Source organism: Corvus kubaryi, unplaced genomic scaffold (genome assembly GCF_017639235.1).
Source record: "Corvus kubaryi isolate FWS band 111438036 unplaced genomic scaffold, C.kubaryi_AGA036_p1.0 37397, whole genome shotgun sequence".
Classification (NCBI taxonomy): domain Eukaryota; kingdom Metazoa; phylum Chordata; class Aves; order Passeriformes; family Corvidae; genus Corvus; species Corvus kubaryi.
In genome coordinates this window covers 8664018-8808196 of record NW_024581136.1, presented here as the reverse complement: position 1 = coordinate 8808196, position 144179 = coordinate 8664018, and the positions used below count along the sequence as shown (strand labels likewise).

At 39.3% G+C, this 144179-nt stretch overlaps 6 protein-coding genes across 9 annotated transcripts in view; 3 read left to right on the top strand and 3 right to left on the bottom strand.

Annotated features, from left to right (window-relative positions):
* Positions 1-12220, top strand: part of MELTF (melanotransferrin) — a 21679-nt gene extending 9459 nt beyond the window's left edge. The window contains exons 4-17 of one of the 2 annotated variants that reach the window (XM_042042554.1): positions 1064-1246; positions 1569-1725; positions 2584-2651; positions 3322-3509; positions 3692-3872; positions 4817-4968; positions 5383-5479; positions 6299-6493; positions 7448-7604; positions 9706-9773; positions 9869-10056; positions 10861-11059; positions 11996-12010; positions 12057-12220. In XM_042042554.1, coding sequence (XP_041898488.1) covers positions 1064-1246; positions 1569-1725; positions 2584-2651; positions 3322-3509; positions 3692-3872; positions 4817-4968; positions 5383-5479; positions 6299-6493; positions 7448-7604; positions 9706-9773; positions 9869-10056; positions 10861-11059; positions 11996-12010; positions 12057-12112 — 1904 coding nt within the window. In that variant the 3' untranslated portion in view covers positions 12113-12220. Of the gene's footprint in view, positions 1-1063; positions 1247-1568; positions 1726-2583; positions 2652-3321; positions 3510-3691; positions 3873-4816; positions 4969-5382; positions 5480-6298; positions 6494-7447; positions 7605-9705; positions 9774-9868; positions 10057-10860 lie in introns of both variants that reach the window. The other variant, XM_042042553.1, reaches the window with a different exon arrangement.
* Positions 12221-13210: 990 nt separating this feature from the next.
* On the top strand, positions 13211-17834 carry PIGZ (phosphatidylinositol glycan anchor biosynthesis class Z). Its single transcript, XM_042042367.1, has 2 exons — positions 13211-13346; positions 13772-17834. Exons 1-2 carry the CDS (start codon positions 13229-13231, stop codon positions 15331-15333), a joined length of 1680 nt encoding a protein of 559 aa, XP_041898301.1. The 5' UTR covers positions 13211-13228; the 3' UTR covers positions 15334-17834.
* Position 17835: 1 nt separating this feature from the next.
* Positions 17836-18570, bottom strand: NCBP2AS2 (NCBP2 antisense 2 (head to head)). The gene has a single exon (XM_042042368.1). It carries the CDS (start codon positions 18519-18521, stop codon positions 18267-18269), a length of 255 nt encoding a protein of 84 aa, XP_041898302.1. The 5' UTR covers positions 18522-18570; the 3' UTR covers positions 17836-18266.
* An 89-nt stretch (positions 18571-18659) lies between these two features.
* Positions 18660-22296, top strand: NCBP2 (nuclear cap binding protein subunit 2). Of its 2 annotated transcripts, XM_042041837.1 has the most exons (4): positions 18662-18874; positions 18954-19135; positions 19909-20047; positions 20610-22296. In XM_042041837.1, the coding sequence occupies exons 1-4, from the start codon at positions 18794-18796 to the stop codon at positions 20679-20681; spliced, it is 474 nt and encodes a 157-aa protein (XP_041897771.1). In that variant the 5' UTR covers positions 18662-18793; the 3' UTR covers positions 20682-22296. The 2 variants fall into 2 exon arrangements, with proteins under 2 accessions (XP_041897770.1, XP_041897771.1); XM_042041836.1 differs by having other exon boundaries at positions 18660-18874; positions 19909-22296.
* An 11468-nt stretch (positions 22297-33764) lies between these two features.
* CPB1 (carboxypeptidase B1) lies at positions 33765-72253 on the bottom strand. The gene is given in 12 exon segments (XM_042041833.1): positions 33765-33992; positions 35226-35310; positions 43437-43639; positions 44345-44435; positions 44514-44624; positions 47004-47105; positions 48370-48471; positions 49047-49146; positions 51506-51630; positions 53226-53301; positions 53406-53451; positions 72170-72253. Coding segments are annotated over 12 exon segments (1260 nt in total). The 5' UTR covers positions 72201-72253; the 3' UTR covers positions 33765-33804.
* On the bottom strand, positions 69986-96444 carry AGTR1 (angiotensin II receptor type 1). 2 transcript variants are annotated; one of them, XM_042041834.1, is made up of 3 exons: positions 96316-96444; positions 91629-91746; positions 69986-77997 (listed from the first exon to the last, which is right to left on the bottom strand). In XM_042041834.1, the coding sequence occupies exon 3, from the start codon at positions 77942-77944 to the stop codon at positions 76865-76867; it is 1080 nt and encodes a 359-aa protein (XP_041897768.1). In that variant the 5' UTR covers positions 77945-77997; positions 91629-91746; positions 96316-96444; the 3' UTR covers positions 69986-76864. The 2 variants fall into 2 exon arrangements, with proteins under 2 accessions (XP_041897768.1, XP_041897769.1); XM_042041835.1 differs by lacking the exon at positions 91629-91746.
* Positions 96445-144179: the final 47735 nt, after the last annotated feature.

Sequence of the window (144179 nt, the reverse complement as noted above, 5' to 3'; positions counted from 1 at the left end):
GTGTTCTCTGTTCCATATACTTCCAATACTTTTCAGATTAATGAATTGCAAAGCATGAATTATTAGGTTTATCTGTCAGTCCCATGCATTAGAATAATTAGATTTTGTTTTTACTAGTGTATACGATTACCTGCTGGAAGAAAGGAAGTACTAGATTATGCTTTTTGTCTGGGTGATCTTAAGCTTTGAGTTCCTTTCAAGGCAGAGACAATAATTCAGTGCTTGTGTAGTTCAGAGCTGGAGGATGCCCCCCATAACTTTAAGACACAAGGGAAGGGAGAGCTCTGGAAGCAGTTTGCTGGCAATGCTGTCCCATCACTCTGTTGTGAGATGGAGCAGGATTTGTTTTGTAGCTGGGTCTCAGTGTCACCTGGCCAAAGGCATCCTCAGAAGTGGCTGTTGGGCTCAGTCCATAGGATCTTGGGTCATCTGCAGCAGCCCCCCCACCCTGTTAAACACATCATGACTCTGGTGAGGGACCTGTGCTTTGGCTTCTTAAAACCAAATGGGCCTCAGGACCCAGAGGCTGGCTATCTCCATTAGTCAGGCTACGAGCTGAAATAAGAGAAAAGGGAAAGAAATTTAGTGATTTCTGATCTAAATAAAGTCAGATTAAATGACCTTATGATCACTTCAAACCCTCAACTCTTGACTCTGAGTTATATTAAACTGTAAAACAAAGAGAGTGAAATCAGCAGTGATGCTCCAGAGACAACAGTTCACTCTGCTGTAACAAAATTAAGACCAACTGGGGAATAAATTATATCGGTTTCAATTCAATCCAAATATATCTAAAGTCATAGAAAACTTCCTCCAGCAAGGAACCTCCCTTTCAAAGCAGAGTGACCTCCAAAGTTAGAGCAGATTGTCTGTGGACTAAGACAATTCACACTGAAAAAATAACAGGGTACATTGATACACGGGCAGCAGGTTCTCACCAAGGATGTGAACAGAGTGACTTGCTTGTGGGTAGGGAAGTCACAAGAGGCCAAAGATCAGTGTATGTCACTGTAATGCTGCTGTGAGGCTACTTAGGTTGCTTCTCTTTCTTCCTATGCTGCAGAGGTTGGAACTTCCTATTATGCTGTGGCTGTGGTGAAGAAGAGCTCCAACATCACCATCAACAGTCTGAAGGGTGTGCGCTCCTGTCACACCGGCATCAACAGGACTGCAGGCTGGGATGTGCCCGTGGGTTACCTCACTCACACCGGGCACCTGGCAGCAATGGGATGTGACCTTCCAAAAGGCAAGAGTTAGAGGACAAAGATCTCTTCAGCAATGCTCTCCCAATGGTCTTGGGACCCTGTGTGTGTGTCCAGAGATGTGATTCAGCTGCTGTTTTGTTCTTTGACTTTGGTGCTCCTTGTACGATGGAATAGACCTAATGTAGGTCTGATGAAGACTGCAGGGTTTTGGTTTTTTTTAAACTTGGAAATTATCTTTTAAGAAGAAAATAACTTGTGCCTTCTATGTCTTTGTAGAGATGTACTGTGTGGATGTGTTAAAATGAAATTGTAGGATCTTGTTTATTCATTGCTAAAAATGTCTCATTCTAATTTTGCATTTAGCTGTAAGTGACTATTTCAATGCAAGCTGTGTTCCTGGAGCAAATGGTGTGAACTATCCTAAATCCCTCTGTCAGCTCTGCAGAGGGGACTCAGAAGGACAGAACAAATGTCAACTAAATTCCCAGGAGCAATACTATGACTACAGTGGGGCTTTCAGGTAAAAATCGTGTCTTTGTCAATTTTTTTTATCGCTGTACCCTTTCCATAGTCATGTTCAGGCCTCACTGACAGGAAACTGAAGCTACAGAGCTTCCAGTTGATCTTGTTAGAAAATCTGTAGTTTTGTTAGGATAGCCATGCTTTTAATTTGACTGAATAAAAGTAATTATTAACCCATTATTTAAGGTATTAATACCTGAATATTAAAACCAAATGGATATTTAGCACATATACTGGGCAGGGAAAGCCCCCTGCTGTTTGCTGTCTCCAGCTGTTGACACAATCTGAGTGTTTCAGCAGGCTTTACTGACTTATCTTTCCCAGTAAAACCTGATGATCCTCGGAGTCTGAGAGCTGAACTGCTGCCCTACTTGGCTATTTCAGTCATCCCACCTCAGCTGCACTGAATTATCGAGCTGCTCTGCCCTCCATTTTTGCACACCAATCTTTATTTTCCTCTTTCCCATCTGTGTGCTGTGTTGCAGGTCCCAGTCCCCGAGTCATAGCATTAATGAGGGCAGAATTTGCTTATGAGAAACACTTGCTCTTCCCTGTGAATTCCCCAAAAGATTATGTGCCTGCCTTAGACACAGAACTGTATTGGACAAAGAAGGTCATGGTGTTTGTCCCAGGCAGCACTGAACATGTTGTTCATGTTCACCAAATGACAATGATAGTTTACTTCATGCTCTAACAGCCACTAGTCTCTGCCTTGAGCAAAACTCTCAGCACAAGGAAGTAGGTCAGTGTCTGTGGCTGATGGAACGGAGCACAGAGCCCTCAGGCTGTCAGCCGGCAGTGGCCAGAGCACGGGGGTTTTATAATGCATTTTTGTGGTTGGATTTGTATTTATTAGGTGTTTGGCTGAAAATGCTGGAGAGGTTGCTTTTGTGAAGCACAGCACAGTGCCTGGATATACAGATGGTGAGTAATCCTGAAGCTTGTTGAAAAATGGCTGCAAGGTCTGAAGTACGGTATCTGTAATGACAGTGTAATATCAAATATTTGATGTATTTGGAATTGAGGAATCAGCAAAAATATGCTGTAATAGTGAAAACAGATGTACCCTCTGAGGTGTGCACCAGGAGATAGAGAATTTTTAAAATGTTTGATAGTGTCGGTAAAGGTGAAAGGTGGAATCCTAAGCTGCTTCTGGAAAGAGGCCTTCAACAGCAGAAAACTCTTTTTTATACAGTCCTGGGCTGTCACATTGCTCCAGCCTGCCAAGGGATTCAGTGGAGACTAGGAGAGTTAACATGCCCTATCTGGCACTGTGTAAAAACTTCCTTGAATCTAACATTGCTTTAATATCTTGTACCTGTCTGACCCAGGGGAAAAAAAAACCAGAAAATGCTGTACATGATTCTAAACTAGGGATGCTCTTGATATGCTGCAGACACCAGTACAGCTCAGTGCAGTCTCACAAGTGTTACAGGACTGAAGGACGACAGAGATGCACAGGATATCCTGTGCAGGCAGGAACAGTTCAGAGATGCTCAGGAGATGTGTGTTCTGCTCCACATGTGAAGCTTGGAGCCAGAAGCATCAGCCCCACCTGATGTCTGTTCCTTAAGCACATCCTGTCTGATTTCAGGGAGAAGCCTTTCTTCCTGGGCTCAGGGGCTCCGCTCCCGGGACTTCCAGCTGCTGTGTCGCGATGGCAGAAGAGCTGATGTGACAGAGTGGAGAAGCTGCCACCTGGCCCGAGTCCCTGCTCGGGCTGTGGTTGTGCGGCCTGACACAGACGGGACAGTTCTCTTCCAGCTCCTAAACCAGGGACAAGTAGGAGACTGTTTTTTCATTGCTACTTTGCATTTTAGAAGGGTTCTCCCACCAGTCTAACCAAACCGAAAACAGGATATCTGAGCACTTTTGGCTCTGTGGGGTTTGAAGTGGTATGGGGTGTCACACATTCCAGGTAGAGAGATATGTGACAGGTGCTTCTTTCTTCTTTAATATTACAGCAAAGATTTAATGGGGTGGGTGCCAAGTTTCAGATGTTTGACTCTGCAGCCTACGGTGCCCAAAATCTTCTGTTCCGAGATGCCACCACGGAGCTTGTTGAAATCACAGCTCAGAATTACCAGGCATGGCTGGGTGATGAGTATCTTCATGCCATGCAAGCTCTGAGCTGCAACCCCAACAGTAAGTTGTCTGTAGATTCCTATTTATAACCAAGAAAAAAGATAGCTGATAACACAGATCATCTTGATTCTGCTTTATTTTATTCCCACTCTTGGAGGGTTCTGGCAAGATGCGAATCTGATTTTTGAGCATGGGCAAAGGTCACTTTTTGACCTAGAAACAATAGTGCATTGCAGAACATTTTCCTGTGCAAATTGGCCCACTTTTTTATAAGATGCAGGCATTTTTCACCTTTGCTAGTATATGAGAGACATTAATCTGGTAAGATGCTACTGCTACCTGGTACTTAATTTCTTACCTGCTGACAAGGAGAAGTAATGTGCTGCTATGCAAATCCTCAGGTAGTCTATAAAATACGGTGAATGGGCTCCTAGCAGAGGGTTTCCTCCACAAGCTGAAGGAAACCTTCAGCTGCTCTTTATTGAAGCATTATGGTCCTTCTTGCTATCAGAAGAAAGTAGAAATTACTTGATACACGTTCTGGGAAAGTCAGAAACACAAATTACAATAATCTTTGCCTTAAGAAGCTTAAAAATCCTGGCAACTGAGGCTCCCAGATGTGATCTGTGCTGTGGCAAAGCCTCTCACCTTCCTGACTTGTCTCTTCTGGGCATTGCTCCGTGACTGTCAGTGTGAAGAAGCATGTGTTCAGGGTGGCTTTTTGCTGCACTCAACCAACACATTGTGGCTGGGCTTAATGGTCAGTAATTGTAGAAATTGTTGTTCCTTTGCTATGGAGAGGTTTGCAGTGTGGACATAACTGCTCGTCAGGGAGTGCCCTGGTTCCTGGTCTGGTGTAACTCTGAGCTGGAGGGATGGGGAGCAACACAGAAGCAAATATTTTCAATAATATATATGGGACACATGTGACAGTGGGCAGTGTGATGGCTCCTTGTCTAGTGCAAAGAAAGTGAATGTAGTATTTGATTTTCAATTTTGTGCAGCAGTGCCAGAAAGCCTGAACTGGTGTGTTGTATCCACTGAGGAGATTTGGAAATGTGGTGAAATGGCCGTTGCCTTTAGGAAAGAGAATCTGAAGCCAGCAATTCAGTGTGTTTCAGCCAAGACAAAGGAAGAGTGCATGGAGCTGATCCAGGTAGGCTGCTGCAGTCATTGTGCCATAAACCAAATGAACAGAAGCTGCTCTCTGCTGGGTAGGTGGGGTTAGAGAGATGTGCGCTCACTTTGGTGACCAGTAGGAACACTGGATTTCAAGATGATCTGTAGCTCAGATGGTCTGGATGAACCTGGACCCTGATCATCTTTGGCTGTGAGGAGAACACTGTTTCCCATCTAACTCAAGCCTCTGTATGTGAAATCTCCTGCCCCTGTTTCAGTGATGATGCTTTATGCACATTTGGGAGATTTTCTTTAGCAGTGTGATGCTCTTTTGCTGGCAGCCTTGCCCTTCAGGGTGCCACAGGTGTGACCATAAAGGTGTCGTCATTGTAGCAAGGAAAGTATCTGCTGGGTTTTTTTCAGAAATCCTATATTTTCTTTTATTTTTCAGAAAAAGGAAAGTGATGTTGTAGTTCTGGGTGGAGCTGATATTTACACAGCTGGGAAGACATATGGCCTTGTACCAGCTGCTGGAGAAAGTTATTCTGGTAAGAAGGTCCAGAAACATAAATATTGGCCTTATTTTTCCAGGTTGTTTGAAAACAGCACTAAAAGCACAGTCCTTTGTTCCCAGCCCTACTAGGAAAGCTGTTTTCAAAGGAAATAAAAATCATGACCCTCTCATCATGGATAGAGGAGGATATGAGATGAGCTTCTACAGTGAGGCAACTTCTGTCTGTCCTGCTGCAGGACCAGGTTGAGTCTTTGGCAATTTTTAGTCTCGTACCTCTTCATTTGTTTTTTGAATTCTGAAAAAAAAATATTTTCAGTGGAAAAAACTAGTATTCACAAAGTCAAAATATTTTTAAGAGAAGCAAAAATACAGAAATTGCACAGTAGATTCTAGTTGGAAGCAAATTCTTCCTGTCGATGTGGCTGCTTCAGAGTCACGGATTAAAAGAGGGCTTGTGTCTACAGTGTCACTAAGGCAGAGTTGAAATTTGCTGCCAAACTCATTGAAGTTTTAATACAGGTTTGAAGTTTTCACATAAAAACAACTTCTTGAAGCAGATTTTCTAAGTTACTTATGCCCCAAACATTGTTTTTCAGAGGGATGTATTTATAAGAGCTGATGGTAACAAGAACACTTTCATCATCTTGTCTGTAGATTATTCAGCTCAGGTGTGTAGCAGTACCAGCTTACAGACCATAGGTGAATGCAGCAGCCTGTACATCCTTACTCCCTGACTAGCAGATTGTTGGTGCAGTTGAGGTTGCCACCAGACAAGTGTAATGGATCCGCAGATGATCACTAAGGTGTGGGAATGCTTAAGGAAAGCTGTAATGTGTTGTTTTTTTTCTACAAGCTGATGACAGCAGCAATGCATACTATGCAGTGGTGGTAGTGAAACGAAATCTGTCCAATGCATTCACCATCAGTGACCTGAGAGGGAAGAAGTCCTGCCACACAGGGCTGGGGAGAAATGCTGGATGGAATATTCCCATTGGCATACTAATTAAGAGGGGGATTATTAAGAACAGAGACTGTAATATTCCTCAAGGTAAGACAACATTATTATATATCAAAAAGATAGTAATAGTCTAATGATAAACTTTAATTAGGGAATTAATTTTGATATTTCATAGCTCTATATTAATAATATCTGTTTGTGAAGGGGTGTTGTGTTTTTAATACAATGATTTGAAATTTTAAGTTTGCCACCAGTGTGGACTAGTGGAGATCTCTAACAGAAAATGTTACATCTAACACAAAAGTATCCTTTCCTTTATCACAAAATCATTGGCTAATTTAGGTTGGAAGGGACAGTTTGAGGTCATCTAGTCCAAACAGCTACTTAAAGGTCTGGTAGCTCATAGTGCTCAGGGCTATGTCCAGGCAGGTTCTGAGTAACTCCTAGGACACAGATTACATACAATCTCTCTGAGCCCTGTCCCACTATTTGACCATCCTTGGTACAAAGGATTTCTTTTCTTGTATCTAATCAGAATTTTCCTTCTCATAACTTTGGTCTGTTGTTTCTCATCCTTTTGCTCTGCATCCCTGAGAAGGACCTGGCTCTGTCTTCCTGAAAACCCCACTATGTAAATTAAGATAGCAATACACTGTTAGTTGTCTTCTCTCCAGGCTGACCAAGCCCAGTTCTCAGCCTGGAAAGTGCAAGCTGTGCTTCAGCCAACTCTGAGCATCCTACTGTCCTTCCACTGTATTTGCTCTAGAATGTCCATGTCCTTTTAACACTGGGAGCTCAGAGCTTGCCACAGATGTCAGAGGAGAACCTTCCCTGACTGCTCCCCCAGCACACCCCCACTATTTTATTGACTTTACATAGTCAACTAAAGAGTGCTCTGAAAATATTTGAGAAGTTCTGGTTTGTGAATTCCAGTAAGGCAGCTGTAACTTGTATTTCTAGTGTTCTACTGAAACCTGCATCATGATCTTTTTTTGTGAAGAGCCCACACTTTTCACTCCTTATGTTGGTTTTGTCTTTCCCCAGCTGTGAGTGAGTTTTTCTCTGCCAGCTGTGTGCCCTCAGCTGAGCAGGACAATTACCCAGCAAAGCTCTGTCAACTGTGTATTGGAGATGACAGTGGAAAAAACAAATGCAGTGCAAGTAGCCAAGAACGTTATTACAGCTACAGTGGAGCCTTCAGGTAACTGATACCTACGGTTGTGATTTTGTGTGTCAGCCTGCCAAAATGCAATGAGCACCTGGTTTCCATCCCAGTCAGCAAGCAGAGGTTGTTGTTGCTGCAGCAGGTGCTGTAAATTAGGTGGGATGTGTGTCCTTGCAGACAGCCAGGTGATCATACAGCCCAACCCACATGTCTGTGCACAGAGCACCCACCTCATGAGGATCAAGTAGATTGTTGTTGGTGTGCAGTCTTGCTTTAATCTAGTGGGACAGGGAGTCTGCCACTCTGGATGGGCAGCTCATCCATAGGGAGCTCTAGCAGGGAAGCAGGCGCACAGTAGCCACGATCTGGCTTCTCTAAGTCCCTGCAGAGTGACAGGCTTGTGATGAGGAGCCTGGAATGTGTCTTCACTACTCTGATTCATTGGTGGCTGTATCTGAAGGTAGATTTCTGAACAGCACAAACAGCTATGGCTAATGTTCAATCACCAAAACCTATTCCAAACAGAGTATGTTAAAAATACAGGGGGGAAAATAGTATAGAATGGAATGAATATTTAGTGTAACAGTGTACATGTACACATGGGGCCATACCCAAAGACTCTGAAACTCTCAGATATGGAATGAGCACTTCCTTTTCCTGACTATCACCTCAGAAGGTAATGGTGCATGTAACAGCTGGCAGAAAGCCACCTTTTTCCTTCAGGGGGGGAGAGTTCCACAGCAGCTGCCTAGTAAATACTGAAGCGTTAGATAGATTTGGGTAACTACTTTTTGCAAATCTATTTAGTTGAGTCCAGCTGCTCTGCTGGGTTTGCCTTGCAGGCAAACTTCAGATCCTCTGCTGTACTTCATGAGTACAGAACATAGACTTCATGAGAACAGAGCCAGCTCCCAGTCACCAGACGAATGAGCAACAAATGCTGTTACAGGCTGCATGAGCCTTGCTCATAATTCTAAGATTCTGCATTTGATAATAGTGCCCATACAGTCAAACTTTATATGGAGATCACTTTTGTTTTAATAGAGAAGGTGCTTAATTCATTGAGTGATGTGGGGTATTTTAAGTATTTAAATGTGTAGAATGTGAAAAAATGGAGGATCACAGTCTTCCTCAAGGTAAGGGTAGGTCTATCCGTGACACTCAGGTGATCCTGTCTGAAAGAAGAATGGGTTGTGGAAGGTGATTGAGATGGACTTAAAATTCAGATTTCCAGATTCCTTCAACTCTGTCTTCAGACTAACTTTACTAGAGGTGTGATGTGAGAGGCCATTCAGTTTGTGTATATTCCAACTGCCTGGGGCAAATTAAACTGCCCAGAGTAGTAAAAAATCTGTTAGGAAAGCTTTTTCTGGTTGGGAAATGCACTGAACAGCCACACTAGTCCTCGTTGTCTGCGTGACAGCATCAACCACATCGTGGTAAGACCTTTGATTAGAACTACTGATGTTAAACCAGGTGCAATTGAAACATATGCATTTTTGGTAACTGTTACCAGTAATAACTTTCCCTTGCATTTTGTATTGCATAAGCCGTGCACAGTTACAGCTTTACATCTATTTCATTGGTGTGTTTAATTATTTTGTTTTAGGAAATGCTTCTTGAAAACACTTACAGAATAAGCTACATAGGAGAGGAGGTGGTTTTAGGGTCCCTTGTCATGTTGGGCTGCTTCTGCATCAGAAAATTAGAGGAAACTGAACTTAGTTCTGGAACACTACCCTTAGAAATTGCAGTTAGATTAACTAGAGGGCTTCAATATACAGGGCTGCAAATGCTGCATTGAGTATCACATAATAGATCTTCTGTTTCTTTACTCATCTAATACTGGTCTTTCCTGTTGTTTTTCACACTGCTTTTAATAATTTTTTTCTACTCTATTCCACTCTTGAAATTTGTAATTCAGAATATTTTTTTTTTTTATATTTTGCAAAGATGTTGCCTTTCTCTACATCCAAGATGCTTAATTTCTCTGGTTTTTCTTACTAACTTTGGACCCAGTACATTTGTTTAAGGAATGCCTGTAAAAAAAATTGCATTCTAAACCTATGAGTTACTGAAAAAATGTGGTTCACATAGAGATGCTTCGAATTGAATTCATATCTTTGACTTTCTTTAGGTGCCTGGCAGAAGATTCTGGGGATGTAGCCTTTGTGAAGCACTCAACGGTGTTTGAAAACACAGATGGTACTTAGTTTTACATGTCTCTTTATTATAATCCAATTATTTTTTCTTGCTCTAAAGCATTCATTGCTTGAAAATGACCAGTTTCTTTTTTTCAGGTAAAAACACTGCTAGTTGGGCCCAAAAGTTGAAGTCCACTGATTTCCAGTTACTATGTCCAAATGGTGCCCGTGCTGAAGTCAGCCAGTTTGCCAGTTGTCACCTGGCTCAGGTGCCAGCTCAGGCTGTTATGGTTCACCCAGATGTCAACGTTTTTGCTCTATATGGACTACTGGACAGAGCCCAGGTACTAATAATCCATTTATTTTTGGGGGGAGTTCCATATGGTCTAACACACTCCGAGGATAAGGACTGCATCATGGCATTGGCAGCATGTGCACAGTGCACAGCCCTGGGAGTGTGACAGAGAAGGTAAAATACAACCCATATAACTCACCCAGTAAAACCACCCTGGTGCGCAAGGGATTTCAACTTTTTGCCCAGCCACTGGTTGCAGTAGTAATTTCCCATGGCTTTCCTCTGTTTCTGCATTACTTTGAGGTCTACAAGAAACAGAGTACATGCTAACGCTTTCCCATTCTGGAATTTTCCTTGGAATGCAATAGAATGTTTGTTTATGGGTTTGTTTATGCTGGGTTTGTTTATGCTACAGCCATGTACATGGTAAACCATGCAGGCAGAGTGTGCCTGGCTGCCACAGCAAGGTTCCTTCTTCTCCATCCTGAAGTTAATTAGTTCAAAATCACGACTGAGCAATATCCCCATGGTAGGCTTCAGTCGTGTCTGTAACTTCTGGGCAGCCAAACCCTATATTGCATAACAATATTTAGGCAGGAGAATTTTTAAAAAACTACAGCTCTTTTTCCAGATAGTAACTGAGAAAAACAAAATCACAAATGCTGTTCTTGTAATTGCCAGTGGCAGAATTCTGTATCTGATCTACTGGAGCGTCTAAAAGGAATGCATAAGAGATTCTGCAATTGTGTATGAATTTTTCATCTACAAAACAGTTCCTGTCATATTTCATGTTGTATGACAGGAACATGGCACTTCATCTTGCAAAATACTAAGAATTTTTTATTATTTTCAGGTCTACTTTGGAAATAGCAGCAACGGAAATGGATTCAAAATATTTGATTCTTCAACTTTTCAGGGAAAAGACTTGATTTTTAAGGATTCCACTGTTGAGATTGTGCCAGTAGAAGAGAGGAGAACATACACAGAATGGCTGGGGAGTGAATATATTGAGTCCCTTGAAGGGATGCAAACGCCCCAGTGCTCTGGGGCAGGTAATAAGATAACACAATACTCACTCATGGCTACTGTCATTCCCCTGCTTGTTTTATGGCAGATACAAGGCTTGGACTAGCACAGTCCAAATGGCAACTTCCAGGCCACCTCTGCCCTGCCACCTTCTCTTCAGAAAAGCTGCTGTTTGGATAACGTGCTGTGCTACCATATGAATGCCTCTTCCTGCCTCTCTGCAGGGCAAGTGCCAACAGCATCTGCTCATCAGGGAGTGGGATGGGGCTGGAAGCTGCCCCTGTCTGTGTGGATGGGGTGGAATTTGGGGCAGAAACCAGCAATACAGTATCAACATGGTTTACAAGATTAGTCTAAAACTGGAGTATTTCTGCTATCATTGCTGATAGTGAACCACCCAGGATTCCCAAGAACTGTTAGATGGATACTGGGTTTCAATTCTAGAAGAATTTCTTGGAAGGAAATATCAAAACTCTTGCCTAGTGAATCTTCTCTCTAGCAGCCTCCTGGTGGGTTATATTCAGACTCCATATCCCTGCTTTACCCATCCCACCCAGTTTCCCCTGAGCTCTGCTGCCACAGAGGTAAGCGCGCAGAGAATGGACAGGCTGTGAACAGAGACCAGTCCAGCTTCTACCATGGACAAAGTCTTGTACCTTCCAGCAGAAGAAAGTAGGGGAAATTTCCAAAGTCACTGGATGAAGAGGAAGCCCTGAGAGACTGGGAGGGGGACTACCCTTTGACAGAGAAAAGAACAAAGCCAAATGTGAGCATCCACTGAGCTTATTGACTTTCTACACCCAGTGCTCTCATGGCTGGACAGAGATGTCCTGTGATCTTTAATTTGATGCAGCCTTCATCAAGAGCCTCATGGCTGTCCTCCTTCCACATGGGGCTATCCTGAGTGTCTGTGCATGAAACTCATATTTGCTATAGGTGAAACAAAGTACTTCACTTCTGAGTAGCCATTTCTACTGGCTGTAGCATTCAGGTTTTATTTTTATCCATAGCTGCACTAACCAGATGTTGCTGTGCTGCTGGCAAGCACTGTCCTCTTGACTGTAGACACCACCTCATGATCCTGGGATGAACAGACATTTGGTGTAATAAAAACCTTGTAAAGCCAGATAGTAATCATGTAAATAAGTGAAAATAGCAAATAAACATCAGAAGTAATCACACTTTAACGAGACTCCAGCCTGGTAGCTAAACTACGGCTTTTCTGGGACATGAATATTTGCCTTTCCCTTTCACTGCCCACTGTTCCATTGCTCCCAGTTACTGGGGCTGGACTGGGACAGACTGATCCCAGCCCCGAGCTGTGCCCGATGGGGTGAGTGTGTCTGTGCGAGGAGCAGTGACGCCGTGCCCAGCACTCAAACCCATGACCACTGGCAAGCTGTGCCCAGCTGCGTCCCTGCTGTGTTTCTTCTCCTTGTGCTTTTGGTTAATTATGAAACAGTGCCTGAACATGAGCCGGTGTGTGCCCAGGTGGCCAGGAAGGCCCATGGCATCCTGTCTGGCCTGTATCAGGAATAGTGTGGCCAACAGGACCAGGGCAGTGACTGTCCCCTGCACTTGGCACTGGTGAGGCCACACTTTCAGTGCTGCTTCCAGTTCTGGGCTCCTCAATCCAGGAAGGACACTGAAGTGCTGGGATGTACCCAGAGAAGGGTTTGGAGCACAAGTCCCATGAGAAAGCGGCTGAGGGGGCTGGAGGTGTTCAGCCTGGAGGAGGCTCCAGGGTGACCTTATTCCGCTCTACAACTCCGTGACAGGAGGGTGTAACCTGGTGGGGGTCGGGCTCTTCTCCCAGGCAGTGACAGAATGAGAGAACACACTCCTAGAACTCTCTAACTGTGCCACGGGAGCTCAGGTTGGACATCAGGAGGATTTCACAGAAAGGGTGATTAGACACTGGAACGGATTGCCCGGGAGGTGGTGGAGTCACTGTCCCTGGGGGTGTTTAAAGAAAGGCTGGACGTGGCGCTGCGTGCCATGGTGTGGTTGACACGGTGGCGTTGGGTCAGGGGTGGCACTCGATGATCCCCGACTCGTTTCCAGCCCATTGATCCCGGATTCCCTGAGTGTCAGCCGGCGGGGGGCCGTGCGCATGCGCGCCGGGCTCCCGCTGCGGAGCCTCGTCCGTGGGCCGCGCGCCCCCTGGCGGTGCGATGTGAGGGGCCGGGTCCGCCATGGTGGCGCGGGCGGTGTGGGCGCTGCTGGCGGCGCTGCGAGCGGGCTGGTGCCTCCTGCCGCAGAGCGGGTACCTGCACCCCGACGAGTTCTTCCAGGCACCCGAGGTCATGGCAGGTAAGGCGTGCGCCCGGGACGGGGTGGTCCCGCGCTGGCTCGAGGGGACGCGAAGCCGCACAGCCACGGGCACCGTGTCCCGCATCGCCGGGCGGATGGGTGTTCCCGAGGGATCCCGCTCCGTGACACAGCGCGTCCCGCAAGCCGGGCAGGAGAGGATCTGCAGGGCTGGCCGGGTGGGTGGGTTCCTGCTCTGTGCTGTCCACAGCGAGTGACGCCTCGAACTACATTACCGTGACAGGCTTCTCGATGCTTTGTGGAAATGAATGGTACACTCCTAGACATGTCAAGATTGACGCCGGTCTTAAAAGTTTAGGAGTTGCTCTGTATTGTGATGCCTGTTATACCAAGTAGGATCCCTAATGCTGAATTACTGAATAAAATGTTATTTATGTATGTATTTTTCTTTTTCTCTCCCTTTGTAGGAGATATTTTAAACCTACAGGTCTATTATCCATGGGAGTTCCTTTCCAGCTCTCCTTGCAGAACAGTTGTTTTCCCTTTAATGACATCAGGAGTTACATACTGGATGATCAAGTCTTTGCAGCAGTTGGACATATGTTCAAGTTGCATCAACAGCTACACTCTTCTTGTATCTCCTCGCCTGCTCTTTACAATCTTTTCTTTCATACTCGACTACAGTGTTTATCGATTAGCTCCTTTCTGGGGAGCAGATCCATGGAAAGCGCTGGTACTTCTTGCTGGATCATATGTCACACTGGTGTTTTATACAAGAACGTTTACCAACACACTTGAAGGACTCCTCTTTGCTCTTCTCATGGTACTGGTTTCTTCAAAAAAGTCCAGTGGCAGCTCAGCAGAGCCTACAAGCAGCTCTCTCATAGGTGTCATAACAACTGCTGGGTTTTTCAACAGGCCAACCTTTCTGGCATTTGCTTTAATGCCCCTGCTTTACTGGGCCAGTTTAATTGTTGACTCTCAAAAGAGCATTAAAACTCTCATAAACCACTTTTTGAAGCTTATCCTATGTGCATGTTTTACTGCTATTGTTTTCATAACTGCTGACACCTTCTATTTTACCTCCGTGAGCTTAGACAACTTCTACAGCACTAACAAGAGCAGCCTAATTGATGTAATAGCTCAGTTACATGAGAAAATGGTAGTAACCCCCTTCAATTTTCTCAGCTATAATCTTAATCCTCATAATCTTGCACTGCATGGAAGTCACCCACGAGTTACACATTTTACAGTCAATGGAGTAATGCTGTTTGGGATCTTACATATTCTGGCCATTGGTGCTGGCTTTAAAATGCTAAAGAAATACGTCCATCAATTAATGCCGGTCAGATGGTGTTACCGTGGGCCACCTGGGCTGTTGATGCATTCCGAGGGCAGTCCAACATTGCTGCTGTTTTATTTTGTTCCTTTGGCATTTCTCTCCCTGTTCAGTCACCAGGAGCCTCGGTTTCTCATCCCTCTTATCCTGCCGTTGGTCCTGTTCAGCTCATCACCGAACAGAGCTGTGAAATGGAAACTCCTCCTTGTTCTGTTCAATCTTCTGGGGGCCCTTCTGTTCGGATGCTTACACCAGGGAGGGCTGATTCCCTGTTTGTTTCACTTGGAGCAACTCATCCATTCTCCAGCGTCCTCAAGCTATCCACGGCACTACACTCTGCTCTTTGCGCACACCTACATGCCTCCAAGGTCTCTGCTCAATATCAAGAAGACAGACATGCATGTGGAAGTCATTGACATGGCTGGGTCTGGAGAAGAAACCCTCTGCCAGACAGTAGAGGAGCAAGCAAGCAATTTTACCTGCAGCGACTGTCACATCTTTATTATAATCCCTGGTACGGTCAGAGCCACAATTACAAAGTGTGGTGTCTCATTCAGGAATGAGACTTTGATATTTCCTCACTTATCAATGGAAGACCCACCACGAATACCTGTCCTATCCAGTGGAAATTGGAGGAGTCAGTTAGGACTTTACATCCTTGAGCTAAACAGAGATCATCAGAGCCTTTAGATTTTAGGAGAACAAAGTTTTAGGTTTTTACTTTATTTGGGTGCTGTGAGACCTTCCTCCTTCACACATCCCCCTTTCAGCACCAGCAGTGGCACTGGGAGCTCTCCCACATCTCTTTATTCCCATTCCTCATGCTCTTAGGGTAGCCAGTTCTGGATAGAACCTGCTTTAAATTTGACTTATTCAGCCCTGTGGTGTTTCATATGAACTTTTGTAATTCTCCTGATGAGAGGGGATGAAATCAGAGTCCCCCAAAACTGTGATTGAAGTGTAGCTGTTTCCATGTGAGATTTATTTTTGAAAGCTCTTATAATCTCTGACAGGGTTTGGGGACTGCGGGGTGTTTACTGATAATAGGTATTAATTCAGCTGCTGGAGAGAGGTTACAGGGCTAGAAAAAAACTGGTCTGACTCAGTAATCTTTTATTTTATGCTCTTTAATTTTCATTAGACCAGACTGCAGTCACAGTACTGTACCACTGCCTTGGGTGGGTCCGTCTTGAAAAATCCCCAGCACTGATCTGGCAGAATCTGATTTAGAACATGGAAGATGCTTCAGCCTAAGTACTTGTGCTAAATCCTAAAATCCAAGCTTTGCCTGTTTAGCCTTCCTTGCCACAGTTCGATCCTCGTGAACGTGCTACCCACGTACCGCCCCGGGCAGCTCGGGAGGACAGCGCTGTGATGGCATCAAGCGTGTCCGAGGTTCCGCGGCTGCAGATCGGGCGCTCCCTCCTGCTGCTCTGTCACGACTGTCACTCCGGCAGAGGTCCTGCGGGAGCTGGATTGAGGAGCTGCGCAGGCAGAAAGCGGGTAACTGGGAGGGATTTAATCCTTCATGCCATTGGACCAGAAGAATCTCTGAACGGGCTCACCACAGAGCAGAATCCCTCGATTCCGGTGCCGTGGAGGGAAGGCAGCCCCGAGGGAGGAGCCGCATCCCCTGCGCCCCCTCCCCTTGCAGTAACTGCTCTCCATTAAATCAGCTCAGTGGGAATGACGGCTCATATCCTGGCTTTCCACTGGAGAGCAGTCTCCTTTTAGACTGGACACCAAGAACTGGGCTTCAGCTGACCATGGTGTATATGCTCAATAGCACAGAATGACCTACAATCTTTGGTTTTGCCTGGGTGAACTTCTGGATCCAAAACATCCTGACTTGGCACATGCATTGTAGGTCAAGCCTCTCTCTCTGAAACAAATCTGACATCTGAATTATTTCTGCTCACAAAGGTGGTAATGCTTTTGGCAGTTCTTCACCCACTCAACCTTACATAAGGTCTTAAGAGACAGGTTTTCAACAGAGACAAGAATAATACAGGTTGATGCCAGGCTCTAAAGAGAAGCTAGGAAAAATCAATGTGCAAGGGATTTGCCTGTATTTTCCAACCTATAGGTATGACCTAGATGTTTAGGGAACATAGCTCTTGTTCTCTTGTAAAGCATTTTGTGTTGCATTCCCTGTATGTTCACCCACGTCCTTCATTCCTCATTGCTGACCTGCCTGTAAATGAAGGGGGTGTGTTTGGGGGAAGGCAGGGGGAGAGGAGGTGCCTGTCTGTTTGTACTGGTGACTCACAAAGTAGTGTAAGTAGTTGTGAAAGCATTGTGACAGCTAATGTATTTTCAAAGTTAATTTTCTTTTTGCTCTCTTACACTGGGATGACACAACTGTGTGCCACAGCTGGTACTCCATGTCCAGCTTCCCATTTTCAGCTTTCTTGAACAACCTTAGTCTTGATAATTATTTTCATAAAACTTAAGAATTCTGGCAGTCTGAGTGGGGAACATCTTGAAACTCTTGGGGGATGTAATGGAGCACCATTCCCATAGGATGATGACTGCTCTACCACTGCACAGGTAAACCTGCATAGAGCCAGCAAGGGAACCTGGACTAAAAGTACCAGCTCAGATTGACAATATACTGCTTTTGTCTCACCACCCAGACCGTTACAATTTACACTGTAGATGGAGTTTCTCTATCCATGCACACCTACCTGTCTTTGTTGGTGAGGGTTTAATTTTACCAGCAGTGCAGGAAACTGTATCTCAGACAATGTACAAGGTTGTTCTCACCTGGAATGATACAAGTAACAGAAGTGACCCTCCCCAGTTAATTGAGCCTCTACTCAGCTGGATCAAACCGTGAAACATGCTCTGAAGGGAGGTTAACTGCTGTAGTGTCATAGATGTCATCAGATCCAGCATCTTAAGCAAACCTCCCCAATGCATTACACATGATGAATGCATCCTTTTCCATTACATATCTGTATTTCCCTTTATATGTAGGGTGGCTCTATTGGTCATTTATTTTCCCTGTAAACCCTTCTTGCTACAATAGACTTGAGGTGTGCTTTTAGGATAGCTACTGAATTTCTTTTACCCCCCTGTAAGATGTCCATTATCCTGTCCATCATCATCAACACTTAAAACCCTTTTGGGAACAAAATTGTATCAAATATAGAGTATTACTGCTGTATACACAGACATTGTTACAGGTACTCCCGTGAGAATTGTGGTTTTATTTCAAGTTTCTTATCAAGCACCTAAAAGTGACAATCTTCACAGCATTGTGGATGATTATTACGTGAGTCTGCTTGTTCCTGAGAACCGTGGAACGTGTATACTGTCTTTGAAATGGAAATCCATCACACCGATGGAGGAGCAGCTTCCCGTGTTCATGCTTTCCGGAGGAGTCGTTTCAGGCCATGCGATGTGGAACGCACCGTCCAGTCCGCAGCTCGCCATCCACAGCCCGGGCACCGCCGGGGTCCGGAGCGGCTGCCGGGGCCCCGCTGTTACCAGCGCCCGGGGCCCTTCACCCGCCGGCTCCAACACACTCCGTGTGCTCGAGCGCTCGGCGCAGGAGAGCGGCGGCGGTTCCCGTCTCCTCCCCAGCGCTGTCCGCAGCTGCCTCCCGCTCGAAGCGGCGATCACGGCGCTGAGCCGGGGCGGCCACCGCGGCCCGGCCCGCGCGGCCACGGCCACCCCCGCGCACGGGCGCCGTCCTTGAGCTCGGCGAGAAAGGCGTCGCGCAGGCGAAGCAAGCGTGGGGCCAGGTCGCGCTGGCCGCGGGTGAGGGCGGCGGCGGTGACCCGGGCGGCGGCGCGGATGGGCCGCGACTCCGAGAGCCGCTCCACGAGCCGCGGGCTGGACAGCAGCAGCAACAGCGCCCGCAGCAGCGCCATGACCACCACTCTCGCGAGACCCGGCGCCCGAGCGTCCCCACGCACAGGGCTCCCCGCGCCTCTCGCGAGAGGTGCCGCGCACCCCGCCCGCCGCACTCGCGAGAGCCGCGCACCGCCTCGCCATTGGCTGCGCGGCCGGCGGCGCGTGCGCGGGGCGCGGGAGGGCGGCAAGGGGCGGCCGGGCTGCGTGGTGTCGGTCGGTCCTGGGCTGGGTAGGACCCGGCCGGGCCTGCTGGGTTGGGCTGGCCTCGGCCGGATCGGGCGGCGCCGCCATGAGCTCCGGCGGAACGCTGAGCATCCTGCGCAGCGACTCCTACGCCGAGCTCAGCCAGTACCGAGACCAGCACTTCCGGGTGAGCAGTGGCCGGGGGCGGGCGCCGCGCGGTCCGGCCGGGCCGGGCCGTGAAGTAACGCTGTGTCCTTGCGGCCCAGGGGACGCGGTACGACCAGGAGCGCCTCCTGAGGAAGAGCTGCACGCTTTACGTGGGGAACCTGTCCTTCTACACCACCGAGGAGCAGATCCACGAGCTTTTCGGGAAAAGCGGCGACATCAAGAAGGTCATCATGGGGCTGGACAAAGTGAAGAAAACCGCCTGCGGCTTCTGCTTCGTGGAGTATCCTTGTGCGGGGCGGCAGGAGCGGTCAGGGTGTGGGTGAACTGCTCTGCACTGCGGGCCCTGCGTCGCGGGAGAGCTCTCCGAGGATAAAATTAATCGTTTGCTAAAGGGTCTGTGGGAGACCCTGGTGAAAGAGGGCAATGCTGGGCTCACGGTTGGACTTGATGATCTTACAGGTCTTTTCCAACCATGATTCTGCGATTCGAACATGCACTGCATGTCGAGCGGGGTTAACAGATTGCTTTCGCTTTGATACTTCAACACAGACATGCCTTAGGTAGTTGACCTCTGCAGTAAATTCATATTCTCCGTGCCGAGGTAAAAAGGTCTTTCTTTTTATACACACATACTTGTGAAGTTTCTGTTGGCATCTTTCATGCTTGTCACGTGACTTCATTATGTGCACGTTTCTGAGGATCATTCTGTTACTGGTTCTAGTGAATTCACCAGAATGGTGGAACTTTGCAGCATGAATGGAGCATACCTGGGGCTTCCCACTCATTAGCAGTAGAGCTTTGTGTTGTTAAATGTCAGCGTAATTGACAAACTTAATCCAATACATGCGTTTTTGATGCTTGAATTCCTGCATGTTCCTGCCTTTCACTAGCAGTTTTCTCAGCTGGTGTAGCTTCATAAAAGCGATTGCTTTTTGAAGTAACTGAGCAGGAACCTGGTTAAAGCAAAGACTTGGTTTTGTAGCTCATTTCATATTGTTCTTTTTTCCATGTGTTGAAAGTAGAAGTCCATTTTTTTCATTAACCTATTCTAAGGTATTATGCTAGAGGAGATGCTGAAAATGCAATGAGATACATAAACGGGACCAGACTTGACGACAGGATCATAAGGACAGACTGGGATGCAGGATTTAAGGAGGGTAGGCAGTATGGCCGTGGAAGATCAGGGGGACAGGTAGGTTGTTGTACTGCCTGGGGTTTTAAGGGAATGATTACTTTGCCAAACTTCTTGGTTTTGAATGAGCACAGAACAATTTCAGAAATAGCAACTTAGGGGTCATTGTTTAAGATAACACTGGAACACATCTGATCAATGGCAGTGTAATCCAATGAGAATAAATAACTCTTTCATATATTTCACTAAAAGTACTTGCAGAAACATCTCTTAGCTTCCTGGGGAGATAATATTTACAAGTAAGCCCAGAAAATGTAAGGGGCTGTCAGGAACACACAGGACAGCAGCTGGCTTACCCCAAGTGGAGCAGGTGGCAGTGTTGTACTGCCGAAGCCCAAGGCTGGCTATCCTCTCTTGGACTGTGTCCCCAGACACAATTAAAGAGGAAGTTGGGATATGCTGTTCTGGGCTTCTGCGTGATGCGCTTCTGTTTTGTCAATCAGCTCTGTGTAGCCACTTACATGTTGTGATGTCAGTATAACTGTATTCTAATGGTGTAACAATTTTGAGAAATTGTTTTTCCTTGTCTTTACTGGACTTCCCTTTCTCCCTCCTTCGTAAGGTCCGAGATGAGTATCGGCAAGACTATGATGCTGGAAGAGGTGGCTATGGCAAAACTGTTCAGTGCCAGTGACTCCTCAGCCTCACAAGAGAACCAAATCTGCATTGTGAATGTCCCCAGGCACAAAGTAGGTCTGTGGCACATGTATTCACAGAAACTCCTATTCATGTTTCTGTGAGTACATCCTATGTTCAATACCTCTTCTGTTTTAATACCAGGGTCCAAAGCGTTGCAGAGGACCTGGGAGCAAGGCTTTAAGCATTAGAATGCCTGGGGCTTTGGTCTCGACATGCTGCTGTAACTTACTGAAAGGAACAAAGATGTAACGTTATGGTGCTTTTTTCTTCTCTGGCAAAACTTGATTATTCTGCCACTGGGTTTTGTTTACATTGGTATCACAGGGTGGAGAGCAATGATAAAGGATGATTGGTGGATGTTTCACAGATGAAAGAAAAGGCAAAGAGCCTGAAAAGGAAGTGGAATTTCTAAGGAAATTTTTCAATTTCTAGGGAAGACTTTAGTTGCAGATTTTCTGGGGCTACTGGTTTAGCATCCTTTTTCACTGGTGCTGTTCCTAGAACATTAAATGAACAGACATAATAAAACAAATCAGATTGAGTTCAGGACTCACAAAGTAAGAAGAGAGCAGGAAACACACCTCTGCAGTCTTCTCCAAAGTATAATTGTGATTGCATGACAGAAAACAGCAAATATAAGAATTACAGTAGCTGTTATTTCACAGTTTGAGTATTAGTATTTTGCCCTGTCTGGTAGCTCTCTACAGCCTTAATGTTTGAGGGTAATATCTTCCCTGTGCCTGTAAGGGGTGCATGAAGCCAAATCACCCCCAAAATGGGGTGTTTGAGGACCTGGTGTTATAATGAGAAAGTTTCTTCCCAAAATAGGTTTTCTATTTGAGAAACTTGATTTCAGACAAATTAAAAATAGTAACAAAAGAGTTTTGGGAGGAGCCCAAAACTTTCTACTGAGCATGTGATAAGAATGGCAAAAAAAAAATTTCAGGATTGTGTAGCTTGTTGGGTTTTGGTTTATTTCCCCACTGGATCCTGTTCATAGTGCTTATTGATATGTTGGAATTTTGGTGTACTGCAGACATAAGTTTGAAAAATGTGATCCCAAGATCAATGAAATTGACCTGCTGAAATGAAATCATTTAAAAGGAACTGTTACAGGGCTTTGGAATTTCTTCATGGACTTCTGAGTTCCATGTGAATGGCCATTCATAAAGGTTTGTCCAAATACCTTGTTGTCCATGACTCCTTAGAAACTTTTAAGGGTATGTGGAAGTTGACTTTTACTCACTGAAGGTATTTAGGAAATCTTGATGTGTTTCTTGTGTACAGTTAGTCACAACTGTTACTTTAGGTTGCAAAACCAGATTGAACAACTGCTTACTTAGGAAATGTGGTTTTGGGTGGGCTTTGAGGTTTTTTGGCATGTACAGTAAAGCTAGATTTTTGGGATCACTTAGCACTGGTCTGCAAACAAGACTTGGAACAAAGTTATCTTTTCCAATACAATACATTTTATTCTGAGTTTACAGCCTGTAATCTGCTCTAGAACATTGCTGAAGTTTATTTTTCATTGTATCAACTTTGTATAAAAAATGTGTTGCCAAAAACTCTAAAGTCACTTTCTTTTAAATAAAGCTGCAACATTAAAATGGTTTGTTACTCTTTTTTTTTTTTTTTTTTACAGAATCAGTTGTATTCAGAAAGGAGCTGTATTCAGACTCTTGGCCACATCCTTTGTTTTAGTCTCTTTTAAGATGGAGAGAATGAATATTCTTTCCCTTTGACTGGATTTTCAGCCTTATTCATTTCTTACTGGAATTCTGAAAGGTGTTTGGTTAATGCTCTTCATTCTGGTTTGGATTTCTTTGGGTTACAGGACAGAAATTGTGTACTGATAGTGAAGTAAATGTGAAAGTCTTTGGTGTGTAACAAGTAGTTTTCTAGGTGATCTTCCTTACAAAAATGAGGTTTAAAATTGTTTTTTATTGTAAGTACTGCCAGACAGTAGTTCTCAAATGAAATGGAGGTGGTAATAAGATTGTCACAACAATTACTGTTCTTTGCTGCTTATGTGCAACGGGTCTGGAAAGAGTCTATTTTAAAGTGAGATTTTCTGTTTTGAGAGAGATACCAATCAAAATGGGAGTTAAAAGCACATGATGTGTCATGTGAACTCTTAGAATCTCAAAAGCTCATATAGAGGAAATTGAACATGGTTTGATTGTTGCCTTCCCTAATTGAAATGAGATCTGGGTCTGCTGAACCTAGTGTTTAAAGAAAGGAATTGAATCAAGTTTTTGAAACTTCCTCTGGAAGCTTTCTGACATGCTGGTGCAGTGTGATTAGATTGTCTCAGAAGGACAGAATCTCCCATGCTTCTTGGACATGCTACTTCATTACAATTAAGAGCGCTTTCATGGAAGTTCAAGCTCTGTGTTAGTGTTTCTAGGTACTTTTTCATCTTAATTAGCTACTTTTATGGAATTGTATCCATAAAGAAAAACAGCAGCTAAGAATATGAGTGTAAACTTAGATATGCCTTGATGGAAGGGAGGCTGTTAGAAATTAAAGCAGTGACAGCTTCAGTCTCTCCCTCAGACTGGTGCAGGCTCATAGGGTGATTTACATGCCTTTCTTAGGCAGCAATGGCTGCAAGTAAGATTTGTATTCACAGCATTTGAATCTTGGTATTACAGGGTAAAATGAGTGGAGTGTAAAAGCATTAGAGGCATTTGTTTCCAATGACTGACAAAATAATCCCATTAGCAGTGTCTCACTGCAGGCTCATTCCAAGGTGGTCTGTGTGTTAGGTTACTTCACTGCCTGGTGCAGCAGACATGTTCCTGCTCAGGTTGGTACACGCACAACAGCTGTTGGTGTTAATAGTCCTTTCTACACAGACAGTTCTGAAAAAAATACTGAAACAATTTCAGCTAGTATCCAGCACTTCATCTTCCACATCCTGTCGGATTAGGCTTCTTGTGAAGGTAAAAATTTATGAAAACTACTAAAATTGACATGGTTTGTACATGGTTTCATCTCTAGATGAAAGACAATTCTAGTCAAAGGAATGCAATCCACAGGGACTGACCTGCTCATAAACTGTTGTTTATTTGCATTTCTAAAGCACAAATTGTACCTTATGCCAGAGCATATAAATGAAGACAAATTAAGGTGTACGTTTTTCTTTGCAGTTTCAGGTTTCTGCTCCTAGCTGAGTGTATTTGGTACTTTCAGGTGAATATGGGGCCGTACTCACTGCAGGTAGTGTACTGAAAAATGAGAGATGGTGGAGAGAGTGTCCTGGGCTTCCAAACATTGTGGTTTTGAATCCATAAAATGATAGTATTTGTACATTAAGACCGTGTAACTGCACAAAGGTAGGAAGTATTTTGCACCCGTGCCAGTAGAGGACAAAGTTGCACGAGAAGAATGTTTGCTGACCTTGAGAAACTCCTTTCTGAAAGCAGGAGAGATCAGTTCTTGTGTCAGGCTTCCATAATTTTTGAGGATCACCTTCCTGCCATTCTGCTTCCCAACCTGCTTTCTGAGACAAAGATGTGCTTTACTTCACTGAAGTAATATTCACCAAGATTATTTTAGCTTCTACCTGAAGGCCATTTGAGTGTCTATTTGGGTTCTTTCCAGAAAAAAAAAAAAAAAGATAAATAGGAAGCCGGAATCGTCTTTGCAGCTCGGAGTAGCTGGTGAGTTCAGATGTGACGTGAGTGTTTCCTTCAGCGGGAAGATGAAGTTTGAGCGTGGAGCACCCGAGGGGCAGCTCCGGTGAGGTGTTGGTGGCCCCCTCTGGTGACGAGGGGGGCAGCTGCTGGGAGCGGCGCGGGGCAGGGGCTGCAGTTGTGCCGTCGAGATTTTACTTTGATTTGGTTGTAGAAATGACTAAAAACGTGATTTTCATCAAGGAGATAATTTTAATCTGTAGACCATTTCTCAGAGTGGAGGCAAACGGAGGTCAGGATTTGCAGGTTTGTAGCCCATTGCTGTTATCTCTGTTTAGCAACAGCTTAATTACCTTTTCCACTGGATTGTGATATGCAATGGTGTGTGGTGACTTCTCTCCCTGCTCCCAGCAACCTCTTTGGATCTTGCCAAAGCACACCCATGATATTGGAGGAGGGCTTGACTCTAAGATACCCAATCCGTGTTTCACAATCTCACATTAATTGTAGTTTGTGTTACTGTGCCAGCAGATCTTGTGCCAACAGTCTGTTTTTCGGTCTCTAGCAGGTTATAAATTGAAGTTCTCTATTGCACACAAAGTAAATGTCTGCAGCTTGACAAGAAGTTAGGCAGGGTTTTAAATGTCTGGTTTGTTTCTGTAGAGTCACAGTAGTCCTTCAGGGACTTTGCAGGCTTAAATGTCTGTTGCTTCTGAGTATCCCTCTGGGAAAGTGCCCTTTTATTTAATCTTAAAAATTTTTTGTCTGATTCATAGGAGGCTGATGCTGTGTATGACAAGCCTGTGGTGGATGAGGTGCTTGGTCTCCTCAGTCCTCGTGCTGGCAGGGCTGTCTTTGCTAACTAATATGTTTCACAGCACAGTAACAGGTGAGAGTAAAGTAGACACACAAGTAGGTGCAGTAATCCCAGTGTGCATGACCTGAGTGAAATGTAGATTATTATTTTTTTTCACATTTGGACAAATACGAGTTATTCCTGGTGTAGGATTTTATTGCTTTGAAGGTGCTCCAGCAAATGCTTTTGAAAACCCTTTCACACCTGTTCAGTAAGAGTTGCAGTCCTGCTTGAATATTCCTCCCAGAATCTTTCTCTTTGTCCTCCAGTGCTCATCTCTGACTACATAAAACCTGCTTGTATTTTGTTCTGTTATCCTCCTACCAAGTCTAGACAAAGCCAGTTGTTTCTGCCCTGACCGGAAAAACTGCCACAGTTCCAGAGGCTGTATGAAGGGCTGAGTCAGGATTTCTGACACCAAGTTGCATAGAGAAAAAGTGAAATACCTTCCGTCAAAAAACAATGTGAATTAAGGTTTACTCAGTTAATGACTGGGAAGACATCTTTCTTGTGTGCCTTGATGAGTATGTTTGTGAAAAGAAGACTGTGATTTAAAGTAATTTTGTTGGGTTTAATTTATTTAATTGGAGCTGTTTCTGATTTCCTTTTCAAGGTGGGCCATCTCATAATTTTTCTGGGACCGATATGTTCCAAGTAGAATAGTATTGAACCACAGTTTCTGTTTTTTCAGGTAAAATTAAAAGACATCTTTTCTCATAACATAATTTGAAAACAAATGAGAAATAAGATTTGCTATTTTGCTGTTTATCCAGTTACATGCAACATAAATATCAGAATAAATTAGTCTAATTGAGTCACCTTGTCATTACATTTCTGAACAGTGAAGCTTTTCCCTTCTGTACCAATCTCTCCCTGGAAGCAACAAGGTGCAAAGAAAATTCTGGTTTTCTAGTTAGAATAGGTAAGAATATGTTAAGTACCAATAATACATACTTGTATTATAGTTGTACATCTGTACCTCACATGCACTTTGAATTGCATTAGAGTGTTTTTGTTTCAGTTTTCTGACTTTATTACTTTAAAATAATGCTCCTATTTTTTATGCTTTGTGTCTTCATTTTATGGAGAATCTTCCTGTTATGAGAAAGTGCTGCTAGTCTGTTCAAATTAATTGATTATGAGTTGGTCCTTTTTGTTGTGTGTTTGATTTTCTGTAATATCATTGTTTCATATCTTAAATTACTTTTTTGAAAATAAAAGCCCTGTCAGCTGCTCCTGCTGCCACAAGATGTCGTGAGAAGCCATGTCTGGCTCCAGGATGAGTCAGGGCTGCCAGGATTCTCAGTCAGCTGAGGAGCTGTTGTGGAAGGAACGATGTGTTCTGAAAGCATCTCATCTCACTGGTCTGCTAAAGCAGCATCTGCATTTCTTGAAGAAACTCTTGCATATTAGAATTCTGCTTGAAACAAAAGTGACTGGTGACTGATTAAACTGTCTTCTACATGTCCTGAAGCAGTAGAGTTAGGAGTGCCTTAAGGTTGCTGATGTGTGGGATGCCTCACAACAGCATGCACCATAGAACTGAAAGGTTGTGCAGGCTGGCAAAGGAGTGGCGTGTGATTTGGGTTTTGTAGGGGTTTTTCCCCCTTTGAATTTACTCCAGTAAGAGGAAGAAAATATTTCCACAAACTGGAAAGAACTTCTTCCCATTAAATCTGCACTTTTGCTTGTGCTTTAAATTCCCAGCTGAATTTGCTCTTTGGAATCTTTATATTAATGTGAAAAAGCCTTCAAGCAGCAATCTTAAAAAGTTCCATCCTGCACAGATGCCAGGAGCAGGTGTGTGCTGGTATCTGAGCTTGCCAGGGGGACATTCAGGAGAGATTTTAAAGTTCCTCAGATCTCTCACACCCACTCCCTGAGTCATGGTGGATGTTTTGATGAATTGTTTTATAGGGTACAGTCCTGTCAGGAACTTCTATCTCCCATGGAGTTCAGTGAGATCTGTGTGCATAGTGCTAAATTACTGGATGTGTTTTAATGAATTTTGTCTACTTAATTCTCCATAAACTAAGCATGTAACATGCTGAGACACCAGGCAAATTCTTGAAAGGCCTTTGGGAACAGCATTGACTCCTGAGTTGTATCTCGAAGTGAGTTAGGGAAGCTGAGCAAAACAGTGTCACAAAAAGTAATGAGAGCATTTTGAAAGGGATTCTAAAAATTCCTCAGGATAATTGTCCAAAATCACGTGCAGGACAGAATTTTTCTCAGAATCCAAGGCCACGATGGCCAGCAATATTACTTGGTTTACAGAGTTTGACAGGAAAGGCATTGCTTCAGAAGAGCGCACAAACCTGGAAGGATGTGAAAGGTGAGGGAAGATTCCAGCTGATTTGTCAGTAATTCAGATTCTAGACACAAAATGGTTATCAAGGCAAAATCAATTAAACATTAAAAGAGGCTCGGAAGCCTGAATAAATATGTGGTGTCCATCTACAGTCCCTGGACACTGTGTTGATTCTGTGTTTAATCATAAATTTTCCCCTAAAGATGTTTAATTGAACTAAAACAGGTGTTAGAATGGCTCATTCCCTGTTAGAAATCAAAATCACTTGGATGTCCATGAAGGAGTGGTGCTGTTCCTCGTGCTCTGTGAACTGTCCTCCTGGCTGGGCCAGGTGCTGGGCAGGCTGGAGCTCTCCCTAAGCAGTGCACACCTGGGCAGGCACAACACCCTCCTTGGTGACAATATGGAACTGAGAATTGAAGAATGAGGCAGGGCTCCAACTTCTGAGAAATTTGAAGGTAATTAACTGTTCCCAGACACAGAGTTGTTCCGAGAGAGGAGCAAACATACCATGCAAAGCTGAATGCTGCAAGTACCAAAGCTTTCAAGGTCTCAGGGTTGTGGTGGGCTCTGGCAGTGGAGCTGGATGGGTAGCACTGCAGAGAGCCTGTTTGCACTGGAGGTTTGCGGCAGAGTGGGTCTGACTGACTCATATGAAGGATGGTCAGTGTTCAGCTGGTGAAGGCTGCAGAGCCTGTACTGTGGCTGCCTTCTGTGGAGAACGTCTGGGTGCTTTTCCCTGCACGCATGGCGCTGCTGCAAAGCTGATTTCCCTTTTTTAATGGTTGTGGCAGGTGCCTGCTCTGTTCAGGAAGGGGGCTGCAATGCAACTATTAAGTCTAGGAGAATTTTATTATTTTGTGGATATATGGATACGTCCACATGAAGTTTAGTCTGGATTGAACTTCATGTGAGAGTACTGGAATCTATATTTCAGGTTTTTAATGTTTTACATTTTAATAGATTTTAAGTGAATATGTTAGGGCACATAAAATGCAGAATTGCCTCTCAAGAATTGCTTTTTCATATTAGCCAGAAATTTATACTGGGCTATGCAATTTAACAAGGAAATTCTCCTCTCCTAGCTGCATATCGTTACAATCCTAGGAAATTAGCTTCTTTGTGATTTCCAAATACACCATATCTGAACAAAGTCAAGTGTAAATGTAGTGTAATAGGGCTTTTTTAAAAGCAAGTTTTAATTTATTTTTGAAATTCCAAGGCATAATTGATTTTCTAGTTTAGAAAGCATATAATAAAAATGCATTTTGTGTTAACATTTTAAAATAATTCATTATTTTTAAAGATTTTTTTATTGCTGAATATGTTGTTGCCAGAACTTCTATCAGTGACAGTATAACTTACAGTAGAGATGTGAGAGACTGAAACTGCAAAGGAATAGTGGTGACAAAAGATAGAAAAAAAGCATCAATTTCTATTCAGCCTTCCTTTTAAATGGAGGAAAGGTGTTCCACATTTGTAAGGATTATATTGTTGCTTTTCAGACATGATTCAAAGATAGGTATTGAAAGAGGGAAGGTATAAAACATAATTATGTCATTAGGAATTCTAGTTCCATTCAAATAGGAAATACTCTATTTATGATCCTTAAAGAAAGCCCTCAGGTCATGAACAGTATCTCCATTTGTTGAGAAAAATCTCAGAATAGTTCCCTGAAAGTCTGTACCAGATGAATGTTCCTTTTGAACCCTTTATTCATTCCATTTCTGGGCTCATTTAAAAAAATCGTTGAAGAATTAATAAAAGCTATGTGTAAAATTACATAAAACCCCCTTGGTGAAATTCCAGTGTTTTCTAGAGCATTCACGGCTTAGTTTTTGAGTGAAATAACTGTTGATTTCAGTAGGCCTGAACTTGTTAGTTGAATATATCACAAGGAGGACCTACTTTTCCTTTGATTTTCTCCAGCGTGGGTGAAGAAATAGTTCAGAGACCTTTGTGGCATTACTGTGTATAGGCCAGGGAGGAGAATGGGGGACAGAGGGTTTTTTGTCATATATGGGGGACATTTTTTTAAGAGAAAAGGATCTCTGAGTCTAGATTTGAGACACATTAGAATATTTTGCTAAGTGTGCTGAGCACTTGAACTTCTAAAATTTCACATGTGAGGTTATTTTCTTTATAAGGAAAACATCCTATGACCAGGGACATAAACCTATAAGTGAAAAGCTTTTTGCATCTACTGCTATATTTGCAGTTTCATAATCTGGACATGGTGCACCTTTGCAATGGGGAAGAAGGGGCCATGTTGATCAGTTATGATGATGCAACATACATGTCAGCAATGACATTGCTGTGCTGCATAACAGCACATTTGTCTTTTGAGTTCTGTTTGCCATTTATAAAATTCACTAGCATCTCTTGGTTTTTGTGGAAGGCTGATTAGGTTCTGGGCTAACTCTGGTAGGAGCAGAGGTGCTCTGAGCTGTATCACTTCTGGACATGAACTGTGATATGGAGCTGTACTCAGTGGCTTCACTCTCTTACGTCAGCAGCTGCAACACAGGGATCTGTGGGAATGACAGCCATTATTCCTGAACTGTTATCTTTTTTTTTTTTTCCCCCCATTGTACCCTAATATATCAGTGTATTAAAAAGAAACCTGAATATTTGATTTTTCCCCATGAAGCCAGGAAATTGCAAGTTGATTTTTTTATTAAAGCAGCGTGATTCATACTTTCCTTGAAAAATTCCAGCTAAGCATCTTACGTCTTCTGCTAAATGCTGCAGGAAAGGATTTCAGTGCTTGTCAACCGTTAAAGTCTTGAAGAAAAAGGTTTAGATGCTTGGCTAGATTTCCCTGTTTCTTGGCTAAGCTGTATATATTCACTTACTGATAGCAAATTATCTGTTTTCTGTGGTTGCAAAGTTTGCCACAAGTAGCCTGGCATCCTTCCTGTAAAGGACAGGGACCCAGTCCCATTCTCAAAAGCATTTGGCTGTTTCCTCTCCTCCTGTAGTAAATGCTGTATGCAGCTGTAATGCAGCTGTTCTGAGTGCAGCAGGGAACACAGAGACAACCAGCTTCAATGCACAGCCCACATCTGTCCTTGGAAGAATTCAAAGTGACAGGAAGCATGCTGAGGCCATATGTCGGCAAAACAGAGTGCAGAGCAGGCTGCACTGTAAGCACAGGTTTAATAAGGCTGCACTGTAAGCACAGTTGTGTCTGGATCATTAAGAGCAAAAGTTGCCTTCTCTGAATCACCATTATGTGTCAGCAGTTGCTTGACAACTTTGAGTGAACTTGGAAATACCTTCCCCAGAAGCTCATCTTTAAGTCTCACACAACTGTTGGGGCTTAATTTCATTTCATTTCATTTTTGTGTGTGAGTTACCTTTTTATATGTTAAAGGCTTAAGAATTTGTAAGTGTTGCCTTTGTTAAGGGCCTTTGCAGCTGTGGTCTGTACTGAAGGGACATCTCTGCTAGTGATCTGGTATCTCCAATATCACTTCTGTGAGACCTGGCAGAGGGACGGTACATTGTCTTTAAAGCACTTCATCAGGTCTTAATCCCTTTTGAGTTTGGGAACACTGAAATAAATTGGCTGTTTGAATGCATTTGACTAAACAATAGCTTACTATGAGAAAGATGGCATCTTTGCGATGTGATTCTTAATCAGGAAAACAGAATGTTCCCTTTCTATTTATCTGATTAAAGTAGCAGTATAAATCAAACAGGAAAAGCTGAAATTGTTCATCTCAGTCCTTGGTTGACCTGTATCAAGCAGACATCAACAGGATCACACAAAGCACAAAGCTGGTTGCCCAGGGCCGTGTCCAGCCAAGTTTTGAACAACATCTCCAAGGAGGGAGACTCCACAACATTTCTGGGCAACCTGTTTCAGTGTTTGGGTATCTGTGATAAAAAGGTATTTTCTTGTGTTCACATGGAGTTTAATGTGTTTTAATGTGAGAATAGGTTATCAATTAGTTTTGCATGTGAAATTTACATGTTTTTTGAAAGTGATGCTAGAATTTGAAGCATTGTGACTTCTTGATGAACTTTTGCTTCCTCTCCATGTTTTCTTTCAGTGTCTCTGCACTAGCAGCTTACCTGCTAGCAGAATGTCCTTTCTTGCTTAAATTTCTCCCATATATTCTTTGGCTTATGTTCCAAGCTGCATGGATGATAATACCACATTTGATTGCTCTTCTCTGCATCTGTATAATTTGCTCAGCAGTGCTAGTGAGTGCCTTCTGGGGAGAATTTAATTGATAAAGCTAGACTTGTCTGCTGAAAATGAGGAAAGCATAAGGTCACCTAATGGGAAGCTAAGGCCGAAATATGAACTTCTGGGGAGAAGGCACAGAAAAGCTGCAGATCACTGCCTTGCTGTGACTTGATTTGTGGATGTCAGAGCCACCAAATGTGTACCATATTCTGCCTCAGAGTCACACATTTAAATTAATTGGGGTAACTCTAATGCTGTTGGAGCTGCTGGGTGCTGTGACCTACCCCTCAACTGCATTTGTAACTGTGTGTTTGCTTGCCTGCAGTCAAGTGCCTGCCTGTTACTGGATCATAGAATCATAGAATGGAATCATTAAGGTTGAAAAAGATCTCCAAGATCATCAAGCTGACTGAACTTGTCAATAACACCATAGTACTAAGTGCTGAGCATCAACAATTCACATTGCAGTTGGTGTAAAACCTGTGACATCTTCCCAAATAACAAAGTTACAGTCAGGATAGTCCCTGGATGGTTGCTAATACTTACTTAAAATTAGCCAAAATATTTTATATTCCGAGAAATTTATTTTCCTGCCCTTTGTGACATGTTTGGCTCTGGACAGTATGTTCTGCTCACATCCTGTGCTATTTTTAGTAATGTTGATTATCCTTCCCCCCACTTCTATTGCAAAACAGAATGATATGTCTTTTTATTGGTACGTGCTACTTTCACACATGGGTTCAGTTTCACCAGTGATCAAAACCAGATGGATCAGTTGTGTGTGAGGAGTAGTTTAATCTCAGTGCTGCTGGGCTAATTGGAGTGGGCTAATGGATGTGTGCTTTTCTTTTTCTTATACACATAAATGAAAGTGTAATTTTAAATTGGACCCTGTCTTCCTTTTTTCTTCCACTGAAAAGGGACAAAAAGGGAGAACATCTAGTTTTTGACAGGTCTTGAATTTGATTATTTTCTTTGGACAACCATTTTCTGTAAGATTCATTCCTGGGCTTCTGTTGACTGGATTAACTAAGGACCTGCCAGAAATAGGGTTAATTCCAGGATCATCAATGGACAGGGGAAGTCTCTGCTTAGAGCTTCCAGCAGTGGCAGGGAGATCAGCCAGGTTCTGTGTTGACATAAGGTTTTTCCCTATCATTGTGCAGAGTGTGTCCCATATTAGGCAAACTCCAAACAGCATTAATAGATGCCAAACACATTTTCTGCAGTTCTGTGGGAAAGATGTCGAGTAGCAATTTATCACTTTCACTCACTGACCCAATCAGACCCACATTACCTGTACAGAAAATTGATTGGGAGGGGATAATTCTCTACAGCTTTTCATGAAAGAAACAGTTACTAATTTATCACCAGACTTAGTCTTTATGGCTGTTTATGATTCTTCCACTCATGACAGTAGGAACGTGTGGGGCCCCAGGAAGTACCAGGACTCTGAGAACATTTTGGGAGATGCTACTGTAGTGAGTGTGAGAACCTTAGATGCAGGGTAGCATGATTTATATCAAGTTTTGGCCATTAATAGTAATTATAATTTTCATGACTGAGTCCAGATTGGACTACCAGTGACCTCAGATCCAAATTATTTTACAGTGATGGGACAGATCCAAGGTAGGTTTTGAGAAAATTCTAAAGAGCGCATCACAGCTAACATAATTTAAAAAGTATGTGATGTGAGCTTCTCCTTGCTACTGTTGCTATTAAGGCAATGAATGTTTGGGTGAAAGTCCATTTATGTGGATCACCTGGCTGTTTTCCTTTTGGTTAACAGGCAGTGTAAGCTCTAATGCTCAGCCTGTCTTCTATGTGTAAAGATAATTTTAATCAATAAGGCGACCTTTACCTTAGTTTGATTAATCTTCTTGTGCTCTTTCTTTTTCAACCCCCAACTATGGACAGTGCCTTAATAAAAATGTTTTATTTCTCTTGAATTTCTAAAATTTCTCTTGAAAAACTTGTAGTTCTAGTCACCTGTGGTGGACTAAGAATATGAATAAGAACATTAGGTGTAGAGAAATAAAAATGTATTGTTAGGGAAGAAAAAAAAGGAAGGCTGCTTTTTCTAAAGCCTACTTTAATAGTTTTTAGAACTCTATTCTAATACAAGTGCTCAAGGACATAGTTGGCAATATATTTAACAGCAAGTGAAGTCTCTTCACAGGTTGGCTTTATCTGAGATTCAGGGAGAAGAAAACCGTATCTCCCGGTGTCCCGGAGCTCGAAAGTGAAAGCGTACTTGATGCCTTGATCATAAGCCCAGTCATCAGAGCCCCCTGCAGCAGGATCTGTTGGTAAAGAAATGAAATAAAGCTTAACTGGAAAAGAGTGGCTACACATCAAATGAGAAATACTTTGGAGTCAAGTCACATAGCCAGGAATGCAGAAAGGACAGATAAAAAGAAATATTCAGTGAATTGATTGATTTATCCTGCGCATGGGAAAGCTTCTGTGTTTTCAGGCCATTTTTGAGCTTTTTTCCAGCTGATTTGTGCAAGCAAATGTAAACAAGCTAAACTGCTCCCTCTTGTCAGTATTGTGGAGAAACCATGGGAGAAATGTCTAAGGAACAGGAGAATGGCACGGTTGCATGGGGGTATTTAGAAAGGCTTGGTATCAGAAGCAAATACTTGCTCTCTGTGTGACTTTTTGAGGTTCACAGAGATGTGAAAGAACACATATCTAGGATTTCAGCTTCATCTTTTTCTGCTGGACAAATAGTACCCTCCCTTTTCAGTAGCTGGTACAATAAAAAGTCTCTTTGCTAAGGAAGGAGCCTCCAGAATTGCCAAGCATCACCAAAACATTTCTAAAGGAAGAATCTCCATAAAAATTGGAAGAAACTGGTTTTTTTAAATGTTTGGGGGAGGGGTTAACTATTTGAGGAAGGAGAAACAGGCAAAGGAAATTAGTTTCCATTAAACTAAATTAAGAGATCTTAAATATGGGAGATATTAAAGTTCTATAAATCTAGATTTGGCAGCCTCAACTTGGCTTTTGGCACTGCAAAGGCTATATCCGCAGCTGAGTTCCCAAGAAGGGTAGAATAATTAGTCATAGAAATTACAAATAGCATTGCAATTAGTATGTGTCTCAGAATACTATGCAAAGTAAAAGAAATTTGTGTTGCTAGAGTGGTTGAAGGATTCACATCACACAGTGCAATCAAAGGATTCACATCATCTTTGACTTGGAGATACTGGAAATGCAGAAAATCTCAGGTCAACATTTTTATGTTAAATCTAAGTTGTGTATGATTTAGGAATTCATGCTATGCACATGAATTCATAACCATTTTACTACATCACTTTGCTTTCCAGGGAGTCACACACTTCCTGAGATCCCTAAGGAATAAATTATCCCAGAATTTAGAAACGACAGATCCCATATATACCTAGTATATGCATGTGAAGAAGGAAGGGAACGACTTAGAAAGAGGAACAAGAATCACTAAAAAACTGCATTTTGTAGTCCTAGTAGCGCTTAATATAGATTGTTAGTATATTTAGGTCAATACTTACAGATTGTTTCAGCTCCCGGTCCGTATGTATATTTAGTGTTGTACAAACTGGCCAGCTCTTTGGAAGCAGCCCTTGCTATGGAATTCTGTAGGAGAAGAAGAATGACAAATGCAGATTTTCAGAAGCTTTCTGAGTGAATCTAAGCAACTACGTTGTTGAATAAACTGAAAAGCTATGCTGGAGAAGTTTTTATGTGAAAACTGTTGTTCACCTCTCAGTATGACTAGGTGTCAGTAGCTGACAAGGCCCAGCTTGTCCTGATGTTGTGAAAAGAGCTTGGCAGTAAAGAACTCGTTCTCCAAGCTTTAAGAGTGTGCTCCAGTCTGTGTATGGTCTGTTGCAGCCTGGTGTACAGTCCAGTGGGGTTTGGACAGATAAGGGGTAACAGCACTTTCTAGACTTAGAAGAAGCTTGTACAAGGTTAAAACTAAGTAAGGAACCTTACTTAGAGATAAGAGAATGGTAAAAACTTGGTAACAGTAAATTGCAAACATACAATAGCCTTTCTTTTCCTTCTGTTCATGCAGCCATAAATTCAGAGTAGAGTCGGCTCAGTCAGGGGAGTTGAACATTGATACAAGTGGAAGCAGATTAAGGTCTTATAAATATTAACAGCCTAAAAAGGCATAAATTACCCTGAAACCATATGTAGTCTCATTAATTTCAATTCATTTCCTGTGCACAGAGGGACTCTTTCAACTCCCACTGATTTCAGTGAGGGTTGGATCAGGCCCATCAATAGTACTATGAAGCTTTGTGTGTTTGCATTAAGGAAAATTACAGACTTTTCTTTGGAACGTGTGGCTTTTCCAATTCTTCATTATACAGCATGTTGGTAATAAAACATGAAAACTATTACTAACAGATGATAAATATGAATGATTTTTGAAAGCATATGTTCAGTGTAAGAATAAGCAATGGGTTGCCATATATTTCTTTATAGCTTGCAGCTGAATGGCTTACTATTCCAGGAATTTCCTCAAGCCCTTTCCTTCTCTGTAGGTTACACTCTGGCTTACTTCCCAGTGGAAGATATATTGGAAAGTATTCTCTGTTCATCCTTATGCTTCAAGTGTTCCTCTGAATTACTCAAAAAGGCGTATTGAACTATGTGTTTAGAAAATTTTAGTTAAGTGAGAGAACTTTCTTAGCTTCTAAAAAACAACATCACAACATGTTTGCATTATCACTGGCAGCCTACTCTCTTGTAGAATTCCCCCTTTAGTTTCCCCATTCCCAAATGTTTGGTTTTGAACATTTTAGAATTATGGGAGTTTGCTCTAGGAATTTGTGGTCCTTTAGCGTTGAAGGATATTTAAACAAGGCAGACCAAAGCATACTTGAAGCTTGTCTTTCCACCTATAACACTGGCTGTACTTAAATGTGGGGTTTGATTTCTGGCCTCTCTATCACATAAAGACGAGCAATTGCAGGAAGAATGTTGTTCTGCATTTCACTATCTTGGATCCAGAGTGATTGGAGTAGCTGAGGTCTCTCCTGTGGTCTTCTTTTTGTTTGGTTTGGGTTGGGTTTTTTCTTTCTTTTTTTAATCCCTCAACAAATTGATTTTTCTAAAACCCATTGTAATTTCTAACACATGTTGAGGGAATTGTAGAGGTTGGAGTCTGCTATCTGCTAGTGATGCCATGTTTTCTTCAGCCATCTGTTGTTTATAATATATACGTTTAATCAGCCTCTGAGATTTAGTCAAATCTTCTCTCAATAGCAAATGAATTTTTAAATGTAAACTGATTCTTCCTCTCTTCAACGGTATGCAAAGTGGAAATAAAATGTGGAAAGATTGTCTGATGCAATATGTAGACCTGTTGGTAACTGGTATTTGCTCTCTCTTTAGTAAACTAAAATAGGGACAATAGAAGAGCAGAGCTGCTCTTTGGGGCTGTTTCACCCAAGGCTTTCCTTCCAGCCAGCAGCCAAATGATGGCTTTAAATCATACCAGAACAGATACCGGAAAAAATATGTCAGGAAATCTTTTTACCTGAGGGATTTTATTATTATTGGCCAGGAAGTTGTAAAAACAGAGATTTGTAGAAAGAGCAGTTGAAATTTCCAGCTGTTTGGAGCCTAGAATCCAAATAAACAATTTCCTCAAGCTCTCCAGGCTGGAGATAAAGTGGTATTTTAAATGACCCTCTCTGAGTGAAAAACATGCCTAAGCATTATGACTTCATCATGAAATGAAGCTTTATCAGAAGTTTTGATATCTTTTTGTTTTCCTTTAAGTAACTCTCTACCATTTACTTTCCTAAGAGATTTACAGTCCAAAACCTAAAGGTAGAAAAATAAATTTCAACTTTATAGGAACTAATGTAATTTCTTAATAATATAATATAAACCAGCAGGAATAATATGTATTAAGTAAATACTTGTGAGTATAAATACAAAATATGAGGAAAATTTGTTTGGGTTTTTTTCCAAAATAGCTCAATTACTCAAAACAGTCCATAAGAAGGAAATAATAGGGAGGTCTTTGCAGAGGTATATAAATATTACCAATGTTTTCCAAAAAGGTGAAAAGTGGTTTAGGTTTTCAAGCTTGTAAGTTATTTGGAGTACACCTGCAAGGAGAAACATTGTTTTTCTTTTGACCTTTGAGGATATTCTTTGTTGTTCAATGATTTTCTACACTTCTTGGCACAATGGGCTTAACTGAATTGTTGTGGTTTGTTTGGAGTTTGTTTGTTTGGGGTTTTATACTGTTAAGAATCCCTCTTTTGTAAGGAAAATTTTGGTGAGATTTACAGTAGCAGAGAAGCAAGTGTCGCCCTGCAGCCAAAGAAATAACTCCAGGGTAATACCTTGTAACTGGGAGCAGAAATGGCTTTGCAGCTTCTGACTCCCAGCTGAGCTCTCAGAGCTGGTCATTTCAGCAGAAGGTGGCATTTCCTGCACTCATCACCCATTTGTGTTTACACTGCAATTACCAATATTTTGCTTGATCTTGTGTAAAGAGTGCGTGGGCCAGTGAGACAGCAGAGTTGTGTTCTCAGTTGTCATTATCTTTCATAATTAACAACCTTCAAACCTAGGGTTTTCAGTTATTAGCTTTTAATGAAAGATGTGGTACTGGCTTTTCTTTCTCACCACATCCGGAAGTTTGGACTAACAAGATAAATTATCAGGCTAAGCATATTTTGTGTGTTAATAGGTTATTTTTATGGGAGCATCTCCCTCATTTTATTCTTGTATCATCAGGCTGGATTTGTCAGCAAACTGTAACCATTTAGAAACACTCCACAGATGTTGATTATGCAGCTGCTGTTTGTGAACAACTCCCTTTTCCCTCTCAATCTGAGAGTGGTCTGGAGAAGCCTTTTCACTGCTTGACTGGACCCGTTGCTCTCTTCCCTCACTGGACTGCAAACTGATTTGCCCAAGCTGTATTTTCCCTTCACCTTGGTCTTGTGTGTTTTACTTGTAAAGTAAAATGACCCTCAACTTCCTTTGTAATGAAAGTCTGAAAATGTGGATTTTCTCAGTTGGCTTTAGCCAAGTGAATCTAAACTTCTGAGCCTTCTTGTTTTGCCAATAAAAACAGACTCCCTCCTCAAGGCTCCATGATGATGTGTAATTTAGTTCACTGTTCTGTTGTTGCTCATGGTCAAGCATGTGCTCCAAGAGCCCAGGGAATCCAGCCAATGAGGACTTCAGTGGAATGATTCCTTTTCTTTACAAGCCTGTTTCTCTGTGACAGTACTAAAGAAATTGGTCCCTGGTGAGAGGGTTTCCAGTGCAACTCAGTTAAGGTAAATGGGCCCTACACCTGTTGGAGACTCTTGTCTATCAGCCAGATTCACACATGAATGTCAACTGGAAGATGCTGCTACTAAACACACCCTTTTCACAATTGTAAGACTGCCAGTACAGAACAGTTCTGTTGTGGTAAACTCAACAGAGGAGCTGTGAAGCCAATTTCAAACACTGCTTTGCTGCCCACTTTCCTGTTTGTTGTGCTTCCCATTGGACTTTAACAGTATTTACTGTAACAAGTATTACAATCACAGTAATGCAATCTGTGCAATAGCACAGATACAACAGCAGCAGATTGCAACTCCTCACTGGCTTGTCGGAGTCTCTTAGATGTAGGATTTTTGCTATTCAACAATTCTTACCCACAGATCTTCATATGCCTTAAACATATTCAGAACTTTACAACCAGGCACTAAGTTAAATAATCAGACTGATATTCACAGTGTCATGCTAAATATTTGAAATTCACTCTTGCAGGCTGCACAGACTCTGGGCATATCTCTGCTTTCTATGTCCTAGAAATGTCCTATTTTAAGCACTCAAGAGGAAGTGAAATGCTAGACTGACCCAATATGGAAGGTGAATTTTGATGAGGTGAAACAACAACCCATGTAGCCAGAATGCTACAAGTAATGCTTCAAGTAATACAGACTGGAATTATCTTGGGTTGTAAATGAGTGTAATATTCTGCAGCCTGTGAAACTGTAATAACACACCTACTTTAATCTGGTAAGTGAGTATGGGCTGGCTGCAGAGATATATTTGGGGCTGAGTTTAACTGAGAGATGGAATCGAAATGGGAAGGAAGGAAGGGCACTATGCACATTCCTCTGCTCTCTCAAACTACAGTTCAGTGCCAATTCAAATACAAACAAGAATTGATAAAGCTAGATTTGTCTGCTGTAAATGAGGAAAGCATAGGGTGACCTAATGGGAAGCTAAGGCAAATATATATGAACTGATTAAAAAATATGGGCTGAACTGTTTGTGAAAAGTCTGATTAAATACATAGTTCTTTATTGCAAGAGGACAAAAATGTGAATAGTAAAATAAAGATGAAAATAATCTTTTTGGGGTGTGGAGAGATACTGGCCTTGCCAAGCATATTTTCTTATTGTGAAAAGCTAATGCTTCTGTTGCCTGTAGGAGAGGGATTCTAGTGTGTATTCTGTGTTCAGAGCAATACTCCAGGGTATAGTAAAGAATGAGCTAAGAGGATTGTGAGGCAGACAAAATGTGATTCTCCAAAAGGAGGACATATTTCTTCTAGGGTGTCATCACAAGAATATTGTGTAACTTCTGAGAAATTCCTGACCTAGATTTTCCTGTCTTGTGTGTTTTTATTTTTGTTGTTTGGATAACAGTGAAAGTTTTGTGCAGCTCCCCACATTGTGGGGAACAAAACAACAACCCTGAATAAAGGGAGACAAATTTAGGGAAAATCCTTGTGAGCTGTGGGATTGATAACCTCACAGATTCTCTTGCATCTCAGGGGAAGAGTGGGAAGTTGTGGGAAGGAAGGGACATACTTGACTTCCATCACATTTTACACCCCAAGGCCAGGCATGGTTGAGGGATAATTCTAATCCCTGGCTTTAAGTAAGTTACAGTAACTTTGAGGTGTTCTGGTTTGCTGTAGCAATGTAGTGGAATATAAAGGGGTTCTCAGAGTGCCCTGTTCTACCTGAGAAACCAAAATAGTTTTAGGCCTTCTGGTGATTTCTTGAGGCTGTAAACAGAAAAAGTCTTTTGAGCCCCAAGGACACACTGTTCACTACATGTTCAGGGAAGGAAGGTACAGGCATTCTCTGGGCCTTTTTCTTCTGCAGACTTAGTGTCTTCAATCTCAAATTACTCAATTTTTGCACCCTTCTATATCTCAGACATTGGAATGCAACATAAGCTCCACGGTATTATGTTACCTTTCATTAAATACAATGGAACAAAATGTTATTAATGATAAGCAGACATGTGAGATTTTGTTTAAACATATGTCCAGTTGCTCACTGAAAGAGATAAGAAATTGCAGCTATATTTCCTTTAATTTATTAGATCTGTCAGGGTAAAAATAACATCTTAGATAAGATAATGGCACTATAAATTTTGGTTCTTCATTTACAAAATGATTTATGATTATTTTATTTGCCCAAACAATATCTATTAAAAGTCAAGATTCTCGTTCTTCAGTATTTCTCCAAATTCTAAATTTAGACAGAACTTTTAGACATTAAACACAGCAATTGACATATAAAATAGTTCCTCTTTTTGTAGCTGTCTTGTCTCAAGAAAGTACAGTTGTTGATTGAAAATGTTAAATTTTCTTTAGTCATATCTTAAATGAGTGTGTCTCGAGTTATCTGAACTAACCTGAAAAGCTGCACTTGTGAACCTGACCCACAGCCTGTGGAAGTCAGTTTTTCAATTTAATTCACTGACATTGGAGTGCATAAGGCCCTTTCTGTTTAATTATCTCAACTATAGGCCGTGTTGATTGGGTGATACTCTGATCTCATTGTCCAAAAGGACTCTTGGCAACAAGTCTTCCCTTGTTAAAATCAGATACTGCACAAGTTGAACACCTCTAGGATCCTGCTGTCTCTGTTGGTATCACCAATAGAGGAAATAATTTCCCTTAATTAAGATGTGAAAAGCACTCATAAGGTCACCTTGTCATGGTGGTGAGATTTGTGGTTGCTCTGTAGAAGAATATAATGGAACTCTATCTGGTATCAGTGTGACTCATTTAAAATATAGGATAAAGTGATATTGGAAAGACTAATATACAAAGTGAAATCAAATGGCTGAAGAGGAATTTCTGTCCTGTATTCCTGAGCAATTTAGTTTTTATGCTCTATGGTAACAGCAGAATTGTCTTCTATGGCAGGAAAGGGAGTTTAAATTTTACTCCATATTAGAATAGAACAATGACAATGTAAAATTTAAATTTAACAATTTTAAAACCTAGCAAAGCACATAGGTTCTTTCTTACTGCTAAAGATTGTTTTGGTAATGAGTTACCAATGTAAACTTTTTCTATTTAATACTCTGAGAAACACACTGTACTTTTAGTTACATTTCATCACATTTGCTCTTCATTCAAAAAATGGGGAGAGAATGTCATGCAAATTTTTAACAAATAGGGACTTTGTGATCTTGACAACAAAGCAGCTTCAAGTGTTTAGTGCTGTTTTATTACTTTAGACTGAACTGCAATGTGTGAATTATGAAGCTTTTGTAAAAAATGAAGGCAAGATATTACTATCACTCCCTGGAATAATTTCAATTACAAAATTCCTGGAATATAAATTAAGAAAACAAAATCTGCCTTTTAATTTCATCTTCTGTTTTAGGCTGTAAAAAATCTAACAAGAAAGTTCACTCTTGGCCCCGGTTTGTATTTGTGTTCAGAATCAAGACATGTATTTGCGAGCACTCATAAATCTGTCAAACCTGCACAGCAGAGCAACACACAGTGTTGTTGCCTTGGACTTTTGGCAGCATCCAGGAAAGAGGGGGAATCAAAATGTGTTTGTTTTCTCTTGCTGTGTTGTTTTCCCTGCCAACAGATTCTAATTGCTAATATTCCAGAGAACTGAAGTCATTTTATTATTCATGATTGTTGATTCTTGGCCTATGATATGTTTACAGCTTTTATACACATTTAATAGTCCTAACCTCTCTATCTGTTTTTAAGGAGCAAAAGAAAAAAATCTTTCTTAAGTGGCATTATATTGTGGCTTTTCTCTAGAATTGATAAAAGATGAATTGTCCTATAAAATACCACATTCATCCTCTCTTCTTCTAAATAAAATGTTTATGTTTAAATGAGGGCCCCTTGAAAAGGGCCTCAAAAGGGAAACTTTTCACATCTTTTGTAGCTGTTTTCAATTACACTTTTGTCAAAGTTTGTCATTCCTCATTGTCCTGACCCAGTACCATCAGGAATTTCATCATTTTACTTCAGTGAGGACTAAGGTTCAGTAGAAAGTGGTAGACAGAGATCCTTGCCTGCTGTTGATACCAGTCGAGTTATTTAATAGTTATTACAGTCTACAAAGCTGCTAGCTTGGCTTACAGGCCATAGTGGTTTTATGTAAAATATTAAAGGTACACATACAGCAACCTCTGGAGTCAGGAAGAGGCAGTGCTGCACAGCAGAGGGGATTTCTGGATGGCGCGACTGGAAGACCAAACTGACGCTGTACCAAATTCATTGTGTATATGGAAATTAAATAAAGCTCTTAAGTTCATCCTGTGCTTGAGCTATCTTGAAACCATCATGGTTTCCCTTGTTCTTGCTAAGAAAGACTAAAATATCTTCAAAAACTGGTGGTGTGGATTCTTTCCAGATGTTAAAGAAACTGCTTAAAGGGACCTAAGTAGCAAGTGATGATTTTTGCTTATTCTTTTCATTAAGTCAAAATGACAAAGAGACTTACCAGTTCCTGGTAATCCGGTGGCAAATTGTAAGTGTATGAATAAGGAAACAGTAGCAGCTGGGAATAGGAGTGAATTGTCAAGTATGCCTTGATTGTAGAAAGATGTTCACGAATAAAGTCAGCCAAAGCCTTGGTCTCCTTTTCAGACTCAGGTGCAGAGCCACAGTAAGTGGCAGCACAGGGGGATTTTGAGGCCCCAGTAGCTGAGAAGAAAGGTGAATTTAATGAGTACTTAATGAAAAAGTGGGTTGTTAGGAGAGTCATGTTACACCACTTTTGTAGGTAAGCCTTGGAACTCCTGCTAATACACATATCATATCAGAGGAGGGAATATTTTATGGCATAGTTAAGACACTGGGAAACATCCCATAGCAGTGAATAAATATGGCCTTTAGAATGTGCATAGTTGGAAGGACATGAATATGGATGTAAAGCCCTATATTATGGAAATTATTTGGGATATTGATTTGCTTCAGTACTTTACAGTCCTTTCCTTGCATATCTTCTCAATTTCTAAGGCACTTCCATGAAACAGAGAAGTGGAAACCACTCAAAAGAGACCTCTTTCCATGAAAGCATGCTCCTTTGGTTTCTGTTCTGAGCTCATAGCCGTGTGTGTGTGTCTGTATATATATATGTGTACACATGTGTGGAAGTGTAGGTGTATATGTACACGTGTGTGGGGATATGTTCATGGAAGTAGCCATACTGATGATGCTAGTAGTCAAAGTTTGGCTTTTTTTCCCAAAACAGCTCTAAAAATTAAACACAATCCACTCCACAATGCTCCAATGGTGGGCGTCAGTCAAGCTGAAGCTGTACCATCAGGTAGGGGAAATCCATAATTAACTATATTGGCTACTGCACTTGTATATAATTACTTGCAACTCTTGTTAGGAGACACTTACTGCACCAGCCAGCATCAAAATTCCTGTTGGGATCTGTCCCAATGCAAATGCTATTGGCATTTTTAGAGCGTGTCTTTCTCCACATGCGGTCCTGTAACAGAATCATAGATGAAAACTAAGAGTAAGTTCTGACAGTTGGCTCTTCCAACAATAAGAAGAATGTACTTACATTTGTCCAAGTGTAAATGTAACCATCAATGTTAAGAACAGGCAGAACATAGAAGTCCAGATTATCGAGAAGTGTTGTCATGACAGTGTCTTTTCCATATGTCTCCACAGCCTACTTGGAGAAAAGCAGAAAAAGCTGATGATGCCTTCACAGATGTGTATCTCCTGTGTGTATGTAAGGGCCTGGGTCTGGGTCAGGAATTAATGAATGTGGTAGGTAAAGTCATCCAGGTCACTCCAGCACATGAAATGGCACCTCTGTGTTACTACATGTGCTAGATTTATGCTGACTCAAACCACACTGGTGTTAGAAAACCGTCTTATGCTGGTAGATAAATTATAAGATGAAGGAATGTTGATTTTGAATAGGATGATAAATCACTGGAAAGAGACTTCCATTTACTAGCTTCCTGAGTACAGACAGAACGTATTCCTGTCCATATATATTCCTACATCCTAACACCTTACAGGTTTGAGTTTAATTTATGTGAGAAGGAAAAATCATTATTTCCATTTTCTATATCTGTTGTGCAGAAATTTCATCAACAACCAAAATTATAGACAATATTTCTAAGTAGCATCCTAACTCATTTCCAGTCATAATTCTGTGGAAGCATTTATTCATAGGGAGGCAGATTTTTCCGTGCACTTTTCCAGACACATATATTGAATAACAAACAGGAACTCCTGCCCTATTCTGTATATCCTGGTTGTTTATAGCCTGGCACTTGCTATGCTTGTTCACAGAGTCATATCAATGTTGAGAAACCATACAATGATCATGGAAACTTACTCTAAGTGTGTTGCACCCATGTTTTGTTTACACAGCCATAAAGGACAACATGGGGAAATGCAATGGAGAAAGGCTTTTTTTTTTTTCCTGTAACTCACAAATAGGAGGGTGGGATGTAAAATCTAGAAAAGCAGTTTCATATCACTTGAAATTACTTTTCTCAGGTTTTATTTTACCCTTGTTATTGGTGGGGTTTTCCTTTTTTTTTTTTTTGTTTGTTTGGTTTTTTGTTTGGTTTTTTGGTATTGTTGTTTTTGTTTGGTTGTTGTTGTCTGGGTGGGTTTCTTTTTTGAGATACATATAACAATCCACCTTGCTCGTGTTTTTCTCTATTTTTTTTTACTTTTATGTCTAGAAGCAATCACAGGTGAAATGCTGATGGTGCTCAGAGGTCTGCACTTCTAAAGCACTTCTGCCTATGGACACACTGAGCAGAGGCACTGCTGGTGTCAGGTACACGCATGAATTAAGTGACCAGACAGTGAAAATGACAGCTGCAGTGACGTGAATTGCTGAGAGAAAAATGGTACCACATACTGTCTGCAGCCTTATTAGGCACTAATGAAATCATATTCCCATTGACTCCACTGAAATGTCACTTCTAATTTCCACTGCTCCTTACACAAAACCGCATGCCTGTCTGATAAGACTGAGATTATACTTGCCACCAAAGCCTCTGCCAGCATGGCTGGTTCATGTGGATTGGCTTTCCTTTTCTTGGGTTTTAAATTCCAGCTGCTGCTTCTGGTGTGGTTTTATTTATTTGTTTGGTTGGTTTTGTTGGCGGTTTTTTTTTAATCTTTCAACCGAAGTTATTACAAAATTTGAGATTCAATCAGTAAGTTGCTCTGCTAAAGTGATTGATCTCCCCCATCTGAGGGGTAGTATACCTGTCTCTGTGAAGATGACTGTGCAGCATTTGATAATCCCCACCTGCTTTACAGTGGTGGTGAGAAAGAAAATATGAAGGACATAACATTGTTTAATTCAAGACCTAAAGTATCCCAGACTGAAGTGAAGCTAATTTCACCAGTGCATCTCTTCCTTGAATATGGTTTCATATTTTTGCACCCATTCTGTACAGCCTGAAGTGGCAGCTCGAAGGGATGTATATGCATTTCCCTCTTCCTGAGTGGAGCTTAGGAAGCTTCATTTATAGTCTTCCTCCTTTCTTGGGTACCTTTCCTCAGTGCTGAGCTGGGGGTAGGTTTCCATCCTCTCTGTTGCCTTACTGAATAAAGCTGGTTGCAAGAAATCCACCACCTGGCACTGCAGCAAGTCAGCTGTTCTGAAGTGCATTCAGGTGCCCTCTGATGTGCCCTTCAACTTCCTTATTCCTTATGTCTGTGTACAGAACATGGCTATGTTTATAATGTTACTAGAGCTGTTTGCTTTTCTCTCACCTTTCTCTGACTACAGGTGCAAAAAAGAATTTACAAATTGTGTGAGTAACCCTAGTAGTTGCCAGTACCTCTTAAACATGTTTCAGGTTGTCTTAAGCTGCTGAAAGATTACAGGTCCAAGCACAAAGATCTAGTTTAGGTAGTTACACCGTGACCCTCTGAGGTGAGAGAACGCATGAACAGACACATATTTAGAGGGAGAAAGGCAGTGGCCTGAGCTCTTTCTGCTCTTTTCAGATTTTCTTAAACATAGTTGCATTCTGTAAAATATTTTTTCATCATTAAGCTTACTGACCTCTTTCACAAACCACTGGCAGAAAGCAGGGCTGATCCACTCTCTTGCATGGAAACCACAATCCATAAAGATGGCCTTCTTATTTGGACCGCTTTTTCCCATCTAGGAAAAAAACAACAAAAAGAACCACCCCAGGGCTTGAACAAAACAAATTGTATGCAGAGCAAGTCAGTCAGCTTGCTGACCTAAAAATCAAACTTTATACAAATATAGCATTCCTTGTTTAAATGGAAATCTATGGAGTGCTCCCATCTGTAGCTGACCATGGTATTCAAGCTAAAACAATACTCTTAATATTTTCATTTTTATTAATGTAGATAAACTTCTCCCAATTATTTGATTATTCTGCACTGTTGATTTATTTCCTGTAGTATATCTAAAAGTTCATCTTATATGTTTGAATGATATATTATTGTAAATACTTGTGCATTTTGGGGCAAGTACTCCTTATCCTTTCACCTTTATTTAAGTTATTGTTTTATTAATTCATAAAAGTTATGAAAAAAAAAGTCTGTGGTTTAAACCCAGCTGACAACTAAGCACAATGCAGTAGCTCACTCAGAGCAAACATGTGGGCTGAGATAAGCACAGTTTAATGAATAATAATAATATTGACGATGATGAAAAGGAAAATAACAAAACCAAAGAAATAAACCCCAAGAAAGACAAGTGATGCAAATGAAAGCAATTGCCCAGCCAGCCCCCGTGCAGTGGCCCTGACCCACCTTCCCCCTAGTTTATCACTAAGCATGAGCCGTGTGGTCTGGCATATCCCCTGGATCAGTTGGGGCCAGCTGTCTCCAGCTGTGTCCCTTCCCAGGTGCCATTCTCCTGGCTGGTGGTGTGAGAAGCAGAAAAGACCTTGGCTTTGTGTAATCACTGCCCAGCAGTAACTAAAATATCCCTGAATTATCGACACCATTTCCAAATCAGCACGAATCCTAAACAACCCCCTACAAGCTACTGAAAACAGAATTAACTCTACCCCAATCAAAACCACCTCAAAATTACATACGGTGAAGATAAAAATTTGTTTCCTATTGCCAGAGACTGACATTTATAGATGCTTTTAGAACAAATGCATTTACAAACAACAGATGGAGAGAACATAAAGGTAGATGATCATTCAAGAACTCTCAGGAGTGTGATTGAATTTATATGTCTGAACTTCTAATAATTCATTATGCTACTTTAAAAAATTATAAAATTGGAAAAAAATCATAGTAATAGTAAAATATATTAGATTTTCTGCAAAATGTCTATTACTTTAAACATTTTGTTAGCATCACTGGTGTTTTACTAGACATCATAATCTTGCAGAGGTTAGTAAGGGAAGAGTCTGGCATGGAGAAATCAAGACACTTACTTTGAGAAGGTACATTGGCCGTCCTTCGTATGTTTCCCCAATTATACTACGAGAGACAAGGTCTGGGTTCTGAGCAGCAATATCAGCAGTCCAAGCAGCTATCTGTTTAATAAAGAGGTTAAATCTATTGATGTCTGTGTTCCTCAGGTCCAGACGAATTAATTTGCAGACTTTAAGCCAGAACAGTCTTTCTGAGCATCTAATGTGGCCTAATATTTAATACAGTTTGTAGATTTCCAAGGAGCCAGTGCAAAGATGTGAAGAGTAACATGGCCACGATTACATGTCAGGAAAAATGAGCATGGCTGTGAAAGAAGGAGGAAGGGGACAGAACTTATGGTGGGAGATGAAGAGCTTGAACTAAGGCAAGGAATGGAATCGAGTTGTTTGGCAGAGAACATGGGAGAAGTAGTGAAAAGGAAAGAGGAAATTACTAGTGAGGCATCTCAGCCTGGTCACTGTATTTGCGCCAGAGGTTCTTTGCAGCACTGGGAGCAGAAGTAGAGGAAATAAGTGTAGGTTATACAAACTAGCTCAGTAACAAAGAGGAAGGAGAGTTTGGAGGCATTATCATATCAACAGATGGAGCAGAAGAGGAAAAGGGAAGAAGGCTGGAAGCACTTTGACTACAGAGGCTAAGGTACCAAGCTAAAAATGTGGTAAATTCTAGATTTTACCGTGTCCCAGTTGTTGTACTTCTCATAGCTGTGCCTGGCAGTACGAGCTTTGCTGTCAAACTGGGCATCCAGTGCAGCCTGCAGGTTGTCAATCAGAACTCTGCAAGAAGGCACCACGAAAAGTGTGAAGAGAAACACACAACAATCCAGCATGAAAGTAAGACATTTCAAGGTCTGCCCAGCATTTGGGCTGCATGGATTGTGAAAGGAAAGGTGGGCAGGTTGAAAATAAAGTATATTAGTTTCAAGTTTCAACCTATGTCCTGCCTCAACCTTGCCACCAGAAGGACCAGGGAGCTATAGACTCCTGCCAACTAGCACCTGCCTTACTCCCATACTAACAAACCTCCAGGGTAGCAACAGTTTGGTTTCAGAAAAATGGCAATGCTGAGACGGAGTGTGTCTAAAAATGAGCTCTGGGCTGATTTTACATTGCCAGTTGCTTCTGCCTCAAAAGGAAAAGGGCCCTCTTGAACTTTTGGCACTGAAGGAGAGCTAGACTGCAGCAATGTTTCAAAACTGTGCAGCAACCCAGGGATGTTTGCCTGGTGAAATTCCCTGTCAAACCAAGCTTCCAAAGGTTAGATGTGGTTTGACAGCTCTATTGCAGCATTATCCATCCTCCAAGCTACTTTATTGCATGTGAGGTGAGCTATTAAATAGAACACACAATTGCAAAAAACCTCAACATCCTGTCTGGATTGGTTGGATCTCTCCTGTTCATCTTTCCCTGGGGCTGACACAAAGGCGCAGCTTATCACTGAGTATGCTCTTGAGGACCTTTTGCTTATATTTCAACCTTGGCTATCAAAAAATGAAGCCCTCTTGTTTTTCCAGTGCCCGTCTTAAAACTCTTAGAAATCTTACTCATCCAGGATATGTCCTTGATCATTTGTGATTTGGATAGTGGAACAGGAGTCCAGTTTGTAAGGCACCAGCAGCCTTCAGAACAAACAGTGCAAATGACATTATGTCATGGCACTGCAGCTGCACTTCAAAGGAATTATAACAGCTTGGGTTGTCACAAGGACGATCCACTCAAGTTTGTCAGGGACAGCTTCCAGACATTCTGGCCTTTTGTTGCAATCAAAAGATTTGTGCATAGACCTGAGGAAGTTCATGAATATTATAGGAAAACTAACACATGTAGAGTAACTCCTTTGCTAAAGAGGAAATTCCACTGAAACTGGGTCCCTGTGCTGTATTTGCACTGTGGGATTATTGAAAATCATTTATTCTAGAGTGTTTTTAGATTCTGTTTCTGCAGCAGCATCCAAATCAGACATGATTGACATGAGGCCAGTAAGTTTAGGGACGGATTACCTTTGGATTTAACAGATCATGAAAGTTGTCCTGAGAACTGTGATGTCCAATGAAGGAGTTTGGTCTCATAGCAACAACAGTGGGGCTGAGAGACAAAAACTCCACACTCAGTGGAATGAAATAATAAAAATTTGATCAAATAATACTGACTTTCAGTGTCAGAGTACATGATGTTGACAGACTATACTTTACACATCAAAGAAGCCTGATAATGGAGCTGGGCAGAGCCAATTTGCAATGCTTAAATGGAGTGAGAGGAGAAATGAAGACAGACAACCCCGCTCCACTCCAGCTCAAAGTCAATTTCTCATCCTCAGTTTATGCTTACACAGTGATTGGAAGATATGAAGTGAAGCACAGGATCAGGCAACTCCTTATTCTCCTTACTCTTCTGTTAGTGCTACTCACTACGATTCTTCTGTTCCCAGTGGTGTGTAATGTGGCAGTGTGCTGTTTCCTCCACTTGTGCTGCAGTCGTACTCAGTCAACTCGGGCCCTTTTTACTTCTAGGTAATATACAATTAAAAGCTCTCTCTTTGGAGACATCCTTGCAATGGATCTGCTATGTGACTTCAGTCAGCCCAAGGCTGTCCTGGGAATTTGCTTTCCACTCTTCCTTGGTCCTTCACCTGGCAGCTGTCTTCTGTCTGTCACCTGCTGGATTTTTTGGCCCTCTAGATATTGTTCTGCAATTCAGGGGGGACCTGCTCATGGTGGCCCTTGGGATTCACCATTTAATTTTCTGGCTTCTGTTCCCTGTCCATTTCCCTCATCTGGTATATTTTCTGGCTCTTTCTAGACCTTTACTGCATTTTGTCTGTTATAGGAAATATTTCTATCCCCCTCTGTACTCCAGCCTTGTGTATTGCAGTGAGCTTTCACCTCAGGGAAATTTCTGGTACTGCATCTCTGCTTCCTGTCTCTTGCCTCTATCAACATTTCATCTTACCCCTTCAATGCACTGTAGTTACAGTCCATTTGAACTCTCATAAGAAAGCTGAACCCAGTAGAGGCACCCACAGGAGGGATGAAGTTTGTGACAGCGAAATCAGTTGACCAATATGAAAAGCTCAAACACATTCTCCCTGGTATTTAGTCCCATTCTCTTCAAAGTACAGTAGTGAAAACAAACTTACTGATACTCCATTCCACTTTCTTTCAAAAGATCTTCAGCATCAAAAGACTTTTCAGCTTCAATTCAGAAATCAACTTGCATTTTTGGCCTTACCAGTGTGACAGAGTCTGGCTGCCAGAAGTCAACCTGAAAGAAGGCCAAATGAATACATAAACAAATAAACACCTACATGTTGCTGTGATTTTTAGGTTGGTGCGTGTGTGCTGGTGAGGTTGTGATTAATATACTGAATTTCATGCCTGCCTTGTTACACTGATTCAGCATTGCTTGCCACAAGTGTCAAGCTAAATTTTAACTGGAAATTGATTAAGAAGATTTTATTAGGCCCTGCATTTTATATGGCAGAATTCTGGAGATGACAGTGACAATTCACAAATGTCAAGTATTCTCCAGCATCTGCATTCATATAGAATTGTGAATATTATAACTATATTTACAACTTCTTTCGTTCTTAAAGCTTTGTTTGTTTTTTTGCTCAGGTTTTTGCCTACAAATGTTGGAGAGAAATTAACTCAATATCAGGGATGCAGTATCTGAATATTTTACATAAATCAGCTAAAAAAGACTGTTGTCTGTATGAGTGCTTTAAAGACGTTTCATTCCAAGAGGACAAACAAAAGTATTATTTCTACTTCACCTATTTTTGCTGAAGTAAGCATCCAAGCCTCTAGATTTAGTGCCCTGTTGAAGGCCGATGGAAACAAAGGTGATTTGCCAGCTTGATGCCTTTTCACGCTTTCATCTCATGAAGGTAAAATAAATTGGGGCTGGTTATTAATGAACTATGTGTGATCAAGTGAGGTGATTGTTCCAGAATATAGAATTACATCAGTCCTGACTGACTGCTTTGCATAACAATGGTATTTCAGAGATCTTTTCTTAAAATAAAAAAACCCCAAACAATCCCTTGATACTTCACATTTAAAAGCAAGCATGGTATATATTAATTTTCTTAATATTGGCAGCACCATTCCAATAGTATGTTCTTCTACAGAAATCTGTTTCAGCATGCTATGGTAGTCTGTTGATAGGTCTCCACATCTGTACTTCGTTAAAAATGCCATCCTTTCATCCTACAGCTAATGGTGTCTTTTTCACCAACAGCTATTTTACAACATCAAAGCTGAACAGAAATATTGAAAACACATTTGCTGTCTTTATTGTTTTTCATTGTGTCATTGTGTCATCATATATCTACATCAAGGTCAGCGAGAAACATGCAGCTTAGAGAGAAAGGAAGCTTTAAAGGAAAGTCAGAGAAGAAAAGATGACATGAGGAGACTAGAGGCCAAAGGAAAATTCATTTTGCTGGGAATATAAATTTTCAGATTATTTATATGAGAAAAATGTTTCACCTGTAATGGTAAAAGTTTTGGTAATTGGAATTTCCATGATTTATCTAATACATTCTTGAAAGCACCCCACACTGAATACAGCATTTAAGATTTATTTATTCTATTAATAAATTCTGATGGGCACTTTGACATTCAGACTGGGTAAACCAGACTTTCTAGGAAGGTATTTGAATGTTTTGTATAGCTGTAATTTTATCAACTTGTCCTATTCCTTCCGAAGAAGCACTCCAGCTGACTTGAATGGAATCAAGATTAGGTCTTTAATTCAGTAACACGATTTAAAAAAAAATATATATATCTGTTATTTGAGCAAAGGGACAAATACTTCTTTCAACTACAATATAACCACTTCCCCAAGTCCTTTACCTCCATGATGCTGGCAAGGAAATTGAGGATTTCCACCTGCTCATCAGTCTGTGGAATCACACGAAACACCTTCTGTCTGTAAGAGAAGAAAAGGATTCGATTTAAAACAGGTAAGTCATTTGAAAGCCTTTTGATCATGCAGAAGAAATCACAAATATAAAACTTGATGTCTGTTCTTACCCATCAAAGGAAAGATCCTGCAGGTGAGCAGAAACAGATGCAGCACCTATGAGAACCAAGAGTGCCCACATTTTTACTAAGAAAGAAATATTAGACACGTTTTCTGTTCTCTTGTGCTGCTTTTATAACTTGTTTTGTCCTGCTTTTTATCAATTATACACAAGAACAAGCCACTGATCAACTGATAGATTATGCCATTGGCCTTGTTTTATTTGTATACTATTTACAGTGTGTGTTTTCCTCTACACCTGTGAAAACAGCTGAAAGTCTCACAGGGACCTGGCTAAAGAATCTTGCTATTTGAGCTAGATAAACTCTTGATATGAGAAAGTGAATTTAATTTACTTTGTTATTTTCTGTTTTATGTGAATTTAGATTTTTTTTTAATAAGTTGGCTGCTGAATTACAAACTTTATAATATTGTATTGTTACTTTATGTAATGGTAGGTGTCCATCAGATGTTGTTGCAGTGCGCCTGGTCTTAAATCACAGTGTTCCTCTTCCTGAATAACATAGGTTTGACTTTGACATAATATTGTCAAAGAGGAATATACCAATTGGGACATACCAATTAGCTTTTTTTTTCCCAGCAGAGAAGGAAAGTACTGAACTGGTTCTTTGGTCACTTCACTGAAACTTGAATCAGGTGTCTGCAGAACTGAAAGCATAGAAATTTCTAGTAGCAGTAGAGTTGTACATATTACTCCACGTAACACAGCCTCTGATTCTTATACATTCTCTAATTTCATCATGTGTGGATGAGAGGTAACTATCTTACAGGTTAAACAATACTGTGGACATTACATATATGCTAAGAAGATCAAATGAAATGTAGTCATACAAAAGCATTTTTAGCTTTAACTTTCATGCCATGCCTACTCTGAGCAACAATGGTGTGTTTGCATCAGTGCACTTGCATCTGTTTAGTTTTCATTAATGAGAACTTGGCATTGAACACAATGTTAATTATCTGTTGATGTTGTGTCCTGATGTGTCTGATGTTTTCGACAGGGAGCCTCTAAATGAATCAGTGTACAAATAAATAAAGAATGGAATTTATGAGCTCAGTTCTGTCTTCTGTTATGCCTAAGTAACCAGGCAAATTAAAGGAGTTCAGACACAGATAATCTCTACATATATGTGTATTAGATAGTATGTGAAAATTTATTAGAAAAATAATATATATTAATCTCAGATTAAAAGATGTAGTTACAGTTAAAAGGTACAGAAATTTTAATTTTCATTGAGCATTTTAACAATGAGTGTGGCATCAGACTTGACACCTAATTTTTTATGAGGTTCTCTGGAGTCAACTCCCTAAAGCAGCCTTAGATACAGAACAGCTAGAAATATATTTTTAAATAAATGTACAGTTCATGCTTATCAATATGACCCATAATTAATACTTTCCTAAAAGGAGAGTCAAAAACTCTACTGGGCCTACTTACAGAAAACTATCTTTGCCAAACTATAGCATTTAAACTTAGGTTGCAGTTAATGGCCTAATTTGTAGCACTGCAAGTTCTTGCCCAGTAATAATCTTATTTAGAGACAAGTTTCTGAAGATGGATGACATCAGGAGCTGTTCTGACTGTGTCAAAACAATACTGCAAAGTCTTCAGAAGTTTTTAGTTTTATGATGGTGAGATCATCACTGCAGATATTGGTATCAAATAAAAGGGTCTGATCCCATAAAGACAATTGCAAACACAATAATGTGGAGATGATCAAGACCAGATCTTGCAATGAATAAATGATCACGAGAAGTAATCAAACAATTTGCAGATGTCATCATTCCCTGTTGAGAAGCATTTTGGAAATAGAAATTGCCAGATTTCAAAGTCCGAGTTTACTTTTAGTAAATTGTTTCCTTATTCAAGCAGTTGGAGATTTTGGGGTTTTTTGGTTTTATGTTTGGAGTTTTTTTCTCCAAACAATCAGTGATGCAGCATCTACTACTGAGTTGGCAAACATTACCAAATACTAGAATTTGTAATGGCAGTTTTTGCAGTTTCCATCCCAGACTACATCAGAAATGAACACTGACTTAGAATCCTACTTAAGTGATTTATTTTGCATCTCGGGATGGATGTTTTTCAGGTTAGCTCATAAACTAGCTCTAAACATTGTCTTGCTCTTCTAACTGTGTAGTATAAATGTTTAATACTTGTATGATAAAGGGGCAGCATAAGGATAAATGAAATAGCAAATCGGATTTGGTTAAGCCATCTGTTCTTTTTAGCGTCTGATTACAAGCCAACATCGCATCAGTTGGCCATGGCTGAGTAAACCTTGGCCTATCACAGAGAGCAGAGCATTACCTATATCTCTGAATAGATTCAGAAGGACAATTAGTTTTTGTGTAATCAAGGAAGTAACAAAATCCAAAAGGAGAATGTGTGGTTTCCGTTTGTTTCCTTCAGGACTGTATTTTGTCTTATACTCAATGTAACTGAAGCTAAAAACAATGTCAGCAATTGCAATTTTGTTGTAGTTGTTTGCTTTTTAGATGATTAAAAATACAGCCTCCTATGATGTTGTCACTCACAAAGATTATTCCCTGTAAATAAATGGCTACATTCCAGCTGAAATTCATCTTTGTAGTAATTTCTTATTTCAGTTTTTGGAATAGAATGAATCTGGTACTCCTCTTTGAAAAGCATATGAAGGCTAACCACAGACTGATAAAAGGAAAAAATACACATCAATGTTAGCATTTCAGAAGCATCCTTTATTCTACAAAGCCTTTCATTCCATTTGTTATCAAACTGAGTCCAAAAGTCTGAGGATAAATAATGTCTGTTTTTCTAGGAGTTTCAGTAGATAGAGGTTTCCTGAATCCAATAGTTTGTTGATCTACATTTTTAAAAAGTCCACCATCTTTGAGTCACGAAATATTGTCAGTTCTTACAATCTCTGATTGACAAATTTATCTTCTTAATATTGTTTGATATTTATTCTGTTCCAAAAGATCAGCAATGTGCAAATCTTAACACTGCTTATGCATGTAGTGTAGCAAAGTCCTAGCATGTGCCCCAGACCACCAGGCACATGTGTTTGATGTACAGGCACCCTCTTATTTGTTAAGGTAATATATTCTAACCTTAGTTTTGAAGAATAATACTATTGAATATATTCCAAAGACCTTTGAGAGTACTTTGAAGAGGCCAGGATCAGCAGAATTTGCTATCCAGCATATGATCCAAGCTTTCTTGATACTTTCTCTTTATTTATATATTATTAATATTGCATCTTGTAATTCATCAAAGGCTTTTTCAACTTTAGGGCCCTGGGACATGCTCATATCCTACTGTTTTGGTAGCTATGTGTAAGTATTTTCCTTTTAAATTTTTTTTTTCACATTTGCAGATGCTACTTAATAGGTAAACAGGTACCGGATAAGAAGCGAAAAGAATGGAAGTGATGAGATCAAGGGTACGGAGCAAAAAAAGAGGGAGCTCTCATGACTTTGGGATGTGTTTGTGCCTCTATTATTGACTCATCAGGTGATAAAAAGCAAAACTTGTTCTTTGCAGAGTCAGTGGGTTCTTGCCGATGTATCTCCTGTGAAATAAGTATCATATTTTTACTATTGACCTCTATGAATCAGGATTAAGAGTGTAGTATTGCAGCTTCATTGCATGATCCATGCACAGCTTGCTTAGGATTTACAAAGTATTTTATTACTCTAGCTAGAAGTTGAATATATAATATGCATTCAAATTCATATTTGTTTGGAAAAAAGTGTGAAATATACTAAAATAGAAGCATTGAGTAAAGGTACTTGCAGAAACCAAGCACTGAGAATCTGTTTAGTGCTAAGCAGAAAAAAGACGTTTAATGAAGCAATGAGAAGGACTGACCTCACACCCGTTGATTATGGACATCTGCTTAATTAGCTGGTCCTTGGGCTGAGCTTTCTGTCTTGTAGAAGACTGTGGCCACTTCTCGTACTCGAGCCTATGCCATGATCTCTGTGAGGCTGGCAGGGTCATGGCAGGACTCAGTGGCAGCTCAAAGACACACAAAAGCATAAGGCCCTTCCCGTTTCAAATTTAAGGCACTGAGATCAACATGTGGTGTGAAGTGAGATCATAACTACAGCGAACAGTTCCTGCTCTAGAAAAGTACACAGGTAACGAGGTGCTCAGTGCTCTTACTAATAGAAGCCAGTTTCAACTCCCATCTTTGTGCAGGTTCTACCTGATGGGTCTAGGAGTTTCTCTTCTGGGGTGGATCAGCACATCATTTACACCTATAAATATCTCCAACAATGCCAGAACCAGATGCTTATGAGGTGGTGCTAGAATTATTCTATAACAAGACTCAGGAGTGTCTGCCCACTGCTGAGGCCTCTCCAGTGTATGTAATTCAGATTGTTAGCATGTTGTCTTCCTCAGTATTCCCCTAATTCCCATCTTGGGCTCTGCAGGAGCTGAAGGTAAATCAGTGTGCACTCATGCACCTCCATTTTTAACAGAAGGATTTAGACAGACAGATGGATCTCCATTTCATCCCACTAAATATGATCCAGATAGTGATGCTCTATTGGTGTTAGCAGAGCACAGCAGGACCACCACGAGTGGGAGTAAAGGCACATGATAGTTAATGGGAGAGTCCAGGATGCATTTAAAAAACATCAACAGGAAAGGTTCAAGGAAGAGACTGGACTGAGAAGTTTGATTCCACCCTTAGGCCTAACTGAAATTTCTTTTTACACATTTCTGACTAATTTACTGTTCTGTTTTGCTTTTTGTATGTGATGGCCTTCATGGGTTATGTAAATCATGAACATTTTTCTCCTGCATAGCTTGTTTTTCATCTGCAGGCTTGATAAATCTCAAGCCTAGTGCTTGGATAGTTACTCTGGATGATTTTGAAATCCAGTGCCCTTCGCTGAGAGGCAGGTTGTTATACCTGGGCAAAGGTCAGGGAGTTCTACCATGTCAGAAAAACAAGACTATTTAGAAATTAATAAAGTGTTCTGTTCACATCTATTGAAATAATCCAAATGCACAAGTTACAGATGAAAGTAGAACTCTACTAATCAGCTAATACTTTGGCTCTCTGACTTCCTTCCCAACAAAACACATGAAAAGATCAATAAAATTAGTTCCTTTCTTACTTTCTAGAGGAGTTTGGAGTTAGACTTCATATAACATACTGCAAAAAAAGAAAAAAAAAGCCCACACCAAAAGAAGCATATAAAAAATACCAAACAAAAAAGCTCAAATAGATTCTGCACATCAATTTGTTCATGTAAAAATATATTCCTTCTCAAACAGACCAACAGTTATTAATTGATTAGAAGCATTCATAAAACTCTTCTCAAAGCAATTAATTGGACTAATAATCTATACTTGGACAGCCTTATTAAAACATGCTAATTGCAAAAACTAATGAAAGCTCACTCATTACAAGAGTATGGGGTAGCAGATTAAGAGGAAAGAATTAATCTTGGCACTCTGTTCCTCTGTGAACATGTAAGTAAACAAAACTCAAACTGAACAGAGAACCTGTCTGACTTAAGCAAGTGTATTAGTTATTTGTGAGACATCATGGGGACAAAAATCAACAACAAATCAAATGCATGGTACTGAGAGGTGTGGAACCAAATCTGACTGAGGTATGGATTTTTTTCTAGGTTTCTTTTATTCACAGAAGGAGTTCAACTACAAAAAATAAAAGTGGACTTTTCAAAAAATTAATGATTTGGTAGTTTTTAGTAAACAGTAGGTTTCATGGAACAAAGGAAAACACAGTGCAAACAATCTTGTCACCATAGTCAAATTTCATTTACGTGAATTTATCTGAAAATAAATTCAGTTGGACAAATGTCTGTTAAACTTGTATGAAAAGGGCCTCAATGAAGCAAAAGAGAAACAAGCTGCAGAGCACAAACAACACCATTCTTGGGAAATACTTTTGCCTGCATACATGGAAGTGTTAGGCATCACAGATAAGATAGCTGCTTTAAATTCAGTATCCAAATTCTTCTGTATTACACCCAGGCAACTCCAGATGTTTAAATTATTTCCTTTTTTTTCGCTTGGTAAAGCACAATTGAGAAAAAATATTCTTTATACGAGCTTGATTGGAAACATTTTGTAAAACTAGGTTGTAATACACAAACACTGGGACTGAGCAGGTCCAGTTTTAGACACAGGTTTTTTTGCTACTAATTTATCTCTGCTTCTTAGTTATATTTTGGTGCACTTCTCAGCTTCCAGCCCTGAAATCAGATCTACTAGGAAGGGGTGAAGGAGGAGTAAAGAGAGAGACCATGCTTTGATCCACTGCCTTCTGAAACATCATAGCTACCTGAAATCCTTACATTTTCTGTGAATTATTTAAAACATTTTCTCAAAAAAAAAAAAAAGTATTTTGATGTGGAAATGTTTCTGTAGTAGTGCTTCATAGAAAAGGTAGAAAAGGTAGAAAAGGCATGCCAAGGCCCAGTGCTGTATTCTGCAGCCAGTATGGCACACCCATGATGTTCTGTGACTAAGGAATCTAGCCATGGAGCAGCTCAGCTGCTGGTTCTGTGCAAATGTCATCAGGAAATCTGGTCCAAAAGCCTGGCCAGATAAAATAATAATTAAAATATGGAATATAGAATCTTTAGATATAGATATAAAAATACTATTTTCTCCCCCATAAAACTCCATAATACTCCTACCTTACCTTGAGAATTTTCATAGTGAAAGGGGATGTTCCTTCCCTGTTGTGGTTATCTGATTTTTACTGCTATGCAGCTTCTAGAAGGGTTGGGGAATTTTTCCTCTTGGTTTGCTGCCAAAGATTTTCCTACCTAAGCAAAGCTGCCTCTTGGTTTGTTCAGTATGTTGCTCACATTGGACTTTGTTTTCTCACTGGAAGGCTTAGAACAGAATATGTGAAGTTTGGGATTTTGCTTGGTTTTGATTCATGCAGTTTTTAATTAAATATTTTGCTACATTAATGCATTTTCTGGATTAGGTAAATTGCTGGAACTTCTCTGATGTTTGAAGAAACTGTAATTGTTATTCAATCATGAAAATGAGAAGAGGTCATGGTACCTCTCTCTCACTGAGTAACAAGCTTCTGGAACTTGAACTAAGAGATTTTGTCATGAAATAAAAGTGACTACTTTGGCTTACTGGAAATAATTCTGGATTAAGTTAAGGATTTACACAGAATGAAAGATGAGAGAATGCTCTCTTCATCAACTTTCTCCTTCATTATGCTCTAAGATGTGACCCTAACATTCACAATAGTTAGTTTTGTGGTCTTTCTAACTGTCACATTTCACTAAATTCTGGTGGCTTGAGTGGTGAGTGGGTGGAAGGTGGATCACTTTGTTCAAGGCAGATTCGTCACATTTTGCTTGGGAATTGCTTGGAAGAAAAATCCATTCATTTTGAACCTTTTTGTGTCACTTCTCCTTTAAAGCTCATTCTTGTATCTTCGTAGCCACAAAAGAAAGGAAGCACCTGCTTGTTAATTCTCCTCACACACCTATTAGGTAAGCAAATCCTGCTTTAGTCATCGATGCAGTCACTTTGCTGTAGTTGCACAGGAATGTGTAGTAGTAGAGCCTTCCACTTCAATGGCAGTTTTACTGCTGCTTTTCCTTTGGGACCAAAGAAAATAGTGGGAACACAGATTGGAAGTCAGAGGTATTCCAGACCTACTAGCAAACAGCAGCATAATGAAAACTGAAGGTCTTGAATGATAGTAAAATAACTGAGTTGGTAAAAACTCAACTGATGGAGCTCTCATGTGGAACATATTGTGTCTACAATGTTACAGGTCATTTCCTTTGCCTTTCTCTATAAACATGTTTTTCAAATTGGTTTCAAATTGGTTTCAATTGGTTTCAATTGGTCCAGCTGCTTCAAGCCCAGTATATGGAAAGCATATTCATATGACAGATAACCAGCAGCTATTGTTGGAAAATTGACAAATGAAGGGTCGATGTTGCTTGGGAGAATGAATTTGTGCCTCCAGGCAAAACATCTTCCTCAATATTTTGCTCATCTATGAGTTTTTCATTGCAAAGGCTGGGCCAGTGGCACTAAGAGGCCTCTTTCTTTCCAGATACAGCTCTAGGAAATGTAGCAAAGAAAGAAGAAACAAAGATCCTGGTGGACTCTTTGGTCAAGGCACTGAATGACAGAGAAAAGCTGTTCTTAATCTCTCTGGAATTGTTCTCTCTGTTAAAGAAGATACTGTCATTTGTTAATCCTGGCTCTGATTTATTCCTACCCATAGAATTATTTTGTATTGAAGATCTGGCAACAGTGTATGGGGCAATACACATACCTCTGTGTTCCAGAGGCAACCTAATCCATTTAACCGTGTCCTATCTCCTATCTCTTTGATTCAGACTTTTTTTTTCAAGCTTTTTTTCCTCCTTCAAATACAGTTTAGTTGAAATGCAGGAAAGCTACACTTTTCATGACTAAAAGAAATATAATTTTCTTTTGCTTTGATTCTTGTCTATAACATTGCATGTTTGTCCTGAGAAGGAGAGAAAAATGCCACAATCCATTTAACTGGCAACATAACTTGCATATTTTTGTAGTTAAATCTATCAAGATACATACTGCTTTATGTTTATTGCCATTTTGATCCTACAAGTTCCACAAAAACATTGCTTGTAGTTGTCAAAGACCATACATCCTCCTTAGTAAGAGATGTGCTTTGATCTACTTCACTGCTTCAAAGTTTCAAATGCACTCAGAGCTTTTCATGGAATTTTGAAAAACAATTATTGAGAAGAGTAATTATGAAGGTAGTAATTTTCTCACTGATGTTATTTTCTATAATTGAGAGTTAGGCAGTAAGAGCATTGTGTTTCTATTTTTTTTTCCTGCAGCAGAATCCAGAAGGAATTTTGATTTCTACAATTTTTCTTTTTTAATTCACTCTGCCCTGAGGAACTGCAGTCAGTCAGAAGGCTAAGAGACTGCAAGAATTGAAGCTTATATATGGAAGCAAATATAAACTACCTGGCAAGCACAAAGTATTAAAAAACCCACAGAAACCTGCATTTCAAATAGGCTTACACCACAAGTTCTTAAGCTTGTGGCTAAGGCCATATGGTTACAGAAGGATTGCCCTGTGTAGTTTGTGTCTGTCCACTCAGAAATTGTGCTGACCTTCATTCCCTTCATAATTTTTTAGCATTACAGAAATGGTAGTTTTCCAATTACTTACATGGATAAAGTGTTTAAATGTATGTTATACTTCTTTTAATGCAAGGAAACTGTCTGCTTCCTAGAGACCCCTCTTGAGAAGTGCTGACTGAGGCCACACTCCAATAACAGCCACAAGGATACAAATATGTGGAGCTCTTTGCAGATCATTACAGGAAGCTGTGTAATGTTACAAGCTGATTTTGTTTTTAAGCTGCATTGATGTTATTTCAGGCACTTATTAATTTTTTCCATTTGTAAAAAATTGCATATTCATAAAATAGCTGTTCAAGGATTATGATCTTTTAAGAAAAATGTAATAATTTTGTTATGAAGCAGCCCAGTCTGACAAAAAAGAATATTTTTTTTTTGTTTAAAAATAAAAATTGAAGTTCTCTAAATCACAGAAGTGAAACCTTGATAACTTTTACTCTTGTTTTTTGTCTTAGCTCTCATGAAGTCTTGTTCCAACAGCATTCAGAAGTAAACTCTCTTGGACTGTTGTTTTTAACTCTTGTATGGATCCTGAATGGAGTAATTTCTCACTTGTTTGACAGCTAGACCAATTTTTGAAGGCTGGAGGAGAGAAGGGAGTTATATTTTACATGTAGAGTCAAATAACTCATAGATTTTATAATCTAAACCAATGTTTCATTGTAAGGTTTGAAGAATTTTTGTACTTTTTTCAGGTCTCAAGTATCAAGGTTTCCAAAGGGAAAATGATGAACCTTGTAAAACACATGTGTTCACAATACAAATTGTTCACCACAAATATAAGTCACTCATGCCTTTTTCAGCATGTAAAAATAACAGCATAAAGCAGAGGCTCTTCTGCCATCTTTGAACTGTATATCCTGCTATCAGTGTTCGGAAGCTGTTTGGTGGGAGAGACTGCAAGTTCTGAAAGAGTCAAAAGTAGTTAAAGAGCATTGATCTTAAATGGCTTCCTGTGAAACAACACCTATGGTGGAGAAATATCATCCCAAGGGACAAGAAGACGAAAAACATTATGCTGAAATTGTGCTGAAGCTCTGCCAAGGCCTTTTCTAATTCTTCCAAGCTTATCACAGGCTGTATTTGTGTGCTATAAATCAGTGTTGTCAGTATCATGAACTGCAACCTTAGCACAAGGCCAGCGCTGTTTGTAGTGAATGGCAGGGGATTTGCCTGCTGGTTTGAACTGCAGCAAGGACTGAGGAAGCTGATGTCTAACAACTGAATTATTCCATCAGCTCATCCTCTGCCTCAGAAGTGTTTCTACACCCATAGAAACTTCTGACCAATTAGTTAGTCCATGGCTTTGTCCCAAAACAGGGCAATCTGTGTCATTCCTCATAGGGATCCAAACTATCTGTTCTTAAAATTTTCCAGTGCTAAGGTGCCAAAATTTCTCCTTATCTGTGTTGCAAAAAGAAGTGGTTACATTTGGAAAAGGCTGTTTATGAATGGATTAAACAGGTTGAACTTTGTGGAACCCAAGTCTGGATTCCTGTCTAATGAGCCAAGAAGAAAATGGTGAAGGACTGTAGCTGCAAGTTCAGGCTGCCAATACCCCGTTTGACATTCCTCCTCTAAGGGGTTTTATCACTAGGCCAAACCTGTCTGCATTGCACATTACTTTCCTACCTGTTTTTTACTGCTTGTCAGTTGGACTGCCTAGGTTTGGGAAAAACGCTTAAATCACCTTAAATATCCAACAAAACTCAAACTTGTCCCCAGGTGAGACTGAGTCTTAGAAAGCAGCTAGATGCTAAAACAAGACTGACATTATTTTGACAATCCTAACCGGTCATTATGGATTCTGAAGTGGGATTTATGGAGGATGCAATGCTATTGTTGGGTAAGCTTGAGTGGAAATCTTTTACATCCTGGTCTCTGCTACAGCTCCCTTTCAGCCCCAGAAACCACTGCCAGAGTAACTTCAAACCTCTCAGTGCTCTTCTTTTGGGCTTGGTGAGCAGCACCTGGGAGGGACACAGCATGGGACGGCCAAACAGGGCCATGGAGATAGAGCTGGGCTGGGACGGGACAGGACCAGAGCTCAGTGTCCATCAGCATCACTTGGGCTGGGACACACAGCCCAGGCTGGGCTGCAATGGGCTGCTGGGCCAGGGCAGGGTGGGGAACCCCCAGGTGCTGCTCGTCAGGCTCTTTAAAGCACAAAAGTGTCCTCAGAGCCTGGGGTGGGTCCTGGAGGAGTGTTGCAGAAAACGTGTGAGCCCTGCTGTGAGCCCTGCTAGGAGCTGGGCAGGAAGGGCAGCACCCAGGAACCCTCCCTCGAGTGACAGGACACCCCTGTTTGGGCTGGGGTCTCTGTGAGCCCTGTGCTGGATGGGGAACAAAGTCTTTGTGCTGTGAAAGTGAGAGATGGACGAAAATGCTTGCCCTTCAGCGGAACCAAGGCCACAGCCTCACCAGTCACGGACGCCTCACAGGGAGAGGACACTGTTGTTCTCTGGGGTAAGCTGATGGTTGAGTGGGCTTTCACATGACAGAATCACAGCGAGTTCCCTGTACTTGTGGCAGCTGATAAATGAAGTGAGCAGACAGTCATACTTTGTGTTTTGCTGGTCAGTGTCCTGGTGAAAGGCAACCATGAGCTCTGTGAGCTGCATGCCAGCAGGGAAGTTATGCTGTGGTTGGGTTGTGGTGCATCTGTAAGAATTTATATAGCACTAGTTGTGCTTTTTGGGCCAGGAAAGCACAGATGTGGCCAAATCCTGATCTCAATTGCATGTGCACAGCTCCCAAGGCAGCAAGGCTGCATCCTGGCTCAGCACTTGGTCTAATGAGGGCTTGCATGATTGCAAATAACGTGCATGGCACACTGGAGAGTGAGCAAACAACTGTTCCCTGTGTCGCTGTGCTCTGCTCTGCAGCATCTGTTTTGCTTCATCATTTTTTAAAAGACAACCACAAATATTTTTCACTAGGGAGTTGATAAATAACAGTGCTTACATTTAAAAAAAGTTTTAGTGGGGATAAAAGTAAATCTTCTAGTGTATAAAATCCTTATGCTTTGATTTGAGTATTAATTCACAGATTGTCTCTTATGTTGTTCCTAGCTCAGTAAATCCTATGGGGTTTTCGCCCTCAGGAGATCACATGGGGTGATGTCTTAGCGTGATTTATTTTTATTTATATATCTAAGTTTGCACAGAATTGTCTTCCACAGCAGCAGTTTTACATGAAGATTTGTATTCCTTGGAAAATTTGGCAAACTGGGGAATATTTAATAATTTGTCAATGAAACTTTAAATGAAATTTGTTGCAACTTTGTGGATACACATGATGAGTGTGATGTAGTAAACTAAGTATCTATTTTAAAGGGATGTGGTCAAAAGATTGTATTACATTTTTTTCATTCTTAAACAGCTTTCTGAGAGGAAATGTGTTCTAGCAAATGGCAGACTACATGTATGAACAGAAGTGGGGCTAGCCTAAAGTCTAGTTTTAGCATTTCTCTAATGCTTTGTTGTCTTCCTTGTCTTTATAACATCTAATTTTAAGATTCGACATAATGTGGAGGTCAACAACAAAGCAGGGGAAACAGTGTACATGTGCGAAATGGAAGAGAGAAGTCTGGGCTCTCTGCTATGGAAGGGGTCTCTCCCTGTCTGCTCTGTGCTCTCACTTGGAAAAGCAGAACAGGAAAACCCTGCTACTTCTAGAAGCTGATGGCATAAGCACTGGAAGGTGTTCACCTCTTTTGTAGAGAGGAAGTGGTCTGTAATAGTTGTGTTTGATAGAAGCATCTGCTTGCTTTGTTGGGATGGGGACTGCTGTATTTTTACCTTTCTTTATGGTTTCAAGCTGATGGTGAGCTCTGCAGTGGTGTTTGGAGTGAGCTGTGTGTGTCTAAAGTTTTGAGCATTTTTTTGAAGTTACAGGGTTAGCATTGGACCTTTCCAAGTTTATTGACATAATGTGATTAAGTCAAAGACAACATTAAAATAACATTAGAGAATACCAAGACAGGGAAACTTGTTTGGGAAACAAAACAAAATAGAAAGGGCTATACCTAAATAAAGAGAAGAGTATGTGAAATGAAGAAAAACAGACCCTGAGATCTGTGCTTTTTCTAAATGAGAAAGCAATTGTAATAAATGCACCCCCTACATGCACAACTCCTGCCCCCAAACCAAACAAACTTGTAAAAATCAACAGAGCACGCAGACACACATTCCCCTCCTACCATTTCACTGACAATTTCTCAATAATGCTGTTCTGCATTAAGCCCTTAAGGCAGTATTGCAGTTTAGTTGCTGCAGGGTTATTTTCTGATTTTTGAATAGGTGACCAGGAAAGAATGTGATTATGGGTCTGAATATGGTCTCTGCTATGAAGAATTGTAGAAGTTCTCTGTTCTATCCAAGTCTTGTTGTATGAACTAGAAAATTAAAAACATTTTACATTTCATGACGAGGTAGAAGTAATTTTTAGCTACAAAGAGAAAGGTCTGTCATGATACAAATATTGTGGAAGTGCCTGGATGACTCTGTGTAGACGTGACTTTATTGCAATACTGATTTTTCTTTTCGTAACATACATCTCGCTGACAATAATTCTGACTGAATTTATTAAAATTGTTTAACAGTAACTTATCTCCAATAGTTCCTTCACTATATTTGAGTGTGTATTTTCTATTGCTGTACAGCATGATCTAAGTATGAGGTACTGAAGTGCATATTGTTACCTTAAAAACTGCTTGGGTGACAAGAATGAATTACAATTATTTGTTAGTCTCCTATTTGACAGTGGGAGTTGCAGCAAAATGCTGGCACTGGATGGTTAGCTGGTGCTAATCTGTGTATTCAGTTTTGGATAGTCTAAAGAAGATTTGATGTTTTGTTTCCTGAAATAAACAAAAGCAGCTTCGGAACTGTCAGAAAACAACTGTGGTTCTTAAGGGCTAATTACTGATCTTTGTCATGGGGTTGTAGTTTTTTCATGAATTCTGCTTCAATCAGGGAAAAATACTCTTAAGTGCCAATAAAAGTTTTTATGTTGCTGTGGTTTCCTCCTGCTTTCCTCCTCTCAATTTATGACTTTATTTCACTGTGTCTGTTATTAAGTGACACTTTACGTGGTTTTAATGCAAATTACTTCAAACTTTCTGGCTAGGAAGCTGCCTCAAAGCATAAGGAAATAGTGTTTAACTTCTTAGTGTTTTCTAGATTGGCTTGGCTGTGTTTAAAGCAACCTGTACAAGCAGATGGATCAAATGCTTGGCTCCATCATTTTGCCTTGATCTGTTTTGTATTCAGCCACTCAGATGATAGCACAATGTATGTTATATTTTCATATCTGTCTCAGAGGAGATAAAATGATTTTTCAGATGCTATTTTTTCTCTCCATTTCTAAAGTGAACAGCAGCATGTGATATGTTTTAGAATTTAATGTTGTCTCTTCATTGAAGCCTGTAACTAAATTCCAGCTGACGCCAGTGTGAACAGGATTTAGTCAGTGTTTTGTGCTTACTTGACAAATTTCTTTTCCACATCACAGTGCTGCTCTGCATATTCTTAAAGTTCTTCAATATTGTGCACTACAGGTAATTGCCTAGTTTTCTCTTTTTTTTCCATAATCTTAAAAATGCAAAGTCTCATTTACCAGACCAGCAATTATAATCTTGTCCATAGAGCAATAACATTTTAGATGGGAATAAAACAGATTTTGGCACTGCCCAACGGAAATCTTAAAAGGGCTATTTAGACTGCAGATAGGAACAGCTGTGACAGGTTTATGGCCAATGTTTACAGACCTGCTTTGACTTCTCTAAATCAATATCAATGCTTGCTATTACAAGGTGCAAATTGAAGGTTGAAATGTAGAATATCAAGGGGTTTAAATACATGATTGCAACTTCAATTCCTATAGTTCCTGAAGATTTATATCTTTGGAAGAGCCTGAAGTAATGCTGAGCCTTTTAGAGAGGCTCTTAGTTTGAAATCATCATTTTCAATACAATGAAATTAATAGTGGGTAATGCAGCTCTAGGAACCACAGCTGCATTGACCTGTCTTCCAATATTTATCATCCAGTGTATATTTTAATTTTTACCCTCTGTTTAAAAGAATATTTTATGTCCTGTTACTGAGAGGCCCTCTGAAGGAGAAAGAAATACTGGAATGACTGCCAGCAAAATCCTGTCAAATGCACAGTCAGCAGTTAAAATTTAAAATACTGTCTAAATTGTGATTCAAAGCTTGTGCAAAAGAATGTTTGTTTGTTTTTAAATTTGTTAGAGACCTCCTGAGAGTTGCTCTGTGCTTTGGGAAATCAAACATTTCCCAAATTAAAAACATATAGGGAAAGTCTTAGATTCCTTTGTTTTCTGTGAAAACACACATTGAAAAACAATGTGGGATTAACACAATGTGTGTTGGAGCAAATTGTTAGTATTGCCCATGTGTTTTTCTCCACTGTTATAGTGAACTTAACCCCCAGAGAGTATTTCATGCCTAGCTGTTAGGAGAAAAACACAGTGGAAAGCCCAAAATTTAAGTGTAGACATGATGAATTAAATGCAAAGCTTTGCCAAACACAAACAAGCCCTAGTGTTTGTTCTAGTCTGTACTTCCAGCATGCTGGAGTGCAGCAGTGGCATGTGTATGGTATGTGCTGGCTGGCAGTCAGTTATCAGTTAATGCTATCAGTAAGTGAAATACTGTAGGCATTGCAGGTATTGCATAGTAGGTGAAATTCAGGGATATCTTTACCCACGGTAATTTTTGTTCAGGCTGTCATTGCCTCCATGGCTGTATGGGGCCAAGGGAGTAAATTTTGTTTTGCAATAAATGAAACTGGATTCCATGGCTGTGCTCTGAGCATACCAATATTCTGTGCAGGTTTGAATGCCGGGGTGATGATCTCCTTGTAGCTGGAAGTTCTGGAGCTTTGCAGTGTGGATCAGCTTCTCCTGTGACATAACCAGATCATGAATCAAATGACATGTCAGGAGTGATAAAGGCATGTTCTGTTGTGGAAAAACCTTGTCAAAATAATTGAACTAACTTGGCAGAAAATTTAGCCTTTAAACAGATCCAAGATAAACAGTGAAGTGTAAGGAAAATTTTATCTTGCATGATGCAATTGACTTTTGGGCTGGAGTTGAGATCAAAATTGGAATATGCCTTTAGATTTTTTCTTTTCTTTATGTACTGTGTACTTTTCTAGTGTCTTGACAGTATTGTGATTTGCTTCCACATTTAAATCAAATGCATATTTCTGGGTCACCGTGCTGAATGTTGACACTTTGGTACTGATCTGTCAAGATCTTAAAACATATTTGATGTGCACATTAGTGGCGAATGCCTCATGAAAACAATTGTAGGAGTGTATCCCTTGGTAGAACATTATCTAGGCTTGAGCAGTAAGTACAATGTATTTTTTCCAGTAAATGTTTCAGTTTTTCTTTAATTAATAGCCTATTGAATCACAAATGTTGTGATCCAAAAAAAAAATTATGAGCAACTTTAGAATTTCTGGGGTATAAGCTCTACAGATAATGCACATCTTTTAGAATCAAGTGTTCATGCCAGACTCTGTACATGATTCTGCTCCATGTTGCTGAGTTAAAGATAAAAACACAGTTACTTGTAGGGTTAATGAAAAACAGTCTAAACATATGGTGCGAAGTGTAAGTTAAACTGACACTTCCGTAAGTTATTTTGTATTGTTTTAATGTTTTCAGTATTTTAAAATACAACCAGTCTGATGTGGATAGCTCTGTGAAAAAGGTTACTGGTTTTACAGTCATGTTAGACAGAAAGCTGTCGAAAAAGTGGTAATTTCTTTTTAAACAGAACAGTGCTTATCTGCTGGCTACTCTCATGTAAAAATTACAGACGACAGTATAGAGACCCATCAAATAAAAAATACCAGAAATATAATTCTTCAGAATTTCACATGTAAAAATGGCACTGTATAGTACAGTCTAGTATACAGAGTATGCCTTTCTACTGCTTCTTTCCATTTGTATCTAGAATAATCCTATCACAAAACTCAGGTTCAACATTAACATTGCTCTGGTAGGGGACATTACATCTCATGTGCACTTATTTATGTCCTGTCTTTGAAAAGTATCCTGTAAATCATACACGTGGCCTCACTTTATTGGTGCTGCTTTATAGAAAGGGCTTTGAGTCTGCAATCTTGCTTCTCATGCTTGGAGATCTTTTTACAGTGCAAAACATAATCCTTATAAAAGCTAAAAATTACTTAAATGACTATAAACTTGTTGAAGTTATTTTAGATCCTTTAGTGTTCCATAGGTGTTTTAAAAATTAAATATGCATAGCACTACTGTAATACATATTTTCACAAAAGTAATTTATTTCTGTTTTGTTTTTTGGTTTACTTGTTTTGATGGGGTTTTGTTTTGTATACTTGTGTATGATGTGATAAACTAAGTATGAGGAGAATTCAGGCTAAACTAAGCAGGAGAAGGATTCAGACTAGGTATGCAAAGGTCATCTAAGCCCACAGGCAGTATGTTGTTTTCCATTTCCTGGGTGTATAATAGTCTGATGGATTTCAAGTGCATAATTCGACTTTTTTTCTGAAAGAAAAGTCAATAGTAGCAAAGTGGCTGCTACTATTTTTTTTCCCAATATGTGACACTGTCGGACAGTATGAAGTGGGGTTTACTAGAGATTTATTTTCATACAAATTGGAAATGGCAAAAATCCATTCTACCATTCTTTTCAGGGTCAACCCCTCCTCCCCTCCCCAGTCCTCTCTTATTATGGTGGAACCTGATGGTGTTTCCACTTAAGCCACAGTATGATATAGCACTGTTTATGTTCTAAGTGGATATATTGGCATTGAATACTCAGCTACAGGCAGCCTGAGTCTGGCTTTTTAGGGCCATTATAATGTAATGTGATCCTGTATTTAACACAATATTCTATATAAATCTATCCCTAAAATTATATTTAGTTTCTAAAAGGTTAAACCTAAATTTGGCTTCAAACTCCAAGCTGTATATAGGAAAATTAGCAATTTGCTAAGTCTCCACTCCAGGTAAACTTTATTAGCTTAGCCTATTCTGGGATAAAGAAATGAATTACTGAACTGCTGCTCTACATGTGATTTTGGAGCTAGCTGGGTATCTTCTCCATTATGAATTGTAGACGCAACCTGTTCATCTCAAAGATTTAAGGGAGAGCTGGGTTAGGACGTGCTTTAAAAGGAATGAGGAATAGTGGTATAAAATGTTACAGCATTACATGTAAATACTTTAAGGATGATATTGCCTAAGAGATAGATATATATGTATATATATATATATACATAGCTGTAGTTATACTGATGACAGTGTAGTACTTACAACAACACAGAAACAGATCTCTTTGCTTTGGGTGCTTAACACAGCAGTGGAGAGGACTTTCACAAAGACATCTATTGATGACCTGTATATTTTTAGTAATACTTCAGACAATCAAAGTTGTTATATAATTGAGGTAAAATTCTACAATATAAAACTATCTCTATTGAAATAGAAAACATTTAACATCCACACTTCACAAATTACAACTGCACAAAAATATTGAAAAGAAAATAATACCTAGTTTTTGTTACCTAACTTGCCAAGTACAAAGCTGCAGGCCATGGCACTAGTCCACTGAAAAGATCACACAATGCTGTTCTCAGACATGATCTGATCTGTCCCAATCCCTCGAGTGTCCTGTCACATCTGTAGAGCTCTCTGGTGACAATGAGCTTGATGGCTGGGCTGTAACATTGAGGATTTGTTAGTTCAGCCTTGGCTGGGAGGTCGCTGTTGAGATGCACTCAGTGACTGATAGAACAGCCCTCATTTGGCGTGAGCTGGTGGGATGAGGGTCTGGCCAAGCCTATAAAGCAATGCAGAAGAGCAGGGCTGGAGACCCTGACCTTGTGAGCGGTGCAGGAATGGTTTGACGTATTCCAAACTGAGCAGGATGTTATTAAGAAACTTAGAGTCTCTCAAAACTTTCTGGAAGATTTTACTAAGCTGAAAGATTTATTCTTTTTGTGTGTGTGTGCTTTTTCCCCCCCAGGCTGTTGCAAAACTAAAAATAAGTATTTACATTTAACACTTAATATTTCCAAATTCAGCAAGTTCCTGCTTTAGGCCTTCTACCACCCTCTCCCAAGTATTTTTCTCCTTTCAGTGGCAAATATCTCCCTGGGAATACCTGCACTTTAGGATACTTAAAAAGGAGGTCAGGTTTATAAAAATAAGTCTTTGCTGAAGCTATTCAAGCAAAACTAAACCAAACCTGGAAAAATTACTGTACTCTCTGCTGCTGTCACAGTTTCAAGTAGACAGTGGAAACTATCACGGAAATAGTAATGCTGGTAAAAGACTTTGGGTCTTGTGCTTACTCTGCAACGTCTTGATTAACAACTTAAACACAAGGAAATTGTTAGGCCAAGAAGCCACATTAATCCCCACTGTATCTGTAATGGTTTTGTTGGAATTCGGGCTAACCAGCGCAGAGTATACAGTATGATTGAGAATCAGCATACAATGGGCAAGCAAGCAGAGAGTAGAGCACGAAACATGAGCCATATAAAGTACTATTTCATAATAAATAGAAATAAATATTATGCATCTACATGTCAAATATGTGATTTAGTAATTATTCATCAGAAAAAAGGTGTTTGTTCAAATAAATACAATTGTGGTGGAACAGGAGTTGTAATGTCTGTATTTAGGGTTATATGCTGTTCCCATTAGTACTGATTTGGGCTCTGCACAACAGGAGAGTATAAGGATAGACTGAGTTTGGAGTATTTTACTTTGGTCATCCCAGGAATGAAAAGCACTGTGGATACTCCTTTTAAAAATAACTGCATACTATTGCATATTAATTAACTCTGTGTTCTTTAATGTACTGGGAGTTTGTTCGTAAACATCTATAGGCAGTTTTGTTTTGATATTAAGAGGGTTCGACCGAAAGTTCCCGAAAGATGGCAAAGTCATACAGAGCCAAATCTTACTCCCTCCTTTGCTGGCACTGGGTAGGTCCTTGCACCAAAGAATATTCTGGCCATCTCCTACCTGCTCCTCAGTAGGGACCACACGGCCAAGGGTCCCCAGCAAAGGCCAGACCGTCCCCTCTGTCTCACCTCTGCCTGCCCCACGCACAGGTCTCCAGCCCATAGGTGGGCAGGGGAGCATAAGGATCAGCAATAACCTTTCTCAGCACCTGCCTTAGTTGCAGATACATGATTGAAGTGTCATGGGTGTCTGTCCTGTGGGCTCTTCCCTTAGCTGTCAGCTTGGGATGTTGTGAAACTGCAGGATTTGGTTGTAGACAGTAACTCTGTGCTCCAAGAGTTTGCTTTCTGCTGCTACCCAGTTAGAGTTGCTGGAGAGTTTTATCTCTAGATTCTCTTCAGTATCTGCTGATTTGCTGGGGTTTTTTTGTTTTTTGTTTGTTTTTTTTTTTTTTTTCTTTTGTTTTGTTTTTGGTTTTTTTTTTTTTCTTTTAAGGAGCTAGCATATTCAGCAGCTGATGATTGTTTTCCTACTCCTTAGCAGAACAAAAATTTCCCAGCATTATTTAACAGCAGCTTTGCCTTCCACTTTCTTTGCTATCGATTCAAGGTCAGTGTTGCCCTCAGAGCACACCAGCTGCAATCCCTTCCTACCTTTCCTTCAGTAACAGAGCTGAATGTGCATGCTCCTGCTTTTTCACATGGCACAGGTAGGCGCAGGTGGCACCGGTAGCCTAGGATACACAGCCTCTTAAAAATGCAGGATCTGGCATGAAATGATTAAGATCAATAATCAATGGCTTTGATTTTTATGTCCTCTCTTTGAGACAGCTCTTGTAGGAATGCAATCAATGTTTTGCAAATCAGCTCCCTATTATGGCGACTGGGGACACTGGGTTTCAAAAAGGATGAGCAGGTGATGAGGCAATGCTTGCTTAGACCCCGTCAAGGAAGTTAATGGTGTCCCAGATGAACAAGTTTGTATTTTATTTATATAGGAGTTTTGCCACAGGTGAGGATCTTCAGATCCATCAGGTGGCAGGGAAATGTTGCTGTTTTTTCCTGTGACAACTTTTGAGATGTAAGCAAATTTGTGGCTGCATCCAGCAGGTGGCAAACACAGCACACTGAATTTTGGCTGAACAGAGATGCTTCTGCCGGGGGAAGCTCCTGATGCTGTTCAGCATGTGCACGTGTGTCCATGAATAAAATATACAGATAAATGGCAATCTCTGCTGGTCTTTTGCCAGCTTACAGAGTGCTGGGGTACTGGTCCTGTTCTGGGCACTATTGATAATGTGTGGGGTTATTGCCACGTTCAATTTAAGCAAATGGCTGTCTCACATGTAAGGATACAAGCTAAATACAAAGTATTCAGTATAAGAATTTAAATTTGTCTTTAAATGGCATAGCTAAATGACATTTAGGCCTCAAATGTTGAGATACTAGCTTGCACTTAAAATAACTTAAAATTTTAATGAAGGAGAGCTTTTTTTTAACATACAGCTTTAGAAATTGTGACTCCTCACAGTGCCTTGTGACAGGTATGAATAGACATTGCTCCCATTTTGCAGCTGGAAGAACAAAGGCAAAACTGAAAAAAACTTTCCTTAAAATAAGTGAATGAAAGAGTAGGAAGATTCCTAGACCTGGTTGTCCCATTTTCTCCTTAAAAAGTACTAAACTACCGAAATAACTTTTTTGTTGTGTTTTGATTTTGATCATCAGAAGATATGGATAAACCAACCACTCACTACTTGAGACAAAGCCACATTAGATGTAAAATTTTGGAGATTAAAGGTACTGCAAATTCTGAAGGGTCATGTAATTGTCTACAGGATATATGTAGAGTTTTGGATTTTTTCTTAAGTTTTGTAATGTCAAAAAGTATTTATGAACTCATTTATCTTTGAGGACAATAAATGGGTGTGAATCAAGAATAAATATTATCTGAAGCTCATTATTTGAGGTAAAAAGGACACATATGAGGATATCATTAGTGGAAACTTCTTACTGGGCTTATCACCTTTCCCCTTCATTTGTACTGAGAGTTTGAGCCAGACTTTAGTTCTGATTTATGCTAGTATAAATCTGAATTTGTTCCATATAAATAAAAAAAAAATGTTCTACAGGGAGCAAATACGCTGGGCATAGTTTTATATAAATGGAGAGAAATTCTGTAGAAGCCAAGAGTAAAGTTTGATCTTGGAGGTTTCGTGATGGGTCTAAAAGTATTATTAGTTAAACTGATACATGAGCATTGTCACAATTTTGCTTATCAGTTCATGAGTTTACTAAATGTGCAGCAATTTGAAAAACTAAGATTTGATTAGTTGGTAACTTCTCTCACCGAGTGCCCTGGTTATTATGAAAAATAGTTCGAAGTTTTCTGATCACCTCTTTCCCAGAACTCATGTTTTCAAATACAGAATTTTACTTTTAGTCATACAAAGCATGGAGTCAACTCCCTCTGTATGTAAAGTTCTTCAAAGTCAGGGTGGCTTATCATGAGTAAACTGAGTGAACCCCATTTTTGTGTCCACATACATAGTTATTTTTTTAAACTACTATAAAAATACCCACTGGGATATAAATGTACATTTCTGAAGCAATGTTTGAAATGTATGAGTAGGAATATAAATCTAAAAATATATTTATTCTATATTTAATAAATAAATCTGCATTTTATTGCATATATTATTATGAAAAAGTTGCCATTAAAAAAAATAGTAGCATAAATCAGAATAAGACCAATTTCAAGGACCTTAAATTTCCATTTGAGTTTAAAATTTGGCCTCTATATATAGCATATATTTGAAAATATATTATAAATATGATTATAGGACATTTATGTAATTAAGAAAAACACCAACAAAACAAGCAACAAAGCTCCACTCCTTCAACAGAAAAGCTCACGTGTATGCAAATTATGTTCTTCATATTACATGTAATTTATACAAGCTTTTTCTTTTAAAACACCTGTGAATGTAAGTTAGGAGTTTTGCCTCCTCTTCTTTCATAGCTCCAAGCAAACGGCAGGATGCTGGCAGGAACTCTGACACACCTGTCCAACACTTACACCGCTTTTAGTAAAGAAAAACAAAATTAAAACCAAGCAGTCCTCTTTACAATGTAAGGTGAAAGGCCACTGCTGACTCTTCACAGTATGATTTCTCTGAGATGATCCAGGGTTGCTGTAATGAGCTGTGGTGTTCAGGACCGCAGATGAATCTTGTTCTTGCTGCTTTGCACACAAGGTTGTTCAAAAGAAGAACTTTGCGAAATGCCTCAATCGGTGTCGAAAGGCCCAGCAGTCTTTTTAGTGTGCAAGCAGATATTTTCTGGTGGCCGATAGGACAGGGAGCTCATTTTGGTTGTTAGGCTTGGATGTGCACTGACATTCGGTGGGATGTATTTTATTAGCTGAAGGAAGTATTTTTTAAAGTTTTTTCCAAAGAAAACATAGAAAAAAGGATTCAGACAGTTGTTAAAGTAAGCGATACAAATGGTGAAGGGCATAGCCGTATCTACAATATCGGTGATTTTGCAGTCTGTTATTACATGTAATTGAATCAACACATCCAGAAAAGTGAACACTTGATGAGGAATCCAGGAAAAGAAGAAGAAAAATACTATTGCCACAATCATCTTAAAAATATCATCATTTCGAGTCTTATTTTTTTGAATTTGATACGCCTTCTTCAGAGTCTTCCAAATTAAGGTGTAGCTTGTTAATATGATCAGAAAAGGAATTAAAAAGCCCAGCAGATTTTTGGATAAACCTAATCCAACCCGGAGCGTCGTGTTATTGCTTTCATAGCGAAACCCACAGACTGTCATGTTCAAGTTCTCAGCAAAGAAGATGTTGCGGTGAATGATGACGGGCAAGCTGGCCACGCCGGCGAGAAGCCAGATGGCAACGCAGGTTATTCGGGCTACAAACATGGTCCGGCGGATCCGCGACTGCACCGGGTGCACGATGGCCAGGTAGCGGTCGATGCTGAGGCACGTGAGCAGGAACACGCTGGCGTAGAGGTTGAAACTTATCCCCGCCGATGCCAACTTGCACAAACAGTTGCCAAAAGGCCACTGGTACTCCATGGCTGTGTAGGCTGCCCAGAGGGGCAGAGTTATCAAAAAGCACAAGTCAGCCAGTGCCAGGTTGAGAAGAAAGATGCTGGCTACTGTTTTTAGTTTCATGTAGCAGTAAATGACAATAACGACCAGGCTGTTCCCGAATATGCCTATGATAAAGATGATGCTGTAAACGGTTGGAACCATAATGTAGATGTAGCTGTGCCTTCCTGAAACGGGACAGTCAACATGGATTCGTTTAACAGTTTCTTCAGAAGAGTAATTTGGAATCATCTTGAACTCTTCAGCTACACTGTAGTTTCAGGGAGAAAACATGAAGCTCACACCTAGGAAGGGAAAAGGGGAAGAAAACAGTATTTGTGATAGGGATTTAAGTTTTAAAAATTCTCAACTAAATGTCAAGTTTTTTTCAAGGCTAATGTGGTCAATGTGTCAATGTCTTTGAATTTTAAAATAAGCCATCTTTAAATGTTTTATCAACCAATTCCTATTTTAATACAGACTTTGCAGAGTAAAATAGAGGTAAGAATGTTAGGAGTTGGCTGAACATTTTTAGATTCTTTTACCATAAATGAAATCTAAAAAACCTCTTTCACAAAGTTCTAATTTAAAATAAAACTGGTTAGTGAACATACGTCAAAAATAATAAGAGAGACTGAAAATAGCAGATAACTATAAATTCAGGGGAGTCTTTAAATTATTTTCTTTCCATAAATAGGTGACACATATAATGAGCTAAGTTATTCAGATATCTCAGAAACTAAACTTAAGCACTCTGAATACTAATTAATTATGTAAATACAAACTGCAATGAATTAAGAAAATAAGTGACTTTAGATTAGGTACTCATTTTTATCTCTGAGATGAATCACTAGAAATTTTTATCTATACATTGAGCTTAATTTTTTGAGACAATTTTTTACATCACAGAGAGAGATGAAAACACACAATCTAGTATTCCGTTGTACCAAAAATACCTTAAATATTCATCGTTTACTTAGCTCCCCATCTGGCTTGGAACTATGGTATTTAACTACTAGTGAGGGAAAAAGAATCTGAAAATTCAGATATGTCCTGATCTGTTGCACATTAATAACTGTACAAAGAGTTTAAGAAGGGTGCAAGGGGGAACATACTATTTTTCCTGTTGCTGACAAAATTTATGTATCCAAGAGTTGAAGCTGTATTTCTGGACCATAGTAAGTGTACAGCAAGGATATGAAATCTCCTTTTACAGGGCACGTGCTTGGTTTGCCAGGGACTGTGTGTTCTACAAGAATCATTTCCTCATTAATGGCTGATGACTTTAGAAAGCAGGTAATACAGTGTTAAGTGCCTGTGATGCTAGTTACTTTCCCGAGTCTACAAACAGATAGTCTTCCCTGAAAAATATTGGATATTAAAAAAAAAAAAAATTTGATAGTTACTATTGCACAGTAGTGTTTATTGCTGTTTGCAGGATCCTGACAGCTGTAAGCCAAACCCAACTTGTGCTTCTTAAAACAAAGATTAACTGAAATACTTTGGCTTCAAAAACAAAACAGAGCAAACCCCAAACAGCAAAGAAATCCTTTATAAATGTTAGACCCTGGGCAGTACAGATGCATTCAGAAAGCAGAGATGCCCATCATTACAGACACACCAGCTATGTTGTTACAGATGTGTACAGATGCTTGTTATTTGAGTGGTTCAGCACTGATGTTCCTGTTAGTGTGGAATGCCACTGAGTTTAGTGTTTGACTTGCTTTTGTTGGAAGATAAATCTTATTACAAATGGATTGTGTTTTAATAGGGAAGTGAGGCACAGATTTGTTTCAGCAAAGCCCACACAGGAAATCTGAAGTGCAGCCAGGAACTGAACCCAGAATATGGGCTGCAGGCAGCATCTTGTGAGCAAGGTCACCCTTAGGCTCTCAGTTATTTCTCTATCTTAGCTCATGTTCTAGCATATATTTGCATTAATAACCTGATTCATTTCTACAAAGCTAGCAGGGTAATTTCAAGATTTAGGTTCTTGATAATTCTATCAAGTTTAGAATATCTAGTAAAATGCAACTAATAGACCCTTTGTCAAGACATGCCATGCAACACTTCCCACTCTTCCATTCATTCTGTGAATTGTTGCTTCAGTTGGTATAAATGTCTCAAAATGACAGCAGCTATTTTTGCCATGTTTAAGAAATTAAAAAGTCAAGCAATAGAGATAACACAAAGAAAGGTTCGCCATTCTGAATGCGGTACTCTAGTACATCCTGAGCAAAACTTGGCTTTCAAACTGTGCCAAATCTCAAATACAAGGTGTTTGGCTCTGTGGAAGGTCAGCCTATCCCTGGGACAGGGAAACCACAATAAAAAGATTTCAAGATTACTCCTCTTATCTCATCCCTTGGTTATGAAAGTAACTTTGACAGTAACTGATATGTTCTACAACATCAAGGTCTGGCAATGTTTACCCTGTCCCAGCTACATGCTGGTGTTGTGTGGTCAGTTTTAATGTTTGCTCCCTTATAAACCCACTAAAATTACAGCCCAGAACTTTGCAGTAAGCAACTGTAGTGAAGCTTCTGCTCCGGAGATCACCTGGGCAAGTTCAATGGGTGATAACGACAATCAGGCCCAGTTAAGGCTGGGCAAGACCTTTCTCAGTGACAAGATTAACCAGTCCCTGGCACTATTTGGCTCTGTGTGTACTGAGTGACAGATTTAGTGTCTAAGGCAAATGCAGCTGAGGGTGAATATTCCCTGTTTGATGGGGCTGATTCTGTGCCATGGTAGATGCCAAGGCAATTTTCTCATGGTCTCTTCACACACCCCTTCAATGTAGTGTGTTGTGTTGTTTTGCCTCCAATTTCCCTTTTCTACCAACATGGTGACCTGTACTGTTTCATGTCAGTAGCAGCTTTAGTTGATGCTAATTAATAGCATTTGTTCTCTCAAGAAAGAGTAACAGTGATTCTATTACATTTTCAGAAATATGTTAAAATGAACAAAAAAATAATTGAGTTGGGAAACTTGTCTGGCACTCTAAGGTATTGAATTCCCTAAGCATATTCTGGAGTGCTTGGGAAATAAAAAAGGCAGACCAATTCTCATGAAGAATCAAGAATTTTGTCAAGAAATAATATTATACCTCAATCTACCTCTGTAAGAATGTGTAATCCTTCTGGAGTTAAATGTTTTGTTGTAACACTGAAGTCAGTGGAATTGTGCAAATGATGTGTCTGATAGGCTATCAGTTTTAAATTATACTAAGTAATTACAGTCAATAAATAAAATAAATCCATCAATATTTTCAGTAAATGAAAAGGAAGCAGAAATATGTAATGTGGTTGCTTTTGGGTAAATGCATATGGATTGCCATCTGTGTATCTGAAAACAGTCTGAATGTTGCTGTGAGAATGAACCTCATAGGAGCTGTACATTTGAAGCACAGTAAGGAAGGCACTGCTAATCCCAAATGGAATTTTAAAATTTCCTGAAAATTCTAAAATTTCAGAGCTAGCCTTAGGTGGATCTGCTTCCTTGAGCACAACTGTAACTTCAGAGCATTAGGAAAAGCTTCAGTATTGGAGAAGGTAATTTGTTTTGGAAGGCATGGGCCCATGGCTGTGCTGCGTAGTGAGAGAGGGCCACCATGGCAAAGTGAATTCCTTACAGGCAATGATTTCTTTTCCATCCCACCGTCATTTTTTCCTGTTATTCTCACTTGCCACAGTTCCTCTGCTTGTCCCAGGATCATGGCTGTATGCATTTATGCAAAGTAGATACTTCTACACAGGAGGAACTGCAGATTCTTTTAAAGTGTTAAAGAAATAGATGGCTGGTACAGCTCTATGCTGCCAGAATTCAACACAGCAGGTTAAACCACTGTCCAGTTAAATGCACATATTGAAGTTGTGCACATGGATAATTCCATGTAAAGCATCTCAAATGACCTGTGTTAACATAATGATAATTGGATCATTTTAAGGCTGATACAAAAGGAGCTTTTTCTAAGAGGACTGAATTGATGTGACTGTGAATGGCAAACAAATTATCTGGTGAGCAGCAAACTCCTGTTCTGAGGTACTGTCCTGTTTGACCTTTTATCTTTTTTAATTACAATGATTACAATGAGTCACTGATAATGAAATGCTTCAGACTGGTCTACCAACTATTATTTACCACTGCATTCATTGCTTCTGTTGGGTGAACATGCCTCCTAATTAAACTGCCTGTGGAAACAACAAATGCTGGGCTCATGCAAGGTAAACAGCACTTTGCCTACTGAAAGATAAGATAGCACTGGCTGTGGCTTTCTGTGAAAACTTCATCTGCTATAAATAGGAAAACAGGTGTCACAAGTCAGATTTTGAACAAAAATGTACTTAATATTTGCTTTGACAAAGACTAAATAAATGCAGGCTGACCAACCCTGCCACAGCTCAGCCACCTTACCATTAGATAATGTGCACTTCCCTTCTTCTGACAGTAGGCGGGTTATTTGCTTTTCTTACATATGAGAAGATATTTCTATGTTTAAGAGGATGCTGCATTCTATTTTTATATAAAATTATTGCAGAGGGAGAAAAGAGAATGAAAAATGTTTGGAACAATAGGTTCAGTATATTAGCTATGTTTCTTTCTTTCTGGTGGAATAAACTTTCCTTTATCTTAAGAGTTTAGTCCCCCCTTTTCCTAATTTATTCTAACTGCTGAGAAGTAATGACACTTACACATGCTTTATTGCACAGGCTTTTAAGGTTTTTTTTCTGCCCAGCAGAGTAACCCTTTCTATTCTCATGGCCTTAGTGAATAGAGCTACTTCTATTTCATACACACGCTACGGCATCTTCTCCACGTTCCTGGAGTTCCTGAGCAGTATCATTGTGAAGCTGTAGATTTACCTTTCTCCTAGCTCTTATTTCTTCTGCTAGTTCTAACAGTCTGTATTTCCCACTTATGGCTTTCCTAAATATCTCTAAACCAGAGTTGATAGATGAATTGTGAAGGGAAAGAGAACTACAAACAAGGGTATATAATTCAAACTGCGGCAGCATTACAGTGGGCTCTTGTCATCACTGCTACCACCTTCCACAGAGGCTGGCATTAAATGTCAATAAATCAAAATATTACTGAAGAGAAACTGTGATAGGTAGTACAGCACAAGACACTGTCTGCACATCAGCTCACAAACACCAAGAACAGAAAACAAACCTCAGCAGACCTGTGTTAGCAGCTGTCAAGCTGGCCATTGCTCTGCAATTTTGGATCAGGAGGTGGTCTGACATCAGAACAAACAGAACTTGCAGGACCTTGTACTTGCCTTTGAATTTTCTTTTAACAACTGTGCAACTGAGGCAACTGCCAGTCTGTTGAAATTGCTGTTAATTTTGTGAAGTTTGCTTTATTTATTTAACAGTATGTATCTTTTTAATGGTCTAACCTATATATGTGGATTCTTTGTGCCTTCCCCTTGCAAGAGCTCAAGCTTGTCTGCTTCACTTGTGCTGGCTCCAGATAGCTGGAAAACAAACTGCTCATGATCCTTTTAGGATCTGGTTCTCTATAACATCAAAACCTAAATTTATTATTACTTTTTTTGTGCTACCAGAACAGTTCCTGTTACCTTGCAAATTTGATCTGTTTATGTACTCTGACCTTCTCTGTAAGAACTTCTCTGTATTTATTTCCTCTGGCACACTTCAAAAGAGTCTGTCCTTCTGCAGGATGGCTTTATAGTTTATTCTGAGAAGAATTAACATCTCTCTTCTGTTTGTTCTCATGGACTACTCTCATTAATTTTCTCTTCACTTCCCAAGTATCTTTCAAGTACTGTTTCGGTTATAAAATTTATGTGGAAAAGGACAGATGAAGGGGCTTTTTTCCTCTGGGAAAAATTGTGGAATGTCTGAACAGTGGAATTGGGGGTGTGTGTGATTTTGAATGATTATGGGGGAGGAAAACGCAAAAGTAAGTAACACAGTTAAACAGTGACATTTAAATTGCTTTGAAGTTTAGCTCATATAATATAGATTTTGACCACTAGAGGTCTGTATTTCCCACTTTAAAATAAGAGATTTGCTATGTTTTATACTCAAGTGCCACCACTTTTCAAATTATCCCCTTTGTTCAAGATTGCCTTACATTTTCATCTTAAATAAAATACATATCCTTGTATTCCTGTACTTATTTAAATTTAATGTACCTGAGGTAATGATTTTCACTTTATTTTAGCATCTACTAGCTTCTATCTAATTTCCTGTATTCTGGCACATTACTAGTTTTGCTAACTTTCAGTCTAATTCTTGAACTTTTAAGTCTTAGAATAAGATCTCGATATTTTATTTTTTCAGAGACATATGCAGCATAAACTCTCTGTGATCCAAATTAAGAAGAATATTTTCAAAGAAACTTCACTTTAGCAATGCAGATGGAAAAACAGCGACACCTTCTCATTCAACTAAGGTTATTTTAGAACTAGCTAGACATGTTGTTAATCATACAGCTCTTTTTCCAAATATCAGCCAATTTTGAAGGAAGATATTTTTACTGTTGAAAATGACACTTCAAAGTACTCTTTTTTTTTTTTTTTTTTTTTTAAAGCAACTTAAGGGACTTTTAGAAGTTGAAAGGTAAACACAAGCCTACACAGTGTTATCCAAATAATGTATATACTTCATGAATTGTAAGAAATGTAATAATTTGAAAATAGAAGCATATGTAACACTTTTTACACCACTACTAACCCCCACTATTACTAATATACTTGGGTTTGTCATTACCTCTTTGGACAGTGTCAGTGCATGATGGTGTTATTCTGTGTCAAATTACATGTTAACCTAAATAGTTTCCTAATGCTGGTAAGGGCAAGCAGCTTTTAATTCAGATGGAGCAGAAGGGTTGTTAGTGTTACGATGACATTTATTTTATTGAAAATAGTAGATGAGCAAACTAGAACCAAAAAAATGACATAAACTATACTGTCCTATGCCAGATGAGTTGGACTAATCAGTATCTTGTCCTGTATTTATGTCCAACGGGTTATACAGTGTCAGTGTATCTCTGTGCACTTAAGGGATGTTTGGGTACAAGCATACAATGTTTATATCTCTAAGCTGCTAAAAATAGGAGCATTTAGAGAGAATAGAAGTGATGTATAAAGACAGAAAAGCAGCAAGCAGTTGGCTTGAGTTAAAATAAAGAATAAAGCAATCTAATCCATTATTTTAACACTTTGTTAGAAATCGATGTGGCAAAAATTGGCGTAAGAGAAAGGCCATTTCTAAACACTAATTTATAGGGCTGTGGAGGGATGAATAAAATCTTTCAAGTATATTTTTTGGACATTAAATGCTAATATACTACAATGTAAGATGTGAAAATTTTTCTGCTCTTTTTAGCAGTCTATAGTGTAATAATGCCAGTTATAATGAGAGCAGTTGCAGTAGCAGGGAAAGTTTGGGCTATTTTTTGCATGTACTCTCACAGTACTCACAGAGCCCAGAAACATTGGAGTATCTCTTCCTACTACTTTGCTCTTTGGACACAGCTAACTATACCAATTCCCAACTTGTGTATGTGGTTTTTTTCCCCAGAATCTGGGAAGCCCTGATTCTATAAAATTTTTCTTGTAGATGTTAATGCCAAAAAAGGATTGCTCAACTTCACTAGAGTTTCTCAACCTCACCAGAACTTAGTGGTTTAGTGAATGCTACCATAGCAAAGATTATGGGTATTTTTTTGTACAAAATTTGTTGACTGACAGATCAACAGGGAACTCATTAGAGTTAGCTAAAAGTCTTTCAGTTGAGGGTAAGTCTAATTCTCTCAGTTTATAGGTTTCATTTTTAGGATTCTTTAGATTTAAGTTTCAAAGTAAACATTGATTTCCTCTTATACACACATAATTTTGTTTTCTCTGCTGTTAAGAGTAAGGAAAATATTCTTGGGTTCAATCCATGTAGAAATTGATTCCAAAACACTGAAAGATTAACCACTGTCAACATTCAGTGTGTTTAATCCCTTGTGGAAGATCAGTGGGGTGGTGGTTTTAGACACTGCTGGCTCTAGCTTGACAGTGTACCAGATATTTTAAACTTTTCTATCTAGTTTTCTTGTCTCTTTCTTCCCATTTATCCATCAGAGCAATCTGTTTTCTTTCTTTGACCAAGGCTGCGCAAATGTGTTGCAAACTCTCTGGTGTTTAATATGTCTTAGGTATTATATATCCTTAAGAGATATGAATATGAAATTATCCCCAGAGCAGTAACTTAAAACTGAAAAGATAATTAAACAAAGTAAAATATATTTCTAGATTAATAGTTCTGTTTCAGTACTTCTGAAACTAAACATCACAATGCTAAGCTTCAGAAAAGATGTTTGAAAGGGGAATCTCACTGAGTCCTATCACCTTGGTTGGTCTGCCTTGACAGAAATGAATATCATCTTTTCCTTATCTAGATTATTAAACCTATAGCCAAATTAGTTGTTATAGCAAGAGGCAGTCACTGCTCTTGTTTATAACACATTGTAAAGGATTGTCTCTTCCTCTAGTAGAGGCTGAAGACACATGCATATTAAGACTTTGAAATGAGTGCATTAACTACCATCATCAATCCAGCAAGGGTCTTTGCACCTCTGCTCTGGCCATTAGCTTTACCAAAAAGGAAGATTGGTACCCTTCTGGGAGAAAAAAATGATCAATAATCAGCAGGCCAACCACATGTCTGCTTCTAAAGATCATGTCACCTCCTCATACTGCTAACAATGTCATTTACAGCACATTAGATGAAAGTAAATGAAAGACAAAGTATTTCAGAACAAGGTAGGACTAGAATTTCTAGGGTTTTCAGCACTGACATGAAAAGTTTTTTGAAGAGCAGCACAATGTGCTATTTTAGTATGAATACATATCTTACTGCAAGTTTTTAACTTCAAATTTGATGCCTGATTATGAAGTATCTTTTGGGTATTTGGAAATACATGAAAGATTCAATCGTTAACAAGAATTAAGCCATCAAGTCCCAGAACGAATAACAATGAGATTAGTTTGAGCTGTGAAAGGTTACATGCTGCATGGTTACTTTCTCTGAGTGATAGTAAAGGAATGAATTAACACATTTCCTTTATTGCAGTTGGAATTGCCTATATAAAATATAGTGTGCCCCATGTGATTGTTTTTAATAAAAGACAGAAATCGAATTCAGGTTTGTAAAATGTGAATGAAATCATTTGATGAATTTTAGGTTTCTCTCCTGGTAGCTTAGTTCCATGGAATAAGAAGTTTTAAAGTTTTTTTTGTTTGTTTTGTTTTTTTAATTACATTGCATGGCACACCCTACACAAATGTAGCTTCTGGATACCTAACCCCACACGTGAAACTTCTCCATTGCTTCCATATGTAATGCACCATAAGATTCTATTGTGAACTCTTCCAATCTGAGAAGTAAGGGAATTTACATTAATTCTGGCCTTGACCCAGATTTGTATTTCAGTCATATTAAAAGTGCTGTGGAGAGGTAAGAAAGAAAAAAACCTTACTGAAATAAAAAGCACTGGTTTCAGCACACCTTATCATGGCCAGCTGTAATAGCAGAGATCAGGTACAATGAATGGGGTATCTCACCTCCTTTCAGATCATTTATAAAGCACAACTGGCTTACTGGACATTTCTGGATATTACTGGATATTTATGAATCTGTCCTTAAGGTTATATGGCCCTCTTCACTGAAGCTTGAGGGTTCCTTCTTCAACATGCAAAAAATAGTAACAACTGTTCTTCTTGCCCAACTTGTAGGAGAAATGCTATTATATTACTGTGATTTCAAGCAAGTAGAGCTTAATAAAGGGTTACAATACATTTTATGTGCTGTTTTGAGTGTCACTGGTCTCTGATCACTCCTATTCTTGCTGGAAGGAATGTTAGCTGGAATGCAGCCAACACTGAAAGTTTTTAAGTTTCATTGTCCAGATCTTAGTCTTAGTCAGTGGTTGCACTGGTCCAGCAGAAGGGAAGTATCACCAGGAGAGTGCCCTTTTGTGGGGAACAAAGGCTGCTTCCACAAACTGCTATAATTGCAAGACAGAGCTTGCTTACCAGCCTCTAGGTAAAAACAGGTGAGATTTACGTAAGTTTAAGCTCTTGGTTATATTAGTGGCCGTTAATAATTTACCATAAAAAGGTATTTAATTCATCTAAATTAGAAATAATAATGTTATAAAATGGTTACTGCATGAGTGGCATTCTCACAGCAATATGCAATCATTGTCAGAACCTTTGCTGCTGCTGGCAGAGATTACGACAGAAAATGGAATGGAAAAGCCAAAACTTGAATTGTTTTCTCATGAACCAAATCCCCTACTTCTGGGAGAAAAGGATTTTTCTTGGTCTTTGGTCTTTTTCTGGCTTACAGCTTTACTGTGAAAGACACAACTCAATCAGTGGTGTTACTAGTATAAATGTAACAAAAATAATGTTTTAATTAGGTTTCTGTTGCTCCCTCTAGGCAAGGATGTTTCTAGGAAGAAGGGTAGGGGACACAGCTAATAATTTTGTAGATAAAGTTGGGAGGTGATAGCACTTCTTTGTGGAACTTCCAGTTAGTCCAAATAGAGGCTTTCTTGCTTTGTCCAGGTAGTTTATTTTATTCAGAGATCACAGTGTCATTTGCCCCTCTCCCAGAGTTGTGTAACTTTTCTGCTAAGCCAGAAGACACAGAGGCAAAAATGAACATTATGTTTGCAGTTTATTTGCACTCCTGAACAACTTTCCTTGGTTAAAGGTGACATAATAATGTGATCAGCAGCGAACTCTGCAAAATAACTTTACTTCTACTTTTCTGGTACAAGGAACTGCCTTTCTGTACTTTCCTGTAAAACAGTAAGAAAGGTGCCACCAGAGAGCATATAGAGATTTGCTTCAAGTTCTAAAAAAAACCAGTAACGTCTTGATGTGCATGGCAACATTCTGATGTGTGTTGAAGCCTTACCTGTACGTTAATCCTCAAATGAACATTTTTCTGCCATTGAGCTAAATCACCAGGCTGGGGCTATGATGTGCCTATGAGTTTAACAGGCTCAATATGTAGTCCTTTCTGCAGGATGGGCTTATTATTTTTACATCCCACTCCCCCTGCTTCCCCCCTAAATATAAAAGGCAAATGTAAGTTAATGAATAACAAGCTTTAGAAATGCATTGTGAAGAGCAATTATCTTCATCTGCATTGATGGCTAATCTGTCAAAAGCAGGAGAGAGAAAAGAAACACTTAAAATTCTCTGCTTCTACTCCAGAAATGGAGAGACCTCCTTCATACAGAGGTGTTCCACTTTCTAATCCAATGGAAATTAGTTGAATGGACTGAGAGTAGCTCATGTTGCATATTGTTACCTAAAAAGGCTTTCCCTCTCTAAAACCCTCTGATGAATCCCATTCATGTTACCTTTCACCAATGTGGCTAAAGTAACAGAATCTTTTGCTTTGAGTAATGAAGTCATGAACTGAAACACAAACACATGTGCAGATGCAGCATTTCTATGTGAACATAGACAAACCAGTATCACTGAAGTGTCTGTCATGATAACTAAACCAGCTAACGTGGAAGCTTTAGCACTACATATCCAATACGATGGCTAGTGATTTCCATGTAACTTCCCACTAGTCAGTGCTACGGCTCTGAGGAAAGCAAACCTTGCATTGAACACTTTTTATTTCTTTTGCCTTCCTGCTGAAAAACAGCGTTTGTCTTACTGAAGAAGCAAAGGCAATGTATTGTGGATTTCTGTGCAAGGAAATGGAAGTTAGATTTCAACACCTTAGTTCAGAGGAAGCTTTGTCTTGTAATTCAGCAATCTGTAATAGGATTTGGTTCACTGTGTCTGACTGAGACACTTGATTACTTTTCTTATTACATAATTAATTTAGACATCCTTACAGTGGGAAAATATCACACAACGGCAATACCCCTCAGAAAAGACTTTTCTTCCCTAAATGAGAATGTTAGGAACAGCCTGGAGGGAAAAGTTAAAAGATTAAAAGCAAAAGATCAGCATGGAGGCTTCTTAATGAATCGGTCATTAGGGTCAGAAAAAGGGAACCAAAGGCAGAAAGGAAAGAAAACAGTATGAGTAACTGGCAAAGTACAAGAGTTTATTCAGACAAAAAAAATCTTTTAAAATGGTAATGCAGCTAAGCCCAAGAGAAGTTAGTATCATTGTAACTGTTGGTAGGTATAACACTGAGAGCATAGAGGCCCAATTGTGCTTTCAGTTGCACAAAACTCCTGTTAAGGGCAGATCATTATGAGGACTAGAAGAAAATTTGAGAATGTATGAGTCAATTGAACTAGTGAGTTTCTAAGGGGTTAATCAAAGAGAAGGAAAGGTCAAACATAGACACCGTAATCCATGTCAGTGTGAAAGGTATTAACACCCATGGAAAAACAAGTTACTATGATCCTTAGCTCTTTGTCTGGAAGGCGGCACACTTAATAGAATGATCCCAAAATAGATGTTCTGCCAAATTTGTACAGCTTGTTTCCTGTTGTTTTTTTTTTCCCCCCAAAGTAAGATTTATTGCTGTATTTTGAAAATAAAATTAATTGCTGAACTCTTTGCTGTCCTGAGTTGTTCCTTGTGGATACTGAGGACCAGCCACAGAGGTAGCAAAACAAAGGCAGCTGTTACAGCTGGAGTGAGCTAATCTGTGATACTGTGAATCAGTGCATCCTCAAGGACGTGCAGTCTTGGTTCTCAAGCAAACAAAACTGCATAGAAGTCCAGAAAGAGTAGTGCTGTGCTCTCCCAGAGGTGCCACATGAGCCTCACTTTAGTGCTAGGAAAATTACTGTGCACATCCTTGGGTGTATGGCTGTCCTTTACTGACGTGGCGCTTTCTTTCATGGCATGTTTAAGAACATGGAACAGCATTGTAAAATATATTTGAAGGCAAAATGTTTTTGAACCATTTCTCTTTGAAGTGCTTTTTAGGAAGCCCATGTGAAAAGAAATATTTTTACCTGATTCAAGAAAAACTGTAATTGTCTAATCATGGTAAGCTGCTAATACCAAACCAAGAGGAAAACAATAAAGACAGAAGTCTAACAGCACAGCTAGAGTTCCAGTTTGACAATATGTTGATTCTTGCCCCATGCTTTCCATTTCTGACTGTTGTACATTGAGTAAAAAGCCTTAGGACAGAGAAAACAAACCCCGAGCAACTCCAATGGTAGCAGACTAACTCCCCTGGGCAGTCGGATAGAGTAAAATTGTATAAATTTAGGCTTGGGCAACAAGAACGATTGGAGAAAGGAGAAAAGATAAAAACCGATAGAGAGTTTACAAAGAAAAAGATAAGGCAACATACATCCTGTCAACTTAGGACATGAATGGTTTCTCAATAAACAAGCTCAGGCTGCATCTTTGTACATCATGTGCTGCCTGCTTTGAGCAAAGGCTCTGGCCAGGCTGTGCTGATGCTAAGGCAGAGTTAAATGGAGGCCAACTGCCAACAGAACATTTTTTAGAGAAGTCAACTTCTGCATTTTTCTCCTTGCGTAAGCCCCCCATCATGAAAGTACAGCTGTTCAGTGGTTTTCTGGAATGTTTCACTTATTTGCGTGTGTCCCTCTAAGCTAGAAATGCTGAGGCACAGCTCTCTTCTGCAGTATATCCTCTCTGTTTTCAGAAAATTGAGTGGATTCAGGAATCCACTGAATTTTAATTTTTGTTTCCATTCCTATACTTCATCTACTGAGTATTAGATTCCACTACCCAAGGATCTATCAGTAACTCACAAAGTTGAATGACCTAGAAGTAAAGAAAGGAATAGGTGAATTAGCTGAAATGAGGAGTTTAGTTAAATCCTTCTTTGTTCTGGCTGTAAATTTAATTATAGCTTTCACCTCAAGCAGTGAAATACTGTCTAAATATTGACCTTGCCCAAATTCAGTACTAGTTTCTTTAGATATTGCCAGTTACCTTTTGCTGCAACCTGATTTTTGTCTTGTCTTCAATCATGCCACTCACTGCTGCATTGCCAATCTGATCTCACTTTCCTGCTGTGAGGCCGTCTTCGGTTATTACCTGTTTTCTGTGCCTACAAGAAAAATGCTACTCAGCTACAATAAAAGGAGATAAACACCACAAACAGTAACCAAGCATTCTAGCTAGCCTTGTTATATAGTGAATACCTGGACAGTTTTGCTATCAAACAAAACACAAATGGAATGAAAACTGTAAAGGACACCTGACCAAAGGCCAAAATCTGTAGTTCTTTCACACGATGGTACAGCAAAGAATACTAACAGCATGTCATTTGGAACATGATATTTTCCTGTCCTTTGCTGCAATTTACTTGAAAGCTCAGAGTAATTTTAGTATAATCCATCATTTATCTGAAGATAGGACCAAAAATTATTAGACCAGCAATTCTATTTCATATGTGCTTTGTCTCAAGCAATCACAGCTGTTGGGACTTACACTCAAGATAACCTCTTTTCATTTGTTTGTTACAGCTGAGGTAAAAAAATGTTGAGTATCATAACTCCCCTTGTTTGTCAAATTTGTTAAATTCCTCAAGATGTTCCAAAATGACAAAGATTCTTCTAGGGTACATCTTGCAATTTTAGGGTTTTTTTGTTTTCTTTTGTTGGCAAAGGCTACATTTTAGAAAACGGTACAGAACATGGAATGAGCACTCTGTGTAGAATGACTGTCTATTGGTGAAAGTGATCTTAAGAGACAAATTTGTTGATGGAAAGGGAACTGAAAGAAATACTGTCATTAGCACAAGATTACTGGCTTGCTCTTCACTGCAAGGGTGTTTGGGATCAGAAGGAAGAGACAGAAAATGCTACTGTGATTATACGCAGCCATAATTCCATTGAAACAGTTTCACTGGAGTCTTTCTGTTCTTCAGGCCTCAGTGTTTCGGCCCCATGAATCAGTTCTGTACATCTTGAAACTCAAAGCGTACATTAGGCTGCCACCTGCTCAAACTGTCCAATGCACTTAAACTCACCTTGTGTTTACATGCAAAAATTTTAACTTTTATGCAAAGTTAAATCCAGGTTAAGCAGCTGAGGTTCAATTCCCAGCAACATCAACCTCTTTATTCCTGGTGGTGGTATGGAAACTAATCCTACAATAGCGAAAAGAATGATGTAAGGCTTTCCTCCATTTCCCTCTCTCTTCAAAAGTAATCAACAATTTTTATTCTGTTTTCAGAATTCCATGAGATTTCTAAAAATGTTTCTTAGTAGTATTCTGCCATTTTATCTTCTCAAACCTGATCCTAAAATGCAGAGGCTGACTTCTTAAAAACACCATAGTCACCTTTAGGACTAACTGTCCAAAAATATGAACTGTTATCCAAGAACAATGAAAAATTCTTAATTAATATTTGAGAGGAACACATAGTAAAACACAATATCTGTATCACTGCATTTCTGATGGAATTGTTGTACAGCTGAGGGCAGGAGGAACAAACAGTAGCAGTAAACTAGATAAGGCTTGAAAACTGACCCAAGATTACCCGAAGGCTAAAGATCTAGCTAAACAAGTAATAGAGCCTACAATACAAGCAGGCTGCCTGTAGTGGCTGTGCCCTGACCCAGTCCTCCCAGCTGTGAGCTCTCAATCTTACCATGCTTGCAACTCTGAAAAGATTCTAAGTTTATGCTTCTCTTTCTGGAGAGAGATGGTGGTTGCTGTGCTGCCAGCATTGCTATCAGAAATAGGTGAGGGGAGTACTTTGCTTTGCTGTCCACCACCCTTCCTGACTCGGCCATTTGGCCCCTTTTCTTCATGCATCTCATGTATAGCCCAAGCAGATTTATTTGTAGGCCAATGAATATTGATAATCCATCTCCCCAACTCAACTTCAGATATAACATATCTAAATTCAATTTTAGTTGATCTTTCCTCTTATTGAGGTAGTCTCCTAGAAGATAACCATTAAATTCAGTCAAAAAAAAAAAAAATGCACAAGATTAACCATGTAAGTCAGACATAGTACTTGATTAAAGTAATGCATAAATATCCACATTCTCTATCCACATCAAGACTGCATACGACCTTCTATGAAGTCACCAAGGTAGAATAGGATACTTGAGGTGCAGGGAACAAATACATGCCAACCACTCAGACAACTGGATGCTTCTTAGAGTGTGATTAGGACTCCTAAAATTTGGGCAGCAATAGCCACAGGTGAGCTCACAAATACTACTGGGAGACTAATAACTTCTGAAAAGCAAGAAGTTCCAGAGAAAAAAGAGTGGTAGTGAGCAAATAGGAGTAATTTGTGGCTGCTTAAAGTGTTTTAAACTAACACTCTACCTTTGCATAAACAAGATTTTAACTAGGTCGGTGTAATGAGAGTTTGTAATTTATGTAACTTCAAATTACCATATTAATTACTGTGCTCAACAGTAGGCCAGAGAAAAGAACTACCTAAATATGCTCTTTTGACAAACATGGAGGATGAAATTACCACAGAGGAAAAAACTTAGGAGTAGAAAAATGCAGTCAGTGCTCATTATTCAAAATAGAATTTTTTTTAATAGGCATTAACTCTGACACTTATTCCCATGTCAGTCTGTACATTTGTAGAAAGTGTAAATAAATCACCATGTTTACATTCTGCATCTGCCTCTGTTTTTATAGTACAACAAATCGTGAAATTAAATATATTTTCCAATATTTAATATAATTAAAGATAATATTATCAGGAAACACAAATACCATCATACCATCATGCATCTTCTTGTTCTAAGATGACTGTAAAAAGCAGGCTGTTGAGTTGTGATATTTGAAAGTTAAAGGCAGCACTCTGCTCACTTCTGCAGTGCTGTGGGTACTGGCATTTCAGGATGGTATTTGCTGCCTTTTAAACCAGTAACTTCTAGCAGCAGTTTGCAAAGGCTGTCCAACTCAAGAAGGTACTGTTTTGAAGCAGGAGGCAGGACACCTTATACTGTAGAAAATAGGCACATCTCTGCTTTCCTGCAGTGTGAAAATTAACTCTGTTTCCATCTATTACTATGACAAAAGTAAGGGGAGAATGAAACCAGCTATATTAAAATTGAATGATAAATGTGACTTCTCTTTATTGTACAGGACCACTTTGCTTTATCAGTTCAAAAGCATAAACTAGGAAGAACCCAATAATCACAACTGATTTTTCTCTGCTATGTAGTTCAGGTTGTAGAGAGGAAAAGTTCCTACTGGAAAGGCATATATTTTATACTCTTAATACATGAGCAAAAGCTGAATTTGTAGGCACTTAATATTTTTGAAAGGTGCTGTAATTTAAAAGATTATAGTGGCAACAAGCAAAACAGACTGCCATAGTCAGGAGTATGAAACATTTGTCTGACACTAAAATAGACCTAAAAAAGCCTCTCTACATCATCACGGTAATTACCTGCTTCAGGCCATACTTAATCCTCCTATTCAGACAAAAATCTAATCGTGTTAGCGCTGTGGGTTCATGCAAGTGACAAGAGAAGAAGCCTCCGCCATACAAAAAAATCCCCCTTTATTGCATCTTCCTGTGATTTTACTGACCCCATTTACTACCTTGTCCCATGCTATGCAGCACAACACAATCAAAATGAGTACTGCTACTTTTGGAAGTGATGAAAACTCACAGTGAACTGTAGCATGCTCTGGGCAGAATCCTGCTGTCCCTTATTGCCATATATCTCATTAATTCTAGGGGTTTTGCAGAAATACAGAAATAGGTGTAACTGAACACTGCAATTTTACTGCTTGTACACATCATGATCTGACTGACTTAGTTACTGATAGACCAGTTGACTTAGAAGAGTATAGGGCTGGTACCTGTATGTAACTGGTAACATTAAGTGTTTTAGTGCATGGAGCAGGGAAGAACAGTAAATATATTACAGGACTTCATCTGAACTTGTTGAAGAACTCTAGTCCAGTGTGAGTCCAAGAGAAGTTTAGAAACTGGCCAAGAAAAAAAAAAAGGAAAAAAAAAAGGCAGGGTGGCATTTTAACTTTATTAAAAGTAGATCACTCCAATTCTTGCTCTGTAGAAAAAGGATAGATCTGGGTACGGAGGCTGTATGCTACAAACTTTTGATTAAACCAATACTTGCTGCTAACTGGTGGAAGTTACATTGCCTGCTAGATTGAGAAACTGAACTGTTTGCACAACTCTTAAAAATCATAAGCATCACTTTTGGTGCTTGATTAATTCTATCATGAGTTTAGCACAGCAATAAAAATCTAATTGCTCATCTGATCCTGAGCAGAGGTGCCAGGGCTCCCTCTTGTAGGATGTTGGGATGAGCCTTGACGGTGTGGTGGAGTTACCGCTCCGAGGGCTGTGCCTACTGCCAAAGGGTGCCTTTGCTTTCTCTGCAAACTGTTGACAAGACTCGAGAGCTCACACACGGCAGGGCTGGGAGTCTGCGGGGCACTTAGTCCTCTCTAAAATAATTATGTGGTGCGGGATTAGCGAGCGGGCCTCGCAGGGCAAGCCAGAGCGCAGGGGTTTAAGTGGCTGCGCTTCGTGCGGGACTGAGCCTTCCTGTGCCAGCTCCGCCTAAGCCGAGTACAAATTCAGCAGGAGGCTGCGCCGCGCTCGCAAACGCTCTGGTTGTCCCTGGCCGAAGGTGCCCGGCCGGGACGCGCTTACCTGGGTCCGGGCGGGGGTGGCTCAGCCCGCAGCGCACCTCCCCGAGCTGGGCTGGGCTCCGGGAGCGCTCCTTGCCGGCCGCACCGCTCCTCCAGCTCCGTGCGCGGCCGCTCCGTTTATAGCGAGGGGCGTTGCGGCTCAGCCCCGCTCGCCCGCCGCCTCTCCCCACCCATCTCCCGGGACGGACCCCTCTGACCCGGCTCCCTCCCACTTCCCCTCCTTCCCAGCCCGTCCCCGCCCGCCGCGGCTGCGGAGCCGGCCGGCAGCGCCGGGGTGCCCGCGGGATGCCGGGCAGGACGGGGCAGAGCCAGCCCGGGGAGCTGGGATCGCTGCGGGAAGTGCGGCCGCCAGCGCAGCGCGGGCTGCGGGGATGGGGCGAGGGATGAGCATGGGGGGCCCCCTTCCTTCCTTTTGCCCCCATATTCCAGGGGAAGGGGTCGCGAGTGGTGCACAGGCATTCCCAGTTTCTCTAGGACTCCCTCGGGTCGCCAGTGACCACAACTGAAATGTTCTGATCGTCACTAATGAAGTTAAATGTATAATTGCCGTAATAAATCTGGCAAACTTTATTATCTGGGAGTAGAGGGGAGAGGAAACAGAGGAAAACCCCTTGGAATACATGTTCTAGGAGGACTTTTCATGTCACTGCTCACTGTCATTTTAAGAAAGGATTTTGTATATGAGGGATTTTGCTTGTTTGTTTCTCTCTTGATCTGGTAAACAGAACAGGGAACAACTTTGAAGGCAGGTTTTCTGAGATTGTCATGCTCATCAAGATCAGGATTTCAGAAGTTATGTTTCATTTTAGAGTCATCACACCATGGTTATGGACAGAGCTAAAGCTTCCAGTGGAAGCTGCAAAACTGCAGATTGCTTTCTAATCTTTTATACATCTAGTGTATTTTTAAAGGCTCTCTTAAGAAAGACATGATCTAGGATGGCAATATCCTTCAAAGATTGGCAGTATAACTTCATTGTGGCTAAGAATAATTGCAATCTATTTAGTTACAGTGGTAGGAGAAGCAAATCAAGAGGAAATATTTGGATTCTGTAGTAAGAACCACTTGCTTTTCAGCATCTGCACATGTATAATCAGTAAGGTCTTGTCTGGCTATAATTTGTTTTTAAAAATCTGTTGGTTAAATCAGAGATAGAAATCAGAGAGAAATGCAGAACTGTGGCACACTGTATAAATTCAGTTATTCCAGGCTGTGTCTGATGGGCGATGAGTGTGTTACATGGAGGCACTAATTAACCTGTGACATAATCTTTTGTCCCGATCTTTTTTATGTCGTGACAAGAAAAATCATCTGCATTTTCATCAGAACAGCATCCAGGATTGAAGCAGACTATAATGGCAGCATGCTGCCCTCCTGCCACTTGGGGAGTTTGTAATTGGCTTCCTTTCTAGAGAGATCCTGCTGAGAGATCTAATGATGAACCATGTGCATGTTTACAGATTTATCATGACAGGGGCTAGAAACCACTTGCTATGAGTACTATTCAGGCCTGTACAACACCTGAAGCTGGCTACAGCAGTGTGCTGTGTATCCCCATGTATGCTGTTGGTTTTGTTACATGGAGCTCTTGACATATGGGACACATTTTTTCTATCCAAACAATTCTTTGTACACGTGTGACTGATTCCCAAACTCTACTGAGTAAAAATGTATTTGGCAGCTATTGCCCACTTCTGCCTCAGTGGGTTCTCTGGGAGAACCTGCTGGGTGGAGCTGGTGGGCAGGAGAGCTCCATAAGGTGGCATTTGCAGGGTTTCCAGTTCTCACAGACCTGAAGGAACTGAAACCAAATCCCAGTGCCAGCATCAAGCACTGGCTCTTTACAATGCCTCTGTATGTGTGAATCACTGCCTGGGATCAGTTGTGCTCTTTATTGCATTCCATCATCTCTTCTCTTCAGGAAAGGATGGAAAAAGTAGATGATAACTATATTTTAAACCAGAATAAAATGAAAAAAAAGCACAACTTCTTTTTCAATTGGATTATTTTTTTAAAAGATGCATGTAAAATTGAATTTGGGTCTGCATCTCTCTGCTGAGTTCAGTCCATCTTTGGGGTATGTAAGCGAGAGATGTAATTTAATGTAATTTTGGGAAAATCTCTTCACTTCCAGCAGTTTTGTGTCTGGAATCCCAATAACTGAATTGTAACATGATGAGCACTGCAATATGCACTCGCTATAGAAATGTGATTTACAGGAACATCCAGTGAATAAGAGGCTTGATGACTAGAATTCTGTTTTCATTGAGCTGCTGTAAATAAAGAGGCTTCTTCCCACCAGAATTGATTGAGGTGTCTGTAACGTGGAAAGGGTTTCAGGGAGCAGGTTTCATTCTATTGCTTGTATTGGAGCAAAGAGCTGTCATTAAGAAGGTGACTGGACTGAGCAATTTGATTGCTATGAAATCAACTAAATAGCTCTCCTAATAGCTGTATTTATTAAAATCGCTAGTAGTCTAGTGAGAATAAATAGTTTAAAACAAATCTTCATTGGGAACTCAAAATTACATTGCCTTTAAAACCCTTTATTTTTTAGTAATACATTTGGAATTATTCACATCTGAACATTTTGGCTGTGGCTTTTTTTACATTTTCAAGATATTTCTTTTTGCTAGAACAAGAGGTACAAAGTTATTTTCTTTGTTGAAACCTGATCCTCCTTACATAGATCCACATGCATCTGAACACCAAGAGTCAGGCTTGAGGAAAGTACCACAGGTTGTGAGGTTTGTGGCATGCTGGGTCTCTTCATTGTATTCTTTTGTATGTATTTCTGATGCATTTTTCCACTGTTGATTCTTTCAGGAAATAGACTGGAATGTTGCACATAGAATATATCTGTACATTTGCTTAGAAGAAAATGAGTAATTCAGCTGTAGAATTACTGGAAACCTGGACATGTCCTGGTAGCAATCTGATGTGAATAAAACTGATGATTTGCCTGAAGATAAGAAAACTTACAAAAGTTATTTTTTAGGAACATGTCTGGTCAAAATAATCTCCTTCTACCATAAGGAGTATTTCAGTTTTGTCCTGTTTATATATCTCTAAACATTTTCTGAGAAAAGGCACCTAGAATTGATCCCAGGTCGATGCCTCTGAGATTTAAAATTTTTTATCCACTTTTGTCAATGATGAACTGTGTTTTCAGAGTGTGTTCCCTTCTATCAGGTCTACTAAAAATGAAAGTTACTGGGAAATACTAAGGAAAGAAAATTTTGAGAAAAAGATATGTTGTAATTCTCACTGTCTCTCTCTAGATCCCAAACTTTTTCAGCTGTAGGAAAAATGTGAGCTTCTGCTGTAGGAATAGGAATGTATGTTACTGTTGTCATCCACTCTCTATGTGAGACCAGAACATTTTGCTTAGGCCAGCAGAGTAATCTGTGTTTGTGTGTGTGAGAGCAGGACAGGGTGAAATGTCTTTTGGGACAAGTGAGGGAGGTCATTTGCAGGCTTTTGAGCAGCAGTGGTGCTAATATGCACAAGATCTGCCTCTCCAGAGCTATGGAAATTTACATTATTATTTTTTTCTTATGAGGTCTGTGAACAATTAAGATAGTTAGCTAATCTCTTTCCAGGAAGATATATGATTTAACTTCTAGTCTTCCTCAGCTGGTATTCTTTAATTGTATCCCTTATAATCATCATAGCATACAGCAGAAGTGGAGGCTGGAAAATGTGAAGATTCTAAGGAAGCCAATATTTCAAATCTCAGCATTTCCACAACACTTTAAAGTTTAACTGGTTTGATTTTGATAGATAAATAGTAGATTTCTTTTTTGGCTTCTACTGCATAAGAAGCTGAACTGAATGAGAAGTGTGTGACATCATTTTCTAAAGTTTACAAAATAGGGCAATTATGTACTTATTTTTATATGTAGACTTGGTTGTGCTTAATCATTAACAACATGTTGTTTAACAAGAAGTGCTTTGGGGGTTTGGACTGTTGAATACGGTGGCATATATAACATGTGTCATGGGTTTGGAGTGCAGGAGCTGCAGGTGCCAGCAAGGCTAGGCTGGGACCAGGCTGCAGAGAGACTGTCCTGGACAGCGGGTGTACAGTGAGTGCCCTGCCCCCAGCCCTGCCTCCAGCCCTGCCCTCAGCTCTGCATCCAGCCCTGGGTGGGCAGCTGCCATTGCTAATGGAGAAGTAAAATTAGGTGGTTCTGTGGACAGGGAAGGGATGGAGACTTAAACTCTTCTTTATCTGTAAATCTCTGCGTGGTGACACTATCCCATCACCAGATAAGTGCAAACCCCTGGCTCTTCTCCCAGAGCTCTTTCTGTGATAGATACCAGCCTGGTTTTGAGGCAGGGATCTCCACAACAGCAAGTGCTGGATGTTGCACTGCTGGGAAGTAAGACTGGAGCCAGCCCAGCCCGGGCACTGGCAAGGCAGGGCCCGGGGGCTGGGCTGGGCTCCCTAAACTGTGCTCACACAGCTCTGCAGTCCACAGGGTCAGCTCTACCAAAAATAACTGGAAAGAACTATAATTTGGAAGATATTTCCTCTTCTTCTGAAGACTTTCTAGGATTTTTCAAGCAAATGAACTTAATGTCATGAACTCTTAAAATAGTCTTTAAAATAAGAGGCTGTATTTGCTGCACATGTGCTACTCCATCTGCATAGTCACAGGAGCTGCTTCTGGATCGACAGCTCCAAAAAGCAAATATCTGTCTTCCTGTGTAGGCAAAATCTGTGTCCAAACTGCATGCAAAGTACACTCTGCTTTGCTGGACTCATTGTTCAGTTTAATATTAAAGCAGGCAGCAATAAGGGTTTTTTAAACTACATGATGTGTTTCCTTCTTGTGTATCCTTCCTTTTCTTTACCTTCGTCATTTCTCTTTGCACATCTGCCAAAAATCTGCTGGTTTTTAAATAATGAATAGCCCTCTTGATAAAGAACCTTTTACTCTGCTTGTGATGCCTTTCACCTGACTGGAGCAGGGAGAGCCAATAAGAGACATCTTTTGAGTACCTCCAAGAAATATCAGGCTGGAGAAAAAGTCTGACACTTGTAAGTAGGCAGGTATTTGAGGTCTTTATTCAACAAACATGTTGCTGTGCTTTTGAAAATCAGCCATTTCCCTCAGACTTTTAGACTTTAGTTTTTAATAGTTTTGTTTTATCCCAGACACAGATATCAGTTAACGTGGGTTTGCCACTTAAATCTGGCCTGTGAATGTTCACCCCTTCTTCACGATCATGGCCATGTTCTTTCTGGGAAATGGCAACAAAATGTTATATTTAAAATGTGTTTTATAAAATGATGCATGCCATTAAATATAATATTACACAGATCGTGCCATTCAAAAGATTATTTTTATGAAATTCAGCACAGCCCAGTGAACACTGAACATGGTCATGATCCAAAGTCTGTGCAGTTTGGCTCCCATTTCCATCACTGACTGTCATGTCTGTTTGAGATTCAGCTCTGATCTCCATACAATGCCAAATGAATATCATCATTTATGTTTCAGGTTTTATAAAAGCAGAATTTGAACCAACAAATTATTCCTGTGAAGGGAATAATGTTTAAATTCCTTGGAGCTGGAAGCAGTGATGATGACAGTGGAGTACATTTGGACAGGCGATGTGATTTGTTCTCAATATGTGATGCTACATGTGAACTGACTACTGTTAGTGGGGAACACACTGTAGTCCTTTATTTACCCTTCCTTTGAGTAAATTCATCTCAGTTGAAGCAACCTTTATGTAAAAAGTATTTGCGGGGTAGAATTGAGTTAAAATTCGAAAGGAGAGTATTAAATACTGAAGTAGAGAAATCTAAGTTATAAAATTTGTGATTACTGTCTATGTGGTTCTTTTATAGTGCAGTAGAAAAGGATAGTTTAGGCACTTCCTCTTGGCATGTTAATGATGTAAGGCTCTTGTAGGTCAAAAGAACTATCCCATTTAATTTTTAATAAAATTATCAGTTTCTGGAAAAGGGAGCAGTTATGGTAAAGCAAGATGTTTGCATTGCTTAATCACCTCTGAAAAATGGGTGTGGACTAATGTGTAATTAGTAATTTTTAAAATGTCTTTTCTCAAAACAACAAACAAGCCTTCCCATTGTGGTAAACTTAAATACACTATGTATTTATAAAACCGCATTTATACTTTTCAACAAGAGGAGAAACAGAAATTGGTGTTTGAGTTTGCCTCTACTTCTTATTGACCCTAATCATTGTGATTAAAATTTAATGGAAAGTGTGCAGTGCTATCAGTGATAATTACTATGTGAAAAACTCTCTTCTCCAGCCTAACTGTGGAAAGATGTAGAGATCAGTTTTTATATCTGGGATTCTGTAAATTTACCAAGAAATACGCCTATAAGACCCTCCTGACATTATTTGCTGTGTTCTTTGAGCTAAACAGAAGTGCAAATAAATGGGTTTTCCTCTCTCTGCAGATTGTTTGGAGAAAACACTATTTTCTAGTTATCAAGGAGTTTTGCTGTTTCTGAAAAAGAAATGTGACCAACAGGAGAGTAAAAATGGTATTTTTAAAACAGAGTTACTGAGCAGTGTCTTTTGTAAATTTTTCCCTCTTCTCATCAGAGCAGTTCAGAGTGGGGGATGATAATTATTGGAGATATGGCTGAACACCCAATGGTTCCAGGCACACATTGCTCATCAGCCTAGCCCTGCCCAGTTCCTGTGGGATGAACAGAGAGGGCAGAACTATTATCATCACTTTACAGGGGAATTAGGCTGTTTCATCACTCAGTATCTTGCTGGAAATCCTCAGAATGCTTATGGCAGAGTGGAAGTTCAGTCTCCTTACTCCCTCAGCCCCAGAGCAGTGCTATCTGCAAAGCACTGTGGTCTGAGAATCAGCAGTTTCTAATCAAGTTATTATAAATAGACCAAACATTTTATACAGTAAGATAAAAAGCAGCTAAATTCCAATACTCACCAGGCTGATAACGTTAAAAACAGGCGCAGGCTTCCAGGTATGGAGTAGTACCTGATCTACTGGAGACGATACCCTTCCTTGAAAATCTGTCACTTCAATCAAAACCTAACCAAAGTGCCCAGTGTGCTGCTGAAAAGGTGTGTGTGAGCTGCAGAACCAAAGAGCTTGAATCTTCATTGACTTATGTCACCACTCACACCTCTAGATGGACTAGGTACAACATCCTGGCAGAGCAAAAATTGGAGGCAATTAATACCTAATGCAAATATGTAGAAATATTTAGAAGATGTGAGCTACTATTTTTCAGGAATTCCTCACATTTCAACAGGTTTTTCCTGAACTGGAAGTTGGCCTCTTTTGTGAAGGGAAAGGTTTGGAAAAGACAGGACTAGAGTGACTGGGTTGATTTGAAAGGTGATAGTTTAAATCTCATACATGTTGTCATAAATGTAATGTATGATTATGTGTTTATGCATGCTATGTTATTAGGACACCATGAAAACTAAAGAATATGTTTACTGTTAGAAAGACATCACTGAACGAATTATTCTATCCCTGAATGAACACAATTACTGGGAGTTTCTCTTTTAGTGTTTCAGTGCATGTGAAGTACTTGTTTGAATAGAAAGTGACTGGCATAAAAATACGAATTTGAATAATCACCTTGGATCTATAACATCTTTTTTGAAGGTGGTTTTTGCTTTCCTGACTCCTATGAATAGCTTAACAAGTACCTGTGCTCTATCACTATCTGAAATACAAAAGCCAAATTCCCAATATGCAAGATTGATGTTTACAATTTTTTTCCCAACCTGTGAATCTAGATCAGTTTGCAATTTTCAGACACTCCACCAGTTTGGAGTGTTTGCATTGGATCCAGAACTTTGGTTTTGATCCAAATTTCATAGCATAAAATCCCTCAGAGATTCACAGTTTCACACACAGAGCGTGCATTTGGAAGTCCCTCCATTGTGGAGCTGGCAGAGCACTGGGTGGATAGGCTGTGGCAGGAGCTGCCAGCTCTGTACTGGCCCACACAGGAGCTCCCCCCTCACCTGCCAGAGCTCTGGATTGCTGTGACTGGGGAAAATGACACTGCTGCTGTCCTTTTTCTCTCTGCCTCTACACTCACTACATGTCACAGAGGGTGGAGGGCTCAGAGAACCATTGGGACTGCATAAGAAACATGGGGAGTGATGCTGGGGCAGAGTGGGGGGATGACACTAATTAGTGGGGCTGACTGCCTGCTTGGATTTGTTGTCTTTCACAATTAATGAATGTCTTGAAGAACTAGTTATTTGTGCTAATTTTGGTTTTTAATAGTGCAAAGGACATCTCTGTATGATTACATATGATTTAGCAGTCTACTTTAGGTGGCTGCTTTTTTTGTTTAAATCTTGGCCAGCCCATGCTGTCATCCCTCCTTGTAAGCCATTAACTCAGTGCTCTCAGACAGCCAGTCCAGGCCAGGGTGTGCCTTTGGCACTCTGGTTTCATGGCTTTCAGATGTTATCTGTTTTCACTGCACATTTTGGGGGCTGGATTGTTTATCCAGACATTGACTGTTTTCCAAAAAAGTAAAAAGTAGTTCCTAGGCAACCTTAATGAACAGTAAGAACACGTTAGTTTGTTCTTAATTGAGATGACTTTAGCTTGTTTACTGTGATGTTTAGTTTATTTCAAGGGACTGGCTTAGCTTATTGACAGTGAACTATGTAAATATGAGGATGAGAACAACAAACCACCAGAGCATCACCGAATGGTTATCAGGATTTTTTTTTATTATTGTTTAAAGTGTTTTTATTGAATAGGTTTATACTGTGAAGCTTTTAACACCAAAGAGTAACATTTAGAATGCTTTTCTCTTTAGAAAACATGAACTATATTAGGTGAATGACAGTTTCCTAAAGCCTTTCTTAGTGCATCTACAAAGAAACATAAAAATGTATAGATATTTAAACATATCTATATAAACTTACCTGTATTCTCTGTACATTTACACAAACATGTAAAAATGTTGTGTATTATAACTGCCATTCAAACTTTTTTTTCTCTGAAGTAGTTTTGCATTTTTGTGGTTATCCTTTATTAACAGGAGCTTGGACTACTAGGCTTATGAGGGAAACTCTGGTCACAATGACTGATGTCCTTGATTTTCTTCTCTGAAAAGGTCAGGCTCACTCTGTCAGATGGTGCAATCAGCAGTCATTAGATATTGAAGTCATCTAATGCATGATGTCAACGTGTTGAAACGTTGCTAAAATCAAAATACTAACAGGGGCATATAAATCCTTTTAGAAAAGTACTGAATGAAATATAGGTGCTTCCCACAGGTAACCAGGGAGTGAGGTTCTACTTATGAACACATTTAGTCAGTAAACTTAATTTTTGGAAGTGTCTGGGAAACAGAGTGTGTTGCTGCCATTCCCAGTTTATATTCATTCCGCAGTATGTTCTCCTGACCTATCTGCAGGCATTTGGATACATTTTCTGAAGGAAGAGCTGACACAACCCAGCTGGAACTGTGCTGTAGCACTGAAGGAATGTAGAGTGCTTTGAATAATTGGTGAAGAACATACTTATTACCTCCCTGTTTCGGCATGTTAACTCTAAAACATAAGCAAACATAAATCTTTGGGAGTAGACACTACCCTATAAACCTCTCTTTGGAAGTGCCAGGTACAAGTCTTTGTTCATATTTCAACAAACTGTTTATAGGCATCAAGATTCCACATGGTTTTCAAGCACTGTTATTCTTTTGCAGTGTTTGAGCCTTAACTTTGTGCATGGGGCTATAATCATGAGAAATTTACTTCAGCATTAGGGCAAGTCGACTGGAAACAATGTCTGGTTTAATTACATTATTAATTACAGAATTTAATGTTCTGGTTTAATTACATTAAGCCAGAAAAGAGAATCCATACAGGAAAGTGTAGCTATGTGATATAATAGCTCTTTATCAATTCACAGAATCAGCAACATTCTTGGTAATTTGCCTTGTATCTGAGCAACAAGAGATGGCAGAGTATACTCTGTTCTGATTTCTTTTTAGAGCCAAATACAGCATTCTTTCTTTCACAGAACTTAGCTTGTTTTCTATTTTTCCTATTTATTTCTATAGGCCTGTCAAAAAAAAAAAAAAAAAAAAAAGCAGTTCTAATTAGGAGTGAAATGGTACTAGGAAGAAAAACTAGGCTTTTGCTTACTTGGAAGTCATAACTGTAGTGAGTTCTCCAGAACTGCATGTAGAGAAGCTGGCAGGACAAGAGTTATCTGGCACATCTGGCAGGTCTGCTTTCACTGCAAGCTTGGATAGTTCACAGGACCCAGAATGTAAGAAAGTCATAGAGATTGGAGGAGGAACATTTGTTGCCTTGCTGGCTAGATTGTGTATAACGGGTTTCAAACTACAAAATGATCTTTTGGAATCCAGGGTGGGAGTCTGCTTCTCTATACCAGAGTACCAGTAGCACCCAAGGAGAGGTTTTCATTGCCGGAGAAAGAATCTTGCCACATTATCCTGTGTTCATTAAGCTGTGTCTGAAGCAGGGATGAAACAGGAATGTAGTGCTGGCTGTAGATTGCTTCAGAAGCTGGAGTCTCCTGGTGATCAGACTCTGGATATTAGGACAACATTGCTTCCGGGCAGGCTGCTCCAGGGCAAAGCAGGACTTGGTGGTGCATTCCTTAATCTTTCATCCTCAGGCATCTTGATTAGGAGGCCTTCAGCAACCAGCTTACTACTTTGTCTCTTGGAAAGGATGTTCCACCTTTTAGCAGTGATTACATCCTTTCTCTTTTGTTGTCTTTTCCTCTCCTGTTATTTGTGTTTGTCTACTTTTTGTTCCTCATGATGTTGTTGCCTTTGCACCTGTGACCCTTTATTCATTGAGGGAGATCTTACAGGATTTGTCTATCTCTGTGTACTGTTTTGGTATCCCTCCTGCTTGTGTGCTCTGGATAAAGTAAAGGCATAGAGTTTGTTTATTTTTTTGTTTTTAAGAGCTATTTGGAAAGATCATTAGCATTGTAGAAAAGCCTACAATAATCAGGAAATGAAGAAGAAGGAAGAACAGCAATTTACAAGCAGATATTTTGCCTGATTCTTTGCATTCTCAATTTAAAAAGCACCTTGATTTTATTTTATTTTATTTTATTTTATTTTATTTTATTTTATTTTATTTTATTTTATTTTATTATTATAGTACCCTAGTATGCTAAAGCAGCCTTAAGGTCTGTGACTCTTAAATTACTTTTTTAAGTGCTCAGTATTTCCTTCTTTATTATTGCTGAGAAAAGAGCATAGCTGAATCCCAAAGCCTAATATAGGGTGGTTCATGCTGAAAATTGGTAGCAAATACCAGCATCAGGTATTTGTCTCCAGATGTATTAAATTAAGATAAATGAAAAGAAAATGTCTTGGAATGTTTTCGCTTGGTGGCAATGTTCTTTCTTGGAGGTACAGTCTCTCTGCTACAAAGAGGTCACAGAGGTAACATCTGTAAAATAAAGCAACAAAAGTATTCTTTAGCATTTTGCTTCCTGTTTTTAGTGATAGGTGTCTATAGCTTCTTTGTAGTGGGGAAACTCATAGTAAAAGCAAGAGTTCATCAAAGTACAGTAGGATGTCATAATAGGAACTCATAGTTAAGAATTTAGGACATCTTTCTGCTCATTGCATCAGAACAGACAGTCCTGATCCAGAGGTTCAGCAAATCAAAAATTTTCATTATGTTTTATTCTCTCCTTGACCATATTTTTCTAATAACTTTTCTGGACTCTCAATGTTTACAATATTCTAGCCCCAGTATCTCCAAGACTCATTTTGAGTCTTTCTTGCAAATGCTTGGGATTTGTTTGTTTGTTTGATTTTGTTTTGTTTGGCTTTATTTTGGTGGAGTTGTTGTGTTGTTTTGGTTTTTTAAATTACATTCCTTTATCACCTAAAGTATGCCTTAGAAGAAAACAATCTGCTTTGAGGGAAGCCCTTAATTCTGTTTAGGTTAAGGGCCAGTGGTATATGAGAATTAAATGGCCTTACTAGTGAAAGTTATAAGTCAGAATTGAAGTGCTGCTGCAGGCAAAACTGAATTCAGTAGAACAAAATTGGCAGAAACAAATAGCAACAGGATTTTATTTAAAATATTATTTTATTTAAAAAGTGGTGGAACTGGTCAAGAATAAAATATAAATGGAAAAAGAACTCATCATAAACCCAGAACATTTCTAGAAAGAATAGCAGCGTGTTCAAACACCCAAATTCTGTCAATGTGTAATTCTCATACCTTTAAACACAAAGGTTATATGAACATGAATATTCCATGTTCCTTTTCCTTATGACATGACTCCATGGAAAAAAGGTGTGAACCACTATCTGATGTATTTAATGTTTTGTCTCTGGGATGCTGGAATTACTGCCCAGAGCTCATGGATTTTTAAATTTGCTTTTGTTCATTTTAAATGCCACTTTATGGAGAATGTGGGAAGTTCCTGAAGTATTTTTCTTTAATGTGTTCAGCTTACCAGATTGCAGGAAACAATTTGGATTAGAGATATATTGCGCTAGAAATACGCATTTAACCCAATGGGGTAAGTGTGAATGAGGAGCTGAGATGGCTCAATTACCACATCCAAAAGGCAATTCATATGGCAGCTTTTGCCTGACGATTTTCACAAGGTGAATAAATGCTTACAAATCCAGAGTTCTGATCAAATACAATGAGAGGACATGGAGATGGCAACTGAGGAACAAGAGTATTTGCAATGTATGACAGGTTACAGGAAGGGGTTGGAAGATGTTACCTAATGGGAGTCTACATCCCGCCCCTGGAGAGGGCAGGCTCACTCTTCCAACCCCATAACTATGTGAGTAGACAAACAAAACCCAACAGTTTCCAAGAGCCATGGGCAGGACTTTTCTGGTTTTTGAATCTAGCTGCTGAAATTCTCACCTGGGGAAGGTGAATGTGCAAGTTCTGTCATTAATTAGCTTGGACTGGGGCATTTGTGGGGTCTGGTGAGCCATCACACTGCATGAAGAGTCCCAGCTGGTGGAAAGTCTGGATGATTTCCTTTTGCAAGTGATAAAAGAGTGTGTTTTGGAAGCTCAAAATGTAGCACAGCAAATTGGTTCATGTTGTTTTGTTGAATAAGGAATGGAAATGATAGGATCCAGTGAAGTACCTGATGTAGCTGTGGAAAGGTGGAAGGGGGAGCTAAATTGCAATGAGCTCACTAAGGTGCATCCACAGGCCTTGCTTTAGGAGAAAAACTGAAAGCAAAACAAGAGAGGAACTTGGTGGGGGCCTATTCTGATAGTGAAAGTAAGAGGAAGTAGAAATTAGTCATAACTAGGATTCATTAAAGAGAGTAACTGTTGTCAGCTGCAGAAAAATGGAAGGACCACTTCAGGGTTAAATTCTCGGGCTCATGAGAGGCTTGAATGGGCAGAACTCCAGCTGGATGATTAGGAGCTACAGCTGCAGAACTTGGGTGATAGAGAGAAGCAATGATTTTGAGGTCAAGCAGTTGAAAAGATATAGGCTTTATAAGAGGTGAGGACGAAATGCCTGCTCAAGAGTGGGCAAATAAATAAGTTAAAAAAGTAGGTGGCTGATGGAAATAAAAACATGCATCTGACTGAAGAGTTTTGACACTGCTTGTAGGATGTGTGAAAAACTGTTCCCTCAGCAAGGCATAGAGTCATTAAGTTTTGTGGCTGACCTGCAGAAATGTAATGAAGCTCTTTCCTTAAATACACTCAATACAAGAGAAGCACTCAGATGGTGCACAAGCACTTGGAGAAAAAAATGGGTGAGGTGATCCAGCAAAGAAATGTGGAAATTAATGAAATCTATTGTGGTCACTACAGTGGTTGTTTTTAGAAGTAATTGCTGTAAAAATTTTATGTGCCCAGAAACTTAAAATGTAGCTAGTGATTAAGAACATAAATTCCAGTTGTATTTCCAAAAAGTAGCATAAAAAGAATGGCAAAAGCCAATTTTCTATGGTGGTCAACAAATTGATGTGCATTTGAAAGACAGTGGTGTCAGGAAAAGGACTGGTAACTTGTCAGGAGCCCTGAGAATACAGTAGGTAGGTGGTAGGAAAATGCATTTTCTATCAGCCTTTTTAGACAGCTTGTACTTTACTTGTGTAGTGTTAACCAGGTGAATGAGGTCTTGGGATGTGGGAATGTAGAAAGTGCAATTTGCTATCAAGTCCAGACCCTGCTATCAGAGGCTGTAGAGTTGTATGTTTTTTACACAAACTAATTGTACTCATTTGTAAGGACCTGCGGATGCCATACTGATATTTGTGATGTAAAATGCTTTCATAGAATGGTTTGGTTTGGAAGGAACCTTAAAGATCACCTAGTTCCACCCTCAGCCATGGGCAGGAACATCTTTCACTAGACCAGGTTGCTCAGACCTCCCATGAAACCTGGCCTTGAGCACTTCCAGGGTTTGGGGCATCCAGAACTTCTCTGCACAACCTGTGCCAGTGCTTTATACAGTAGCATCCTTCCCTACCGAAATACCAACTTCTGGTTTGTGTTTAGAATTTAGAAGAGAGGCCTTGGTTGGTGTTCATAGGTTTGTACTCTCTGTTTGAATTTAGGAGCTGTATAAAGTTATAATGACTGCTGTGCTTTCTGTGTGCTGAAGTTGGTTGCTGCCTGCTTGGAACAAAATACAAGCATTACTGCTATAGCAGTGTCACTATTCCTTCAATTGCTGTCCTATTCTGCTTCCTAAAATTTATCAACAATTTGGACAGGTCCAGGAGTTGCCTCTTCCTGTTTTTAAGCTTCTTACCTCTTTTAGACCCTGCTTTTCTCTGTGTGGTAATGGCACATTCAGGTGGCTATGACAGCATGAATCACAATGTTCAGCTAGTCTTCAGTATGTCAGGATCCCTTATGTGCTACGAACAGATTCCAAAGTAAACCAGAGCTGATACATTACAGCTTGTTTCCAAGCAAGTCTGCTCAACAGTGACGACTGGAAAGCCCTGAACAAGTCAGGGTTTGGTCAACAAAAATTCTTCCGAAACATTTATGATGTGAGGCTTGCTATAAGCCAGTGACTACAGCAACCAGTGCCCCTCCTTTCATTTTGGACAAATCTAAACACACTTGTTTTGCTGACTAACATTTACACAGTCAAGTTTATCTTCCTCATATTCTCTCACCTTGATAATTGTCATGTAATCACCCATGCTTCGCTTGCTTGCCTCCCTGCTTCCCCTCATATACACATGGAATGAAATGTGTCTTCTGGTCTTCAGACTGTTGGGTTTTTTTTCCGCTTTATAAAAAAACAAAAACCCAAAAGCTTAATATTTCTCTTAACTAAAGTTCTTTAGTTCATCTGCACATAAACTTGAGGTTGGTTTTATCCCTAGATGATATGATTATGATACTGGTCCTGAAACCTTTGTGAGCTCCCCTTTTTAAATTTGTACATGAGAGCTTGGTAACTGCTGTCTCAAGACAGCCAAGGTGCGTGTTTTGTGTGAGGTCTTATCCACTGACATTAACAAAAGTTTCCTTTAGCTTTGGATTACATAAATCCTTGTGTCCTGAACAGTAACATAAACAATTACAATGGATACATCAATGGCTCACAGAAATCATGTAAACTAATGTGGAAAGGGATGTTAGCAGTGTGATTAGGTACTGGGATCTGTGTTTTCAGCTGTTATTTCAGCAATGGTAAGTGGCAGATTAAATTCTTAGTGGAATTTTCCTTTCTTCTTTCAGGCAGCACTTACAGGATGTTGGTCCCTTCTCTAAATTTCAATGAATATGTCACAGTTCTTAGCAAAAAAAATACGGTGATCTTTTGTCAAATTTTATGCTATGTAATGTTTCTATTAGAAAGGAGTATGGAAATAAATTGGTACAAGAATCCCCCTCCCATTCTTCCTAAAGAAATCTACAGTGATAAAAACTCTTTTCCTACTCTTACTTTGTCTGTAGCTAAGATATTGGGGCACTTTACAGATGTTAATTAGGCTTTACAATGGGTTGGAAAGTAGGAAAAAATTGCTAGATTCTCTCCAAAAACATATCAAGTTCTGAGTGGAAAAACAATATCTGTTTTAATGCTAATTGTGATGCTATGAAATAATCTGAAGGAAGAAATCATGCATATAGTGACAGCCAAAATGTTTGAGGAAAATTAGGAAGGAAAGCAGTAATTAATTGGAAAAAAATTGCTTGGAGCCTGGAGCTAACAAACTTAAATTTCAGAGAAAGTACCACAAATTTTATCATGATTATATGCAGAGCTACCCTTCAAAATTTTTCCTTGTACCAGCAACAATTTTGATATGTTAACAAATTGTTTTATAAATTGAGTCTGAGATGTAATTATAAATATGGTATCTGGCAACAGCAACCTAATGTTGCCTTGTAGCACTTTTGAAAGCAAACAACTACCACATTCAGAAAACAGGAGCAAGATTAATCTATGCTGATCCTACAAAGTCAAATATTCTGTTGGTTTAAGAGAAAAACCTTCTTTTCTGACACTGTGCAGTGTGCTGGTGGCTGATTGGGGGGTGCAGGAGCTGAGGGTTAAATGTTATACATTGCGCACTTTAATGTTAATCCTAAAAGAAGCAATCAATGAGCCGTCTGCTTTCACCTCAGCATCTGTTTCCTCTCTTTGGGGCCACAGCTGAGGTGGTGAGAGTATGGAAAGGTGCAGTGGCTCACACCTCCTGCACAGCAGTGGGAGTGCAGCACAGAGTGCACTCCCCCAGCTGGGGCCCCAGGTCATTCATAGCCTGTTCTACACTCAGCAATCATGGATTTATTTTAGTTCCTGGCAGCCATGGGACAGGTCTCCAGCGCTCAAAACCAATATTAGCTGATTTTTTTCCTTTCATTTTTAATACATTGAGATAGATTAAAATGTTGTTATTACCTTCCCTGCAAATTAAATTTTATTTCCAAAAGGTCCTAATCCTTGCTGGAAGCTTTCTGGAATAACACTATTGGTTGAATGTTAATGGTACTTAAAATCCATGCAATTAATATATTTATGGACTTAGATATTGTCCATAAAGTCTGAAATTGTGGGAGGGTTATATACCCTTAGTCAGTGTTTAACTGCATACATTTTAATAAGATTTTAAATGTCTAATTTGTGTTTTTATTTCAAATAGCAATAACATAACAATTGTGTACAAAGGGGATTTATAAACTTTAAAAAAAGCCCAACCCACATAAATTTCACGATGTGCACTAATGCTTATTATCCTAATTACAGTGGTCCCTTTTGAGGCAAGCTTTGGTTTAAAATAATTAATTTTGATGCCTGCAGCCTAACATGTGTAAGTTGCTTCTGCCAGTTGTCTTATTGTAGAGCCCACAAGGGTGGAAACTGATACTTAAGTATATTTTTGTAATTCTAATCAGTCTTTTCATAGATTTATAAGCCTTATCTGCCTTAGGGGGATCAGTGCATACAGTGTTATACAAGGTTAATATGTTCCAAGGTAAAAGGAAACATAAGAGTTCCCTAAAGCATATAGGAATACAGAATTGGATTAATTTTGAATCAAGTTGGCTAGAACATGTTAGCATTTTCTAGTGCATGACTATCTTCTTCTCCCAATGTGGCGTTACTGGTGATACATTTGGCTAACTTTTGTACATTTGCTCTAACACAGGTTAGAAGTCGATGTGGGAAAGGCACTATCAATTTGAAAAAGGCTTCAAGGCACTCCCAGTGATTGTGATTGATGGGGATAGTAGATGATTAAATCTACTTGAATATTGGTAACAGCTTTTAAATAAAGAGAGCCCGTTGGGGGTTAGTGAGGTGCTGAGTGCTGGTAGCTTCTGCCTGCCCTGCATTTGTGGAAAATGCCAAACACTAGAGGTGGAGGTTTAAGAGGGAAGAGGTGAGGCAGCCCAGTGATGTAGGCTTCTTTTTCCTGGTGTTGTGTTTCATTTGGTTTTAGTGTCATTTGGATCCCAGTGACACAGGAGGTTACAAATGGGTACAAGTTCAGTATGGAGCCCCTTTCAGCAGGCCGGTATGATGAGAATAATGAAGTTAAAGCAGCTGGCAGAAATGTTGGTATTGACCAACTACTTTGTCTTTGTTGAGACTGCTCAACAGTCCTTGGTACCTCCAGCCAGAAATCTCTGACTGACAACCTGTTGTCCAAGAACTTTGTACAGCAGAAAAGAGACTCTGCCCTTCCTTAGTAAGGCAACGTGGCCCACTGTGATGGGATCTCACACTTAGCTCTGTGCTGGCAAGTAAGAGAAAAAACATTGTCTAGCACTGGCAGGAAGAGCAGCAAAACAAGGGAGCAGGAATAAAAAGAGAGATAATGTTTTAACCATTTATAGAAATGGTTTTGAAGAAGATTATGTTGGGCACATAGATATTCTTAAATGCAGTTTCTGCCAGAGAACTGTGTATTGTTTGTCAGCTTTTTAGTAAGAAACTAGGCATTGTGACTTTAAAAAAATATTTCTATAGTTTGATTTGGCTCATCTGTAAAGATGAGATCCATTCTAAATTATTCTTTGTCCGAGAGTGGCTAGAGGAATTGGGATCTCTTTCTTAGAATATGTACTTTCTCTTACATCTTTTCATATTATGAAACTTGTACTGAATAAGAGATGGACTATGTATCTGGGATCACAGATATTTTAGCCATGTTTTTATTTATTGTCCTTTTTGTTTCTTTTAAAGCGTTCTTAGAGAGTGCAATGTAAAACTCTATTTTCATTTAACTAGACCAGCAGAATTCTAAACCTACGTGAAATTAATGATGTGTAGAAAATCAGATTATTACCAAAAGCTGTTCAGGAGGAAAAGCTACAAAAGCTAAATGAGAGTTTAAAGGGAAGAGGTTTGTTTCTAACCCTGGTGTCAGACTTGGGTAAGTTTTCTGGCTCTTTGGAGAGATTTTGCTCTTTTTATGCTTAGGGGTTAAGGGCCATGTGGTAGCAAGCTGTAGAATTTCTGATGTTCTGCTTGAGGACCTCACCTCACTGCTGCCTCCTGGAGTAGGCAGTGTTGATTCTACAGAGGCAGTAGCTAACTTTGAACTGAAGCAATTGATTTCTTATTGTTGCACACTTATTTTCACCCATAAAAATAAAATGAAGTGAAATTTCTTTTTCTTGTATTCTAAAGCAAAATGTGAAGGCTTTCGTTCTAAAAATGCAAAGTAGTTAGCAGTGCTGGATGAGTCAGCTATCTGGAAGACCACAGACCCTTTGGAGCCTTCATGTGGCTAATGGAGAAATGATGCTTTTTTCCCCAACACTACTAAATATTAATAGAGAAATGCTATTGGAATGTCAGTTAAAGGTGGGGGTTTTTTTTCATTGATCAGTGTAAAATCTATATTGCAGTAATGACTTTGGATGAAGAGCCAGGTACTGCTGTTACTCGCTTTGACTGTTCCTCCCAAAATTAAAATTTTAGATTAGATAATGCAATATTCCATTAATAGAAGGTGACATTTCTAATAGAAATGTCACTTATCTAACACCTTCAAGTTGTTTCTCTGTTGCTGGAACAGAGTTGACTTTGGATGAGCAGCTTTTTATCTAATGTTGCTCATCAGTGAGGGCTGTAAAAATTGAAAACAGAACTGCAGATGACCATATGGCCATCTATTCCAAAGCATGTGCATAAATGGCCTCTGAACAGAATAAAGCACAAGGTCTGGTACTTCCTGTCACTTTTTGTTATAACTCTGAAATTGAGCAAGATATGGTATCATGCAGGAGGGGGAGAGACAGGATTTACTGCAGAGGTGAAAGCACAAACCTAATAACTAGTTCACCCTTTTGGTAAATTCTTAAGTGTTGCAAAAGCAGGATGTTTAATGAAAATTTTCTTTCCAGTTGTCTTGTGATCAGTTTTTGGTGTTTTGGTCAAAGTAAGCTTCATATCCTAGTTCAATATCAAGAAAATGTTCATCTGTTTTAGTTAACACTTTGAAGAGATTCATTTGAGGCTAGTTGTAGTATGGTCTTGCCATGTCTTGTTTTGTATGTGAAAATATTCCCAAATGTGGCAAAGTGCACACTTGTGTATTTTACAGCAAGTGATAAGAAAATTCCTTGTCAGTATCCTTCCTGTTTCTGACCTGCTACACATTTGTCAGTTTGCTAATTAAAATAGGCAAAGAACACACAGCTATCTGGTTTTAATTATGGTATTTATTGGATAATACATTGCAGATTCCTCTTATTCACAAGTGTTTTGTCAAAACACGTTTCATTGTTCTCTTACACTGTTAGTAGTGCAGTGGTCGCAGCTAGAGTATCAGATGTGTTTGCCAAGGTGGTCAGTGGCAGCACCAGCAAGAGTTAAGGGCAGAATAAGAGATCAAGTGGGACTGGATCCACTTCTACAAATACTACCAAATTCAGAGGGAGTAATACTGCTAAGTGAGAGCTTGACTAAAGATAAGAAATGCACAGGCAGTGGCTGCTGTATTCTGTTCTTCAGTCTCAGAAAATTAATTCTTGACCTCAGTAACTGAATGAATGTGATTCTTTACAGTGAATCTGTCTCCTGTGCTGAATGTGGGTTTGGATGCACTGTGAAAATGAATCACTTCTGTGTAAGGGGGCATGTCACAGGCTATTGCTAAATCTTTTGCTAATGAGACCTGATGCAATGATGAAATCAGTTTTAGGCAAAAGTACTTTTCACTTATGGAACAAATTTTTGGAAGATGCACCTTTCACAATGTTCTCTTGAAAATCTGTTCCATATGGAATTTCTCAATATTTCATTATTTTGCAGCCCCTTGCACAGGAAACATCTTGCAATTAAGAATGTTCTTTTGTGTTAGTTACTGTGCATGGGTGTTAACTTTGGATATATACATATATATTTTTTTAATCCTGTCCTCCTGTCCTTTTTGTAGCTGCTTTGATGACTCATTCTTATCTGATGGCTTATTGGTTTTGATAATAAGTTTTCTGCAAATAAAAGACAAACTGTTTTTAAAATACAGGACTGAGTACATTGTGTTAGCAAACAGCCACGTGTTTGTTGCCTTCTAAACTGTGAAAACTTCACTCCAGGTCACCTGAGTTCTTCTGAGCCTTGCAATTACTTTCAGTGTTTTGCTGAAGGTCCCTCCCTGTCTCTGGACTCCCTTCTGCACTCCAGCTGCAGTCTGTGTTCCGTGACTCCTTTGGTTAATTATCTGTCTCTCCTATCTTGTCTCGTTGTAACTTTACACTTAACCTTGTTCTTCCTCCTTCAGTAGCAATGCAATCTCATCCTTGTGCCAGTGGACCTTTAACTTGTCTGGTTCAAAAATAGACACACAAAGCAAAATCTGTGAGTCCTGGCTTTGCCTGAGCTAACACGGCCTAGGCAGTCTCACATACCTTGGAGTTCAAGGCAGAATTTGCCATTCAATTTAGCATCAAAGTGACTGCAGGAAAATATATAGGCTTGGTTCCTGACAGAACTGCATAATATAGATATTTCTCCTGCAGATCTCTTTGACTTTGGCCTTTTAATTAGTTTTACTCAGCGAGTTAGATTCTCTTTTATCCAGAAATCATAGAAATATACATTAAATAGAATTTATCTACATTTCATTCTTTCTCTTATGATGCTTTTGTCCTGTTTTTCTATCTATTTCTTACTGTTTCTATTTGCTTCATGAAATACTGTTGTATCTCTAGGCTAGATCTATGCAGTGTTCACTGTTCTACATGGAGAAGATCCTGACCTGAAAAGACACTTGATTTTCTTTGGCTGTGCTTGCTGTTAGAAATTAGCTTTCAGAAAATCAGTGTGTTATGTGAGTTTCTAGAAGGATAACAAGTGCCTTCCTGACTGAATCTTGCTGCATCCTATGTGCTATATAATATTTTGCTTGTCTTTGTTAGCCTATACACATTTTTCTGCATTGACTGAGGGATGGTTGCCCTGAAGAATAAATGATGCAAATACAACACAATGAATGTATAAGTACTGTCAATAAATACTAGTTTTACTGGGTATTAGCTTTAAAAATGGTTAAAATATGGCAATTGGCTTCAAAGTGGAGCAGACTGATTGTGGGCAAATTGTTTATAAGATTATATCTCCTTTAAAAAATAGTAAAAGAACCCCAACTCATAAAACAATTAGCCTTTCAGCATTCTCTGTATGTTCCCTTCTTCCCATGCACACCCTCAAGAGCATGCAATGGAGAGAACTAATATCTGTTCCTTTCTTAAGAATGCTTTCAATCCCCCTGAAATACAATGGCTGAGTGGAAGTTTATTATTACTTTCCCCTTGTGTTGGAAAATTAATGAAGAATAAAGCCAACATTTCATAGCTAAAGAGTAGGCTGTCCACATTTTCAAAGCATGATTCTTATCAACTATTCTTATGTGCCTGAGAATTTAGAAATGCCTGAATACTATATAGGTTTATGGTATCCCAAGATGTCAAAAATCATCATGTTGCATCCTGAAAACTGTTCTTGGAAAGTAGAAAGAGTGTGGCCTTAAAAAATGTACAAACTACTTTTGTCTACCATTGCCTAGTTAAATACACAGTTGTTTTTTCTGCATATTTTATTAATGTTATTGTTGAAGAGTGCATGACATTTTTAGTATTAGAATAATTCTGCATTTTAATTTATTGTTTTTATGGGTGAAGAATATGGCACTGGTCTATGTGTAATCAAATATTGACTCTACATGAAATTCTGAATGTGTGTATGGCTAATAAGAAAAATATTTTGGCAAGCTGACCCTTCAGAATCTTGCAGGTTGTTTATCTGCTGATAAGTATGCATCATTCTGTTTTTATTTTTTGTTTCCTGTAATTCCAACAGAAAGTAAAACCTTGTGAGCTAAGAAATACCCTTCCTTGAGTTATGATTCAAACACAAACCCTTTTATTATTGATGTTTTCCTTCAAGATATGTACTGTTTAAAGAATAGGTGATGATACAGAGCTGTTGCCAACTGCTCTCTTCTTGATGAGTCAGGTAACTCCCCAGTGATTTTTCAAGGCAATGTGAATCATATCCATTTTGCTGCATTGTGTGCTCCACCTCTGGCAGCTTATGCATCATTTCCCTTCTCACAAGAGCAGATATTCAATGGTACCTGAGTAAGGAGTCCTTGAGAAAGAGACACAGACCTTTCACTGAGCAATCCCAGTGATGCCACACACAGACAGAAGGTCCTTATGAAGCCCATACCCAAACTGGGCAAGGCAACCCTGTTGTGTACCAGGGTGTGTCCTGGTGTGATGAACTGTCCTGGTGCCTGTCCTGTCCTGAGGTGCTAGTTTCCACAGAGCAGACAGGAATGCAAAGTCTGTCTGGAGGAAAGCATGGTTCCTCCTAAGAGAGCTCGGTTACTTCTGTGGATTAGTATATCTTCACAGTGTCTCTTGGATTGTTTTCAGGAGAAGCTCGCCAGAGAGAAGGGATAACAGAAACTGTAAAAAAGCTTTCCTGATATTTGCTCCCCTTCTATGCTGGATGTGTCCTTTGGGCTTTCTGGCAGTAGTTTATATGTTTGTCTTGCTCTCTCAGGCTCCCCTAGAAGCTCTTGGTGGTTTCTCTGCTGTAGTCATCCCAGCTTTGTTGCATTGCTCTATTCTTTTGTCAGCAATGACAGCAGATTCTAGCTGATAAAAAAGTTCTATCTTAAAACTTTTTTTTTTTACTTGCTAAAATAAAGTCAATTATACTGTTGCTCTAAGGGAGACAAGAGATGTCCTCAAACCTCCATTTCAGTACCTAGAAACAGCAAGGAATAATATATTATTACATCAGCTCTAGTGATTAATCATGCTGCTCTGGTAGTGATACAGATCAATACTGCTTCTCCACTTGGGTATGGAAATTGCTGTTGCAGGTTGGAATTCCTGCTGCCTGGTTTAGTGCAGCCCAAAGTGATGCATCTTGTGCACACGGTGTCTGTCCTGGGGCTCGCTGGAGCTGTGACGCATTTCTGTGCTGGTCGGGAAATGAGTCTCATTACCTCTGAGGACAGTGTGTTGTCATTGCTGTCACATACACAAGCTGTACAGCCAAACAGCTGTTAGGAATGTGAGATTCATGTTCTGCTGCATTTACTTCACACTTCACACATTTGTTCTCGCCTCCAAAGTATTACATGGTGCTGTGTCTAATCATATTTTCATTTGCAGGCAAAGGAGATTTGCAGAACATCTCAGTGTGAATAATTTACATTAGCAATAAAATAATTTGGTATATTTGAGGAGGCTGATAAAGTGGATTCATTCTGTACTAACAGACTTAATCCTAAATTAATAAAGATTCATACCTCATGAAAATCTGTTGAGAAACAACTGCTAATGCAAATTTTTAAGGGAGTTGTGCATATATTTAGTTTCATACAGACCTATATAAAAACCTTCTTATATACTTTTATATTATATACATTGATTTCTAATGTGACCTGACAGCTACTGTTTGTATAAACAGTCACTATGTATATAAATGAGATTAAAAATAATAAAAGATTATAAATATAATTGGGAAAAGCCTGTTTACTTTCAATTGCAAAGCATCATAAATACCAGTGACTTGAGTCTATTCTACTACATGCTGCTCTAGAATCTGATTTGTCTGATTTATTTAATGAATTGCTGAATAATTCAATTCTGAAATACAGGAGACACTGTACCAGTAATGCTTCAGAAAGCAAAAGATTTTAAATATATTGTGATACAACAAGTATTAAACATATTGCAAAATAGGTTACAAACAGCAAAGTCTTGTAATTGGACATTATTTAGGGGTATAACTGGACATTTTTATTGTGTAATCTGCCTTCATTTGTGTAAACAGCTCTATTGGTAAATAAGGACTTAACTGCATTTAACACCCATAAAATTACTTATTGCTTCAAAGCTGAGCAAATTAATTCCTTTCCAGTATGGTAAAAGAGGAGATTGTCTTTTGGTTCATTTTTCTTATTACAAAGGACTCAAACAGCACCCTATTAATCAGAGTTGGATAGCAAAAAGGAAGTAATGGAGAGAGACCAAGAGAGTTCCAAATGGATTAAATGAAATTTAAACATTTTAGTGAGTGTCTTCTGTGGATCTGCTCTGTTTTCCAGAATGGTGGGGGTGAGAGAGCAGGGTTGTTGTCCTGAGAGAGCAGAAGAGGAGAGGAATCCTTCCTTCTTGAGTAACCCCCCTGCAGCTCTGCTGGCTGCTCCCACTGGCAGCATGGCTCTGCTTTCCCAAGGGCACAGCTGCTGAAGGGATGGAGCTATAAAAGGCTGCCTAATCTCACACTATGGGTCATGTTCTTCCTGCTTTATTGTTTCTGGGGAGCTATATTACGGGCCCTCTATTTGACCCTGTTGTGCTGTGTATGAGTTGGTTATGTCCAAGTTAACTTTAGCTGGTACAAGTGTGGCCAAAGTCAGAACGTAGCGACTGACCTGCCTGTGGTAGGTACTCACAGTGTGAGCAGCTGTGGAGCCAGTGCTAGAGGTCTTTTTTTAGCAGAACCCCATGAGGTTTGCAAAATAACCTGTACTTTTCCCAATACTAGCCAAATAAAGAGTATGATAATAGTAACAGATCTCATCCTTTCTAGACTAATGCTACCATGTCATTCCTGAGATTTCACAGAAGGAAAGAAATAAGTGATTTTTATTTTTTCTAGGCTTCCTGGACACAGCAAACCTAATTTATTCCTTCAACTGCAAGTCCTAGTCACTTAGTGCATGAAAGGAATGAGTAGTTTATCCAAATTCCTGATTTACCAATCTAATAATAAAATAATAATTGCCTATTATTACTCTGAACAAAATTCTCAGTTTTAACCAGAACAACCCAGTGGATTGTTATCCATTTTTTCCATTCAATTACCAGATATTTCTTAACCTGTCTGTTTTGTGACCACAGTGCCTTGACTGACTCTTAGAGCACATGGGGAGGGAACTCTACATGCGTGTGAGTGGACAAAAAGGCAGGAGGTAAAGCTTCAGAGTGAGCAGTACAGGTAATGCCTGCATGATTCTCGACTTGGGGCTGGCAGTTGAAACTCAGAAAAGAGGTCATTGAGCCATCATTCACAGTTTCCTAAAATTGCTGTGTCAGGGTGCGGTGGTCAAAAAAGCCATCAAAATATTGGGCAGCCTTGGGAATGTTATTGAGGGGGAGGCAGAGGCCACTGCCTGTATCTGTTAGGATGTTAAAGTGAGTAGTCAGAGATGTATCCTCTGACATTCCTAATCGAGGTAAGTGGTAGATGCTGGGCAAAGCAAAGGGGCTCTAGAGAGCGTGCTTATGTGCTCTTCCCAATAGTTTCTCTCAGTGCTGCCCTGTGGATGTATGCACAGGGGCCTGGTCCCATTCCTCACATAGTCAGTTTAAATCTTACTTTTGTCTTGAGTGGACATATTGGAGCAATCTCTCAGCTGTCAGGTGGAGTAATTTCAGAGCTGTTTTGTCCATATTTGAAGATAAGAGTTCATACAAACAAACCGAGGTTAATATGTTGACTCTTAGTGTATTTCCCACAGCAAGATGGAAACATATCCTTAAGAGGAGGTGCTTTTTTATTTAAGAAAAATGGTTAGCCACTTTTCTGTACCATCATTAACATTCCCCTTGGACAAAATCCAGTGATGAACAGCTTCCTGATGGAAAAGGTCATGGCTTTTCCCTCTCCCATAAGTATTAAATGTCAGTAATATGTTTGAGAGTAGTGATGCAGATAAAGATGTAGAGTAATGGGACCAGTGGCATTAAAAGAGTAATGTAAATTTTCTGCTTTTAAAGAGGTACAAAGCATGTTTATTATTAGGAGCAGGGCAAGAAATTAAAATTTTTTAATTTCTTGTTGTACCTATAGTACTCTAAGCCTGGCAGAGCTTCTACCCATGTATGGGTAGGTGTTAGTAGAATTCTGTTTGTGCTGTGTAACTGTGCAGAACAGTGGCATATCAGACACAAGATGTTAAGGGGGAAAGAAAACCTTTAGCAATTTTCTTGTTATTTGAAAGTCGCAGAAGTTTAGTCAATTTAAAGTCCTCATTAATGTCCCATACTGATGGGTGGAATCTGTGCTATGGCTGGCAATACCCTGCAGCTGGTGCGTGTGTACTGCCTTACACACATAATGTGTTAATAGAATCACAGAATAGTTAATCTTCCTCACATTCCACAGTCTTGTTTCCAGCAGTATTATTTACTTGAGCTACAGTGTGGCTGGACATTTTAATTTAGGTAAGGAACTCATTTATTTTTGTTCTCGCATAGTAAAGCAAAATACTTTTTTTGGTGTGAGTTACCCCAAACCAGTGCTTTTTCTGATCTGTTTTTCTTGGTTGGTATCAGGGAACTTTGATTCATTTAGGGAGAGCTGTTAATTTGTATGCTGAAGACAGCCTGATAGGATGTTTTTTCTTGCATTATTACTGGGAACACTGTCAGCATTTAATTAAGAATCTAAATTTAAAAAAATTATTTTATTTCTAAATGAAACCTATGGCCTTTATTAAAGCCTTTAAAGGGAAGACTTTGGTCTCAGAAAACACCATAAAGTTAAAGTCATGCTTTTTTCTTTGACAATCTATGAGACTTGTGTGGTCATTTCCCCTTGGCGTCAGACCTAAACTGTTATGAGATTTAAGTTTAAATGTGTGAAAAATGAAGAAATGACTGGATGATTCAGGACTCTTGTTACCTTTGTCTGGGGCAGGAGAAAAACAGCTTTCAAGAAAAATATTTGGATCAATTATTAAATTCAGTACGGGATATGAGACTTTATTTCAGAAAGTGTCCAAATTCAATTCAGAAGCTGATGTTTTAAGGCTCTCTTCTCTAGCCCACAACACAATAAAGCTGGCGTTTCCAGGGAAAACCATTTAGCTTCTGAATGGATATATGGGGTAAATTATTCTTATTTCATGTGATTAATACCAGGCATTTAGGAGAAATATAAATTTGTCCTACTGATGGATAGTAATAGGCACATTTGAAACATTCAAACCTTTTTTAGCGAAATATCCCCAAGCTAAACTGGGGCCAGAGAGCTGCAGAAGAGCAGGAACTTGGGACCTACGCCACTGGCTTGAACAGGATCAAGATTTTGGTCCAGTTGACTGTAAGTACCAAATGAATTATTAGAGAGCTGGAGCTGAGGGCTGCTCTCGAGTGTTCTGGAGTACAGACAGGAGCTGGATGTTTGTTTCCTGTGACTCCTTTCAGGTGGTTGCAAAATTGCCATATTTTGGTGTGCTCTGGTGTGCTGCTGAATTTACATGATGATTGCCTGTCGGAAACCAAAAATTCTTGGAAGATTTTAATTAGAACTTTGTATTGAATTCTAAAAGAATCTGTTTTTATAATATTTTTTAAGAAAGGAAGGTATATCTCAGGGAACTTTTATGTTAGAGGCCCTATGCTTTGGAGCAGGAGCTTCCTGTGTGAAACATGGTCTTAGACAATTTTTGCATATGCTGTTTTGTGGAAAAAACAAAAAGCAACTTCTACTTTCCCAACTCCTTATGCCTGACACCTGGCCTTTCTGTGTTAGGCTTGAAGTCAAGGAGTGTGTGCTCTGATGCTTTGTGAGGAGAGCAGGGAGGCTGTGGGTGTCATCAGTCAGCAGTGTGGGTGATGGGGGTTTCAGCATAGATCTGCAAATTCCAAGTCTTGTCTCTGTGAATTTTGTGTTCTCTGTTCTGTGATGCAGGAACTGATTTTTCTCCTTCTTATGCATGCATCTGCAAGCTGGTGATGATGATGATAAAAAAATTTTTTTAGTTGGTGAATTTTCTGGGAAAAAGTTGCTGCGGCAAGCTGTTGCTAACAAATGTTGTCTAAAAAATTAATCCAACCAATTTTATCTGTTATTTGGCCTGGTCTTGTAAAGTCAGCCTAATAAATGTTTGGAAGCAGAGAGGCAGTTAGGTGTTTTACCTTCACTTTGCTAGCATAAGGTATGATTTCAAGTTTCCCCTCTTTCTGGGAATATACACAGAAATAAAACTTCTCAAATGCTTGTTTCTGTAAACATTCCATTGGCCAAAATCCATGTAACTAAAGGAGTGCTCTAGCTGTACTCCTATTTGCAAGGCAAAGTGGTTTACATATGTGGAAGTTGTATTCCAGTCCTGGGAAGATGAGACCCATATTCAGTGTACAAGAAGGTGCTCTCTGTTCTGCAGTCCTGTGGTCTTGTGATCTATACTCAGTAGTGAACAGCCAGCGTAAGTTCCTGGATAAGAGGCCTTTTAAGAGGTGCTTGCATGTGCTAAAGTAGTTTCTACAAAGCTTTAAACAGAGGTTAATTGTGGAGAGGCCTTTGAACATACATGTCTGACTTTATCAGTACCGAATGATTAGAGCTACTTGCCATGGTACATATCTTCATGTAGTGATCTGCCTTTTTTACTAAACTGTTCTAAATTAAAGACAGTGTAGAAATGGTGTAAAAGGATATATCTGGCCTTTTATGAAAGGGTTCTTGTTTCACATGTAGTCCTTGTTGCTGTGCAATAAAATCAAATAGTAAATCCTAAGTCCATAAAGTCAACTGAAACGTTTTAAAGATGAAATTGCATCTGGTACTCTTAGGCTTTGTGCTTTACTGTCTCGTATTACCAGCCTAAATCTATTTGCGCAAGTTTTGCTTTTAGTGACAGAACTATAAAATAAGCTAAGAGGTATCCATGGAAGTGTCATAAAGAGTTTATGATGTTCGTAAGGAGACTTGTCACCACCACCACAGTCTTTCATTTAAGAACAGCCTGCTTTGCAGACTGATGGAGTAATGCACAATAATCCTAAATGGGTCTTCAAGATGGAGTTCTTATGAAGTCATGTTATGTGTCCAGCCAGCCCCTCCACTGAGCATGGAAATAGGAGGGGGTTTGGCACTGAATTGTTTGGGCCTCTTCAAGTGCTTCTTTCAGAATTTTGTTAAGCTATTTGGAAAGGATCCTTTAATTGTTAAACAATACTTAATTTTTATAGTGGAGTTGTAACACTTGGAGAAAGGGAGAGACAAAAACATTTAAAAAAAAAAGTAGACAACCAATAGAAATGACCCAGAAAGTACCTGACAAGTGTTTTTGCATTGCAAAATTTATCTTAAATAAATATACTGAAGTATGTAAAGGGGATGGAAGGATTTCATTATTTCTACACAGCTTATATCTTTCCAAATGTGTATTCCATTGACCTGGCCAACTTTCAAATAACGTGTCTTCCTTCTTGGCAAAAGAGATCTCTTAGTTATTTAGATAAGATATTCTTGGTGAGCTACATTCTCTGAATAACTATAGCCAGTATTTTTCTTTTTATGATGAGTTAATGGTGGCCTTCTGTGACCACTGGTATTTTTTTCAGATAATTTCTTTTTTCTCTTTGGACAATTTCTACAGATTTTATGCTATTTTGATGATCTGTTTTCATGGAAGAGGTCATGCCCATCCAGGAATATAGCAGGGCAGTAATTAGTAATCTTGAACCACGGGATGAGAGACCCTACCTGAAGCTTGAGTGACATACAAATCCTTTCTCAGATGCATGGTTACATCTGGTATCATACTTGTGAAGGCATTGTTACCTTCTGAGACATCATGTGCAAACCAAAATGCATTTGTTAATGCATTGAAGTGTTAGTCAGGGGGCTCATGAGCTCTTTTGACATATGATACTTAAAAAAAATTCTTATTGGACAAAATTTAGCAAACTAGAAATAAATTAGTTATTTAGTTTCAGTTCCCATGAAATTGTGTATTTTTTGTTTGTTTTTCTGTATGTGTGTGTCTAGTGTTACAATTTGCCATCGCTGACTGGTTTCTATGGAGCATATTTGGTCTGAGCACAAAGGATTGTTCCCTTCTATGTGTATTTGGAGGTTTTAGTGCACAGTCTTTACCCAAACTCTGTGAGAGTTAAGTCTGGCTTCCTTTCAAGTAGTAGAAAGTCTCCTTCCTTGTTTCAAAAACCGGAGGAACCTAAAGAGCTAATAATTAACTCTACTTGAACTCAGAAGGCTTTAGTGTTCCAGTACAGTCTTTTTTGATTTTTTTTTAAATCTTTAGCAAAGTGAAATAAACTTTTGTTCTCATGCTGGCAAGTTTCTCTATCCTCACTAGTGTACGCTGGTTACTTTAGGAGTAAAAACATTAGGAGACTGTAATGTCTATGCCAATTCTCTTAACTCTGGTCATTTAGCAAACACACAGATTTCAACTAAGCTAAAACCTGGGAGTTGTCCTGTCTTTTAGATGTGATGTCTTAATTTTTGCTTCTTACAGACCATATGTAATCTCGTGTTCAGCTCCATGGAGATTTAAGTATGTTTTGCCAATCTTAATCTGATTCAACCCTCATATTGGTTTAAATTAGGAAAATCAGGATATATTTCATCAGAGAGGATGGCTAGAAAGGATGGCTAGACTCTCAGGTACACTGCTGTACTATTAAAGAAAAAACCCTTTTAGACCATGAAAGACAAAAATTGATATTTAGTTCCTTTATATGCTTAGAATAATGGAGACTTTATAGACCAGTTGCTACTTCTAACCCCCCTCAAGGCTGGCTAAAATGAAATCATAAGCATCAATTCATGAGGGGGAAAATGTAATATGGAAAAAAATATCAGCATTGCTGGCTCCTGGCAACATGGAAACATGAATGGTGGCAGGCATAAATGCCTATGTGGACATTGAGCTCTACATACTCTCTATATAGTTTGTCAATTTTCTGTTCTTGGGTCACTTTCTGATGTAATGCCCATTTTCATTGTTATAAGAATTGAGTAAATACTTTAAACGAAAATAAATTGTCTGCCACCAGCCATCCTGCCCTGAATCAATACAAACAATAAAAAGTCTGCAATGTGTGTCATATCTCTTTAGTGAATTCTCTTCTGCATATGAGCACTTTCTGAGCAATAAAACTGATGAAGCTTGGCCTCCCTTCATTATGTCATATGGTGCTACATTTCTGTCTCTGGGCAGGATGGCACACCAGAGCTGTCCATGTGAAGTCTGACCTGCCAGCTTCTCCCAGGCTTACTGCTGCTTTTGATGGCTTACAAAGTCTTAGGAAGCCCTGACTCTTGGCTGCTGCACATGAAATTAGTGGCTTTAGGGGCATGTAGGGTGGAAATCGTCTTGTACGGAGATACGATCTATGCCATGGTGGAGCTGTGGACTTTGTCTTACTTGTTCTGGTTTGAATAACTTGTATATTTGTGCTTTATAACGAAATTTGGACAGACAAAACCTAATATGTTGTTCCTTCTATAATGCCAGTGAATTTTAGAGAAATTGAGATGAAGCAACAGACAGTACCAGAAACAAAAGTAGAGCACAGATTTTCCAGTTTCCATTCTTCTACCTGCTAAGTCATGGATAATCATGCCATCAGTTGAACTGGTAGAGCTGAAATCACAACAGGCTTTAATATTCATTCTTCAGTTAAAATGCATTCTATAAAACCCAAGCAAAAAATTGATTCCTATTAGCCCAATTTATATTAGTTAAAAGAATAAGAATCCAGAAAAAAAGAGCAAACCTTTATGCTCAATCTGTAGGCAAAAAATAGTAAGTTCTGAATCTACTCCCTTTTTATCATTTTAAAATATTTTTCTATTAATGGAACTTCTTTGTTTTTAAAGTGCCTTTTTTTTCCCCTCCCAGGAGATTTCTTTTAACATGGGAAAACTGAAAAAACTCGTTAAATAAAATACATTATAATTTCAAAGGAGTCTTGTCAAGACAGTAAAAATAAATGGGGAGTTACAATTTTAGATTTATTATAGAGCTGTGGAGGGGGAAGCCATCTGTGTTATCTGATTTGAACATAAACACAGCAAGCACTTCTAAATACAAGATATATAACTGGTTCTCAGTATGCTAAATATTGTTGTGGTTTAGTGCGTATGAACAGGAAATCCTATAGAAAAGTCAAGCCATGGTTTAAAAATGTTACAATCTGTAACAAAGGGATTAAACTCTTCCTTCACTGGTGATTGATCATGAACGATATCAGGATCAAACTGCTTTTCTATTCATTTAGTTAGTATTCTGTGCAATCAGGATAAAAATTTCAAACAACGTAAGTTTGAAGATAAGAGAAAGTTAGTATGGAGGAGTCAAACATATTTCATTATAAACTCCAAAGTCCTTGTTGAACTTCAAACTGCATTGGATTTGGACTTAATGAAAACCTTGAGGCTCCAAAGAGGAGTGAAACTTGCCCAAAACAGATCTTTTTATGGGAAAAGTATGACAATAAAGCTGTATGGAGAAACTCCAATATAGGTATTAAGCATTAAGAATTTACAGGTGCAGTTTTTTGCTAGCTCCTGTGGAAACAGCTTCAGTACCAGCTTATTTTGAAGTAGGTAAATAAAGTTTTATTTAGTAGCCAAGACAAATACTATAGCAGAATCAAATTGAGACCAAAATAGGGATCAGAATAAGAGATTTGTAAGTTTTAAATGGAAAAAAAATCCTTGCTAGAGACAACTTCATTATCTCAGTAGTCAAGAACAAATGACATTAAAGACTGTACAGGTACATTCATATTTGAATATCTTTAAGGGGGAATAACCATTGTTTTTCCTTTGTGTCTGTGGAGGCCGTGTGACATGTGAATACTTGGTTGTCATGCATTTGGTATTTAAAGTTTGTAGCCCGCTGGGTGCTCTGAATCCTATATGGAAGAAAGTTCCTGTATAGGATAAAATGGTTCAAAACCCCTCAGTTTTAATATTGATGCTTTGAAGAAAAAGAGGCATTCTTTTTTGTGACTTTTATTCTCTCAACGTTTTTATTTACATATGATATTTCCAACCTCTAGTGCATGTAGGTAACTTATCTTCCTGCACAGTGCTGGAAACCTGCATCATGCGTATTCCCTTTCAGAGAAGAAATGAATTTTTTTGGTTTGGTTTTTTTTAAATAAAGCCAGATTGAGCAGTTGGAACGAGAAGAATGGCATTGCCAATATCTCTAAGTTGTCATCTGAGAGAGATTTGGAAGAGGGGAAGATGATGTCCAGCCGTGCTATTGCTTTGCTTGGAGTCATGACATGACATCAGCTTTATATACAGCTGAGTGAACAGAGATTTGGAGCAGGGCTGGGATACTGCATTATGTTTCTAGATCTGCTACTGACTTGCTGTGGAATGTGATTATATGCTTTAATTTCGTCTTTTCTTGATTTCTCTACCTGCAGAAGTATTATATTATAATATTATGATGATTTTTACATAAAAGAAACACTTTATATCAGAAGATATAATTCTTACTAGTTAGGAGCAGAATATTACCTTTTCCTCTTGCATAATTTCTTTTTACAAAGATAAAAATATTGGATGGTGCTGGAGCAAAATCAGTTCTATTAGTTCTGATGTGCCACATGTGGGCATGTTTGGGTACTAAAATATAAAGCATGTAAATAGGCTTACACAGACCACTGGCTCCTGTTCTGGCTGTTTGTGGAGTGAATGGATGCAGGAAGGATGTTTATGTCTTCTGCTCAGGATTGAATAAAGTAACAGGCAGATTATTTCAGAGTCAGAGGTTGACCACAGCAATCTGTAGTGTCCTGCCAAAATCCACTCCAGACTTGTGAATGAAATCACAGTTTTTCATTTCATTTGTACTCTTGAAAGTAGCTGAGAACACTACAGTAGCCAAGTGGTAAACTCTGCGTAAAGTAAGCATTGCACAGCTTCCCGTTGTTCCAATTTTTGTTTAGTAAGTACTAATGATATAAGGCAGCCTTCAGCTGAGCTCTTAAAATGTTTTGTTCAGCACATTTTTTTTCTTTCATGTGCAGTTGACAGTAGAAATGTTCTTGTTAACTTCTCTGCAGTACAGTTCACTCAGTTTGCTTCTAAATCCAGATGTGGAATTGTGGTCACCGCACTAATGAACTCCATATTTATGCCAAATTGAGGATATCTGTGAACTTTGACATATAATATAGAAAGATATGCCTTTGGATAAACATGCCTTGGTAAAGTGCAATGCCTTTTCCTTGATGTGCAATAAAATAATATTTCTCATTTTTATACCTTGCATTCTTTGGAAAGTGGCCACTGAAATTACTTAACTGAAGCTATCTTACTTAACTGTAAGACTTATATTACTTAACTGTATCTCCTTATGACAGAACACTCTAGAAACACTGTAGAAAGTTAATATTCAGAATGTTACTTGTGCCATTAGGCGGTGCTTTCAAGCTTCTCTAGCATGAAGAAGGAAGCAAAGGAATGCTGAGCTTTGTGCGGGACGTGCTTTTGCAGAGCTGGGGAGGGTGCAGTAATGAAGCCCAGCTGTGCTGGAACAAGATGCAGCTAAGGGGTTCTGGGAGAAGGAGGTGGGTGAGGCTGAGATTTGGCTTGTGAAAAGTTTGGAGGAAGTCACGTGTGGTCTGTGTGCTGTAAGTCTAGAAGATGATTCTGAGCCAAAGGAGTTAGTGACGATAGTGCTGGTTTGTATTAGCCGAAAGTCTGGCTGATTGCATGTTGACTTTGGATGTGCCCTAATGTCTTTAGCTCTCTCACTTTGCTGTAGATTGCCTGCTATGCTGCCATATTTATTTCGAATGTGATTAAGCACTTTTTACAAGAAATCCACACTTCTGGTTATAAGGAAGGATTTTTGAAGTGTGTACAGGCTTTTGGAGAATGGGTAGGATTATTCTGGGGTCCTGTTTTACTGGGATTGGTCTTAATCAGGCCAACTTCCACCTCCTCAGAAGCTTTTTGTTCTTGAGGAAAGGAAATAAAAAGTTGAATCTGAGCCTGTCAGTGCAATTGGATGGTGGATATTATTTACCTGGGTCACTTTCCCGACAGCATTACTTGGGCATTGACGAGAAGTGAAGATGATTTACATAGGTTGCTTATGATGTACTTAAATGTTTGTCATTGTGTTAGAGGGTGAGCTGGGGACTGGACAGATGGTTTAGGTGCTTGGGTGTTCCAGATATGAGTGTGAAGATGTCTTGAGCTCCTTGCAAAGTTGGTGTCCTTCTGCTTGGTAGGTCTTCTGAGGCACCTGCTTGGGAACTGGTTTTTTTGCTGCATCTATGATACACAAACGATGTGTGGTTGGAGCAAACTGCTGAGCCCCCATCAGCCCCTTGCATGAAATAGGGGGCCAGAGTCTCCTCTCATATTTCTCTTACCTTTTGTGTTAACCACATGGATGGAGAAGGTGTCCAGTGCTAAAAATATTCTTGGGGCACATCTTAATTGGTGGTGAAAATATAGCAATTGGGATCTAAATAAAAATATGTATGGGCAGAGTAATCTGTACTTGTCAGTTTTGGGGATTATGGTTGCCTCTGGAAAATTGTTTGAAATCATTGTCAGAGGCAGAACATTTGTGTTGTGGAATAACAGCTGCAGTCCAATATGGCAGGTCCAGTTTTATGTAATGTTACTTTTATGGTAGCTGGATCTCAACTTTCTCTCAGTCTGTGACTAGGTTGTCTTTACAGTAATTTTGTGGCTAAAATTTACTATTAATTGATTTCTTTTTCTGCTGTTCACCTTCATATACTTTTGTTTTCTTTAAAGTTCCACTTTCAGTATAGTTAGTAACCCTGTTAAGCACCTGCTCCTTCGTTTACAGAAAGCTTGTGGTGACAAAATCCCACACTATTACAATGAACAACACTCACAAGTAACATTCATTTTAATGCACTGTCATGAGTTTTTTTCTCTACAGACGTCTGTGCTTTGGGACCTATTTTTTTTCAGATTCCGTGGAAATCTTAGCATGGGTATTTCGTCTAATGGCTTTTGTGTGCTACTGATGCTATTTTTCTTTTCGTGATGAGATCTGACCTATGTGGTTAATACTACAGAATAAAACCATCTTATTCTTAAATCTAAGTTTAAATAAGATTGCTATTCATTTGTTCTGGGTTATTTTTAATCCAATGTCCAGCTTTCTATTTCTGTGGTTGCTTCTCAGACTGTTCTCCTGATATTTGTGGCTGGGATCCCAGGGGATATACAAGAAGTCATTTCAGTTACAGTACTTTATTAAGTGCTTAAACTGTTTTTGGTTACATTTTTGCACCAGTATTTACATTAACATAGTACTGAAATAATATATCCAACATTTAAATCCTTTTCTTCAAGATACTGTAAACACATAGTTGGAAAAATCACGCTGTGGAACTCCTCAGAAATACACCCCATTGCAAGAATTAGGCCTACGGAGAAGAGGAATGATAATGTCCTGCTCCAGTATTATAGATGAGGAAATGAAACATAGAATAAGTCTTGAGTATAAGAAAGCACGAATGAATTAAAAATGTTTATGCATTTTTGTCATAAGTTGATAGGATTTTCTTATTTAATGGGTGTGTTAAATTTTAATGAGATTTCTTTGGTAGTGAAAATCTGCTGTGGTGTACAGTATTCTAGAAATTCTGAATGATAACAGCAACAGCTTGCCAGTAGTTTTTAAAAAAGTGAAACAGTGACTTCTGGAGCTATGGAAAATTTTATGAATACAAGAGAAATTATAAAAAGGAATTTTAGAAGGTCTTTGAAAGAGAAGATAGAGGGCATAAGCTTTGGTAATGGGCTGGAAGAAATAGTGGCAAGTTATTAGTTATGATGATAAGTGCTAAAAATGTACACAGCACATAAGGAACAGTTTAATATCTGTCAACAGTGAATCATTATGAAAAACATTGGTTGGAGGGTACTTCTTATTTCCTAAAGGATTAACTCAGAAAGAATTACTTTTTCTCATTTTTTTTATTAATGACTTTGGCATAAGCAGTGGGATTATGTTGAAATCTATTTATGACAAAAAATTAGGAGGGACCATAAAGATTGTTATTTTGCATTATAAAAGAAAGAACTGAACAGGCTTGGAGACCAAAATAATAGAGAATTAATAATGCAAACCCTTGGTCTGGGCACTTGGGAATTAAGGCATCTCTTCCAGAGGCTCACAGCTGGAAGTAGTCAGGGAAAAAAGAGGATCTGGGTGCATTGATTGAGCACTTTTCCTACATAGGATGTATATTGAGCCATCAGTGGGACCTGGCCATGGAAAAAATGAAATGTGTATCCAACAAAATGCTCCCAAAGGGTGAGCCCTAATACTCATGTTCAGACACTTGAGGGACCTCTCTGGGTATATTGTGAGCAATTCTAATCACTCACGACCAAAAGATCAGGATCCAAACTGGAATGTCCAGCCAGCATCATTAGAGGAATGGAAACTGCCTGTACAAGAGGAGATGGAAACTCACTTATTCAATGTCACAAAATAAAAGCTGAAGAGGATGTTGTGGTTGCTTATATCAGGAAGAAGAGGGGTTTTTTTTTATATTATTATTGACAAAATGGTACCAAATAGCCTTGCATAAAATTACAAATTTGTATGTTAAAAATACTCTCAATTATAAAATGTGAGGGTTTTGGAATTGCCTAGTTATTTTGGGGGGTTTTTTAATTCTTTTTAAATCAGGAGAGATGGAAACATGTCAGTGTTAACTGTAATCCCTTTCTCTTTAGTTAGTGCATGGTAGAAAGCCATATTTTTGAGACAACAAGAAAATAATGAATTTCTAGGTCTAATCCCAAGTTCCCAGTAGTCAGTAGACAACTTTTGAAGTGGTAGTTGCTTGAACACCTTTTGTATGCTGAGGCTTCAGCTTCAGATTGATGGTCCAAGACAGCTCATTTACCTGATCCGTAACAGTGCAGGACAACGTGTTCTGGGAAGGGAAATGAAACTTATTCAGCCATACTGAAATAAATATTTAAAAGTATTCAGGCAAATATGTCCTCCTAATAGATATAATTTCAGCTTTTGATTTCTGAGAAGTTCCTCACCTCAGCTGTATCATTCCTTTTATGTGAACACCAGACCAATTGCAGATCCCCTGATCCAGCTGCCTCTGTGGACCCAGCTGCTATTTTGAAACCTTGTATTGCTGTGGTTATGATCCTATTTTTAGGCTTCAGTAGTATATGTGGAGAAACTAATAACTTAGTTCAGTATGATTTGACAAAAACAACTCCCCTTTTCAGAATATCTCAGTTGTGGTCAGCTCTCCTGATATTTTTAGCACATTACCATCCATGTTTGCATGACTGCCAGGACTGGGGTGTAGGAGAGAAAGGAAAACAAAATGTTCGTCCAGATTAGAAAACAGGGTATTTTCTGCCTTTTGCTTTCCATTTATTCACTGCTGACCAAGCTTCACTAGCTTGTGAAGTTAGAAACACTTTCAAAATTTAGAGGGGTAAATGCAGAGTGCTCTGTGCATCAGGTAACATGTGTCATTGGCATGGTCTTAATGCAAACTTCTATATAGAAGAATTTTCTTTAGCAAAAGAATGTGACACAGAATGTATGTGTAGAATTTTAAAATGAGATTTTAATCACAGAACTAATCAGCAGCATACAGAACACATTTTGAAGATTGATTCAGTTTTTCTTGACATATTAAGATCTCTTTCTCTTTGGGACACCGTACAGTCAAGTTCCCAAATCGATACAACATGAGTTATCTAGGCAGGCTGCATATTTCAAACTGGGATCATGAAGTATGAAACCATTTACATCCAGCTCAGAGGGGCACTCTGTCTTTCCTTTCCCAGCCCTCCCCAGGAGAAACTATCCCCTTCAAACTGTGCGGCCTTAACAATGATATGTGTTTTAATTCCTTGGGAATCTCATTGTTGGGATGATGCTTATGCCTTTTAGCTGAATGGGAATTTAACTGTCTTTGAAAGACCTTGGACTGGAGCTGTAAAGCTAAAGTTTTTGATCCCATGAATAACTGTATCCTTTGTGTCATTGAAGTATTTAACTTGATGGTTTTATTTTTCCTATGATCACTTCTCTTTTAACTGGAGACGGATACGAGAGCAGGCTTCATTTTGTCTACTGAGGAACTTCTAAATATGTTGTTGGGGATTGCACAGAGTAAAAAAATGTTTAAACTTGCAGGTAAGATAATGTTCAGTTCTGTTGTCTGTGCTGTGGGCAGTAACATCTACCCATCAGAAAGGGCAGTACCAGCAACTTACATAACAGCAGCTGTCAAGGTGTTATTCTAGGGCAGATCAGAAGTATCCTTGCCAAGATAAAATAAATTTTATAACCATTAAAACCTAAACAGTAAGTTCAACCTCAGAGCCAACAGCATTATGTTCTGTTTCTGGTACCACAGTGCTGATCTCTACCAGAAGCAATGCACTGGAAACTAACATGAAAAGGTTATTATATTCTGATTCTTAGATTTCAGATGTGACCCTTGATAGGTTTTTCAGTTTCCTCTTCTTTTTTATTACTATGATCCCAGATTTCTATGTAATTTGATCACTATTAATCTTTAACATATGTGCCATTCTTCTTTTCCCATGGTTAATATAACAGATGTAAGCCCTGTTTCTTTTCTATGCAGCATTATTTTACTGTATTGTTGGAAACTAAAAATGTCACAAAGATTTAATTTTTATGCTAATGGATATGGGACCAGAAAAATTATGTCTTAATTACCATTTACAGTTAGGTTGATTTCTTTGAAATTAGAAAACTATATATACTTGTTGGCTATGCACATCAACATATGAATAGAGTGCTGTGTACTGAACACATGTAACTTGTGTGTCCTACAGAAGGAACGCAAAGAGAAAAACAATCTCCTGCTACTTTGTTATTGAAAAGAAATAATTCCATTTGCTGTACTATTATTTCCTCTTAGATGCATCCTCATCTTTGTGGGATGATACACTGGTGGGACTGCAGAGCTGACTGCCTACTCCATACCATTTTCCACACACAGTGAAAAGGAAAGGGAATTGTTAGACAAAATTTTATAGCTTGTGTGTCAATGGGTGCTATTTTTCATCGGACTTAAATACTGCCAAATTAGTGCTACGTGCCTACCAAGTGAGATAAATGATAACAGTAGCAGATAGTTCTCCTCAACATAAAACACTTGTAGGAAAAATTCAGTCTGAATTTTATTTAAAATCAAGGAGGGTCTTGTTATAAATGTACATTCTGTACTTGTTAAGACATGCATTTGTTTTACAGTTAAGTAGTATATATGTTATTGCCTCTTTAGGGTTAATCACTGTGAGTATAATAGACTTGTTTTGCTAAGACTGTATTGAAAATAAAGATTAAATTACTTTATCTTCTTCTTCTTTTGTAAATATACAGTACAACTACTTGCAATGTCACTGTAAGTGTAGCATTTCTGGCTTGTATTTGCCCTTTATCTCATTGTAACGATGTCAGAGATCCAATGTACATATCCTTCTGTTCTGTCCGGCAACCCATACTTTAATTTGGTGTAATCAGAAAATAATAACCTCTGTAAAACAGCCTGTCAGGGAGAAATAATAGGGCTGTTAGACATTTGGCAAAACTCCATTGCATACTGCTGAGATACAATATCCCAGTTTTGCAGGATGTTTGTCAAGACACTTGGTTGCTGTAATGTGCTGGGATGATCTTCCTATCATCAAATAGCACCTGACAGAAGACCGTGAACAGCCAACTCTTCACAATTTAATGAGCAAATCTGGAGCAGTAATCCCCTCAGGAAGGGCATGTAGTGTAGCTCTGATTACTGTATTTGCCACCAGTGCTGTACTGAGAGTTTTCATATGGCTCCCTCTTTCTTTTTTTCCCCTCCTGAGACATTATTTTTCATGGCAATAACTGTGAATTAACCAGACTCTGTGGAGAACAAACTTTAAAGCATATCTGGATCTTTCAGTTACTTTTTCATATTTAAAAAGTATAATATTTATTTTTCTGAGCAGGTTTTTTCTTCTTTATTTGCAGTACTTCAGGAACATCAAATAGGCTTTAAAGTGGTTGTTGGAAGAAGGTAAAGACTTCTTTTACCCATGCCGTAGTGACTGGCAGCAGTTCAATTTGTTGCAGTCAGAGGACTTTTTGTACATCCAATATACAGACACATGTAAATGTCTTGCATATGGAGCACCATGTGTTGAGAAATGTGACACTGCCTTCTGTGCACTCCTGAACACAGTTCTGTAGGACTTGTAAATAAAAACTGGAGAGGAAGGGGAAGTCTATTTAAAATGTTCAATAGAGAAAAGACAACTGAAGGAAAAAAACCCCAATGTATAAATGCAAGCAAAACCCATTCATTTAGTTATACTCAACGGGCAAATTAATAGAAAAATGGGATATTATTTTTCAAAAGATAGCTCAAGAACACAGTAAAATCTCTTTTTAAGTGAAAAGCTGTTTGAATTGCAAGCTTTCCCAAATGGATCAAGAGTTAACATTTGGGGAGAAAGGAAAAAAGGCATACTTGTTTTTGGACTTAGAAGGAAAATATTCTTCATAGGATGTATAATGTTGAGAGCTCTGTGAATTAAAAAGGAGGTCTGTGCTATTGGTCATGGCTTTTTGCCTTTTTTTCTTTAAAGTACATCCTGTAATAAGTTCATAAGAGCTGTCATGGAACATTTGAACCCTGAAAGATAGGGATTTTTTAAAATGTTTTCTTTTTAAAATTTTATTTCCAGACTAGTCAAGATTTTCAGCTGATTTAAAATTAGGATAGTTTGTAACTCAGTTGTGTACTCCGTGCTGTTGAAGATTTGTCCCATGGAGTGGGGTCTTGGGAAGTGTTGCTTTTTCTGCTCATGGCAAGAGAGCAAGAAAAATCAACTCTATCCATCTCTTTCATCGTGTGCTGAGAGCAGCACAGTGTGAGCTCTCTAACCTGACAGCACTGAACTCAGTCCTTGTCTGCTTGCTTAAAGGACTCCACTGTTGGTTGCAAAAATGTAAGCTCTACTTGGTGCTGTTATTTTGGATATTAGCACTGAACTGATTCCCCCAGTTTGATGAAAGAGCTGTAATTGATCTTAGGTTGGATGTTAGTTTTCAGCTCTCTGGATGGTTGGTGTATAAAGAAAACAGAACCTTTCTCTTCTTGAATAGAATTTTTGGGAGTTACATGTAGTAGAAGTTAACACAGATTTTGAGGACTGTAACAGATGTGAAAGAAGAAAGAAGTGATCAGTGTATGAACACTTATGCTGAGGTAAAATCTAAGTCTTGCAATTCCTCTTGGGAAAAGCAAACTGGACCACAAGATGTGTCCCATGGTGCTTGCAGCTTCCTTTACTTCATGGAATTACATGCATCTCTTTCTTGTCGTCATTGGCTAGCTTGGTTTTAGAGTGATCTTATTAACAACAAGCCCCTCATTACAGTCTCTTTTCTTTGCTAGAAGTTAGGTAATTGCCTTTGCAGTGTTGTGAGAGCGTTGTTCCCACAAAGTCTGTGTTCCCTTCCAGCTCTGCAGTTTCTCTGTGTTGTCTGGGATTGATCTGTGTGTGATAGACTGTGGAGGTGCTTGTTAGTTCAGTCAGCCCTCACTGGTAAGGGCAAAGTTGATCAGAGAACTGATTCTGTCTGATTCAGACAGAAAATTTAACTCTGAGGAAAATGTGAAAGAAATATTAAAAGCTTGACAGGGCTGTGGCAGCTCTGTTGGCTTTCTCACCTTGTCCTTAAGATTAATTTAAAGATATTTGATTTAATTTTCTCTCTGTAAGCTACTTCATTAGCAGAAAGTTTATTCTGTTTGTGTGTACTTTAAGTAAAAATCAGGGTACAGGATTTTCCTTGTAGTACTTACAGAAGCCATTCAATTGGAGAAAGTAAATGCACGGAATTTGCCAATTAGAGAAAGTAATGCGTGTTCCAGTTTATATATATATTATATATATATATATAAAATATATATATATTATAATATAATAATATATAAATATTATTATATTATATAGATATCTATCTATCTATATATATATGAAATTAGTTATTAGCATTATTACAAAAGTATATTATTTTTTGAATTTTTCAACTTAGTTATTAGAATTCTACTACATGCTTATGGACTGTTTTGAATAAAAAAATGCATTTGGGGAAAAGAATTGCAAAGTATCCATTTAGATTTACTTATAGTAATAATATCCTCCTGCAGAGTCACCTTACAAAGAATAACTGCAATGCATTTTTGTCCTATTAATTTGGTGAATTATAAATAAGCATTGGCTGTGGAGTAACATACACTATGTGTTATATTAATGTCTGTTATTTTAAAATTACAAATAATTTTAAAACAAGGACAGTCTAAGCTGTTTCAGATGCAGGTGCATTATTTGTTAGTTTCTCAATCTGTAGATCCTATGATTTGTTTTTTACCTGGTATTTTGCCCTTGTACTGTTGCTGCCCCATCATACCTTTTTTACTGGAGTTATTGGAATAATGTACTTTATTTCCATGGTTAGAACTGCCTTTTTCTTGCTTCGTTATAAAGCCTTACTCATGCAAGCGGCTTTCTCACTTCGCTAGTAAATCTCAGTCAACTGTGAAAAGTTCAGTAAACTTTGAGTATAAAAGGGAATTATGAGCTAGTAAAAACCCTGAACATTATATCTCAAAGTATTAATAGGAGTTATGATGTTTGGAAAGTGGTAAAATTGCCAACTATATTATTTTGTAAATGAAGATGGAGGCGCTGGTTTCAAGAACATGGTATATATTTAACTAAAAAAGGATGATTTGTGTATTGAGCTGGTTTTGTTCTGCTGCATCTGAACCTAGCCTTTGTTATAAAACCAGAGCTAAAAAATATATGTGAAATAAACAATTCACTTGAAAAATTTTACTTGACCCGAAGACCAACCCTCACTGGTTTTGAAAGACTGATTTTCAGATGTGGATTCATTTTCTTAATAAATACTTTTGCTGAAACCAAGCTCTTTTATTATTGGATATTATGGATAATATGGATATTAATGTTCTTGCTCAAATAAAACAAAATAGATGAACTGAGATTTTTTTTTTCAGAATCCTAGAAATAACTTACTGTATTTCATGTTTGGCTGTAATCTATATAACACTTACAAATGTGAGACCTGCAGTCTCTGCTATTACAATGCCAAAGGCTGGATCTGTGTTCTTCCTTGGTACATTACTATAATGTGTTGATAATTGATTCTGAGAGAATTTGAACTGAAGGACCTTTGCCAAAGTATGTCATATGCCTTTCTTCATGGAAGTAAGAGAAGATCAATAAAAGGTAATGGCAGATTTTGATAAGACTAAGGCCCATCAGCCAAGTTTTTTATCCTCTATATATTACCAAATGTTAAAATAGTCTTTTATAATGAAAATATATATGGACCAAAAAAAAATACACATATATATATATATATAAATTTATAATATTCAGTGTTTTCTCAAGTTGGGAGTGAAGATGACCATCATTTCCACAGAAAAGCAGGTGAAAAAAACATGCATTTGTGCTGTCTAGCTAAAGTAAGATGCTCTCCAGCTTCAGTTTTCTGTATCTGAAAGACTGAAAACCTTCTACAAACTTTCTGGTACATTTGTGGTTGCCTTGGCTGCTTATAAACTGAAGTGTGAGATATTTTATAACAGGACAGCACTGTGTGTGTGTTAAATCAGGTGATAACGTAAGATAAGAAGATAGGAAATGAGTGAATCCTGCATGAGGCTTTTCTGAGAGTGAGTCCCTGCTGGGAGATGCAGAGGTTTTGCAGTTTGGTCACTGCTTCTCCTGCAGAACAACCCCAGGCAAGTTGTGTTGGGAAGTGGGGAGACACTGCAGTTCTGCACTGCCAGGTTGTGCAGGGTGTCAGGGGGCAAGCAGCTTTTTTGGCTGCTCTGCAGTTCCCTGTGAATGGACAGCTTTCAGGAGGAATTGCTGGCTAACCTGGAATACCCCTCAGTGACTGGCCAGATAACCTCTGTTTGCACTTCCGGGGGTGATGGACTCTTTCAGTGGACTATGGATTTGAGAGCATGCAGGGAAAAATAGTCATATAATTTGTTCTGTCAAGGAAAGGGAGAGAAAAAGAATGATTTCTCTGCTGCACTGCATATAATGGCAGTGGCACTGCATTGCCCACTTTTAAGCGTTGTGGGAATTATAAAAGAAAAGCACAGAAATCATAAGCTCACCTTTTGAAGAACACTTAGCAGCTCATGTCACGGTCTTCCACATAATTAATGCAAATTTGGGGCAAAGTTGAGTTTGAATTCCTTACCAGTTGAAAATGCTGTTTACCCCATCTCTTAATAAAACCTATGGAAGAGGTGGCAAAGTTCACTGTATTCTTTTTTGTTTTGTTTTCCTAGTGATAGGGTTTGGGGTTTTTTAGTGATAGAATAAGAGATGACCTGAATTTCACATTTGCATGGGTTTGGGGTGGAACATATGGTTAGTGTTAAGCCACGTAATTTTCTACAAACGATGAAACTAAAATCCAGCTCTGACTGGCACCAATAAATACCTGTCACATTTTAATTTTTTTTTTTGCTACTTTATTGACTAGTCCTGTTCTAAAAATAATGAGAAGATGCCTCAGTAAAAGAAAACTGCACTAGCAATACAGGGCAAGATTTTGCTCAGCTGCTTTTGTGGATCTTTTAAAAATAATCTATGAACCTCCCTGAGATAAAAAATGGCTAGATTATTCTGAAAGGACTTTGTTATGAGTTTTCTAGTCATTCCTGGTGTGAAATAGCAGTCAAATGCTGTGAATGGTAGGTGTATTCCATCCCACAGGTTTGTGCTATCTGTAAATTAAAGTTTTGTGCTTGGAATTTACATGTTTCATTGAGGAGGGATTAATATGGTAGTTTGGTAGTCCTTGGCCTAGAAAAGTGCAATCTTGGTTGGTTTTTTGTTTTTTTTTCTTGGGTGGTTTGTTTCTTGGGGTTTTTCGGGGTTTGGGGTGGTTTTTTTTGGTTGTTGTTGGGGTTTTTTTGCAAGATTTTTTGTTGCGGCTGTATTTGAATAAATGAAATTTATATAAAAAGGGCAAGAAGGCAGGGCTCTGTTTGATCATATACCCATGATCAGTCTGGCCTGCAAATCATTCCCTTTTTCTCTTCCCTCCCTCCCTCCCTCCCTCCCTCCCTCCCTCCCTCCATTCTGGCTCCAAGGCATCCTTATGGAGTTACATATTTCACATGGAAAGCAAAGTATCATATGGAACTGCACTGTAGCTACCCTTGGCCCATTTCTTAATCATAAGTTTTAATGATGTCTGTGAAAGTGATGTTTTTAAAACTGATTTCCTCCTTGCCCCATATCTGTTTGTGAGGTGAGCTTTACTAAGAGATTTTCGTACAATATGTTGTTTCGCCATGAATTTTTTTGTGATTTTTGGGCATTTCGTTCAAAGGTGTTTAGTGATATGTATATCCAGTGACAGATAAAAGATGTATAAGAATATAAAGGACTGTCATAATATCTTAACAGATCATTTTATTTGCAAATTGCTAACAAGGGATCCTGACTTGAGAGTCAGCAATCAGTAGGAAAAAAATGCAAGAAATTTTCTATACCCTGTTTGATGTATATAATTTGAAATTACTTGGCTAATTTCTCTCTAAACCCACACTACTGAATGGGTAAGGATGTCTTTTTATTGTGGCTCAGTTCATCTGCAGAGTCAGGAATTAAGCCTGAAAATGGAAAATCCCTCAGTGTTGCAGATGGTGGTGTGTTATCCTTTCCCTAAGCTGATTCACAGGTAGTGCTGACTGATGTAGGAACTTGTTGAGCCCTTCAAAGAAGTAAAAGGAAAGGAAAAATGCCAGCATCGCTTTTCTTCCTTTAGACTTGTAAATCAAAACTTTTTGCAAAGAAACACTATGTGAAGGTTTCTAGTGTCTGGTAAGGGTAACACAGCTTAGGGGGCTTTTTGTACACTTCCTAAGATGACAGGATGAAGTTCATCTTAATGCCTGCCTCTTATAGGTGTGTTTTTATTAAATGTGCTTCTCAGAATTGAAGATGCATCTGTGTACAGGACCACTTTCAACTTCTCGAATAATTC

Bases quoted from the DNA above. Each gene is read 5' to 3' on its own strand.
- NCBP2AS2 (XM_042042368.1), bottom strand. From the start codon at position 18,521: ATGGCGCTGCTGCGGGCGCTGTTGCTGCTGCTGTCCAGCCCGCGGCTC.
- NCBP2 (XM_042041836.1), top strand. From the start codon at position 18,794: ATGAGCTCCGGCGGAACGCTGAGCATCCTGCGCAGCGACTCCTACGCC. The intron at 18,875-18,953 runs GTGAGCAGTGGC...CTTGCGGCCCAG, and splicing joins ACCGAGACCAGCACTTCCGG to GGGACGCGGTACGACCAGGA. The intron at 19,136-19,908 runs GTATCCTTGTGC...ACCTATTCTAAG, and splicing joins TGCGGCTTCTGCTTCGTGGA to GTATTATGCTAGAGGAGATG.
- AGTR1 (XM_042041834.1), bottom strand. From the start codon at position 77,944: ATGATTCCAAATTACTCTTCTGAAGAAACTGTTAAACGAATCCATGTT.
- PIGZ (XM_042042367.1), top strand. From the start codon at position 13,229: ATGGTGGCGCGGGCGGTGTGGGCGCTGCTGGCGGCGCTGCGAGCGGGC. The intron at 13,347-13,771 runs GTAAGGCGTGCG...CTCCCTTTGTAG, and splicing joins GGCACCCGAGGTCATGGCAG to GAGATATTTTAAACCTACAG.